Below are 116,058 nucleotides of genomic sequence, written 5' to 3' on the forward strand. Positions count from 1 at the left end.
AGCTACTCAGGAGGCCAAGGCAGGAGAATGGCATGAACCCAGGAGGTGGAGCTTGCAGTGAGCCGAGATCGCGCCACTGCACTCCAGCCTGGGCGACAGAGCGAAACCCCGTCTCAAAACAAGCAAACAAAAACAAAAAAAGAAAGTGGACAACCAAGTATTGGGGAGAATGTGGGGGGTCAATAGTCTCACATACATTATCGGGGGAGTATAAATCGTTACCAACACTGGAAAACCATTCAGCCCTGTGTACAATAGATCTTTTATAAAGCTCAAAAACAACCCAAATGAAATAATGTATAGGCATGAATACCTAGCTAATAGAGCTATAATAAAATATAAACACAAAGTTCAAATTAGTAAATTACCTTTGATCTGGAAAGGTAAGGGGATGGGATTCAGAGAGGTATCAATTACTATCACTGTTTTTTTTTTTTTTTTTGAGACGGAGTCTCGCTCTGTCGCCCAGGCTGGACTGCAGTGGCGCAATCTCGGTTCACTGCAAGCTCCACCTCCCGGGTTCACGCCATTCTCCCGCCTCAGCCTCCGAGTAGCTGGGACTACAGGCGCCTGCCACCGCGCCCGGCTAGTTTTTTGTATTTTTTTTTTTTTTTAGTAGAGACGGGGTTTCACCATGTTAGCCAGGATGGTCTCCATCTCCTGACCTCGTGATCCACCCGCCTCGGCCTCCCAAAGTGCTGGGATTACAGGCTTGAGCCACCGCGCCCGGCCCACTGTTCTAGTTTTTGAAGTGAAGTTAAGTTTTTTTTGTTTGTTTTTTGAGACGGAGTCTCTCCTCTGTCACCCAGGCTGGAATGCATTGGTGCCATCTCGGCTCGCTGCAACCTCCGCCTCCCGGGTTCAAGTGATTCTCCTGCCTCAGCCTCCCGAGTAGCTGGGACTACAGGTGTGTGCCACCACGCCCGGCTAGAGAGGTGGTTCTGTCATGTTGGTCAGGCTGGTCTCGAACTCCTGACCTCAGGTGATCCACCTGCCTCGGCCTCCCAAAGTGCTGGGATTACAGGCGTGAGAGAGGTGAAGTTTTTGAAGTGAAATGACACACTCATTATTAAATACAATTTTTAAAGGGATATGACAAGCTACAAAATGAAAGAAAATATTTGCATACGATATATATCTGAAGAGGTTCTAGAATCCAGGATATATATATGTATGTGTATGTGTGTGTGTGTGTGTATGTATATATATGTCTTACAACTCAACAACAAAAATCCTAATTTGAAAAATGGATGGCCGGGCATGGTAGCTCATGCCTGTAATCCTAGCACTTTGGAGGCCAAGGCAGGCAGGTCACCTGAGGTCAGGAGTCAGAGACCAGCCTGGCCAACATGGCGAAACCCCATCTCTACTAAAAATACAAAAAGTAGCCAGCGTGGTGGTGGGCGCCTGTAATCCCAGCTACTCGGGAGGCTGAGGTGGGAGAATCACTTGAACCTGGGAGACGGAGGTTGCAGTAAGTCAAGATCATGCCACTGCACTCCAGCCTGGGCAGCAGAGCCAGACTCCGTCTCAAAAAAAGAAAAAAATGGGCAAAGAGACCAGGTGTGGTGGCTCACCCCTGTAATCCCAGCACTTTGGGGGCTTCGGCAAGAGAATCAATTGAGTCCAGAAATTCAAGACCAGCCTGGGAAATATAGCAAGACTCCTGTCTCCACAAGAAAAGAAAAAAACAGACAAAGGACTTGAATAGAAATTTCTTGGCTGAGTGTGGTGGCTCACACTTATAATCCAGCACTTTGGGAGGCCGAGGTGGGTGGATCACGACATCAGGAGTTCCAGGCCAACATGGTGAAACCCCATCTCTACTAAAAATACAAAAACTAGCCCAGCATAGTGGCATGTGCCTGTAGCCCCAGCTACTCGGGAGGTGGGTCAGGCAGAAGGATCGCTTGAACCCAGGAGGCAGAGGTTGCAGTGAGCCAAGATCGCGCCACTGCACTGCAGCCTGGGCAACAAGAGCAAGACTCTGTCTAAAAAAGAAAAAGACAAAAAAAAAATCCCAAAAAGAAATGGCCAACAAGCACATGAAAAGATATTCAACATCATTAGTTAGGAAAATGCAAATCAAAACCACTTTACATCCACAAGAGTGGGTATAATAAAAGAAGTGTTGACCAGCTGCAGTGGCTCGTGCCTATAATCCCAGAACTTTGGGAGGCCGAGGTGGGTAGATCACCTGAGGTAGTGAGTTCGAGACCAGCCTGACCAACATGGAGACACCCCATCTCTCCTAAAAATACAAAATTGGTCGGGCATGGTGGTGCGTGCCTGTAATCCCGGGTACTCAGGAGACTGAGGCAGGAGAATCGCTTGAACCTGGGAGGCAGAGGTTGCAGTGAGCCAAGATCATACCACTGCACTCCAGCCTGGGTAACAAAAGTGAAACTCTGTCTCAAAAACCAGCAATTCCACTCCTAGGAATAGACCCAAAAGAAATGGAAGCAGGTACTCAAATATCTACACATGAATGTTCATAGCAGCACTAGTCACAATAAAGGTAGAAACAACTTGTTACGATGGTTCGCTGCTATAATCCCAACACTTTGGGAGGTCCAAGCGGGAGGACTGCTTGAGCCCAGGAGTTCGAGACCAGCCTGGACAACATAGTGAGACATAGTCTCTGCAAAAAATAGAAAAATCAGCAGGGTGTGGTGGCATGCACGTATACTCCCAGCTACTTCAGGAAGATGAGTGGGAGGACTGCCTGAGCCCAGGAGTACAAGATTACTGTGGGCTATGATCATGCCACTGTACTCCAGCCTGAGCAACAGAGTGAGACCCTGTCTGGAAAAAAAAAAAAAAAAAAAAAAAAAAGCCATAGAAACATCCCATATGTCCAATAACAAATTGTATAAACAAATTGTCCATCCATACAGTGGAATACTACTCAGCCACGAAAAGGAATACAGCACTGACAAATAGTGCTACATGTAAATGAACCCTGAAAGCATTATGTAACAGTATAAGAAGCCAGACAGAAAGTTCACACATTTTATGATTCCACCTATATGAAATATCCAGAAGAGGTAAACCTATAAAAATAAAATGTATATTTATATTGCTGGGGGCTGCAGGGTGAAGGCACAGGAAGAAACTGTTTAATGGGTACAGAGTTTTATTTTGCAGTGGTGAAAATGTTTTGGAACTAAAGTCGTGGTTGTACAACTTTGCAAATGCACTAAATGCCACTGAACTGTTCAGTTTAAAATGATTCATGTGCTATGTAAATTTCATCTTAATAAATGCATGAAGAAAGGGATTTGTATAAATCAACTATACTGTCTCATGAAGCAAGGATTATAATTATGCCATTTATCTGGTGTTTCCCTATCCAATCATTCCCATTCCCCCCAAAAAACAAACAACAAAAACCTCATGGGTTGAAAGAAAGCCCATAACGAAGATTAGAAAAGACACTGTTATAGATGAATAGCAAAGGCCGGGCGCGGTGGCTCACGCCTGTAATCCCAGCACTTTGGGAGGCCGAGGTGTGTGGATCATGAGGTCAGGAGATCGAGACCATCCTGGCCAACATGATAAAACCCCATCTCTACTAAAACTACAAAAATTAGCTGGGTGTGGTGGCGCATCCCTGTAATCCCAGCTACTCAGGAGGCTGAGGCATGAGAGTCACTCCAACCCAGGAGACGAAGGTGGCAGAGAGCCGAGATCGCGCCACTGCACTACAGCCTGGCGACAGAGCAAGACTCTGTCTCAAAAACATAAAAAATAGATGAATAGCAATAATATTACATGTCAATGCTTGTGGAGTGTAGCTTAAGCAAACCTTTGACGGAAATTTGTAGCCTTATAGGCTTATATTAGAAAAGAGAGAAAAAAAAAAAAAGCAGCCAGGCACGGTGGCTCACGCCTGTAATCCCAGCACTTTGGGAAGCCAAGGGGGGTGGATCATGAGGTCAGGAGTTTGAGACCAGCCTGGCCATCATGGTAAAATGCCATCTCTACTAAAGATACCAAAAAAAAAAAATTAGCCAGCAGTGGTGGCGGGCGCCTGTAATCCCAGCTACTCAGGAGGCTGAGGCAGGAGAATCGCTCGAACCCGGGAGGCGGAGGTTGCAGTAAGGCGAGATCATGCCATTGCACTCCAGCCTGAGCAATAGGGCAAGACTCTATCTCAAGAAAGAAAAGAAAAGAAAAGAGAAAAAAGAAAAGAAAAGGAAGGAGAAAAAGCTCAAAAATAATTAGTTAAGCATTTAAGAAAGTTTTAAAGAGCAGTAAAATAAGCTCAGCAGAAGAAAAAACACAGGATAAGTGTGAAAATTAGAAAGGATCATCAAACCTAAAAGTTATTTGAATGACTAATAGACAAATATCTGGCAAGATTAATAAAGAAAAGTAGGCCGGGCGCAGTGGCTCAAGCCTGTAATCCCAGCACTTTGGGAGGCCGAGACGGGTGGATCACGAGGTCAGGAGATCGAGACCATCCTGGCTAACACGGTGAAACCCCGTCTCTACTAAAAAATACAAAAAACTAGCCGGGCGAGGTGGCGGGCACCTGTAGTCCCAGCTACTCGGGAGGCTGAGGCAGGAGAATGGCGGGAACCCAGGAGGTGGAGCTTGCAGTGAGCCGAGATCTGGTCACTGGGCTCCGGCCTGGGCGACAGAGCAAGACTCCGTCTCAAAAAAAAAAAAAAAAAAAAAGAAAAGTAAAAGAAGTCAGAGTAAAAAAAAAAAAAGATAGGCCAGGTGTGGTAGCTCATACCTGTAATCCCAGTACTTTTGGAGACCAAGACAGAGGATCACTTGAGCCCGGGAGTTCAAGATCAGCCTGGCAACAAGGCAAGACCCCCATCTCTACACAAAATTTGAAAATTAGGCATGGTGGTATGTGCCTGTAGTCCCAGCTACTCAGGAGGTCAAGGCAGGAGGATCACTTGAACCAGGAGTTCAAGGCTGCAGTGAGCCGTGATCTTGCCATTGGACTCCAACCTGAGCAATAGTGGAAGGCCCCAACACTAAAAAACAAAAATAAAGCATCATACATGTCAAATGTTACATTTAATGTTGTATTTGTTGAGCACATAACCCTTAAGGTAAGAAAAAAGATAATAGCTGCTATGGCCACCCTTATTCAAAATGATTCTGGGAGTTCTAGATAACACAATAAAACAAACAAAAAGATATAAATATTAGAACGAGAATAAAACTGTCCATTATTTGTCTATGACATATCTATATAAAAAGCCCAGGACATAGAAGGCTCCACCACCCATCCCTCCAACAAGGACACCAATTTAACAACTACACACAAAAAAGCACTTTCCCAAGAACCAAAAATCCCAGCCGGGCGCAGTGGCTCACGCCTGTAGTTCCAGCTACTCAGGAGGCTGAGGCAGAAGAATTACTTGGAACCTGGGAGGCAGAGGTTGCAGTGAGCTGAGATTGCGCCACTGCACTCCAGCCTGGGCGACAGAGCGAGACTCTGTCTCCAAAAAAATAAAATAAACCAAAAATCAGTTGAGCACTCCCAGTACCCAGTTTTAACTTTATATCGCTGAAAGACGCACTGAAGAGATAGAAAAAACAGTCCTGAATCTCTAACGCCACCTCTCCTCCACCCCCGAGAGCATGGTATGGAGAGTGCTTCTGTGTGTTGGGGAGAGGGAGGGTGCAGCAATTGTGAGGCATGGAAGTCAGCGCTGCCCTGTTAGAACAGAAAGAAAAACCCGACCAAACTCAGTTGATGCCCACCCATAGAGGGTGTGGGCGGCAAGCCGCCCAGGTGCCAAGGCAAGAGACTGAGGGCACAAGTTGTTCCAGTATAACAAAAAATATATATAAAATAAAAATAGTTACACTGAAAATATAGATATGATTACATATAAATATTATTAATCATAAGTTTGTAGCATTACTCTTTTTTTTTTTTTTTTTTTTTGAGACGGAGTCTCATTCAGTTGCCCAGGCTGGAGTGCAGTGGCTGGATCTCAGCTCCCTGCAAGCTCTGCCTCCTGGGTTCACGCCATTCTCCTGCCTCAGCCTCCCGAGTAGCTGGGACTACAGGTGCCCACCACCATGCCCGGCTAATTTTTTTTGTATTTTAGTAGAGACGGGGTTTCACCATGTTATCCAGGATAGTCTCAATCTCCTGACCTCATGATCTGCCCGTCTCGGCCTCCCAAAAAGTGCTGGGATTACAGGTGTGAGCCACTGTGCCCAGCCATTACTCTTTATTTCAATATTTTAATAGTCTTTGTTCTACAATTATAACCTAGGAAAAACCAGGCCATACAGAGATAGGAGCTGAAGGGACACGGTGAGAAGTGACCAGGAGACAAGAGTGTGAGCCCTCTGTTACTCCCAGACACCGCCACTAGAGGGCTCCATGGTCTAGCGGTAATGCCAGTGCCTGGGAAGGCACCCGTTACTTAGCAGACCCTGGTCTAGCGTTACTTAGCAGACCTTGGTCTAGGGGTAGCGTCAGTGCCTGGGGAAGGCACTCGTTACGTAGCAGACCAGGAAAGGGAGTCTCCCTTTCCCTGGGGGAGTCAGAGAAGACTCTGCTCCACCACCTCTTGTGGTGGCTGACATCAGTCAAGCCGCACCGCAGCCATCCAGAGGCCTAAACGTCTCCACGTGATGCCGTGCTTCAGTGGTCACGCTCCTAGTCCACTTTCATGTTCCATCCTGTACACCTGGCTCTGCCTTCTAGATAAACTGCAGTAGCAGAATTAGTGAAAGTATTAAGCCGTTGATCTCTCCAAGAAATACATATAAGAAATAATGACATAAGCTGTCCCTTCTCTCTCTCTCCACCTCAGCTACCAAACAGGGAAGGGCCCCCTGTCCAGTGGACACGTGGCTCACATGACCTTACCTATCATTGGAGATGGCTCACACTCCTTACCCTGCCCCCTTGCCTTGTATCCAATAAATAACAGTGCAGCCTGGCATTCGGGGCCGCTACCGGTCTCTGCGTCTTGGTGGTAGTGGTCCCCCGGGCCCGGCTGTCTTTTCTTCTATCTCTTTGCCTTGTGTCTTTATTTCTACAATCTCTCGTCTCCACACACGAGGAGAAAAACCCACAGGCCCTGTAGGGCTGGTACCTACAGAGGGGGCATTTAAACCAGCCCTAACAAGAGGGAAATCATGGATCCCAGTGGAATTTGAGTTCCTGCAAACTTTGCCACCCACCATGGGCTAAAGGGCTCTGGGTCTCTAAGTAAACTTGGAAGGCAGTCTAGACTACCATCACTGCAACTCCTAGGCAAGTCCTAGTGAGGTAGAAGATAGGATTTGACTTCAGAGGTAGGGCTCAGACACCAGACCAGATTGAGGACTAGCTAAAACAGGTGAAGAAAAAGGGAGGGGGAAGCAGCTTTCAATAACACATGCCCACCAGTGTGCCATGTCAATTTCACATTACCATGCTGACATCCAGGAATTACTGCCTTTTTTTTTTTTTTTTTTGAGATGGTGTCTCACTCTGTCGCCCAGGCTGGAGTGCAGTGGCGTGATCTCGGCTCACTGCAAGCTCCGCCTCCCGGGTTCACGCCATTCTCCTGCCTCAGCCTCCCGAGTAGCTGGGACTACAGGCGCCTGCCACCATGCCCGGCTAGTTTTTTGTATTTTTTTAGTAGAGACGGGGTTTCACCGTGTTAGCCAGGATGGTCTTGATCTCCTGACCTCATGATCCGCCCATCTCGGCCTCCCAAAGTGCTGGGATTACAGGCTTGAGCCACCGCGCCCAGCCTGCCTCTTTCCATGGCAATGCCCCAATGATTAGTACCCCTGCCCTAAAAATTTCTACATAAACCGCCCCTTAATCTGCATACGATTAAAAGTAGGTATATACCAGGCACAGTGGCTCACACCTGCAATCCCAGCACTTTGGGAGGCTAAGGCAGGTGGATCGCTTGAGCCCAGGGGTTCGAGATCAGCCTGGCCAACATGGCAAAACCCCATCTCTACTAAAAATACAAAAATTAGCCGGGCCTGCTGGTGCCTGCCTGTAATCCCAGCTACTTGGGAGGCTGAGGCAGGAGAATCACTGGAACCCAGGAGGCGGAGGTTGCAGTGAGCTGAGATCACGCCATTGCACTCCATTCTGGGCAACATGAGCGAAACTCCGTCTCAAAAAAAAAAGAAAATGAAGATGAAAATAATACCTTTATGGAAAAATAGAAAATGCAAACATTGCACCAAGAGGCACCAAAAAACTTTACTAAACCCATAAATATTAATGAAATTGAAATAACCTGGGGGAGGGAGCACACAATGTGGCTCATGCCTGTGATCCCAACACTTTGGGAGGCTGAGGTAGACAGATCACTTGAACCCGGGAGTTTGAGACCCATCTGGACAACATGGCAAAACCTGATCTCTATAAAAAAAATTTTTTTAATTAGCTAGATATAGTGGTGCATGCCTGTAGTACCCACTACTTCACAGGCTGAGGCTGGAGGATCGCTTGAACCCAGGAGGTCAAGGCTACAGCAAGCCATGATAGCCTGGGTGACAGAGGGAGACCCTGTTGAAAGAAAGAAAAAATGAGAGGAAGAGAGGAAGGGAGGGGAAGAGGAAGGGAAGAAATAAACTACGTTCCCCTAAAGGACAAAACCCAGAGGATTTTCCAATCAAGTTGTTTTTGTTTGTGTTTTTTTGAGATGGAGTCTCACTCTGTCGCCCAGGCTGGAGTGTAGTGGCGCCATCTCGGCTCACTGCAAACTCCGCCTCCCGGGTTCACGCCATTCTTCTGCCTCAGCCTCCCGAGTAGCTGGAACTACAGGCGTCCACCACCACACCTGGTTAATTTTTTTGTATTTTTAGTAGAGATGGGGTTTCACCATGTTAGCCAGAATGGTCTCCATCTCCTGACCTCGTGATCCGCCCGCCTGGGCCTCCAAAGTGCTGGGATTACAGGCCTGAGCCACCGCACCTGGCCCCAATCAAGTTTTACCAACATTTCAAGTAACAGTTATTTCTCATCCAATTCAGGCTGATACCAAGAAGAGAGAAAGGAAAAAAAAAAAAAAAAGAGAGAGAGAGAAAAGGGGAGAATATCCAATTTCTTTTATTTTTAATTTTTTTTGTTTTTAGAGACAGGGTTTCGCTGTGTTGCCCAGGCTGGAGTGCAGTGGCGCAATCACAGAACGATGCAGCCTCCAACATCCGGGCTCAAGCAATCCTCCCGCCTCAGTCTTCTCAGTAGCTAGGACGACAGGCGCACACAACCACACCCAGCTAATTTTTTTATTTTGGGTAGAGATGAGGCCTTGTTCTGTTGTCCAGGATGATCTGAATCTCCCAGCCTCAAACCATCCTCCCACCTCAGCCTCCCAAGCAGTAGGATTACTTGTGTGAGTCACCAAAATGAGTACAGGGCTTCCTTTTGGGGTCATGAAAATATTCTGGCAGTAGATAGATATGGTTGCACTGCACTGTGAATGTACTGAATTCCACTGAACCGTTCACTTCACAATGGTTAATTTTATGTTATGTGAATTTAACTTTGATAAAAACAGATGTGGCCGGGCACCACGGCTCATGCCTGTAATCCCAGCACTTTGAGAAGCTGAGACCAGTGGATCACCTGAGGTCAGGAGTTTGAGACCAGCCTGACCCATATGGTGAAACCCCATCTCTAATCTCTACAAAAAATACAAAAATTAGCCCGGCTTGGTGGCATGCACCTGTTGTCCCAGCTACTTGCGAGGCTGAGACAAAAGAATTGCTTGAACCTGGGAGGTGGAGGTTGCAGTGAGCCAAGATCACACCACTGCGCTCCAGCACTCCAGGCTGGGTGACAGAGCATGACTCCGTCTCAAAAAAAAAAAAAAAAAAAAGAGAAAGCCAGACACCGTGGCCACGGTGTCTGGCCTCCTATCATCTCAGCCCTTTGGGAGGCCGAGGCGGGTAGATGACTTGAGGCCAAGAGTTTGAGACCAGCCTGGGCAACATAACGAGATACCATCTCAACAAACAAGAAAGGTTTCTTGTCCGGGTGAGGTGGCTCATGCCTGTAATCCCATCATTTTGAGAGGCTGAGGCAGGGAGATCGCAAGGTCAGGAGTTCAAGACCAGCCTAGCCAACATAGTGAAACCCCATCTCTACTCTAAAGATACAAAAAATTAGCTGGGCTTGGTGGCACGTGCCTGTAATCCCAGCTACTTGGGAGGCTAAGGCAGGAGAATCACTCAAACCCAGGAGGCAGAGGTTGCAGTGAGCCGAGATCATAGCAGCACTGCACTCCAGCCTGGGTAACAGAGCAAGACTCTGTCTCGAAAACAAAAAACAAGAAACAAAAACAGTTCTAGAGATGAGTGGTGGTGATGAGTCCACAACAATGTAAAAGTACTGAATACTTCTGAAGTCCACTTTAAAATTGTTAAAGTGGTTAATTTTATGTTATTTTTAGGTACAATACTTACATAGTTTTTGTTTTACTTATGTATTTATATGTATATTTAACAGGAAAAAAAATGCTGAAGCTCACTCAATCAGAAACAGAGAAAGGGTCGAAGCCAAAGTAAAATGCATGTGAAGACCCAGGCGAACTGTCAGATAAGCACGTTGTCAATGAGCCTGGAGTTAAGTCAGAGGCTGATTGGGTGTCGGGCATGGGGAGCGAGCGCCACCTAGTGGCAACTTGCCGTCTGTCGCTGTGTTCTTTCTGGAACTTGGAAAAACAAGCATTAGTAGGAACTCCCCCTGCTATTATTCCCTTTTTTTTTTTTTTTTTTCGAGACAGAGTCCCATTCTGTCTCCCAAGCTGGAGTGCAATGGCCGATCTCAGCTCACTGCAACACCCGCTTCCCGGGTTCAAGCCCTCCTCCTGTCTCAGCCTCCCAAGAAACTGGGATTACAGGCACACGCCACCATGCCTGGCTAATTTTTGTATTTTTAGTAGAGACAGGGTTTCACCATGTTGGTCAGGCTGGTCTCGAGCTCCTGTGATCAAGTGATCCTATGGCCTCGGCTTCCCAAAGTGCTGGGATTACAGACGTCAGCCACCGCGCCCAGCCTGTTATTTCCTCTTAGTACTGACATCATCCCCCTGTTTACCAATCTTTGTCACAGACCAGGTGACATCTCTGAGAAATAGAAATCAGCGGGAGAGACCTTCTAGAGCCACCGCCCTCCATCAACCTGCAGACCTGCATCGGGACCCAGACGCAGTGGCTCTTCCTCTTGCCCTGTGAGAATCAATTTGCCCTGGATACAGCAAAACCAGTCCCCCTTCTCCACCAACTCCTCCACGCCTTCCTTGGCCTAGGCAAGCACCTACCCCAACAATGCTCCCCCTACCCCTGGAGCATTTCTATCAGCACACAAATAAGTTGATGCATTTTCCCTCCTTTGTTTTTATCATTAAGGTGAAATTCACACGGCATAACTTTTTTTTTTTTTTTTTTTTTGAGACAGAGTCTCGCTCTATGGCCCAGGCTGGAGTGCAGTGGCACGATCTCGGCTCACTGCAACCTCCGCCTCCCGGGTTCAAGCAATTCTCCTGCCTCAGCCTCCCGAGTAGCTGGGATTACAGGTGCACACCATGTCGCCCACCTACTTTTTGTATTTTTAGTAGAGATAGGATTTCACCATGTTGGCCAGGCTGTTCTTGAACTCCTAACCTCAAGTGATCCGCCCGCCTCTGCCCCCCAAAGTGCTGGGAATACAGGCGTGAGCCACCACACCCGGCCCACTTCATTTTTTTTTTTTTTTTTTTTGAGAGGGAGTCTGGCTCTGTCGCCCAGGCTGGAGTGCAGTGGCCGGATCTCAGCTCACTGCAAGCTCCGCCTCCCGGGTTTACGCCATTCTCCTGCCTCAGCCTCCCGAGTAGCTGGGACTACAGGCCACCTCGCCCGGCTAGTTTTTTTTTTTTTTTTGAGACAGAGTCTCGCTCTATGGCCCAGGCTGGAGTGCAGTGGCACGATCTCGGCTCACTGCAACCTCCGCCTCCCGGGTTCAAGCAATTCTCCTGCCTCAGCCTCCCGAGTAGCTGGGATTACAGGTGCACACCATGTCGCCCACCTACTTTTTGTATTTTTAGTAGAGATAGGATTTCACCATGTTGGCCAGGCTGTTCTTGAACTCCTAACCTCAAGTGATCCGCCCGCCTCTGCCCCCCAAAGTGCTGGGAATACAGGCGTGAGCCACCACAACCGGCCCACTTCATTTTTTTTTTTTTTTTTTTTGAGAGGGAGTCTGGCTCTGTCGCCCAGGCTGGAGTGCAGTGGCCGGATCTCAGCTCACTGCAAGCTCCGCCTCCCGGGTTTACGCCATTCTCCTGCCTCAGCCTCCCGAGTAGCTGGGACTACAGGCGCCCGCCACCTCGCCCGGCTAGTTTTTTTTTTTGTATTTTTTAGTAGAGATGGGGTTTCACCGTGTTAGCCAGGATGGTCTTGATCTCCTGACCTCGTGATCCGCCCGTCTCGGCCTCCCAAAGTGCTGGGATTACAGGCTTGAGCCACCGCGCCCGGCCCATTTTTTTTTTTTATGGCTGAATAATATTCCATTGTATGGACAGAGCACATTTTGTTGATGTCTTCACGCACTGATGGACATGCGATTTGTTTCCACCTTTTGGTGGCTGTCAATCATGGTGTGACACACTTTAGGGCACGCCCCCCAAAATGCGCCAGTCTGGCCTACAAACCAGTTAAGTCAAAGGCATTTGCAAAACAACACATGCAAAACGATCACTCTGATCTGCAGGCTCTTTTTTTGTTTTTTTGTTTTCTGAGACAAAGTATCCCTCTGCCACCCAGGCTGGAGTGCAATGGCATGTTATCTAGAAGGCGGAGCCAGGTGTACAGGATGGGACATGAAAGCGGACTAGGAGCGTGACCACTGAAGCACAGCATCGCAGGGAGATGGTTAGGCCTCCGGATGGCTGCGAGAGCGGGGGCGCTTGACTGATGTCAGGCCTTCCATAACCTCTGCCTCCCGGGTTCAAGCCATTCTTCTGCCTCAGCCTCCTGAGTAGCTGGGATTGCAGGCATGAGCTACCATGCCCAGCTGATTTTGTATTTTTAATAGAGACAGGGTTACTTCATATTGGTCAGGCTGCTCTCGAACTCCCAGCCACAGGTGATCTGCCCACCTTGGCCTCCCAAAGTGCTGGGATTATAGGCATGAGCCAACGTGCCCGGCGTTTTTTTGTTTGTTTGTTTTGAGACTCTTGCTCTGTCACCCAGGCTGGAGTGCAATGGTATGATCTGGGCTCCCTGTAACCTCAGCCTCCCAGGTTCAAGTGATTCTCCTGTCTCAGCCTCCCAAGTAGCTGGGATTATAGGCGTGTGCCACCATGTCCGGCTGATTTTTGTATTTTTAGTAGAGACAAGTTTTCACCCTATTGGCCAGGTTGGTCTCGAACTCCTGACCTCAGGTGATCCGCCCGCCTTGGCCTCCCAAAGTGCTGGGGTCACAAGCATAAGGCCCTGTGCCCAGCCCACGCCCTTTCTTAAAACCAAGACCTGAAATTTCCCAAGTGAAAGATGTTCTCCCTACACATCTTATCAAGGATGGGAACTTGGCACTGAATTATGAACAGCCTTAGATAAAATAACTTATCTTTTTAAGCCTCTCACATAATTTTGTTGCTTCTTCACAACTTACTATTCTTTGCTCAATTCAGTACATAAGTAACTGACTCTAAATGCTTCTTTGGGTCTTCATTCCCTTTTTGAATTTTTTAAAATTTTTATTTACTCATTTATTTTGAGACAGTCTCTCTCTCCGTCACCCAGGCCGGAACACAGTGGCGCGATCTCAGCTCACTGCAACCTCTGCCTCTCGGGTTCAAGCAATTCTCCTGCCTCAGCCTCCCAAGTAGCTGGGACCACAGGCTCGTGCCACCACGCCTGGCCAATTTTTGTATTTTTAGTAGAGACAGGGTTTTGCCATGTTGGCCAGGCTGGTCTCAAACTCCTGACCTCAAGTGATCCACCTGCCTCAGCTTCCCAAAGTGCTGGGATTACAGGTGTAAACCATCATGCCTGGCCCCTTCTTTTTTTCTTTGAGAGAGAGAAAGAAAGATAGGGTATTTGTCACCCAGGCTGGAGTGTAGTGACTAGATCTCAACTTACTACAACCTGCACTGCCTGCCTCAGCCTCCTGAGTTGCTGGGACTACAGGCACATGCCACCATACTCTGCTAATTTTTGTATTTTTGGTAGAGACAGGGTCTTGCTATGTTGCCTAGGCTAGTCTTGAACTCCTGGCCTCAAGGGATCCTCCTGCCTTGACCTCTCAAATTCATTTTCTTCTGAGGGCTCCTATTCCATGCAAAACTTCTGTTAAGTAAATCTGTATCCTTCTCCTGTTAACCTGTTTTTCTTGTTTTATTTTCTGAGATGGAGTCTCACTCTGTCACCCAGGCTGGAACACAGTGGCACAATCTCAGCTCACTGCAACCTCCGCCTCCCGGGTTCAAGCGATTCTTCTGCCTCAGCCTCCCAAGTAGCTGGGATTACAGGCACCAGCCACCATACCTAGCTAATCTTCTGTATTTTTAGTAGAGATGGGGTTTCACCATGTTGGCCAGACTGGTCTCGAATTTCTGACCTCGTGATTCGCCTGCCTCGGCCTCCCCAAGTGCTGGGATTACAGGTGCGAGCCACCATGCCATGCCTGGCCTTTTTTTTTTTTTTTTTTTTTTTTTTTTGAGGTGGAGGTTTCCTCTTGTTGACCAGGTTGGAATGCAGTGGCATGATCTTGGCTCACCGCAACCTCCGCTTCCTGGGTTTAAGCAATTCTCCTGCCTCAGCCTCCCGAGTAGCCGGGATAACAGGTGCCCGCCACCACACCTGGCTAATTTTTGTATTTTTAGTAGAGACAGGGTTTCTCCATGTTGATCAGGCTGGTCTCGAACTCCCAACCTCAAGTGATCCGGCTGCCTCAACCTCCCAAAGTGCTGGGAATACAGGCGTGAGCCACCGCGCCCTGCCTGTTAAGCAATTTTATGTCAACTTAATAATTCTCAAGCCTAGAGGGATCCTAAGAGAACAGAGGTGAAATTTTGCGGCCTGTTCTGCTGCTATGAACTTTCATCTACAAGCTTTTTATTTTCTTTTTTTTCCGCGAGATGGTATCTTGCTCTGTCGCCCAGGTTGGAGTGCAGTGGCAAGATCAGGGCTCACTGCAGCCTCAATCTCCTGGCCTCAAACAGTCCTCCTAGTTCAGCCTCCTGAGTAGCTGGGACTACAGGCAGGCACCACCACACCCAAATAATTTTTGTATTTCTTGTAGAGATGGGGTCTCACTATGTTGCCCAGGCTGATCTCAAATTTCTGGGCTTAAGTCATCCACCCACTTTGACCCACCTTGGCCTCTCAAAGTTCTGGGATTACAGGCATGAGCCATCACGCCCAGTCCTCTTTTTTTCCTTTTTTTCCTTTTTTTTTTTTCTTTAAGATACAACGAGTCTTACTCTATTGCCCTGACTGGAGTACAGTGGTGCAATAATAGCTCACTCCAGCCTTGACCTCTGGGACTCAAGCAATCCTCCCATCTCGGCCTCCCAATTAGTTAGGATTAAACATGTGAGCCAGCATGCCCAGCTTCCATCTTTTTTTTTTTTTTTTTTAAGACAGAGTATTGGCCGGGCGCGGTAGCTCAAGCCTGTAATCCCAGCACTTTGGGAGGCCGAGACGGGCGGATCACGAGGTCAGGAGATCGAGACCATCCTGGGTAACACAGTGAAACCCTGTCTCTACTAAAAATACAAAAACTTAGCCGGGCGAGGTGGCAGGTGCCTGTAGTCCCAGCTACTCGGGAGGCTGAGGCAGGAGAATGGCGTAAAAACCCGGGAGGCGGAGCTTGCAGTGAGATGAGATCCGGCCACTGCACTCCAGCCTGGGTGATAGAGCGAGACTCTGTCTCAAAAAAAAAAAAAAAAAAAAAAAAGACAGAGTATTGCTGTTGCCCAGGTTGGAGTGCAGTGGTGCGATCTCTGCTCACTGCAACCTTCACCTCCTGGGTTCAAGCGATTCTCCTGCCTCAGCCACCCGTGTAGCTGGGAAGCTGGGATTACAGGTACCCACCACCACATCCGGCTAAATTTTGCATTTTTAGTAGAGACTGGGTTTCACCATGTTGGCCAGATTGGTCTTGAACTCCTGATCTCAAGGGATCTGCCCGCCTCGGCCTCCCAAAGTGTTGAGATTACAGGCGTGAGCCACTGCACCCGACCTTCCATCTCTTTTCAAAACATCAAGGGTTTGGCTGCATTCACTCCTCTCCAGCCCACAGATGCCCAACTGGGACAATGTATCATTCCAGCCCAAACCCTAGGGTCCCGTGCCTTCTCGGCTTCTGCCACAAGGGGGCCTCGCAGGCCGCTCCAGTGTTGCAGGTCCCAATCTGGACCCCTAGGGGTCTCCCATCCAAGCCTTGTCCCATCGTCCTCCCTCTCGCGGTTAACACCATCTTTGAAGGCTCTGCTCTGACAGTTCTGAGGCATCCGCGCCTCCTCCCACCTGCATCCAATGCGTCCGCCAGTCCTGCAGCCCCCATCACCTTTTCCTTCAAAACAGACCCAGAATCCATTACTCACTACCTGCACTTGCCAGCTAGGTCCAGCCCCTTCCTGACTTCTGGGGATCATCAGTACAGTTGTCCCCTCCTTGGTCTCCCTGCTCCCTGCAGGCTCCGTTCTCCCCACTGCAGCCAGAAACACCACCTCATTTTTCTTTCCGCGACAGAGTTTTGCTCTTGTTGCCCAGGCTGGAGTGCGATGGTGAGATCTCGGCTCACTGCAACCTCTGCCTCCCGGGTTCAAATGGTTCTCCTGCCTCAGCCTCCCTAGTAACTGGGATTACAGGCACGCGCCACTACGCCCGGCTAATTTTTTGTATTTTTAGTAGAGACGGGGTTTCACTATGTTGGTCAGGCTGGTCTTGAACTTCTGACCTCAGGTGATCTACCCACCTCAGCCTCCCAAAGTACTGGGATTACAGGCGTGAGCCACGACGCCCAACTCTTTTGTTTTCTTTTGAGACGGAGTCTCGCTCTGTTACCCTGGCTGGAGTACAATGGCATGATTTCGGCTCACTGCAGCCTCTGCCTTCCAGGTTCAAGTGATTCTCCTGCCTCAGCCTCCCAAGCAGCTGGAATTACAGGCCTGCACCACCATGCCTGGCTAATTTTGTGTTTTTAGTAGAGACAGGGTTTAACCATGTTGGCTAGGTTGGTCTCGACCTCTGAAAGTGCTGGGATTACAGGGGTGAACCACCACGCCTGGCTTTTTTTTTTTTTTTTTTAGTTTCCCTCTTGTTGCCCAGGCTAGAGTACAATGACGAGATCTCAGCTCACTGCAACCTCCACCTTCTGGGTTCAAGCGATTCTCCAGCATCAGTCTCTCAAGTAGCTGAGATTACAGGCACCTGCCACCACGCCCGGCTAATTTTTGTAGTTTTAGTAGAGATAGGGTTTCACCATGTTGGTCAGGCTGGTCTACAACTCCTGACCTCAGGTGATCTGCCCACCTTAGCCTCCCAAAGTGCTGGGACTACGGGCATGAACCAGTTCGCCCAGCTGCTAATTTTTAGGTTTTTAGTAAAGACGGGATTTTGCCACGTTGGCCAGACTGGTCTCCAACTCCAGCCCTCAGGGGATCCACCTGCCTTGATCTCCCAAAGTCCTGAGATTATGAACGTGAGCCATCAGGCCTGGCCCTATTTTTTCAGGGTTAGTTTGTTCATGGCTAGAACCAGGAGTGATACATAGTAGCATTCAACAAATATATTTTATTGTTGCTGTTTTTAGAGACAGGATCTTGCTGCCTTGCCCAGGCTGGAGTGCAGTGGGTGATCATAGCTCACTGTAGCCTCAATCTCCCAGGCTCAAGCAATCCTCCCACCTCAGCCTCCTAAATAGCCAGAACTACAGAAACTACAGATATGTACCACCATGCCCAGCTAATATGTTTTCATTTTGTAGTAGAGATGAGATCTCACTATATTCCCCAGGCTGATCTCCAACACCTGTGCTCTAACAATCCTCATGCCTCAGCCTCCCAAAGTGCTTGGATACCAGGCGTGAGTCGCTGCACCTGACCATCAACAATTCTTTTTTTTTTTTTTGAGACAGAGTCTCGCTCTGTCACCCAGGCTGGAGTGCAGTGGCTGGATCTCAGCTCACTGCAAGCTCCGCCTCCCGGGGTTATGCCATTCTCCTGCCTCAGCCTCCTGAGTAGCTGGGACTACAGGGACCCACCACCTCGCCCGGCTAGTTTTTTTGTATTTTTTTTTAGTAGAGATGGGGTTTCACCGCGTTAGCCAGGATGGTCTCAATCTCCTGACCTCGTGATCCGCCCGTCTCGGCCTCCCAAAGTGCTGGGATTACAGACTTGAGCCACCGCGCCCGGCCAACAAATATCTTTTTAAACCAGCTTTTGCCAGTCTGGTCAACATGGCCAGACCCCATCTATATGAAACAATCTTTTTTTGTTTTTTTGTTTTTTTGTTTTTTTTTTTGAGACGGAGTCTTGCTCTGCCGCCCAGGTTGGAGTACAGTGGCCAGATCTCAGCTCACTGCAAGCTCCGCCTCCCAGGTTTATGCCATTCTCCTGCCTCAGTCTCCCGAGTAGCTGGGACTACAGGCGCCCGCCACCTCGCCCGGCTAGTTTTTTGTGTTTTTAGTAGAGACGGGGTTTCACCGTGTTAGCCAGGATGGTCTCGATCTCCTGACCTCGTGATCCGCCCGTCTCGGCCTCCCAAAGTGCTGGGATTACAGGCTTGAGCCACCGCGCCCGGCCTTTTTTTTGTTTTAAATTAGCTGGGCACAGTGGTATAGACCTGTAGTCCCAGCTAATCAGGAGGCTGAAGGGGGAAGATCCCTTGAGCCTAGAGGGTTGAGGCTACAGTGAGCTATAATTCTATAATTGTACCACTGCACTCCAGCCTGGGAGACAGAGCAAGACCCTGTCTCTAAAAAAAAAAAAAAAAAAAGAAAGAAGAAAAGAAAAGAGAACTTCTGAGTTATCATACTAGCTTCAGCTCGCTAGGACTGCCATAACAAAATACCACAGCTTGGGTGGGTTAAAAACAGAAACTTACATTTCTGGAGGCTGACGTCCAAGATTAAGATGTCATCAGGGTTGGTTTCTGGTTTTTTTTTTTGTTTGTGAAACGAAGTCTTGCTCTGCTACCTAGGCTGGAGTGCAGTGGCGCAATCTAGGCTCACTGCAACCTCCGCCTCCCAGATTCAAGCAATTCTCGTGCCTCAGCTTCCGGAGTAGTCCCAGGTTCAAGCAATTCTCATGCCTCAGCCTCCCGAGTAGCTGGGATTACAGGCACCCGCCACCACACCTGGCTAATTTTTGTATTTTTAGTAGAGATGGGGTTTTGCCATGTTTCCAGGATGCTCTTGAACTCCTGACCTCAAGTGATCCGCCCCCCTCGGCCTCCCAAAGTGCTGGGATTACAGGCATGAGCCACCGCACCTGGCCCAGGACTGGTTTCTCTTGAGCCCTCTTGCTTTGGCTTGCAGACGGCTGCCTCCTGGGTGCCCTCACGTGCTCTTTTCTCTGTGTGCATCATTTGTATTTCTTTGTGTCCATATTTTTTTTTCTTGTAAGGACACCAGGCAGATTGGATGAGGACCAGATGTAGCAGCTTCATTTTTTTGTTTTAACTAAACCACCTTTTTATTGAGACAGGGTCTCACTCTGTCTCCCAGGCTGGAGTGTAGTGGCGCTATCACAGCTCACTGCAGCCTCCTGGATTTAAGCAATCTTCCCACCTCAGCCTCCTGAGTAGCTGCCACAGGTGCACACCACCACGTCCCGCTAATGTAAAAATTTTTTTCTTTTTTTTGAGACGGAGTTTCTCTCTTGTTGCCCAGGCTGGAGTGCAATGGCGCAATCTCAGCATAGTTTCACTATGTTGGCCAGGCCAGTCTTGAATTCTTGACCTCAGGTGATCCGCCCGCCTTGGCCTCCCAAAGTGCTGGGATTACAGGCATGAGCCACTGCGCCCGGCGTTTTTTGTTTGTTTGTTTTTGAGACTCTTGCTCTGTCACCCAGGCTGGAGTGCAATGGTATGATCTGGGCTCCCTGTAACCTATGCCTCCCAGGTTCAAGTGATTCTCCTGTCTCAGCCTCCCGAGTAGCTGGGATTATAGGCGTGTGCCACCATGTCCGGCTGATTTTTGTATTTTTAGTAGAGACAAGTTTTCACCCTATTGGCCAGGTTGGTCTCGAACTCCTGACCTCAGGTGATCCGCCCGCCTTGGCCTCCCAAAGTGCTGGGGTTATAAGCGTAAGGCCCTGCGCCCAGCCCACGCCCTTTCTTAAAACCAAGACCTGAAATTTCCCAAGTGAAAGATGTTCTCCCTACACATCTTATCATCAAGGATGGGAACTTGGCACTGAATTATGAATAGCCTTTGATAAAATAACTTATCTTTTTAAGCCTCTCACATAATTTTGTTGCTTCTTCACAACTTACTATTCTTTGCTCAATTCAGTACATAAGTAACTGACTCTAAATGCTTCTTTGGGTCTTCATTCCCTTTTTGAATTTTTTAAAATTTTTATTTACTTATTTATTTTGAGACAGTCTCTCTCTCCGTCACCCAGGCCGGAACACAGTGGCGCGATCTCAGCTCACTGCAACCTCTGCCTCTCGGGTTCAAGCAATTCTCCTGCCTCAACCTCCCAAGTAGCTGGGACCACAAGCTCGTGCCACCACGCCTGGCCAATTTTTGTATTTTTAGTAGAGACAGGGTTTCGCCATGTTGGCCAGGCTGGTCTCGAACTCCTGACCTCAAGTGATCCACCTGCCTCAGCTTCCCAAAGTGCTGGGATTACAGGTGTGAACCACCATGCCTGGCCCCTTCTTTTTTTCTTTGAGAGAGAGAAAGAAAGATAGGGTATTTGTCTGTCATCCATGCTGGAGTGCAGTGACTAGATCTCAACTTACCACAACCTGCACTGCCTGCCTCAGCCTCCTGAGTTGCTGGGACTACAGGCACATGCCACTATACTCTGCTTTTTTTTTGAGACAGAGTCTCGCTCTGTCGCCCAGGCTGGAGTGCAGTGGCCGGATCTCAGCTCACTGCAAGCTCCGCCTCCCGGGTTCACGCCATTCTCCTGCCTCAGCCTCCCGAGTAGCTGGGACTACAGGCACCTGCCACCACCTCCCCCCGGCTAGTTTTTTGTATTTTTTAGTAGAGACGGGGTTTCACCATGTTAGCCAGGATGGTCTCCATCTCCTGACCTCGTGATCCACCCGTCTCGGCCTCCCAAAGTGCTGGGATTACAGGCTTGAGCCACCGTGCCCAGCCATTCTGCTAATTTTTGTATTTTTGGTAGAGACAGGGTCTTGCTATGTCGCCTAGGCTGGTCTTTAACTCCTGGCCTCAAGGGATCCTCCTGCCTTGACCTCTCAAATTCATTTTCTTCTGAGGGCTCCTATTCCATGCAAAACTTCTGTTAAGTAAATCTGTATCCTTCTCCTGTTAACCTGTTTTTCTTGTTTTATTTTCTGAGATGGAGTCTCACTCTGTCACCCAGGCTGGAACACAGTGGCACGATCTCAGCTCACTGCAAACTCCTCCTCCCGGATTCAAGTGATTCTTCTGCCTCAGCCTCCCAAGTAGCTGGGAGGCACCAGCCACCATACCTAGCTAATTTTCTGTATTTTTAGTAGAGATGGGGTTTCACCATGTTGGCCAGGCTGGTCTAGAACTTCTGACCTCGTGATTTGCCTGCCTCGGCCTCTCAAAGTGCTGGGATTACAGGTGTGAGCCACCATGCTGTGCCTGGCCCTTTTTTTTTTTGAGGTAGAGGTCTCCTCTTGTTGCTCAGGCTGGAGTGCAGTGGCGTGATCTCGGCTCACCACAACCTCCGCTTCCTAGCTTCAAGCAATCCTCCTGCCTCAGCCTCCTGAGTAGCCAGGATTACAGGTGCCCACCACCACACCTGGCTAATTTTTGTTCAGCCTCCTGAGTAGCTGGGTCTACAGGCAGGCACCACCACACCCAAATAATTTTTGTATTTCTTGTAGAGATGGGTCTCACTATGTTGCCCAGGGTGATCTCAAATTTCTGGGCTTAAGTCATCCATCCACCTTGGCCTCTCAAAGTTCTGGGATTACAGGCATGAGCCATCATGCCCCGCCCACTCTTTTTCCTTTTTTTTTTTTTTTTCTTTAAGGTACAGCAGTCTCACTCTGTTGCCCTGACTGGAGTACAGTGGTGCAATAATAGCTCACTCCAGCCTTGACCTCTGGGACTCAAGCAATCCTCCCATCTCAGCCTCCCAATTAGTTAGGATTAAACATGTGAGCCAGCATGCCCAGCTTCCATCTCTTTTCCTTTTCTTTTTTTTTTTTTTTTTTTTTAAAGAGAGTATTGCTGTTGCCCAGGTTGGAGTGCAGTGGTGCGATCTCTGCTCACTGCAACCTTCACCTCCTGGGTTCAAGCGATTCTCCTGCCTCAGCCACCCGTGTAGCTGGGATTACAGGTACCCACCACCACATCTGGCTAAATTTTGCATTTTTAGTAGAGACTGGGTTTCACCATGTTGGCCAGATTGGTCTTGAACTCCTGATCTCAAGGGATCTGCCCGCCTCGGCCTCCCAAAGTGTTGGGATTACAGGCGTGAGTCACCGCGCCGGACCTTCAGTCTCTTTTCAAAACATCTAGGGTTTGGCTGCATTCACTCCTCTCCAGCCCACAGACACCCAAGTGGGACAATTTATCATTCCAGCCCAAACCCTAGGGTCCCGTGCCTTCTCGGCCTCTGCCACAAGGGGGCCTCGCAGGCCGCTCCAATGTTGCAGGTCCCAATCTGGACTCCTAGGGGTCTCCCATCCAAAGCCTTCTCCCATCGTCCTCCCTCTCGCGGTTAGCACCATCTTTCGAGGCTCTACTCTGACAGTTGTGAGGCATCCGCGCCTCCTCCCACCTGCATCCAATGCGTCCGCCAATCCTGCAGCCCCCATTACCTCTTCCTTCAAAACAGACCCAGAAGCCATTACTCCCACCTGCACTTGCCAGCTAGGTCCAGCCCCTTCCTGACTTCTGGGGATTAGTGCCGTTGTCCCCCCCTGGTCTCCCTTCTCCCCACTGCAGCTAGAAACACCTTCTTTTTTTTTTTTTTTTTTTTGAGACAGTTTTGCTCTTGTTGCCCAGGCTGGAGTGCGATGGTGAGATCTCGGCTCACTGCAACCTCCGCCTCCCAGGTTCAAACGGTTCTCCTGCCTCAGCCTTCCTAGTAACTGGGATTACAGGCACGCGCCACTACGCCTGGCTAATTTTTTGTATTTTCAGTAGACACGGGGTTTCACTATGTTGGTCATACTGGTCTTGAACTCCTGACCTCAGGTGATCCACCCGCCTCAGCCTCCCAAAGTGCTGGGATTACAGGCGTGAGCCACCACGCCCAGCTCTTCTGTTTTCTTTTGAGACGGAGTCTCGCTCTGTTGCCCTGGCTGGAGTACAATGGCATGAGTACAATGGCATGATCTCGACTCACTGCAGCCTCTGCCTCCCAGGTTCAAGCAATTCTCCTGCCTCAGCCTCCCAAGCAGCTGGAATTACAGGCCTGCACCACCATGCCTGGCTAATTTTGTGTTTTTAGTAGAGACAGGGTTTCACCATGTTGGCCAGGTTGGTCTCAACCTCTGAAAGTGCTGGGACTATAGGGGTGAACCACCATGCCCGGTTTTTTTTTTTTTTTTTTTTTTTTTTTTTTTGAGACAGGATCTTGCTGTCACCCAGGCTGGAGTGCATTGGCAGATCTCAGCTCACTGCAGCCTCTGCCTCCCCGGTTCAAGCGATTCTTCTGCCTCAGCCTCCTGAGTAGCTGGGATTACAGGCATGCGCTACCACATCCAGCTAAATTTTTTTTTTTTTTTTAATTAAAGTTTCGCTCTTGTTGCCCAGGCTAGAGTACAATGACGAGATCTCATCTCACTGCAACCTCCACCTCCTGGGTTCAAGCGATTCTCCAGCATCAGTCTCTCAATTAGATTACAGGCACCTGCCACCACACCCAGCTAATTTTTGTATTTTTAGTAGAGATAGGGTTTCACCATGTTGGTCAGGCTGGTCTACAACTCCTGACCTCAGGTGATCTGCCCACCTTAGCCTCCCAAAGTGCTGGGACTACGGGCATGAACCAGTTCACCCAGCTGCTAATTTTTATGTCTTTAGTAGAGACGGGATTTTGCCAAGTTGGCCAGACTGGTCTCCACCTCCAGCCCTCAGGGGATCCACCTGCCTTGATCTCCCAAAGTCCTGAGATTATGAATGTGAGCCATCAGGCCTGGCCCTATTTTTTCAGGACTAGTTTGTTCATGGCTAGAACCAGGAACAGCACTGATACACAGTAGCATTCAACAAATATATTTTATTGTTGCTGTTTTTAGAGACAGGATCTTGCTGCCTTGCCCAGGCTGGAGTGCAGTGGGTGTCATAGCTCACTGTAGCCTCAATCTCCCAGGCTCAAGCAATCCTCCCACCTCAGCCTCCTAAATAGCCAGAACTACAGAAACTACAGATATGTGCCACCATGCCCAGCTAATATTTTTTCATTTTGTAGTAGAGATGAGATCTCACTATATTCCCCAGGCTGATCTCCAACACCTGCGTTCTAACAATCCTCATGCCTCAGCCTCCCAAAGTGCTTGGATACCAGGCGTGAGTCGCTGCACCTGACCATCAACAGTATATATATATATATATATACACACATTTTTAAGACAGAGGCTCGCACTGTCACCCAGGCTGGAGTGCAGTGGCCGGATCTCAGCTCACTGCAAGCTCCACCTCATGGGTTTACGCCATTCTCCTACCTCAGCCTCCTGAGTAGCTGGGACTACAGGCACCCGCCACCTCGCCCGGCTAGTTTTTTTTTGTATTTTTTAGTAGAGACGGGGTTTCACTGTGTTAGCCAGGATGGTCTCAATCTCCTGACCTCGTGATCTGCCCGTCTCAGCCTCCCAAAGTGCTGGGATTACAGGCGTGAGCCACCGCGCCCGGCCAACAAATATCTTTTTAAACCAGCTTTTGCCAGTCTGGTCAACATGGACAGACCCCATCTATATGAAACAATCTTTTTTTTTGTTTTAAATTAGCTGGGCACAGTGATGTAGACCTGTAGGGAAGATCCCTTGAACCTGGAAGGTTGAGGCTACAGTGAGCTATAATTCTATAATTGTACCACTGCACTCCAGCCTGGGAGACAGAGCAAGACCCTGTCTCTAAAAAAAAGAAAGAAAGAAGAAGAAAAGAAAAGAGAACTTCTGAGTTATACTAGCTTCAGTTCGCTAGGATTGCCATAACAAAATACCACAGCTTGGGTGGGTTAAAAACAGAAACTTACATTTCTGGAGGCTGACGTCCAAGATTAAGATGTCATCAGGGTTGGTTTCTGGTTTTTTTTGTTTGTTTGTGAAATGAAGTCTTGCTCTGCTACCTAGGCTGGAGCACAGTGGCGCAATCTAGGCTCACTGCAACCTCCGCCTCCCAGATTCAAGCAATTCTCGTGCCTCAGCTTCCGGAGTAGTCCCAGGTTCAAGCAATTCTCATGCCTCAGCCTCCCGAGTAGCTGGGATTACAGGCACCCGCCACCACACCTGGCTAATTTTTGTATTTTTAGTAGAGATGGGGTTTTGCCATGTTTCCAGGATGCTCTTGAACTCCTGACCTCAAGTGATCCGCCCCCCTCGGCCTCCCAAAGTGCTGGGATTACAGGCATGAGCCACCGCACCTGGCCCAGGACTGGTTTCTCTTGAGCCCTCTTGCTTTGGCTTGCAGACGGCTGCCTCCTGGGTGCCCTCACGTGCTCTTTTCTCTGTGTGCATCATTTGTATTTCTTTGTGTCCATATTTTTTCTTCTTGTAAGGACACCAGGCAGATTGGATGAGGACCTGATGTAGCAGCTTCATTTTTTTGTTTTAACTAAACCACCTCTTTTTTTTTTTTTTTTTTTTTTGAGACAGGGTCTCACTCTGTCTCCCAGGCTGGAGTGTAGTGGCGCTATCACAGCTCACTGCAGCCTCCTGGAATCAAGCAATCTTCCCACCTCAGCCTCCTGAGTAGCTGTCACAGGTGCACACCACCACGTCCCACTAATGTAAAAATTTTTTTTCTTTTTCTTTTTTTTTTTTTTTTGAGACGGAGTTTCTCTCTTGTTGCCCAGGCTGGAGTGCAATGGCGCAATCTCAGCTTAGTTTCACTATGTTGGCCAGGCCAGTCTTGAATTCTTGACCTCAGGTGATCCGCCCGCCTTGGCCTCCCAAAGTGCTGGGATTACAGGCATGAGCCACCACACCCAGCCTTCTTTTTTTTTTGCGAAACAGACTCTCTGTTGCCCAGGATGGAGTGCAGTGGTGGGATTCTGGCTCACTGCAGCCTCCGCTTCCTGTTCTCAAGTATTTCTTGTGCCTCAGCCTCCTGAGTAGCTGGGATTCAAGTGCTCACCACCACGCCCAGCTAATTTTTTGTATTTTTAGTAGAGACAGGATATCCCCGTGTTGCCCAGGCTGGTTCCAAACTGCTGCAAACTGCTGGCCTCATGCTATCCACCCACCTCGGCCTCCTGAAGTTCTAGGATGAGAAGTGTGAGCCACCACACCTGGACTTAACCACCCTTTAAAGACCCTGTACCCAACCTAGTGGAGTGGCTCACGCTTATAATCCCAGCACTTTGGGAGGACGAGGCGGGTGGATCACCTGAGGTCAATAATTCAAGACTAGCCTGGCCAACATAGTGAAACTATCTCTACTAAAAATACAAAAATTAGTTAGACGTGGTGGCACACGCCTGTAGTCCCAGCTACTTGGGAGGCTGAGGCCGGAGAATCACTTGAACCTGGGAGGTAGAGGTTGCAGTGAGCCAAGATCGTGCCACTGCACTCCAGCCTGGGCGACAGAGTGAGACTCCCTCTCAAAAAAAAAAAAAAAAAAAAAAAAAAGACCCTGTATTGAAATACAGTCACGCTGTGACAGGATCAGGACTTCAACATAGAAATTCCTATGCCTCTACTTTCTGTCTCTACGGATTTACCTGTTCTGGAAAGTGGCGTGACAGAGATCTGGTAGAGGGTGTGGCTGAGACAAAGGTGTGACCCCAGGAGGTGACAATGTCACGGCAGCATAACGTCCAATTTTAGAGAGTTCAGAACTTGTGAAATTAACCACTGTTCACAGCTGTACTGGCTTGCAGACACAAAGGCCAAGTGCCAATAACCACAAATGAGCCACAAGATGAGAGCTGACCTCAGCAGTGCTCCATAGGCCTGATTCCTCACTCCACGGGCATCGTAAAATCTCCACAGCTGGCCGGGCGCGGTGGCTCAAGCCTGTAATCCCAGCACTTTGGGAGGCCGAGACGGATGGATCACAAGGTCAGGAGATCAAGACCATCCTGGCTAACACGGTGAAACCCCGTCTCTACTAAAAAATGCAAAAAACTAGCCAGGCGTGGTGGTGGGCGCCTGTAGTCCCAGCTACTAGGGAGGCTGAGGCAGGAGAATGGCGTGAACCCAGGAGGTGGAGCTTGCAGTGAGCTGAGATCCGGCCACTGCACTCCAGCCTGGGTGACAGAGGGAGACTCCATCTCAAAAAAAAAAAAAATCTCCACAGCCAGGGTGCACTGGCTCCCAGCTCTCATCCAAGCACTTTGGGCGTGTGAGGAGGGTGGCTGGTCTCGAACTCCTGACTTCAAGTGATCCCCCACACCTCAGCCTCCCAAAGTGCTGAGATTACAGGCGTGAACCACCACGCCCAGACTATAACATCCATTCTTTTAGGGAGCCTCAGAACCTGTGAAATTAATCTCTGCTCTGGCCGGGTGCAGTGGCTCATGCCTGTAATCCCAGCACTTTGGGAGGCTGGGGCAGGTGGATCACAAGGTCAGGAACTCGAGACCAGCCTGGCCAATGTGGTTAAACCTGGTCTCTTCTAAAGATACAAAAAAGTATCCGGGCACGGTGGCGGGTGCCTGTAATCCTAGCTATTCAGGAGGCTGAGGCAGGAGAATTGCTTGAACCCGGGAGGCAGAGGTTGCAGTGAGCCGAGATCATGCCGTTGTACTCCAGTCTGGGCAACAGGGAGAGACTCCGTCTCAAAAAGAGAGAAATTAACCTCTGCTCACAGCTGTGCTAGCTTGCAGGCATGAAGTCCGGATGCCATTAACCACAACTGAACCACAGGATGAGCGCTGACCTCAGCAGTGCTCCATCTGCCTGAATCCTCACTCCACGGGCATCGTAAAATCACAGCCAGGGCATAGTGGCTTCCAGCTGTCATCCCAGCATTTTGAGAGTCTAAGGAGGGAGGATTGCTTAAGCCAAAGAGTTCAAGACCAGCCTGGGCAACATGGTAAGACCCTCTCTTGGCCTGTAATCCCAGCACTTCAGGAGGCCAAGGTGGGCAGATCACGAGGTCAGGAGTTTGAGACCAGCCTGGCCAACATGGTAAAACCCTGTCTCTACTAAAAATACAAAAATTAGCCGGGCGTGGTGGTGCACACCTGTAATCCTAGCTACTCAGGAGGCTGAGGCAGGAGAATCGCTTGAACCGGGGAGGCAGAGGTGGCAGTGAGCTGAGATCGCCCCACTGCACTCCAGCCTGGGTGACTGAGTGAGACTCTGTCTCAAAAAAAAAAAAAAAAAAAAAAAAAGTCAGCAGTGGGGAGAGGCACACTTTGCTAAGCACATATAATGCCAGGTACAAAAGAAAAGAAAGGCTGAACACTTCAGCTCCCCCTAGAAAGCCCTACCTCTTTCCAGGAATTCCCGCCCCCAGTCTGCACCTGCACACCCTAGGAAACTTTAAAACTCCCTCTCATCACACCTGCAGGCAGAAGGCACTTTGAACGGGAGTTCCTCCCTTTCTCCATTCATTGATTGACGACTAAAGTTTCTATCTTGCTTTACTGAACCTGGTCTTGTTCTATTGGTGCAAATGGCAACCCGCAGAGAAAGGACTCATTAGTCTCAAACAATCCCCTTAAGAGTCAGTAACAGCGGACACCATGGCTCACACCTGTGATCCCAGGGCTTTGGGAGGCTAGGACGGGAGGATCACTTCAGCTGAGGAGTTTGAGACCAGCCTGGGCAACATAGAAAGACCTCAGCTCTAAAAAAAAAAAAAAAAAAGGCAAGGGGGGAGGGGAGCAGGCATGGTGGCTCACACCTGTAATTCCCTGCACTTTTGGAGGCCAAGGCGGGTGAATCACCTGAGGTCGGGAGCTCGAGACCAGCCTAACCAACATGCAAAAAGCCCCGTCTCTACTAAAAACACAAAAAATTAGCCAGGCGCGATGGCGCATGCCTGTAATCCCAGGTACTCAGGAGGCTGAGGCAGGAGAATCACTTGAACACAGGAGGCGAAGATTGCTGTGAGCTGAGATCGCGCCATTGCACTCCAGCCTGGGCAACAAGAGTAAAACTCCGCCTCAAAAAAAAAAAAAAAAAAAAAAAAGGTGTGGGGGAGGATGGAAGACTTAAAAAAAAAAGAAAAGAAAAATTAAAATTAAAAAAGGTTTTTTGGCCAAGCACAGTGGCTCACGCCTGTAATCCCAGCACTTTGGGAGGCCGAGGTGAGCAGATTGCCTGAGGTCAGGAGTTCGAGACCATTCTGGCCAACATGGTGAAACCCTGTCTCTACTACAAATACAAAACATTAGCCTGGCATGGTAGTGCAGGCCTGTAGTCCCACGTACTCAGGAGGCTGAGATGGGAGGATGGCTTGAACCCGGGAGGCAGATGTTGCAGGGAACCGAGATTGCACCTTGCACTTGCACTCCAGCCTGGGAGACAGAGCGAAGCTCCATCTCAAAAATAAATAAATAAATAAATAATTTTTTGAGACAGTTTCAAAAGGGTGTTCAGGTCCTTATGTTGTTCCCCTCACACACACACACACACACACACACACACACACAAGCACACAGGATCTGGGCTGACCTGGACTCCAGTGAACCCACAGAATATGGCAGCAGTGACACTGACCCAGCAGTCTCTCTGCTTTGTGCGTTGGGGAAACCCCAAGTCACTGCGGGAGGATTGTGGCCACCTTGCTCGGGAGTCCACGTGGAGAGGCCACATGGAGAGGTCAGCTGTCCCAGACATGACAGATCTTCTGGATGGGACATCCAGCCAGCCGGCCCCCAGACGATGGCAGCCACCATCGCATGGAACAAATAAGCCCCCAGTGAGCCTAGTCAGCCCAGAGCTAGGCGAGAGGATGCGACAATAGGTGTTTGGAGCCAGCGGGCACGGGGTGGTTTGCTGCACTGAGAACAAGAATGCATGACAGTCAGGAAGGTCCAGAGCCTAGAGGTCCACTTAGGTGGCATGCGACCAGCCTCACAGCCGGGCACACACATCCCCGACATACCCTGTTATCCGCCGAGGCTGACTCATGACGGAGAAAACGTTAGAGGAAAAACCTGGTTGGATGCAGTGACTCACACCTGTAATCCCGACGCTGTGGGAGGCCGAGGTGGGAGGATTCCTTGAGGTCAGGAGTTGGAGGCCAGTCTGAGCAACATAGCCAGACCCTGACTTTACAAAAATTAAAAAATTAGCTGGGTGTGATACATGTGCCTGTAATCCCAAAACTCGGGAGACTGAGGCAGGAGGAATTTTTTTTTTTTTTTTTTTTTTTTTGAGATGGAGTCTCCCTCTCGTCACCCAGGCTGGAGTGCAATGGCAGGATCTCTGCACACTGCGACCTCTGTCTCCCAGGTTTAAGCAATTCTCTTGCCTCAGCCTCCCAAGTAGCTGGGATTACAGGCGCCTGCCACCACAGCCAGCTAATTTTTCTATTTTAGAAAAATACAAAAGTAGAGATGGGGTTTCACCATGTTGGCTAGGCTGGTCTCGAACTCCTCACTTCTGGCGATCTGCCCACCTCTGCCTCCCAAAGTGCTGGGATTACAGGCGTGAGCCACTGCGCCCAGCCCAGGAGGACCTCTTGATCCCAGGAGTTCAAGGCTGCCGTGAGCTGTGATCACACCACTGCTCCAACCTGCGCAACAGAGTGAGACCCTGTCTCTAAAAACATAAAATAAAATAAAGGAGAAAAGCCTAAAAACAAAATCCTACTCTGGTATAGCTTTTTCCTACCAACTGGAAGAAAGCCACCATGGTTTGTGACAGAATGGCTTGCGCCAGCATGGGGAGCACCTGGCAGGCTGAACTGGGGGGCTCCGTTAAGAGACCTGGGTCCCTGTCCCCAGAGCCGAGGGAAGGCGTTGGACCCCAGAATCCTCCACTGTTGATCAAGGCCCCCCCACCGAAGGCCGGGCGCGGTGGCTCAAGCCTGTAATCCCAGCACTTTGGGAGGCCGAGACAGGCGAATCACAAGGTCAGGAGATCGAGACCATCCTGGCTAACATGGTGAAACCCCGTCTCTACTAAAAATACAAAAAACTAGCCAGGCGAGGTGGCGGGCGCCCGTAGTCCCAGCTACTCGGGAGGCTGAGGCAGGAGAATGGCATAAACCTGGGAGGCGGAGCTTGCAGTGAGCCGAGATCGCGCCACTGCACTCCAGCCTGGGCGACAGAGCGAGACTCCGTCTCAAAATAAATAAATAAATAAATAAATAAAATAATAATAATTAAAACAGGGTGAGTCCAAGACTATCCCAGGATACCTGGCTTCCACTGCACTGAGGAGGAAGCCACAGTGGGTGGGGGTCCCCAGACCTGGCAATGGGAAGGCACTGCCCAAGCTCTGCTCTTCTTCCAAGAATCCTGATGTTAACGCAGACTCCCCACCCCAGCCTTGCTGCCCCTACTCCCAAAAAGCAAGAAGCACAGTAGCTGCACCCAGGGCTGGGTGTCCACATCCCACCTTCTCTGGGCTGGGCTCTCATGGAGGAGGGGCTGCAGCAGAGACCCCAGGCTGCCCAGGCCGCCCAGGCCGAGAGAGACAGAGACTCAGAGGCAGGCGGAGGATGTGAAGCAACTTTAATCGCCACCCTCAGACAGGGCAGCAGGAGTGTCTCAAGCACGGGGCTGTTCCACCCCCTGGGAGCTGCCTGGGGCCAGCCCCTCAGTTCTGGCTGTAGCATGTTCCCCATCCTGGCTCCCCGGGTCTCCATAGGGAGTGTCCAGGGACCCTCAGTCTCCAGGGCCACTTCTGCAGGAGCTCGGGTTCGAGGTTCCACGTGGCCAGAAGAACTCAGGTCTCTGAGGGCTGGTGTGCCTGCGTACCCATCCGCATCACTGCTCTCCTCCTGCCCGGCTGTGCCCAGGGCTGGGTGACGGTGCTGGCAAGTGCTTGTCCTCAGGGCAGCGAGGTCTTCCGTTCTGACAGCAGCAGGGACTCCTTCATGGCCACCAGTAGCCCCAGCGGGCGGAGGCGCTCCTGGGCTCGGAGCCAGGACAAAAGGAGGAGGGTGACGGCGACCAGGCTTGCACTGAGCACCGCTGTGGGGAACAGATGGACAGAGGTATAGGAAGGGGGAAGGCAAGAGCCCCCACACCCACCAAGCTCGGCACACACGGGGATAGGAGTTCTGCAGCTCATCCCTCCCCACCCGCCTCCCCTGAATCCCCGGAGCTCTAAGCCCCGAGTGTGGGAGGGTAAGTCCATCTTACCAGCAGCTGCAATAACCCCATAGACACCTGGGCTTCCAGACTGGTTCCCGGCAGAGGAGGACGTGACATTCTCGACAGAGGTGACACTCTCCGGGGTCACAGGGGGCCCCGTGGTTGTGGCATCCCCTTTCAGGAGGGTCTCGTTGGTTCCTGCAATAAGCCCAGGCGTTCAGTAGCTGAGGAGAGAGCACTGAAGGCATGAGGGGGCCAGGTGCCCAGCGGAGCCCTTGGGGTTTATCCTCCAACCAACGCAGGCTGGGTGAAGTTGACTGCTGCCTGTAATCATGTCTTTTTGTTTTGTTTTGTTTTGTTTGGAGAAGGAGTCTGGCTCTGTCACCCAGGCTGGAGTGCAGCGGTACGGTATCTGCTCACTGCAACCTCTGCCTCCTGAGTTCAAACGATTCTCCTGTCTCAGCCTCCCCAGTAGCTGGGATTACAGGCACGTGCCACCACATCTGGTTAACTTGTATTTTTGGCAAAGATGGGAGTTCGTCATGTTGGCCAGAGTGGTCTCAAACACCTCACCTCAGGTGATCCACCTGCCTCGGCCTCCCAAAGTGCTGGGATTACAGGTGTGAGCCACCGCGCCCGGCCTTTTTTTTTTTTTTTTTTTTTAGATGGAGTTTCGCTGTCACCCATACTGGTGTGCAGTAGCACAATCTCAGCTCACTGCAACCTCCGCCTCCCAGATTCAAGTGATTCTCCTGCCTCAGCCTCCTGAGTAGCTTGGATTACAGGTGTGTGCCACCACGCCCATATAAATTTTTTGTATTTTTAGTAGAGACAGGGTGTCGCAATGTTGGACAGGCTGGTCTCGAAATCCTGACCTCAAATGATCTGCCCGCCTTGGCCTCCCAGAGTGCTGGGATTACAGGCATGAGCCACCGCGCCCGGCCCCTAATGATGTCTTGCCCCTCCTACAGGGATGCAGGCACAGGCAAAGGCATGTGTCCACGCCCCCAGCCTGGCCACGCCCCAGCAGGCAGCGGGTGTGCCCATCTACCCACCAGTCCACCCCACCCCCGCAGGTGCGTACCACAGCCGAGCTCATCGCTGGAGTCAGGACAGTCTGGGTGGCCGTCGCAGCGCCACGTGAGTGGAATGCAGTCATCGCTCAGCGTGCAACGGAGCTCGCCTGCTGGGCAGGCCGGGCGGCTGCAGTTGCGCAGTTTCTTGTCGGTTCTCCCGGAGCAGTCACTGACGCCCGTGCAGGGGCAGGGGAGGCCAGGGGGCGGTGGGCATTGCCCGTTCTGGGTACACGGCTCAATCCCTGGGGCACAGGGTTGGTCAGGTCCCAAATGTCCACCCAAGAAGGCCCAGGTACTCCCTGCAACCCCGTCCCCTGCAAGCCCCACCCTCTAGGAACAGCTGAGCCCAAAAAATGCTCCCTTCCTAAGGCTCCGCCCCCTGCAACTGTTAACTCCACCCTCTAAGGACAGGCCTCCCTGCAAGTTCTTCCCCCAAGACCCCACTAGCTCTACCTTCCTACAAGCCCACTTTATTCTTTTTGTTTGTTTGTTTGTTTCTTTTGAGACGGAGTCTCGCTCTGTCGCCCAAGCTGGAGTGCAGTGGCCGGATCTCAGCTCACTGCAAGCTCCGCCTCCCGGGTTTACGCCATTCTCCTGTCTCAGCCTCCCAAGTAGCTGGGACTACAGGCACTCGCCACCTTGCCCGGCTAGTTTTTTGTATTTTTTAGTAGAGATGGGGTTTCACCAGGTTAGCCAGGATGGTCTTGATCTCCTGACCTCGTGATCCGCCCGTCTCAGCCTCCCAAAGTGCTGGAATTACAGGCTTGAGCCACCGCGCCCGGCCTCTTTTTTTTTTTTTTTTTTTGAGATGGAGTCTCCCTTTACCACCCAGGCTGCAGTGCAGTGGCGCAATCTCAGCTCACTGCAACCTCCACCTCCCAGGGTCAAGTGATTCTCCTGCCTCAGCCTCCTGACTAGCTGGGATTACAGAGGCCTGCACCACATCCGGCTAACTTTTGTATTTTTAGTAGAGATGGTTTCACTGTGTTGGCCAGGCTGGTCTCGAACTCCTGACCTCAAGTGATCCGCCTGCCTCGGCCTCCCAAAATACTGGGATTACACGTGTGAGTCACTGCACCTGGCTCCCTCCCTCTCTTCCTTCCCTCCCTCCCTCTTTCCTTCTTTCTTCCTTTCTTTCCTTTTTCTTTTTTTTTTTTTTTTTTTCTTTCTTTTTTTTCCTGAGACAGAGTCTTACTCTGTTGCCCAGGCTGGAGTGCACTGGCACAATCCTAGCTCACTGCAGCCTCAACCTCCCAGGATCAAGTGATCGATCCTCCCACCCTAGCCTCCCAAAGTGCTGGGATTGCAGGCATGAGCCACTGCGCCCAGCTCAAGCTCATCTTAGACCCTGCTTCTTCTTATGACCCACAGACTCAAGTCGCACCCATCCCTGTGGCCCTGCCTCTCCCACAAGCTCCACCTCCGTGTGCCTGGCCCCTAACAGCCCACCCTCAGGCCCACCCCCTGTAAGCCCGCCCTGGGGCGTGGCCACTCACTGCACTCCTCCTCATCGCTGCCATCGCTGCAGTCGAAGTCCCTGTCACAGCGCCAGGTGAGGGGCACGCATAAGCCACTGGTGCGGCACTGGAACTTGGTGGGTGGGCACGAGCCTGAGCTGGGGCCTGCGAGAGGGATGCAAATGAAGCCTGGGAAGCTGGAGGCTGGACCCTCCTCCAAGAGCACAGCAGCCACTGGCTGTGACTCGCAGGAGACGGGTGAAGTCCTGGGATGTAGGAACCACACTGGCGGCTGCTTGTTACTGAGCCCCTAGTACAAGTGCGGTTCAGAGTGTGGCAGTTCCTGGGCTCACCAAGAGCCCCACCGGGCAGGTGCTACTGCACTCCCCAGGTTACAGAGAAAGGAACTAAGAGGAGGCTACAGAGCTGGTGGCAGAGGCTGGGTGCGGTGGCTCATGCCTGTAATCTCAGCACTTTGGGAGGCCGAAGCAGGTGGATCACTTGAGGTCACTGAGACCAGCCTGGCCTACATGGTGAAACCCCATCTCTATTAAAAATACAAAAATTAGCTGGGCGTGGTGGTGCGTGCACTGTAATGCCAGCTACTCGGGAGGCTGAAGCATGAGAACTGCTTAAACCTGGGAGATACAGGTTGCAACGAGCCGAAATCATACCGCTGCACTCCAGCCTGGGCCACAGAGCAAGACTCCATCGCCACAAAAAAAAAAAAAAAGAGCTGGTGGTGGAGTTGGGGTTCGAACTCAGGTCTCACTGATCCCAGAGTTTTCACCAGGCTCCTTACAGCGAGATGATCTACCCAGGAGACCTCTAAACTCAGTGGTTAAAGAGACTGGGGGACAGACCATTTTTCCACATGCCCTGGGTCAAGCTCACGGGCTCAGGTTAGCAGGGAGGGTGTATCTCCTCTAGGTAGCAAAAGGGAAACTGAGGCACTGGGTAGAAAACCTGCTCAGTCACCAAGTCCTGTTGCCTCGCCTCCTGAATTCCTCCCAGACCTATCACTTTCCCCATCCTAAATGTGTCAGCTCCTCACCAGAGCCCCAGGCCCCAAGGTCCATTAGGACACCAGAGAGCTGCCCTTCCTGCTCTCCTCTCTACACCCTGTGTTTTCCCCTCAATTTTCAGATCTCAGCTGATTTCCTGGGACGGTTCTCAAGTCCCTCTCAGAGACCTAGGAAGCACTGCCTCCCACGTCTGACAACTGTCCTCAAAGCCCTGGTCATGCCTGTCCACCCACAGACTGGACAGTCTGTGGAGGTCAGGGCTGTGACCTGGCTGCCTAAACCCAGGGCAGTGCCTGATCATAAGTGGACACAGGTCACATAAGGGTTCAAGCTGGGTCCAGAGAAGATCCAGGCTGTCCTAGATTCTGAGCAGGGAAGCTTAGCTGTTTGCCGACCTGGAGAGGCACAGAGGGGCCTGGAACCTGGGTCAAGGAACAGAGGAAGGGAGTGGCCTTCAAGGCTTCCTCCTGGGTGCGGCCAGGAGAGGTGGCAATTCTGCCACCTGGCTTGGCTTCACTCTGCCAGGGCGTTTAACCTCTTCCACCTTTACCCACCAGCCATGAGCCTCCAACCCCCCACTGCCCACAGTCAGCCCCTCCCCGGCCATCAGGCCCAATTGCACCTGCTTGCCACACGGTCCCTGAGCTCTGTGGAGCCCAGAAGAGCTGTGGACAAACCAGAGCCAGCTTCCTTCCCTGCCCCCAAGGGGTCTGGCAGCCTCCAGGTGTGGCTCTCCACCCAGGCCCAGACTTCCACAGCCCTGACACCTCTGACCTCCCTTCACTGGCCTGCTGGAGTGTGTGTCCCTCTGCAAAGTGGACAGCAGAGCACAGCAGTCCCCGCCTCATAGGGTGGTAAGCCTGACAGGAGTTAGAGTGACCAGTGACTTTCCCTCCTGGCCTCAGTTTTCTCACATGTAAAAGGGGTATGCTGGGAATCCCTACCTCAACATCCTGAGGACAAAGAGACTGTGTATAGAGTTTTGTCCTGTAATCCCAGCACTTTGGGAGGCTGAGGCAGGCGGAACACTTGAGGTCAGGAGTTCGAGACCAGCCTGGCCAACATGGTGAAACCCCATCTCTACTAAAAATACAAAAATTAGCCGGGCATGGTGGTGGTGCCTGTAGTCCCAGCTACTCGGGAGGCTGAGGCAGGAGAATGGCATGAACCCGGCGGGCGGAGCTTGCAGTGAGTGGAGATTGCACCACACTCCAGCCTGGGCAACAGAGCGAGACTCCGTCTCAAAACAAAAAAAACAACAAAAAAACTTTTGTACTTGGTTAACGTGAACCCTGCCTCCTTTAAAAAAAAAAAAACAAAAAACCAGGAACATTTAGCGTGAATGTCAGGGACTTTGGGATGAGTCCAGGGACCTAGAAAGTGCAGAATGCACAAAGGAGCTGGGAAAGTGTGTGAGCTTGAGCCCAGAGCTGCAAGTTGGGAGTGCCTGTGTGCACAGGGAAGCGACTTCAACCCTCCCAGCTGCCTCTAGGAGTATCAGAGAGGGAGCCCGTCCCTACTGGCCACCACCAATACCACTTAGGCCAGGGCGAACATGCCCACGGGGGTATACTGAACTTGTGACCCCAGTCTCTGCGAGGGCCTGGAGTAGCATGGGGGGAGAGACCTCGCGTTCTCCAATGATGGAGGACAAAGGAGAGACGGTCGCGGAACGGTCACAAGGCCTGGGCGCGAGGGTTTGCAAGGCAAAGGTGCGAGAGGCACCACGTGACCCGCCCTGCGTGATTAGCGGTCGGACAATCTGAACCTGCTAAGAGCTTTCCTGACCACGCTGGCATGAAGGGCGGCTTGGAGGTGACAATGGGGCACGACAGAGCAGAGCAGGTGTGGAGAGGGTGCACAGTGCCGGGGCAAAACCGTTAAAGGCAGGTGGAGGCACCCTCTCCCCCTCCCCCAGCATGGGGTCTCCCTAGCTCCAGCCCGCGCCTTCCCGCAAGCGATTAAGTCCAAGTCCACGTGCTGGGGGAGTGTCATGGACGGACGTGCGGTGCAACCAATGGCGAGGCGCTGTCGGAGCGCGGGGGCGGCGCGAATCCTCACGAAAGGTGGGAGCCTGCTCTGCCGGGGGTCACTCACCTGAGGCCTGGGCAGAGGTCCGGGTGGAAAGCGGGGTGGCGGCGACCTCCAGGCCTAGTCCGAGGCCGAGCAGCAGCCGCAGCGCCAAGCCTAGAGCCCCTGTTCGCTGCGCTCCACCCCGCGCCATCCAACCGCTGGTCGAGCTGTCCCCACAGCTGCGCCGGCCACGCGCCGTCCGGACCTCGCTCTTATCCCTGCGCACGCGCACGCGCGGGGCGGAGGCGGGGCCCAAGCCCCCGAGTCCCGCTGCGCCCGCGGCTACGAGTACCGTAAATGTCAGAATAGGAGGAAAAAGAGAATTACAGGCCCGTCCCCCACTTTCCCCAGTGACGAGATCAGTCGAAAGGTATGGAGGCCGCTTGAAGTCAGAAACTTCTGGGGATGGAAAGGAATTTGCTGGTGTTCATTTGGATTATTTCCCGTTCCATGTGAGGACTGCTGCAAACGTTACTGCCTCGTGATCCTCTTTAATATGGCAGCCACGCCCCTCAGGCACTCCCCATTTCCTCCCACATCTCACTGCTTTTGTGGCGCCGACAGTTAATTTATTTTATTTACTTATTCTGGTTTATTGCCCGAGTCCCCATAGAATGCCAGCTACTGGAAGGCAGGGATCTTCTATTGCTCACTGCTTTATTCTCAGGGCCTGACACATAGTGCCTCACTCACAGTAGGCTCTTAGTAATTTGGTGAGTAAATGAATAAATGAAACGTCCATTCTCGGAGTCGGGTTGCTTGGGGGAAAAAAAGGAAAGGAAATTAATTAATTTAATTAAATAATAAAGGCCGGGAGCGATGGGTCACGCGTGTAATCCCAGCACTTTGGGAAGCAGAGGTGGGCATATCTCTTGAGCCCAGGAGTTGGAGATCAGCCTGGGCAACACAGCAAGTCCCCGCCCGCCTCAAGAAAAAAGAAAATTAGCTGGACATGGTGGCTGTAACTTGTAGTCCCAGCTATTCAGGAGGCAGTGAGCTGAGACCACATCATTGAACTCCAGCCTTGGTGACACAGACTTCATCTCAAAAAAAAAAAAAAGTCGTGTTCATAAAACTTGGTTCAGACGCCGTTAGTGGCATGCCTTGCCTAGGGTCTTGCCCTCCTTGTGGCCTCTGCACACCCTGCCTGGTCTTACTCTCCCTCCTGACCTTTCTGAATGTGATTCATCCTTTTGCCCCAAGCAGAATGCCTCCTCCTTGGGCTGTTAGCCTTTGTAGGACCCACTCTGGGACACTTGTACCTGCTGCCTGCAGCCGTGGCCTTTCCCCTTCCAGAGGGCAGGGCCGGCTCAGCACCCTCTCGATCCACAGCTGATCTTTTCTAGCTGCTGAAGGGGCGGGGCTGTGCCCTGGGGAAGCCATGACGCTCCCCTGCTTAGGGTCACTGGGTGGCTCCTGCGGCCAGACTTGGCCACCCTCCCTTTGCAGATTTCTGTCTCCTCCCCAGGAACCAGCTGCCTTTCTCTTCTGGGGCGAACTCATTCTCATCCCACAGTCCCAGCGTAATGGTTTCTGGCTCAGGGAGGCCTTTCCTGATCTGCCCTAGGTTTGCTGTGAGCAGCCCTCACTGTCCTTTGCCTTCCCCGTTGAGCTGCAGGGTGACCAAGGTCAAGCAGCAGCCTCAGTGGAAGGTGCTGAGGAAGGTTCATGTAAGAAGCGGCTGGGGGAGCCCTCAAGAGATGGAAGTTAGGCCGGGCGTGGTGGTTCATGCCTGTAATCCCAACACTTTGGGAGGCAGAGGCGGGCAGATCACTTGAGGTCAGGAGTTTGAGACCAGCCTGGCCAACATGGCGAAGCCCTGTCTCTACTAAAAATACAAAAATTAGCTGGGCATGGTTGCACACACCCGAAGTCCCAGCTACTTGGGAGGCTAAAGCAAGAGAATCACTTGAACCCAGGAGATGGAGCTTGCAGTGAGCTAAGATCACACCACTGCACTCAACCTAGGTGACAGAGCAAGACTCTGTCTCAAACAGAAATTTAAAAAAGAGATGGAAGGCCAGGCGCGGTGGTTCACACCTGTAATCTCAGCACTTTGGGAGGCCGAGGCAGGTGGATCACCTGAGGTCAGGAGTTCAAGACCAGCCTGGCCAACATGGTGAAACACCGTCTCTACTAAAAATACAAAAGATTAGCTGGGCTTGGTAGCAGGCGCCTGTAATCCCAGCTACTTGGGAGGCTGAGGCAGAAGAATCACTTGAACCCAGGAGACGGAGGTTACAGTGAGCTGTGATCATGCCATTGCACTCCAGCCTGGGCAACAAGAGCAAAACTCCGTCTCAAAAAGAAAAAAAAGATGAAAGTGAGAAGTCTGTGGCTGGACTACTGAGCACCCACACATATACCCCTTACCCCACCCGACTGGTCTTCACGATCAATGCTCCTCAACAGCCAGTGCTCCTGGAGTCCAACCTCCCACAAGGATCACCCATCCCCACCACTCTCAAGGTCAGAGCCTGGCCTTTGGGGGAAAGGGCAGTTCTGTCTCCAGGGTCTCTGCACCCAGAGACAGCGTCTCTCCCACCCCTGGAGTGCCAACAGAGTTGGGAGACTCGGCACTGACTTCACCCCAAAATCCAAGTTAGCTGGGTATTGCTTAAAATCAGAGGCCAGGTGTGGTGGCTCACACCTGTAATCCCAGCACTTTGAGAGGTGAAGGCAGGTGGATCACCTGAGGTCAGGAATTTGAGACCAGCCTGGCCATCTCTACAAAAAAAAAAAAAAAAATTAGCCAGTTATGGTGGTGCACACCTGTAGTCCCAGCTACTCGGGAGGATGAGGCAGGAGAATTGCTTGAGCCCAGGAGGCAGAGGTTGCAGTGACCCGAGATCACACCATTGCACTCCAGCCTGGGCGACAAGCATAAAACTCTGGCTCCTGCAGCCAGATTTCTGTCTCCTCCCCAGGAACCAGCTGCCTTCCTTCTGGAGCGAACTCATTCCCATCCCACAGCCCCAGCACAATGGTTTCGGGCTCAAGGAGGCCTTTCCTGATCTGCCCTAGGTCTGCCTTCCTGTGAGCAGCCCTCACCGTCCTTTGCCTTCCCCGCTGAGCTGCAGGGTGACCAAGGTCAAGTAGGGGCCTCAGCAGGAAGGTCTAAAAATTAAAAATAAAATCAGGGCCGGGCACGGTGGCTCATGCCAGTAATCCCAGCACTTTGGGAGGTCAAGGCAGGAGGATCGCTTGATGCCAGGAGTTCAAGCTCAGCCTAGGAAACACGGTGAGACTCTGTCTCTATTTTTTTATTTTTTAAAGTAAAACTAGAAGTGATACCCGCGCTCTATGTATTCGTCATAAATTAGGTCACATTCTCCCTGGAGGGAAACCAAGGAGGCAAAGTAGTCAGGTGGCCCTGAGGGCGCGGTGTCACAGGTAAGGCTGGTCCGAGGACAGCTCCCACCTCTTTATGGGAGGAGCTGGAGTCACCGCCTTCTTCTCAGTGGCTGCTACAGCAGAGCTGGAGGAGGGAAAGACTTCAGTGAGGGTTTCCAAAGAACAGTGTGGAAAGATCTGAGGGCGCCCACACCTGCCCCAGTACAAACACACCCACAGGGACTTTCTGGACCTGCAGGGCGGACAGCAGGACAGACTGCAAGACAGACAGCAGGACAGACAGCAGGGGGTTCCAGAATGCCAGCCCCTCCAACGCGGCCCCTCAGAGGGTCAGCCGACGCCAGGTGGGAGCTGGCAAGCCCCCTCTCTCCCTCGAGCCCTGGGTGAACCCCCTGCCGTGGCCCCCAGGCCCAGAACCCACTGTGGAGAGCTGGGCTCCTCCCTTCCCACTTCTGGTCTCCAGTGTATACAAGGCCCCCACCCCCATTCCTGCTGCCCCTCAAAACAGGTTGCTGGCAAAAGGGCCAAGCAATCAAGTGACACTGGCCTCAGGGACTGGGCAAGATCTGCATGGCAGGTGCAACGGTGTGGGCACAGAGCCAGGAAGATGAGGCACCGCCCTCAGGAAGACTCAGGCTGCTGGGGCTGAGGATCCATACGCAAATGGCAACTGCAAAACGCATCTCTGGCCCAGAGCTGGCCAAAAGGGAGCCCCCAGGAGACCCTGTGCTGACAAGTCCAAGACCAGCACCCTCCCCTCTCACCCCGCCCACCTGAGCCTGTGGGGCCTAGAGCTGGAGAGACTCACCTCACAGCCTAAGCAAGAAACGAAGCAGGAGATGGAGGAGGTGCCCCAGGGGTGGAGGCACAGGACCCCCCAGGAGCCTCAAGGAAGTGGAAGAGGCGGAAGTGGCCTCCCTGGGAAATGCAGACATCTCTGGGGGTATGGCAAGGGGCTGCGTGGGAACAAGGTAGTTTGCCACACTCCGCTGCTGGACTCCAGTGAATCAGAAGGTGACAACAAGGACCACTCCACTGACTATTCAGAATTCTTGCTTTTTGAGACACGGTCTTGCTCTATCGCCCAGGCTGGTATGCAGTGGCACAATCTCAGTTCACTGCAACCTCCGCCTCCCAAGCTTGAGTGATTCTCTTGCTTCAGCCTCCCAAGTAGCTGGGATTACAGGTGTGCACCATCACTCCCGGCTAATTTTTGTGTTTTCTTTCTTGTTTATTATTTATGAGACAGGGTCTCACTTTGTCACCCAGGCTGGAGTGCACTGGTGCGATCTCAGCTTAATGAAGCTTCCTTGACCTCGCAGGTTCAAGAGATCCTTCTGCCTCAGCCCTTCAAGTAGCTGGGACTACGGGCACACGCCACCACACCCGGCTAATTTTTGTATTTTTTTGTAGAGATGGGGTTTCACCGTGCTGCTCAGGCTGGTCTTGAACTTCTGGGCTCAAACAATACACCCACCTCGGCCTCCCAAAGTGCTGGGATTACAGGCAAGAGCCACAGCGCCCCTAACTTTTGTATTTCAGTAGAAGCAGGGTTTCGCCACGTTGGCCAGGCTGGTCTTGATCTCCTGACCCCTAGTGTTCTGCTCACCTCGGCCTCCCAAAGTGCTGGGATTATAGGCGTGAGCTACCATACCCAGCCTAAAAATTTTTTAATGAGACAGGGTCTCGCTGTGTTACTCAAACAGGTCTAGAACTCAAGCAATCCTCACACCTCAGCTTCCCGAATCACTGGGATTACAGGCACACACCACCGCGCCTGGCCTATTCACAGAGTTCTAAGTACCGAGCAGGCCCTGCCTGGCCTCATCACCTCTCAGATCTCAGCACACTGCAAGTCTAGCATCCCTGTTTTACACAGGAAGAAACCAAGGCTCAAGAAGGCGGAGACTGCCCACACCGTGAGTCGTCTGTAGAACCCAGACCCCAGTGGGAATCCAGGCAAACTGGTTTGAAATCCTGCTTCTGCTGCCGGGCGTGGTGGCTCACACCTGTAATCCCAGCACTTTGGGAGGCTGAGGCGGGCGGATCACGAGGTCAGGAGATCGATTCCATGGTAAAACCCCATCTCTACTAAAAATAAAAAATTAGCCGGATGCGGCAGAGGGTGCCTGTATCCCAGCTACTCGGGAGGCTGAGGCAGGAGAATGGTGTGAACCCAGGTGGCGGAGCTTGCAGTGAGCTGAGATCGTGCCACTGCACTCCAGCCTCAGCGACAGCACGAGACTCTGTCTCAAAAAAAAAAAAAAAAGAAATCCTGCTTCTGCTTACCGCTGCCTGTGTGACCCAGGCCAGTCACTTGGTTTCTGTGAGCCTCGATTTCCTCTTCTGCAAGAGGGGCCATCACCATCTAACTGGTGGAGTTATTAGGAGGTAGGCAGGACACTGACTCTGTGCCAGGCTCCCTTCTAAGAGTTTACAAATATTAATTATGAGGACTAACCCTCATAACAGCTTTCTGAAGTAGATACTATTAGAGTCCCCATTTAATTAAGAGAAGGCACCTGAAACCAGGGACCAAACTAGTTTTGGAGAGGAATCCAAGGTTTATACAACTCCCTCTCTGAGAATAATACATGGCCAGGCGCGGTGGCTAACGCCTGTAATTCCAGCACTTTGGGAGGCCAAGACCAGGAGATCACATGAGGTCAGGAGTTCAAGACCAGCTGACCAACATGGTGAAACCCCAACTCTACTAAAAATACAAAATTAGCCTGGCATGGTGGCACGCGCCTATAATCCCAGCTACTTGGGAGGCTGAGGCAGGAGAATTGCTTGATCCTAGGAAGTGGAGGTTGCAGCGAGCCAAAACCGCACCACCGCATTCCAGCCTGTGCAACAAGAGTGTGACACTGTTTCAAAATAAATAAATAAAATAGGCTGGGCGCGGTGGCTCAAGCCTGTAATCCCAGCACTTTGGGAGGCCGAGACGGGCGGATCACAAGGTCAGGAGATCGAGACCATCCTGGCTAACATGGTGAAACCCCGTCTCTACTAAAAATACAAAAAACTAGCCGGGCGAGGTGGCGGGCGCCTGTAGTCCCAGCTACTCGGGAGGCTGAGGCAGGAGAATGGCGTAAACCCGGGAGGCGGAGCTTGCAGTGAGCTGAGATCCGGCCACTGCACTCCAGCCTGGGCGACAGAGCAAGACTCCGTCTCAAAAAAAAATAATAATAATAAATAAATAAATAAATAAAATAAGAATTCATAGTTACATAAACAGTAATGTCTCAGCTTTTCACAGGGCCCTTGGAGGGACCCCGGAACTTCATGTTTTGTAGGATGCCCAGTCCTGGCTGAGGTGCTAACCTCTACCCTCCACTGGGTTGGACTAAATGAGCTCTTCCTGAGCATGGTGACTCTCACCTGTAGTCCCAGCTACTCGGGAGGCCAAGGCAGGAGGATCGCTTGAGCCCAGGAGTTTGAGAACAGCCTGGGCAACAGAGCACGACCCCATCTCTACAAAACATTTAAAAATTAACCCAGCATGAAGGCCGGGTACAGTGGCTCACACTTGTAATTCCAGTACTTTGGGAGGCCGAGGCAGGCGGATCACGAGGTCAGGAGATCAAGACCATCCTGGCTAACATGGTGAAATCCCATCTCTACTAAAAATATAAAAACTTAGCCAGGCATGGTGGTGGGCAACTGTAGTCCCAGCTACATGAGAGGCTGAGGCAGGAGAATGGCGTCAACCTGGGAGACAGAGCTTGCAGTGAGCCGAGATCATGCCACTGCACTCCAGCCTGGGCAACATGGCAAGACTCTGTCTCAAAAAAAAAAACAAAAAAACAAAAAAAACAGGCCAGGCACGGTGGCTCACGCCTTTAATCCCAGCACTTTCGGAGGCCGAACTGGGTGGATCATGAGGTCAGGAGTTCAAGACCAGGCTGGCCAAGATGGTGAAACCCCATCTCCACTGAAAATACAAAAATTAGCTGGGCGTGGTGGTAGGCACCTGTAATCCCAGCTACTCGGGAGGCTGAGGCAGGAGAATCACTTGAACCTGGGAAGCGGAGGCTGCAGTGAGCCAAGATCACGCCACTGCACTCCAGCCTGGGCAACCGAGTGAGACTCTGTCTCAAAAAAAAAATTAACCCAGCAAGGTGGCATTAATCTGTAATACCAATTACTGGGGAGGCCAAGGAAGGAGGGGAGGATCACTTCAGCCCAGGAGTTCAAGGCTGCAGTGAGCAATGATCGCGCCATTGCACTTCATCCTGGGCGACAGAGCAAGACTCTGTCTCTAAAAACAAGCAAATGAGCTCTCGGACAAAAAGCTCCCAGCAGCACCGTTCCTGATGCAATTGATGCTTACTGAGTAGGATCTTGACAAGCACCCTTCCCACAAGTTGGGGAGAGAGAGTGGGTTGCAGGAGGGGGCCGTGGGGGCTGTGGTGAGCTAACGCTGGAGATCCTCACCTCTCTGCTGGCTTGCCTGACACCAGCGCCTTCTGCGAGGACATGATGACGGAAGGGGGCACAGATTCCCGGCGGCCATCGCGAGTGCAATAGTAATTATTGGAGAGCTTGTGGTTAGGACCCACAGGGAGCTTGGGAGGAGGCTGAGTTCTGAGGGGAAAAAACAGCAGCATTGAAGCAAAGGGACAGTCACTGTCATGGCCCTGCTGTGGGTCCCTGCCACTTCGGTCACAAAATGTAGGATCTACAGCCAGCCACTGGGATAGGCCACAGGCTGGGGGTGTCCCTTGGTACACTGGCAGGGACATATGCCTGGGGAGGGGTCCTGGGGCCAGAAGCAGATGGCAGCCCCTGCTCTGGATGTGACGATGCCAGGGACCCCACCAGTCCCGAATGTGATGGGTACAGAGGACCTTTTCTGAGGTTCCCAAGGCCCAGGACATGTTCCCACGCCCCCCACCCCACGGCTGAGCTTGGCAGCCAGCCTCACCTGATTTAGCCCACTCTGAGTGGCTTTTTCCCCTAAGGCCAGGCTCTGGACGCCCTGCGTTTCCTGTTATCTCAGGAAGTCTCTGAAGAACCCTGCTAGGATCAAGGCCCATTACTCAAAGAACACCTTGGCCTTGGAACCTGTCCAGATCTCTGCATTTCCTGCCACCATGTGGCCAGGCAACTCCTCTCTGGAGCCCAGAGAGGGGTGAACAGAGCTCGGTCTTGGCTTGAACTAAACCCTGGGCTGGATTTACCTGGAAGCCTGAGGCCTTAAAAGAAATGCTCAAGCCGGGCGCGGTGGCTCAAGCCTGTAATCCCAGCACTTTGGGAGGCCGAGGCGGGCGGATCACGAGGTCAGGAGATCGAGACCATCCTGACTAACACGGTGAAACCCTGTCTCTACTAAAAAATACAAAAAAACTAGCCGGGCGAGGTGGCAGGTGCCTGTAGTCCCAGCTACTCGGGAGGCTGAGGCAGGAGAATGGCGTAAACCTGGGAGGCAGAGCTTGCAGTGAGCTGAGATCCGGCCACTGCACTCCAGCCTGGGCGACAGAGCGAGACTCCGTCTCAAAAACAAAAAACAAAACAAAAGAAATGCTCAAAACAAGGATGGGCACGGTGGCTCATGCCTGTAATCCCAGCACTTTGGGAGGCCAAGGTGGGTGGATCACTTGAGGTCAGGAGTTCGAAACCAGCCTGGCCAACATTGCAAACCCCCATCTCTACTAAAATACAAAAATTAGCCAAGCATGGTGGTAGCAGGCAGAGGTTGCAGTGAGCTGAGATCACCCCACTACACTCCAGCCTGGGCGACAGAGCAAGACTCCATCTCAAAAACAAAAAAAAAAGCTCAAAACAAAAGAGGGGCTTTCCAGAGAGAGGGGGCAGAGAAGAGCAAAAACCGTAAATTGATCTGTTTCTACTTAGCCATGTTTCTAAATTACTTTTTTGTCTGGGAACTGTTTTGCCAGAATTAAATTTTTTTCTGAGGCAGTGATCATACGCACTGCAGCCTGGATGATATATGCAATCACATGATCGCTTGAGGCGTGATCATAGCTCAGTGCAGCCTCAATCTCCTGGGCTCAAGCAATGCTCCCACCTCAGCCTCTCAAGCAGCTGGAACTACAGGGGCACACCACCACATCCAGCTCGTTTTTCTCAAGTAGCTGGAACTACAAGTACACACTACCACATCTGGCTAATTTTTCTATTGTGTTTGTGGAGTTGGGGGTCTTGCTATGTTGCCCAGGTTGATGTCGAATTCCTGGCCTTAAGTTATCCTCTCTCACCTTGGCCTCCCAAAGTGTTGGGATGACAGGCGTGAGCCACCAATCATTGTATTTTTTAAAAATAAGAAACATAAAGTAAAAAATGTTTAATATTAAAAGCAATATATTACGTGAAAGACTTTGCTTAAGGAGGCTGGATGTGGTGGTTCATACCTTGGGAGGCCAAGGTGGAAGGATTGCTTGAGGCCAGGGGTGGTTTTTTTTGTTTTGTTTTGTTTTTTTGTTTTGAGATGGAGTCTTGCTCTGTCGCCAGGCTGGAGTACAGTGGTGTGATCTCGGCTCACTGCAACCTCTGCCTCCCAAGTTCAAGCGATTCTCCTGCCTCAGCCTCCCAAGTAGTTGGGACTACAGGCGAGCGCCACCATGTCAGCTAATTTTTGTATTTTTTTTTTTTTTTTTTGAGACGGAGTCTTGCTCTGTCACCCAGGCTGGAGTACAGTGGTGCGATCTCGGCTCACTGCAACCTCTGCCTCCCAAGTTCAAGCGATTCTCCTGCCTCAGCCTCCCAAGTAGTTGGGACTACAGGCGAGCGCCACCATGTCAGCTAATTTTTGTATTTTTTTTTTTTTTTTTTGAGACGGAGTCTTGCTCTGTCACCCAGGCTGGAGTGCAGTGGCACGATCTCGGCTCACTGCAAGCTCCGACTCCTGGGTTCACGCCATTCTCCTGCCTCAGCCTCCCGAGTAGCTGGGACTACAGGCGCCCGCCACCACGCCTGGCTAATTTTTTGTGTTTTTAGTAGAGACGGGGTTTCACTGTGTTAGTCAGCATGATCTCGATCTCCTGACCTCGTGATCCGCCCACCTCGGCCTCCCAAAGTGCTGGGATTACAGGCGTGAGCTACCGCGCCCAGCTTAATTTTTGTATTTTTAATAGAGACAGGGTTTCACTATGTTGGCCAGGCTGTTCTCAAACTCCTGACCTTGTGATCCGCCTGCCTCAGCCTCCCAAAGTGCCAGGATTACAAGCATGAGCCACTGTGCCTGGCCAGAGGCCAGGAGTTTAAGACCAGATTGGGCAACATGATAAGACTTTCTCTATAAAAAATTTTAAAAATTAGCCAGGTACGGTAACATGTGACTGTAGTCCCAGTTACTTGGGAGGCTGGAACAGGAGGATCACTTATGCCTGGGAGTTCGAGGCTGCAGTGAGCTATGATTGTGCCGCTGCACTCCAGCCTGGGTGACAGAGACTCAATCTCAAAAAACAAAAACAAACATCCAGATGAATCACTAGAGGGCGCCATCATCCTAAAAAAGTCAAAACTTTTACAAAGCCATTTCCTCAACTGGCCCACAACTACCCTGATAGAAAACCAACTGGGGGATTGTGGGGGTGGCGGGGACAGCATCAGGAAGAATAGCTAATGGATGCCGGGCTTAATACCTAAGTGATAAGTTGATCTTTGTAGCAAACTACCATGGCACATGTTTACCTTTGTAACGAAACTGCAAATGTACCCCAAAAGTTAACATTAAAGTTGAAAACAAAAAAAATTTGATACTTCTAATATTTGGAATTAGTCACAACATGTAGGCATTCACATAAATTTGGTTATTTTAATGCTATTTTTCTTCCTTTCATTATAATCCTCAATGACTGCCTTACCTCTGCCTATCCCTTTGACTTCACAGACTATACCATTATCCCTTTCCCTCAATGGGTTCCATCCATAATGGCCTCCTTCCTACTCAGGCTCTGTCCAGCCTGACAGTCTTAGCCCTTCCTGTTCCCTCTGCTCAGAATGTTTTTTCTTTTCTTTTCTTTTTTTTTTTTTTTGTAATTTTTTTGAGGTAGAGTATTGTTCTGTCGCCCAGGCTGGAGTGCAGTAGTGCGTTCTCAGCTCACTGCAACCTCCACCTCCCAGGTTCAAGCGATTCTCCTGCCTCAACCTCCCAAGTAGCTGCGACTACCGGTGCTCGCCACCATGCCCGGCTAACTTTTGTATTTTTACCGAAGAGGGGGTTTCACTATGTTTCACTGCGTTGGCCAGGCTGATCTCAAACTCCTGACCTCGTGATCTGCCTGCCTTGGCCTCCCAAAGTGCTGGGATCATAGGCATGAGCCACCGTGCCCGGCCAGAATGCTTTTTTAATAATTATTCTTTGAATGGGTCCTTCCCATCATTCAGGCGACTTAACTGTCATTCCCGAAGAAAGATCTTTCCCAATCATCTGACTTTACGTGGCCACCCTCCAGCTTCCACTCATTTTGTTTTGTTTTCAAAGTATTCCAGAACAATACTATCTGCTGTGTTTGTTTCCCTACTAAGCTTCTCCCTAGGATGTGGTGTCCATGAAAGGAATGTGGATAAGAACTTTCCTGGTTCACAAAGTTAAACCCAAGGCTGAGGTCATACATGACAGGGGCTTGTAAATATCAACTAATATTTTAATATAAATGAGTCTGAAATCAGGACACTTCTGGGTTCAAGTCCCCGCTGCCACTTTCTAGCTTCTGAGTGACTTCAGGCAAATGATTTAGCTTCTCTGGACCTCTTTTTTCATCTGTAGCTTGGGGATAACACTGACTAACATGGTCACACTGAGCACTGCAAATCTAGCCTGATTCCCACTCAGAATGCACGCCCGGCCTCGCTGTTCCAGGAGGGCTGTCTCCGGAGTTCAGCAAGGTTAAAGGCAAACCTCTGCCTCCACAGCCTGGCAGGGGACTGGTGGCAGGATATCAGTCCTGCGTTTCAGGGGTCTAAAGGAACATAGATTTTGTTTTTGGTGGAGAAAGGACAGAGCCAGAGGCTGGGCAGCGAGCGGGGCCTGCTCACCGCTTGGAGATCTCCTGGTAGCGCAGCTGCAGCTTCCCCTGCAGGTCTTGCTGTGGGAAGAGGAAAGGGGAGGTCGGCCTGCAAGGCACCCCAATAGAAAGGAAAGGACAGGGCGAGAGACCAGGGATGGCCCGGGGATGCGCATTTTGAGGGAAGGCAGGGGATGAACACTCGGGGAAAGGGATGTGGGTCCTGCAGGTGAAGAGGAAAGCCGGGGTCCGGGCCCACAAGATCCAAAGCTAAGAAGGTCGGGGACTGGGGAAATCCCAGGCCTGAGTGGTTCCCAGGAGAGGAGAGGGTCCCGGGCTAAAGGGGTCACGAGTTGGGGGTTCCTAGGGAGATTCGGGGACAGCGAAGGGTCCCGGTTTAGGAGGGAGGTGAGGAGCAGGAGCGGGTCCAGAAACACGGAGCCCGAAGCCCCCCATGGTACGGCCTTGTCCGCCCCGCGCACCCCAGACGCCCAGTTCCGCAGCCGCTGGATGAGACGGGTGGCGGACGCCATCTTCCGTCCGAGATGCTGAAGGGCGCCGCCAGTGACGTCTCCACCGCAGGGGCTGCTGGGAAAGACGCGGTGTGGTCTCGCGAGACAGGAGTAGGCGGGGCTAGGATGTCCTATAAAGTCTCTCTACGAAGCACGTGACTTCTCTCCGCCAGACAGCCGCTGTGCCGCCATCATGGACACCAGCCGTGTGCAGCCTATCAAGCTCGCCAGGGTGAGGTGGGGGCCCGAATTTGGGGGCAGGGGAAGGGAGTGGAGGAGCCGAACGGGCCAGGTCTGAACCCAGCTTCTTTCCTCCAGGTCACTAAGGTCCTGGGCAGGACCGGCTCTCAGGGACAGTGCACGCAGGTAATCGGGTGGGGGCATTTGGCCGACTGCCGGGGACCTAAACCGCTACCCTGTCCTAATCCCTGCCAGCCGGAATCCGGGAACCGATGCTCATTTCATCCCAGGGTTCTGATGGTTCCCTTTAACGATCTGTGTTTTGGGCCCTACACGTTCTCTGAATTCGTATCTCCTTCCCACTTCGCGGTGCCTTTCCGCGGCTCGCCCTAACTTCTTCCTCCCCTCCCTGGTGGGGACCCGTAGGTGCGCGTGGAATTCATGGACGACACGAGCCGCTCTATCATCCGCAATGTGAAAGGCCCCGTGCGCGAAGGCGACGTGCTCACCCTGTTGGAGTCAGAGCGAGAAGCCCGGAGGTTGCGCTGAGCTTGCCTGCTCGCTGGTGGGTGCAGAGGACACCCCTTTGATAAACCCTTGGTTGGTGGTAGGGAGGCTTCGTTAAGCCCAGGGTGAGAGGGTTTGGGAAGCACAGTCTACAGAGACTGACCAGAGGGAGGCGGGAGTTTGCCAATTGCTGCAGGGCCTGTCAGCATCTCATGTTTGGTTCTGTTTACAGGGTCTTGGATGTTGGGTTCGACCACTTGGCCGATGGGATTGGTGTGTCACAATCTGCTCCTTTATTTTTTGCCCGCCACGCGGAATTGAGATGCTCCTTTAAATAAAGCGTTTGTGTTTCAAGTTAACTTGGGTTCTTGTCTGGGTTATGCGACTAGGGTTTCTCTAGTTTTCTTGAGTGGTTCCCAGGTGGTCACCGATCCTCCTCACTCTGGACATCCTGGCCGTGGGGTCTTGCCAAACGAAGCTTTTCTTTTTTGAGGTGGGGGGGTCGTATTTGTATATGTGCACCCTCTACCCCGAACAAAACACAAGCGTAGTAGGAATGTTTTATTAGCAAAGAAGTTTCAGAGAGTGGGTGAAACAGGGCTATATCACTCCTTGGTCCCCACCTCATTTTGGTGGGGCCAGGGTGAGCCCCTTCCTGTCACAGTCACCCCAACTGAAATTGCCTTTCTCTTCGGCCAGTGTTAGCCTCTGAGCAGAGGACCCCGGACCATTCTGTGCGTCAAACACTGAGCTGACTGAGGAGGAGATCTCCCCACAGCTAGGTGTAGTGAGCCAGACGGGGCAGCTCACTGAACCTGGGGGTTCTCTCCATTGTCGCTGCATTCTCCTTCACCAGGTGTGGCTGTCTGGGAGCCAGGGGGTGACTCGCTCTGGAGAGAGGGGAAAAGAGGGGGGCCTGCTGCAATCTCCTTAAGGCAGGAAACGTGGGATTCAGCACCAGCCTCACCTAGTGGAGCCAGGCTGCCTGGTTTGTATCCTACCTCTGCCCCTTCTGACCTGGAAGAGGCGCTTGACCTTCCTCCCACATCTCTTCCAGTGAGGCAAGTATAGGTGTTCCTCAATTTACAATGGGTTACATCCCGGTGAGTACATCATAGGTTGAAAGTATTGCAAGTTGAAATGTATTTAATATACCTAATCTACCAAACACCACAGTTTAGCATGGTCCATCTTTAGCCTGTTCAGAACGCCTTAGCCTATAGTTGGGGAAACACGTTTAACACAAAGCCTGTTTTAATGAAGTGTCGAATGTCTCATGTAATTTATTGAATACTCTGCCAAAGTGTGGTTTCTGCTAAGTACACATTGCTTTCACACTATCATGAAGTCAAAAAATTGTAAGTGGTACCAGGCTCAATGGCTCACACCTGTAATCCCAGCTACTTGGGAGGCTGAGGCAGGAGAATTTCTGGAACCTGGGAGGTGGAGGTTGCAGTGAGCCGAGATTGTGCCATTGCACTCTTGCCTGGGCAACAAAGCAACTGTCTCAAAAAAAAAAAAAAAATACAAAAATGAGCTGGGCATGGTGGCACATGCCTGTAATCCCAGCTACTCAGGAGGCTGAGGCACAAGAACCACTTGAACCTGGGAGGTGGAGGTTGCAGTGAACTGCGATTGTGCCACTGCACTCCAGCCTGGGTGACAGAGCGAGACTCTTGTCTCCAAAGGAAAAGAAAAACATTATCTGGGCATAGTGGCACGTGCCAGTAGTCCCAGCTACATGAGAGGCTGAGGCAGAAGAATCGCTTGAACCCCGGAGGTGGAGGTTGCAGTGAGCTACAGTCGCCCCACTGCACTCCAGCCTGGGTGACAGAGCAAGACTCCGTCTGAAAAATAACTAAATAAAAAATTGTTAGTGGAGCCATGGTAAATTGGGGTCAACCTGTACGGGATGGGTGGGCTGATACTTTGATTATGAAAGTGCTGAAACATCCTGGCACTTGCCATCAGAGTATAGTGGTGTTGGGGGCCAATGTGTTCTGCAAACTCACCCCATCTCCAGTTCTGAAGCTCTAGACCCGCTTCCCCTGCCTGATGCCAAAGGTCTCCTTTTTCCTTTTTTTCTTTTCTTCTTTTTTTTTGAGACGGAGTCTCGCTCTGTCGCCTAGGCTGGAGTGCAGTGGCCGGATCTCAGCTCACTGCAAGCTCTGCCTCCTGGGTTTACGCCATTCTCCTGCCTCAGCCTCCCGAGTAGCTGGGACTACAGGTGCCCGCCACCTCGCCCGGCTAGTTTTTTGTATTTTTTTTTAGTAGAGACGGGGTTTCACTGTGTTAGCCAGGATGGTCTTGATCTCCTGACCTCGTGATCCGCCCGTCTTGGCCTCCCAAAGTGCTGGGATTACAGGCTTGAGCCACTGCGCCCGGCCTTTGTTTTGTTTTGTTTGTTTTGTTTTTTTGAGACAGAGTCTCGCTCTGTTGCCAGGCTGGAGTGCAGTGGTGCAGTCTCGGCTCACTGCAACCTCCACCTCCTAGGTTCAAGTGATTTTCCTGCCTCAGCCTCCCAAGTAGCTGGGATTATAGGCACGCGCCACCATGCCCAGCTAATTTTTGTATTTTTAGTAGAGATGGGGTCTCACCTTGTTAGCCAGGATGGTCTCAATCTCCTAACCTCATGATCCACCCGCCTCGGCCTCCCAGAGTGCTGGGATTGCAGGCGTGAGCCACCGCACTGGGCCCCTTTTTCCTTTGATAAGAGCCTCCCTGGCAGTAGGTAGCAGGAGCCCAGGCATGCATGAAAGGTCTTAGCTAGGTCTCTGTGACCTTAAGTTGCTTCCCCCTTTGAGGCCTCAGTCTCATGACCTGGGGTAGTGTCAACCTCACTGGGGTTTTGCTGCTTTCACATCAAATCCCAGCCCCTGCCAGGCGCTCTGGTTTCACACCTGTAATCCCAGCACTTGATGCTGAGGCAGAAGGATCCCTTGAACTCAGGAGTTTGAGGCTGCAGTGAGCTCTGATCACGCCACTACACCCCAACCTGGGTTACAGAGTGAGACCCTGTCTCCAAAAAAAAAAAAAAAAAAAAAAAAAAAAAGCCACATAGAAGAATCTAGACACTGGTTCTGCACCCCTGGTGCCACTTTTGGGGAGCAGAAAGGGAGGCCTGGGGCATATTTACTATCCTCTGCAGACTGAATTTGCAGCTGGGAAGGCTGGTTTCTCCAGAGCTGTGCTCACCTGGGTTTCGGGCTGGCCCGAGCTCAGGTGGGCATGTAGCAAAGCGGCCACCTCATCCTGCTCAGCCTCCAAGGCGATGGCCAGGGCACTGGTGCCCTCCTGTTGAACGTTAGGGACAGTCAGATCCCTGAGCCAAGCCATGGGCACCCCCCAAGATGCCAGCCCCATTGTGGGGTCTTACATTGTCCAGGATGGCAGGATCGCAGCCTGGCTGGGCGAGCAGCAGCCGCACGGTGTCCAGGCGCCCATACTCACTGGCGCACATCAGCGCGGTGGCCCCATCTGCATCCTGCGCATTCACGTCAGCTCCACACGCCAGCAGGGATGCCACCATGTCCTGTCGGCCATGGCTGATGGCCAGCATGAGGGCTGTCTGCCCCGTCTGGGGAGTGGGGAAGAAGAGGGGACAGGCTGGGGTAGGCTCAGGGAAGGAAGGTCACAGACAGGTTGACTCCCAAAGTGGAAGTGACTGCTGGCTGAGAGCCACAATGGGGGCGTCCACGCACCTGACTGGCCTTGGCATTGACGTCGCCCATGCAGAAGAGTCTCTGGACCACGGCCATGTCCTCCTCCTCCCGCCCCACAGAGGTAAGTGCAGCCAGCATGAGGGCTGAGTAGCCGGCTCGGTTCTGGCGGTTGACCTCGCAGACCCCTGGGAGAGAAAAGGGGGCTGTCCACGGAGATGCCAACACCGCGGCACGACTTGATCCACTCAGCTACCTGCAAGCCTTGGGCACGGCACCTGCATATGGGGTGGTCTCTTCAACGTTCTCCCCACAATAGCCACGTGGTTCCTGCCTCATGAGGGTGTTGCTCAAATATCTATTCAGTGAAGGACCTTCCTATTTCATCTTTTTTTTTTTTTTTTTTTTTTTTGGAGACGTAAGTTTCGTTCTGTCACCCAGGCTGGAGTGCAGCGGTGCGATCTCAGCTCACTGCAACCTCCGCCCCCCGAGTAGCTGGAACTACAGCATGTGCCACCACGCCTGGCTAATTTTTGTATTTTTTAGTAGAGACAGGGTTTCACCATGTTGGCCAGGCTGGTCTCTAACTCCTGACCTCAAGTGATCCACCCACCGTGGCCTTCCAAAGTACTGGAATTACAGGCATGAGCCACTGGCCCAGATCTCCCTATTTCAAATCAGGCAGGGACTTGGTTTTGTTTGCAGCTGTATCCCTCAATACTTAGAATGATACCTGGCACATAGTACATGCTCAGTTAAACATTTGTTGACTAAATAATAAAAGGATATGTTTATTTTCATGGCCACCGCCCGCCAAGCCACCATCGTTGCTCCCCTAAAGAACAGTGCCAGCCTCCACCCTTGACCCTGAATCAACTTCAGGTTCCACACAGCAACCAGGAGCAACTATTTTATTTATTTAGAGACGGAGTCTGGCTCTGTCGCCCAGACTGGAGTGCAGTGGCACAATCTCAGCTCACTGCAACCTCTGCCTCCCAGGTTCAAGCGGTTCTTCTGCCTTGGCCTCCTGAGTAGGCACACGCCACCACACCCAGCTAATTTTTGTATTTTTAGTAGAGAGGGTTTCACCATGTTGGTCAAGCTGGTCTCAAACTCCTGACCTCGTGGTTCACCTGCCTCGGCTTCCCAAAATGCTGGGATTACAGGCATGAGCCACCGCGCCTGGCCAGGAGCAACAATTTAAAATGAATTTCGTTGCCAGGGCAGTGGTGGTGGGTACCTGTAATCCCAGCTACTCGGGAGGCTGAGGCAAGACAATCACTTGAACCTGGGAAGCGGAGGCTGCAGTGAGCCAAGATCACACTACTGCACTCCAACCTGGGCGACAGAGTGACACCCTGTCTCAAAAAACAAAAAAACAAAAAACCTGCCAACACCTTGATTTCAAACTTCTGGCCACCTGTTGTTTGAAGCAGGTCACAGTGATACTGTGATGGCAGCCCTAGGAAGCAAAACAGCCTGGTCAACGCTGCCTGTCCTGAATGAAATACAAATGTGAGCTCAGTTTCCTCTGGGATCAGTTCTGTTACCATCCTGGCCCCCGTTCCTCCCAGTGCCTGTTTGGATGACATTTCCTGGAGTGGCTGTTTTAATCCCTGTCTCCTGCCATTCTGAAGGCTCTGAGAATTGAAGTAGTTTAAGGAAATGAATGGGCAGGAGGGGCATATAGTGAGGAGACCGGGGAAAGGAGCGGGGTCGGAGTCATGAGATGGATACCCTAGTGAGGAAGGAGAGCTGAGAGGAGGGACTGGGGAGTAAAGAGTTAAGTCAAATGACAGCAAAAATGGCGGCCAGGCATGGTGGCTCACGACTGTACACCCAATGGTTAAGGAGGCCAAGGCAGGAAGATCGCTTGAGGCCAGGAGTCTGAGGCCAGCCTGAGCAATATAGTAAGACCCCCATCTCTTAAAAAATTTGGCCGGACACAGTGGCTCATGCCTGTAATCCCAGCACTTTGGAAGGCCGAGGCGGGCAGATCACGAGGCCAAGAGATAAAGAGTCAACATGGTGAAACACCGTCTCTACTAAAAATACAAAAAATTAGCCGGGCGTCGGTGGTGTGCGCCTGTAGTCCCAGCTACTCGAGAGGCTGAGGCAGGAGAATTGCTTGAACACGGGAGGCGGAGGTTGCAGTGAGCCGATATCACGCCACCGCACTCCAGCCTGGCGACAGAGCGAGACTCCATTCCCCCCCCCAAAAAAAAAAATTAGCTGGGTGTGGTGGTTCATGCCTGTGGTCCCAAATACTCAGGAGGCTGAGGTGGAAGGATCGCTTGAGTCTGGGAGGTTGAGGCTGTATCACGCCACTGCACCTCAGCCTGGGAACAAAGCTGTCTGTAAAAAGGGGTTGGGGGATGTTCCCTGTTGGGGTGGCATGCTGTGTGGGTGTCCATGCCTTCCACTAAGACACCAGTGTAAGACGTCAGGTGGTAAGGGGGGAGCACACAGAAATAACCAGAGTGCAGTCCCTGCAGGCTAGCCAAGGGACCCACACATCTTCCTGCTCCCTCTCCCTTTTCTCTTCCAGCTACCCTTGGCCTTGCTTAACTAAAGAATCATCCTGGCCAGGCACAGTGGCTTACGCCTGGAATTCCAGAACATTGGAGGCTGAGGCAGGAGGATCACTTGAGCTCTGGAGTTCAAGAACAGCCTGGGCAACACAGCGAGACTTCATCTCTACTAAAAATACAAAAATTAGCCAGGTGTGGTGGACAATGCCTGTAATCCCCGCTACTTGGGAGACTGAGGTGGGAGGATGACTTGGGCCTGGGAGTTGGAGACCAGCCTGAGCAACATGGTGAAACCCCATACCTACAAAAAAAATTTAAAAAGAATCACCCTCTTTGTTGACTTCATCCCCTGGTTGTCTTCTGCTATGGCCCTTACTACCATTTGAAATCATTTGTGTTTGTACTTGATAATCTTCTCTCTACACTCTTGGCTCACCACCCCCACCACACACACACACTCAAAACTACACGTTCCTGAAAGTTCTGGGGGAGCAGGCATTTATTCAACACACACTTGACGGTTTGCTGTGGGTCTGTCAGGCAGGCACGTAGGGTCAGGTGAGAGAGGGGTATGGAGAAGAGTTCATGACAGGCTGAAGGATGATGACAGAAGCAAAGAGACAAGGGGTGGGGGCTGTGAAACGGCGAGGGCACAGGGGGTAACTGTCTCCATAAGGTCCAAGGATGACTGGAGTTGGGGAATGGGAGCCTGTGAGCCGAGAAGCTGGGAGGTGAGGGTCGGGAAGTGGGGAGCTGGGTTTCTGTAAGGGGCACAACTATTAGTGACATCAAGGTCTGGGGCTGATGTTATACCTGTAAAGCTGATGTGGGGCAGAGTCAAGGTCAAGGAAGGAGAGCAGTCAGGAGGTTGGAGGGATCATGGGGGAGGATACTGAAATTGACAAGTGTCGGCCGGGTGGGGTTGCTCACTCCTGTAATCCCAGTACTTTGGGAGGCTGAGGCAGGCAGATCACCCGATGTCAGGAGTTCAAGACCAGCCTGGCCAACATGGTGAAACCCCGTCTCTACTGAAAATACAAAAATTCGCCAGGCATGATGGCACTTGCCAGTAATCCCAGCTACTCAGGAGGCTGAGGCAGGAGAATCACTTGAACCCATGAGGCAGAGGTTGCAGTGAGCTGAGATCACACCAATGCACTCTAGCCTGGGCAACAGAGCAAGACTCCGTCTCAAAAAAGGAAAAAAAAAAAAAAAAAGAAATTGACAAGCGCACCACAGTTCTCCCCACTTTCTCACTTGTAGTTCTCAATAATAACTATAGGCTGGGCACGGTGGCTCACTCCTGTAATCCCAGCACTTTGGGAGGCTGAGGCGGACAGATCATGAGGTCAAGAGATAGAGACCATTCTGGCCAACATGGTAAAACCCCATCTCTACTAAAAATACAAATTAGCCAGGCGTGGTGGCGGGCGCCTATAGTCCCAGCTACTTGGGAGGCTGAGGCAGGAGAATCACTTGAACTCGGGAGACGGAGGTTGCAGTGAGCCGAGATCACGCCACTGCACTCCAGCCTGGCAACAGAGCGAGACTCGGCCTCAAAAAAACAAAAACGACTATAACCTATGTGGCTTTAACCTATGTGGAGCCTGACCAACATGGAGAAACTCTGTCTCTACTAAAAATACAAAATTGGCCAGGCGTGGTGGCTCAAGCCTGTAATCCCAGCACTTTGGGAGGCCGAGACCATCCTGGCGAACACAGTGAAACCCCGTCTCTACTGAAAAAATACAAAAAACTAGCCAGGCAAGGTGGCGGGCACCTGTAGTCCCAGCTACTCGGGAGGCTGACGCAGGAGAATGGCGTAAACCCGGGAGGCAGAGCTTGCAGTGAGCTGAGATCCGGCCACTGCACTCCAGCCTGGGCGACAGAGCGAGACTCCGTCTCAAAAAACGAAAAAAAAAAAAATCATGCCTATAATCCTAGCTACTCAGGAGGCTGAGGCGGGAGAATCTGGGAGGCGGAGGTTGCAGTGAGCCAAGATTGTGCCATTGCACTGTAGCCTGGGCAACAAGAGCGAAACTCCATCTCAATGCTCTGGAAATGCAATCTTGAGATAAGGAGGAACTGGCTGGAACAGCCTAGGCTCTGTTCCTGTCCCCATCTAGAAACAGGTTGTCCTTTAATGCGTTAGCCCAGCAATTCCTGTTCCCCAGGGTATAAACCTAGAATGGGCCGCTTTCCACCTGCAGTGCAAGTGGGGCACCTGCAGACCAGATGCCATCCATCTTGGGCAGCCTTCCTGAGCCTTGGGGGATTGCTCACTGTCAGTCTTAGGCTTCTGCTGTCCCTTGCTGCCTATCTGTAAATAAGGAACCTGCTTCGTGTAACTCGTTATGTGAATGAGTATTCTACCTTACCAGACTCGGGCAGGTAGGAAAAGCACATTCCAAGGTGCAATGGGCTGAAGGGGTAACCAGTGCACAGTGGACCTGCTTTGCAGCAGGGATTAGGCTGGAGGGAGAGAGAGAGAACTGGCCAGGAGCTAAGGTTCAAGAAACAAGGAGCTACTTGAGGTCAAAGGTAGAAGCCGGAGAGGCAGAGTGGGGAGGGGTCTAGTTAGTGACAAGATGCTCCAGGGTAGGGTTTGAGAAGGAAGAGGGGTAAAGGTCTGGAAGTGGAGAGCAAGAACAAAGGGCACACCCAGGTACCTCCAGGCCCTGGATTCCAGGGCATGAAAGAGGAAACAGCTCCTGAATGCAGGGGCATTAGTGTATATGACAGCAAGCAAGTACAGGCAGAGCGGAGATGGGTGAGAACCAGGAGAGGGTCTGGAGAGGCCGAGCCAAATGGGAATTAGAGGCTGGGCACACTGGTTCACACCTGTAATACCAGCACATTGGGAGGCCTAGGCAGGAGGATCACTTGAGGTCAGGAGTTCAAGACCAGCCTGGCCTCACGCCTGTAATCCCAGCACTTTGGGAGGCCGAGGCGGGCGGATCACAAGGTCAGGAGATCAAGACCACGGTGAAACCCCGTCTCTACTAAAAATACAAAAAAATTAGCCGGGCGCAGTTGTGGGCGCCTGTAGTCCCAGCTACTCGGGAGGCTGAGGCAGGAGAATGGCGTGAACCCGGGAGGCGGAGCTTGCAGTGAGCCGAGATCGCGCCACTGCACTCCAGCCTGGGCGACAGAGCCAGACTCCGTCTCAAAAAAAAAAAAAAAAAAAAAAAGACCAGCCTGGCAACATGGTGAAACCCGTCTGTACTAAAAATATAAAAATTGGCCGGGTGCGGTAGCTCACACCTGTAATCCCAGCACTTTGGGAGGCCAAGGCGGGCAAATCATCTGAGGTCGGGAGTTCGAGACCAGCCTAACCAACATGGAGAAACCCCATCTCTACTAAAAATACAAAATTAGCCAGGTGTGGTGGTGCATGCCCGTAATCCCAGCTACTTGGGAGCCTGAGGCAGGAGAACAGCTTGAATCTGGAAGGCAGAGGTTGCAGTGAGCCAAGATTGTGCCATTGCATTGTAGCCTGGGCAACAAAAGCGAAACTCCATCTCAAAAAAAAAAAAAAAAAGCCGGGTGTGGTATGCGCGCCCATAATCCCAGCTACTCAGGAGGCTGAGACACAAGAATCACTTGAACCTGGGAGGTGAAGGTTGCAGTGAGCTGAGATTGCACCACTGCACTCCAGCCTGGGCGACAGAGCGAGACTCTGTTCAAACAAACAAACAGGGCCGGGCACAGTAGCTAACGCTTGTAATACCAGCACTTTGGGAGGCCGAGGCAGGCTGATCAGTTGAGGTCAGGAGTTTGAGACCAGCCTGGCCAACATGTTGAAACCCTGTCTCTACTGAAAGTACAAAAATTAGCTGGGCATGGTGGTGGGCGCCTGTAGTCCCAGCTGCTTGGGAGGCTGAGGGAGGAGAATCGCTTGAAACCGGAAGGCGGAGGTTGCAGTGAGCAGAGAGATCGTGCCACTGCACTCCAGCCTGGGCAACAGAGCGAGACTCCATCTCAAAAAAAAATAAACAACAACAACAAAACAAGTAAGGATTCAAATGCAGGAGATAAGGGGGCCAAGGAGCATGAGGCCTCTTGTGGTGACCAACGATGCCAACTCCCCTGCCATAGCCCCAGCCCCCTTTAAGGCATGAGATGTCCAAGAAATTCATTTAGATTCATTCAGTGTCCCCTGTCTCTGACAATGGCCCAGCTTCCAGAGCAGCTGTATCCTTTCCTAGGTCATAAAGACTGCAGGGATGGGAGGGATCTGTGTGTTTAGGGGGTTCAGGGCAGGCAGTGGGCCCGCCTCAGCCTGCAGTTAGTGCCAGAGGTGCCCAAAGGCTGACTCAGAGGTTTCTGAACCTGCAGGAGGGCACCTGGAGGGAGGGGGCTCCTGGTGGACAGCAGTTTGTTTACCGCCCACCAGACCCTTTGTGCCCAGTTTATTGGGGCAAGCAGCTGGAGGTGGGTGGGGCAGAGTGTCCCATCCCAGGAAGGAGTCAGAGCCCCGCCTGGTGAGTTCCTCCCCTCCAGGCTAGACACTGGGGCTCAGGAACTCCGTGAGTGCTCCGGCTGGAGATTCAGGGACAGAGCACATGGTGGCCATTTACTGATCTCCTACCACCCGTATTATCATAGCTACCCAGGGAGGGAGGCCTTGCCAACCCCATTTCACGAGTAAGATTAAATAATGCCCCTAAACTGAGGTTTACCTAAGCCCAGAGCTGTTTATTCCCTCCAGCTGCAAAGTGGGAGGAGCCTCAGGGCAGAACTAGAGGTATGGTGGGGCCAAAAGGTCTCTTTTCCTTTTTTTTTTTTTTTTTTTTCCAGACGGAGTCTTGCTTTGCGGCCCAGGCTGAAGTGCAGTGGTGTTCACTCTTGGCTTACTGCAACCTCCGCCTCCTGGGTTCAAGTGATCCCTGCACCTCAGCCTCCCTAATAACTGGGATTACAGGTTCCCACCACTACGCCCTGCAAGTTTTTTTTGTTTTGTTTTGTTTTGTTTTTGTTTTTGAGACTGAGTCTCACTCTGTCGCACAGGCTGGAGTGCAGTAGCACAATCTCAGCTCACTGCAACCTCTGCCTCCCAGGTTCAAGCTATTCTCCTCCCTCAACCTCCTGATTAGCTGGAATTACAGGCATGTGCCACCACACCCAACTAATTTTTGTATTTTTAGTAGAGATGGGGTTTTGCCATGTTGGCCACGCTGGTCTCGAACTCCTGACCTCAAGTGATCTGCCCACCTCAGCCTCCCAAAGTGCTGGGATTACAGGCATGAGCCACTGTGCCTGGCCCAGAGGGCAGAAGGCCTTTCAGAACCCAGACACGAAGAGGTTTAAAACCTGAGGAGGTTGACTGGGTGCAGTCACTCACACCTGTAATCCCAGCACTTTGGGAGGCTGAGGCAGGCAGATCATGAGGTCAGGAGATCAATACCATCCTGGTCAACATGGTGAAACCCCATCTCCACTAAAAATACAAAAATTAGCTGGGCGTGGTGGCACACGTCTGTAGTCCCAGCTACTCGGGAGGCTGAGGCAGGAGAATCGCTTGTACCTGGGAGGCAGAGGTTGCAAGGGGCCGAGATGGCGCCACTGCACTCCAGCCTGGTGACAGTTTGAGACTCCCTCTCAAAAATAACATAACATAACATAACATAAACATAAACATAAACATAACATAACATAACATAACTCGAGGAGGAGTGGTGCCCTGTGCTGGCAGCCATTCTCTGCTTTCATCTCCAGAGTCTTTGAGCCTAGGTCGGCCCCCTGCCCTCTCCTCCCCTATTTCCTCGTGTCCCACCCACCCTCCCTTAGCTCTGACCCGTATTCAGGAGCAGGCTTGCGATGGCCAGATTCCCGTGGGACACACAGTAGTGGAGGGCCGTGTTTCCGTTGCCATCCGTCAGGTTCACCACGTGCGCCAGCAGCTCGGGTCCCAGGTGCCTCACCCCTTCCAGCATCCTGGCCACGGGCTCCGCCTGAGAGCGCCGCTGGCTGGACACTCGAAACCACTCCTGGGCCACGAGGCGCACTGCACCCTGCCGGGATAGGGGCGAAGATGACGTCAGCGATGTTGGGGGAGTTGGAGGGGGTACTGGGAAGAGATCCCTTTGGCGTTTCCAGGCAGGGAAGGAAGGTCACTCCTCGCCCCGGTGGGGAGCCATGCGGACCCAGATGGAGCGTCGGGGCCACACCCCTATCGGAGGGCAAACATGCGGGGAGGGGGTCCTTTCCTTCTAGGGAAGATTTTGCGGGAGAAATTGGAATGGGGAAAGGCAATGAGCGCTTGCCCCTGGGGAGTCCGGGAGTGGGGCCGGGGCCGGGCCTTTTTGGGGAAACCAAGGAAAGATCGGCGCTGTCCTGGGAAGGAGATCCCTTCGGAGAACCCGGGATAAGGCCAGATGCCTGGCGGGAAGGGATGGAACCCGGTGCGCTCCCCTAAGTGGGTGTCAGAGGTTCTTGGAGGCGCCCGCGCCACTCCCTGGTGCTGGGCTCCCGGGGCACTCACGCCGTCGCGGGCTACTCCGCGGGGCCGGCTCAGCTGCCGCTGCAGCGCTGCGCACGCCTCCCTTAGACGCGGGCTCAACTCACACCTGCAGAGAACGCCAGGAAAGGCTCAGGATGGATCGGAGGCAGCGCCGACCAGGAGGGGAGCAGCTGCCTCCTCTCCAAACTCCTAGCGAGCGCCGCTCACCTCCCCTGTGCCACCAGCTGAGGCTCTGCCTCCGCCTCGGGCTCAGGGTCCCGGATGTCCCCGCCGCTGGGAGGGCCAGGGGTGCCCGAGTCGGATTCCCCGCCGCTGTCATCCCCGGAGCCTGAGGAGCTACCCGGGGGCTCGGCGCCACCGTTGTCGCTGTCGCCATCGCTGTCGCTGGCGTCCTCGCTGGAGGAGCTCTCGTACCTGGGGGCAGGGTGGGAGGCGTCTGCTAAACCTACCCTGTGGGCTCGTTCTGGAGACCTGCGACGTGGGTGTGGACGTTCCCATTTTATAGATGAGGAAACTGAGGATTTCCCAGACCACGCTGCCAGCAGAGGGGCAGAGCTGGGGTTCCAACCCCAGTCTATGTCCCGGCAGAAGATGCCACGGGAGGGGAAAGGCGCTCACTCTCCGTTGAGGACCCCAACAAACTGCAGGTTCTTGGGTCCGGAGCTGGGTTGGGCACCAGCGGTGCCGTCTCTCTTCTTCATGATGGATTTGAGGATGCCTGGCGGGGATGAGATGAGGGCACTGAGTTCGAGTCCGGCGCCCAGCAAGCCAGGGCCCAGCGACGGGGTTGGGACTCACCCGCGGGCGCCACGGCCCTGTCTCTGTCCGTGGATCCGGGCGAGCTCTCCTGAATCAGGGAGGGCACCTCCGCCGGGGGCTCGGTCTGCGCGGCCTTTTCGGCACAGCTCCACAGGGTCTGGGTGGTGGCCTCGTGCAGCTGGGCCCCCACCTCTGCCTCCTCCGCAGCCTCGCGGGCCTCCTCCAGCTCCCGCAGCCGGCCCCGCAGAAGTTCACTCACCCCGCGCTGGTGCTCCAGGCTGGCTCGCAGCAGCTCCAGCTCACGCTCGGCGACCGCGGGCAGCCCCAGCAGCGCCTCGGTCACCCATGCATCTGCCTCAACGGTCTCGGGGGCAGCCTCCACGCCGGCCTCCCGGGTCTCCGGCACGGCCTGGGCACCCGTTTCTCGGGTCTCGCGCACGGCCTCGACAGCCACCTCCCGGGTCTGGGGTGTCCCATCGAGACTCCCGACCGCCCCGTCGAGGACCTGGAGCGCGCCCTCGCTGCGCCCTGCAGCCAGGCCGTCTGGGCCGTCAGCCCGGGGGCTGGCCTTGGCACGGACGCCACGCTCGGAGGTGGCCAGGCGCTCGGTAAGCCGCCGCAGCTGGGCGAGCTTGTCCGGGCGCGTCTCAGCCTCCCAGTCTGGCTCGGACTGCGCGCGCCCGGCCAGCAGCCGCGCCTTCTCAGCACGCAGCGTGCGCACCTGCTCCTGCAGCTCGGGCAGCGCTCGCGCCTGGTCCTCGAGCTCGCGCAGGCGCCTCAGCGCCGCGGCCATCTGCTCGCGTACCAGCTGCAGTTGGGCAGGGCCGGGAGAGGCAGGGGCAAGGTTAGGGGCGGGGCTGCTGCGGCCGGACACTCGTGGGCTGCGAGGGACCCCGCGGCCGGGGCTGGGCGCGCGCTCGTGTGCCTGCGCCAGCTCCAGCCGTCGGCTGGTCTCCCGAAGCGTGTGCTCGACGCGCGGGTTGCGCACGGGCGCGCGCGGCGACATCAGGGGCTCGGAGGGCGCGCCCGGGGAGAGTACGCCCGGTGCTCCACCGTCGTCACTGGCCAGGGACTCGCTGGATGTCCAGGCGCCTGGGCTACGTGCGCCCGCGAGGCCGGGCCGGGGCGCGCGGGGACGGCGCGCGGGCAGGGGTCCAGGGACGCGGCGGGCGGCGGGGCCACGCTCCAGCTCCTCTATGTACTTGAGGAAGTCCAGGTCCAGGTGGAAGCCATAGGGCGTCTCCACCAAGTAGGGCGAGCTCGGGCTGCGGGCGCCCCCGGTGGCGGGGACCGGGCACAGGCGGGGGCCGCCCAGGTCTGGAGGCACGACGGGGGCACGGGGAAGGGGCATCAGAACAGGGAGACCCGGGAGATACTAAACAAACCGAGCGTGTCCCCCACCCATGCCCACGCTTCACACCTATCTGTACCCAAGTTTTCACTCAATCGCACGTTTAATGAGCGCCTACTGTATGCTAAGCACGTTTCTAGGCCCTGGGGACAAAGCAGTGAGCTAGACAAACATCCCTGTCCTCCTGTAGAAAGCAGATAAGCATCCTTCTAAACGATACCTAAGGCAATGATAATAATAATGGAATAAACGGAGGAGGCGCTACTTAGCCTCTGGTTGCCAGGGAAGCTTTCCCGTGTAGGGGACTTTCCTGTGGAGGGGAGCCCTGGCCCGGCGTGGTGGTTCGCGCCTGTAGTCGCAGCATTTTGGGAGGCCGACACAGGCGGATCACCTGAGGTCAGGGGTTCCAGACCAGCCTGGCCAACATGGTGAAACCCAGTCTGGGCTAAAAATAAGAAAATTAGCTGGGCGGTAGTGGCGCGCGCCTATAATCCCAGCTACTCCGGAAGCTGAAGCAGGAGTATCACTTGATTCTGGTAGGCGGAGTTTGCGGTGAGCGGAGATCGCACCACTGCACTCCAGCCTGGGCGACAGAGGAGACCCTCTCAAAATAAATTAAAAAAAAAAAAAAACAACAACAAAAGGAGCCCGGGCCCGACGTGGTGGCTCACGCCTGTAATCTCAACATTTTGGGAGGCCGAGGCGGGTGGATCGCTAGAGCTTAGGAGTTCGAGACAAACCTGGGCAACAAAGTGAGACCTCATCTCCAAAAAAAAAAAAAAAAGAAAGAAAAAGAAATAGCTGTGCATAATGGTGAGCGTCTGTAGTCTCAGCTACTCAGGAGGCTGAGGTGGGAGGATCACTTGAGCTGGGGAGGCAGAGGTTGCAGTGAGCCGAGATCGCACCACTGCACTCCAAACTGGGTGACAGAGTGAGACCCTGTCTCAAAAAAAAAAAAAAAGGTTGGCCCAGGGGAAGCCCTGCAGGATGAGGAGGAAGCAGCTGGGAAAAGGTTTCTAGAAGAAAACAGCCCATGGAAATACCCTGGGGTAGGAGGGAGGAGGGCCAGCTGGAGTCACAGCCAGCTGGAAACCAGGGTGTCCCGAGCAGAGTAAAGGAAGGCAGGGGGAAGAGGAATGGAGGCACAGGGGCCACACTTTCCTGGTTTGAGGGCTACCTGGGGAGGGGGCTTGTAGTCCACTTGTGATTTGTGCCATAGGTGGGAGTTTTTTTGTTTTGATTTTTTCTTTGTTTGAGACGGAGTCTCGCTCTGTTGCCTAGACTGGAGTGCTGTAGTGCCATCTCGGCTCATTGCAACCTCTGCCTCTCAGGTTCAAGGAATTCTCCTGCCTCAGCCTCCCGAGTAGCTGGGACTACAGGCACGCGCCACCATGCCTGGCTAATTTTTGTATTTTTAGTAGAGACAGGGTTTTACCATGTTGCCCAGGCTGGTCTTGAACTCCTGATCTCAAGTGATCCCCCCACCAAGGCCTCCCAAAGTGCTGGGATTACAGGCATGAGCCACCGCACCCGGCCGTGATTGATACCATAGGTGGTTTAAAGCAGGCTCATGACATTGGAGAGGACCCTCTGGCCACTGGAGGGCTGTGTCCACACACACAGGCATCAAGCATTTCTCTGTGCATGCGCGCACACACATATCTCTTTTTGCACACTCACCAGGCAGGTTCTGATGCAGGGCAAACTTGGCCATGTTTCCTGCAGCAGCTGTCAGAGGCACCCTGCAAAAGGGGTGAGGGTGGGGCTGGGTGCTGTCCCTCTGGCTGGAGCCTCTGGGGCCTGCCTTTGAGTCTAAGTAAACAGGACCCAAGAGCTCTCCTCCACCCACCAACCTCCCTCCACACATGCCCTCTCTTTCCTCTTCCCACAAGAGACCTTGAAACTTTTTTTTTTTTTTTTTTTTTTTTTGAGACAGAGTCTCGCTCTGTCACCCAGGCTGGTGTGCAATGCTGCAGTCTCGGCTCATTGCAGCCTCCACCTCCCGGGTTCAAGTGATTCTCCTGCCTCAGCCTCCTGAGTGGTTAGGATTACAGACGCCCACCACCACGCCTGGCTAATTTTTGTATTTTTAGTAAAGATGAGGTTTCACCATGTTGGCCAGGCTGGTGTCCAACTCCTGACCTCAAGCTATCCGCCTGCCTCGGCCTCCCAAAGTACTGGGATTACAAGCATGAGCCACCGTGCCTAGCTGACCTTGAAACTTTGGATGGAATGAATGATCCCCAGGTGTCAGACATCAGCCTGCTGGGCAGGAGGAAGCAGGAAAGACATCAAGCAAAAAGAAGAAGATGACCAAGAAAACAAGGGTAGCTGGGAGTCGGGAAGGCGTTCCAGACCTGCTGAGTTTTCTGATAATCTCTGGGGAAAATTAGAAATGGATGCTCTATGTAGTGGTATGAGCCTTTAGGAAAGGAAGACCAGAGCTGGAAGCCCTTCACAGGATCATTAAAAACTCATCTGGAACCAGGTACCCTGGCTTATGCCTGTAATCCCAGCGCTCTGGGAGGCCGAGAGGGGCGGATCACCCGAAGTCAGGAGTTCAAGACCAGCCTGGCCAACATGGTGAAACCCTGTCTCTACTAAAGATACAGAAGTTAGCCAGGTGTGGTGGCGTGCATCTGAAGTCCCATCTACTCAGGAGGCCGAGGCAGGAGAATCGCTTGAACCCAGGAGGCGGAGGTTGCAGTGAGCTAAGATCGCGCCACTATACTCCAGCCTGGCAACAGAGCAAGATTCCGTCTCAAAAAAAAAAAAAAAAAAAAAAAAAAAAAAGATGTAATTGTGCATCTAAAGTTTTACCAAGGTCAGTTGTGAAACTCTTGCAGGAATGATGGGGAATTGCGGGCTGGATGCACCAAAGATCCAAATCAACAGATACTTGTCTCCCTGGAATGTCGCTAGTGGAGTGTCACAGGCTTGATCCTTGGCTCATAAGTTTGTAATGCAAACACAAACACCTGGGTTGTCAGAGCTGTATTATTCATGAGGCTGTCTGGGAACGTGACTGTTTAGATGACACGATGGAGGCTGTAAGAGAGTGAGGAAGATTGGGCCACATATAATAATGTGATATTTAACAAGGACAAACATTGAATCCAGAACTTTGGTTCAAAAAGCACAGGGTGAAATCTCAGCACTCTGGAAAGCCAAAGCAGAAGGATCGCTTGAGCCTAGGAGTCAAGACCCACCTGGGCAACATAGTGAGACCCTATCTCTTTTTTCTTTTCTTTTCTTTTTTTTTTTTTTTTTTGAGACAGAATTTCCCTCTTGTTGCCCAGGCTGGAGTGCAATAGCTCGATCTCAGCTCACTACAACCTCCACCTCCCAGGTTCAAGTGATTCTTCTGCCTCAGCCTCCCAAGTAGCTGGGATTACAGCCACTGCTACTACACTCGGCTAATTTTTTGTATTTTTAGTAGATACAGGGTTTCATCATGTTGGTCAGGCTGGTCTCGAACTCCTGACCTCAGGTGATCCACCCACCTCGGCCTCCCAAAGTGCTGGGATTACAGGCATGAGCCACCGTGTCTGGCCGCTATCTCTACTTTTTTTTTTTTTTTTTTTTTTTTTAAATAGCGAAACCACCAGCACAGTGACTCATGCCTGTAATGTCAGCATTTTGGGAGATCGAGGTGGGTGGATCACCTGAGGTCAGGAGTTCAAGAGCAGCCTGGCCAACATAGAGAAGACTCATCTCTACTAAAAATACAAAATTAGCTGGGCGTGGTGGTGCACGCCTGTAATCCCAGCTACCCGGGAGGCTGAGGCAGAAGAATCGTTTGAACCTTAGAGGCAGAGGTTGTGGTGAGCTGAGATCGAGTCATTGCACTCCAGCCTGGGCAACAGAGCAAAGCTGTGTCTCAAAATAAATAAATAAATAAATAAATAAATAAATAAATAAATAAATAAAAGAAATGGCAAAACCCCATCTCTACAAAAAACACACACATTTCCTGGATGTGTTAGCATGCACCTGTAGTCCCAGCTACTCAAGAAGCTGAGGCAGGAGTATCTCTTGAGTCCAGGAGATGCAGGCTGCAGTGAGCTATGATCATGCCACTGCATTCCAGCCTGGGTGACAGAGCAAGACCTTGTCTCAAAAAAAAAAAGAAAAGAAAAGAAAATGAAAAAAGAAAGAAAAGTAAAGAACGGGAGCACAGAGTGGGAAAGATGGGCTTTGGAAAGCCCATATGGAAAACCTTCGGGGAGGGGAAAGTGCCTATGGTGTGTCCTGCCTGATGACGTGTAATCCCCATAGCTGGACACAATGGTGCATGCCTGTAATCCCAGCTACTCAGGAGGCTGAGGCAGGGGAATCGCTTGAACCCGGGAGGCAGAGGTTGCAGTGAGCTGAGATCGTGCAATTGCTCTCCAGCCTAGGGGACAGAGCCAGACTCCGTCTCAAAAAAAAAAAAAAAAAAAGTCTATATATATATATATATATATATATATATATACACACACACACACACACACACACACACACATATATCCCCCATACAACACTTTGCATACTGCAAAGTAGTATTATTATTCATATTTTGCAGATGGAGAAACTGAGGCACAGAACAATTAAATCAGTTGCCTGTGGGAAGCACCCTCAGATTGGGCTCTGCCCATCTTCTGCGGACCCCTTGCCAGCAGGTCCCTGCCACAGCTTCTCACTGCCCCTTACCTGTCCAGTCCTCCACTGACAGGCGTCTGCCAGACCCAGTTCATCCTGTCCCTGGGCCACTGCCCATCTGGGCTAACCACATGGCAACACTCCCAGCCACGCCTTCTGGCTTCTCGAATCCCTGGTGACCACCTGTGTGCCTGATACTACCAAGCATTGAGCACCCACCAGCCCTCCTGACTCATTACCCTACTCCGCTGCTGGGGAAACCCTCACCCCACCTCCCACTTCTGTCTGGCCGAGGTCCGTGACCCCTCCCTTCCCACTCCAAGGCCAGGCAGGGGGCCCTTTCCAGTCCCCAAGCAGCTGTTTCCCGTCCCTTCACACCGGCTGCAAGGGGTGGGTCAACAGGCCAGCGGGTCATTGCAGAGGACAGCCAATGCCGTTCATCACTTGCTTTCAGGAAATTGCCAGGGAAGAACTGGATTGTGGAAAGAGTCCAGATCAAGGGTTGGGGGGTCTGGGTCTGCTTCTCACACAGCTGGCTATATGACGCAATGGGGTCAGCGTCCTCCTCCGGTGACCTGGTCATACCCAAATCCCAGGCCCTGGGATCTCAGAAGACAGCTGTGGGTCATTCCTAAGACCTAAACTAGCTGAAGCAGTTGGATCCAGAGGCTGGGCTAAGAAAGGAATGGATTCCTCCAGAATATCAAATAATAACAACACTTTTGACATTTACTATGGGCCAGCCTCTAGTCTAAGGAATTTATGGATATTTACTTTTTTTTTTTTTAAGAGGCAAGGTCTCACTCGCTGTGTCACCCAGGCTGGAGTCAGTGGCTCCATCATAGCTCACCGTGGCCTTGAACCCCTGAGCTCAAGTGATCCTCCCGCCTCAGCCTCCCAAATAGCTGAGACTACAGTAATGGACCTCTACACCTGGCTAATTCAGGCTAATATTTTAAATTTTTTGTTTGTTTGTTTTAGATGGAGTCATGCTCTGTCGCCCAGGCTGGAGTGCAGTGGTGCGATCTCGGCTCACTGCAACCTCCGCCTCCCAGGTTCAGGTGATTCTCCTGCCTCAGCCTCCCAAGTAGCTGAGACTACAGGTGTGCACCACCATGCCTGGCTAATTTTTGTATTTTTAGTAGAGACAGAGTTTCACCATGTTGGCCAGGCTGGTCTCAAACCAGGTGTGAGCCATGCCCGGCCTAATTTTATTTTTTGTAGATACAGGTGTCTTGCTATGTTGCCCAGGCTGGCCTCCAACTCCTGGGCTCAGGCAATCTCCCCAGTTCAGCCTCCCAGAGTGCTGGGATTATAGGCATGAGCTACTGCACCTGATTTTGACTTATTTTTTTTAAAATCCTAGCTAAATCCACTGAGGTTGGATTTCCTATGACCATTGTCCCTTCCCCTATTGTACAGATGGAGAAACTGAGACACAGAACAGTTTAGTGTTCTGCCTGTGTCCTGTCATAAACAGAGAGAGGCAGGATTTAAACCCAGGCAGGTCTTCCAGAGTCCTTGCTTTGGCCACTACACTTGAATGCTTTCTTTTTTTTATTTTTATTTTTGAGACGGAGTCTCTGTTACCCAGGCTGGAGTGCAGTGGTGGGATCTCGGCTCACTGCAACCTCCAAGCCCAGGGTTCAAGCGACTCTCCTGCCTTAGCCTCCTGAGTAGCTGGGATTACAGGCACCTGCCACCACACCCGGCTAATGTTTGAATTTTTAGTAGAGACGGGGTTTCATCATGTTGGTCAGTCTGGTCTCAAACTCCTGACCTCGAGAGATCAGCCCTACTCGACCTCCCCAAGTGCTGGGATTACAGTCATGAACCACCAAGGCTGGACTTGAATGCTTTCTAGAAACAGCCCCTTCCCCTTACCAGCAAGAGCAGGGAGCCTTAGGGAGCTTGTCCCTCCCAGCCTACACCTGTGTCAGACTCTGTGGGTGTCCCTGATTGGGGGTGGACTGGAGTGGGGGGTGGAGCTGCCTTCCCTGTCCTCCGCTCCCTGCCCTGGCTGTCACGGCTAGATCCGGATTCTCTGCCTGAGACCCCCTCATTAGGCCGTCAGAGCCGACGCCATACGCCCCCTCTCCCGCCCCAGGGACTATTTTGGGACGTAGAGCTGTGATCACCAAACCGGAGTGGTGGGGGCCACGGCAGGCCAGTGAGGATCCCAGTCCTGGGGAGAGGGCGCCTTCCAGGAGGCCCTGAGTACTGGCAGCCCCTGATGTTTGCTGGGACTCTCAGACTCTTGAGGTGGGGGGGGGGGTTGGTGACGGCAGGAAGGGGGGTGCTAAAGTCATCATCACCCGTCCACCCCCAGGTCTTCCTAGCGGCACAGAGACAGAGCAGTTTCCTACAGGAAGCGCCGCCGGGCGGTCCCATCCGCTACCCATTGTCTGCGGGTCCGGGGGCCGTGCGTCCCTCCCCAAAACACCGTTTCCGGGTCACGCTCCCACACCCAGCCCAGCGCGAGGGGCTGGATGGGGTCCCCAAGCCGTCCCGGGAAAGGGTCCCAGAGCCGGTTGTGGTATTAGGAAGCGAACAAGCCCCTCAGTGAACTCCCGAAGGGCGAGAGGGGGGCGAGCCCACGCCTCCAGAGCCCCCCACTCTGCTCGCTACCCACCTGGGTCTCCCAATGTGGGAGGGGTCCCGGCCCGAGGACACGGCGCCCGCCCCGTCGCAGCGGCCAGAGTCCGCAGTGGGGCTGGAAACGCAGCGTAGCGCCGGGTCCCGGTGCGTCCCCGAATCCAACCTCCCAGGGATCCCCCATCCGTGTCCCCGCAAGCTGGCGATTTACCTGAAGCCGCAGCCCCAGCCGCGCCCGCACCCGAGCCCGCCCCCTCGAACTCCGGGTACTGATTATCAAGGCCCTCGCCCTAACTGACGGCCATGCCAGCCAACCAGCCCCTGAGGCCCTCCACGCTATCCAATGGGACGGTGGGGTGGGACAGGCAGGCGGGGCCTGGAATGTAGGGCGTGACTGGGGGCGGGACCTGGAGTGACGGTCGCCGAGCGCGGGCTGGTGGCATTTCTGCCCCAGCAGAGGTCAAGTCCCTGCCCAGCGCCGGGCCAAGGAGCTTGGATTTGATCCACAAGCCCGAGGGAGCCATGGGAGAACTATGAGTAGAAGAGTAACCCAGTGGGATTTCTGTAACTGGCATTTATTTTGCAGTGCCTGGGTGAAGTACCAGGACCCGGATCTTCCCCATCGCAGGGCCTCTGCACATGAGGTTCCACCTATCTGAAGTGCTTTTCCTTGCACCTGTACACGCAGGTACTTTTTGAGGCTCCCCTACTGTTTTTTGTTTTGTTTTGTTTTGTTTTTGTTTTTTGAGACGGAGTCCCAGGCTGGAGTGCAGTGGCACTCACTGCAACCTCTGTCTCCCGGGTTCAAGCTATTCTCCTGCCTCAGCCTCCCAAGTAGCTGGGATTACAGACACACACCACCACGCCCAGCTAATGTTTGTATTTTTAGTAGAGATGGGGTTTCACCATGTTGGCTATGCTGGCCTGGAACTCCTGACCTCAAGTGATCCGCCTGCCTCAACCTCCCAAAGTGTTGGGATTACAGGTGTGAGCCACCGCGCCCGGCCTTCACTACTTTCTGAGGTTCAGCTTTTGTGTTGCTGCCTGCTAAATGCCTGACACAGCCCCTCCCCACTTAGTATTTTTCTCATCACTCTATTTTATTAACCTAATAGCTACTTTTACTATCTGAAAAACAAAAGCAGACTCTGTTATTGCCAGGTACAGTGACTCACGCCTGTAATCCCAGTATTTAGGGAGGCATAGATGGGAGGATAGCTTGAGCCAGGAATTGAGACCAGCCTGGGCAACATAGCAAGACCTAGTTCTCAAAACAAAACAAAACAACAAAACAAAAAGACAAAAACAAAACACTCAGTTATTTATTTGGTTTATTTTTTAATTTAATTTTCTTTTTTTGAGACAAGAGTCTTGCTCTGTCCCAGGCTGGAGTGCAGTGGCGCAATCTCGGCTCACTGCAACCTCTGCCTCTCAGGGTTCAAGCGATTCTCCTGCCTCAGTCTTCTGAGTAGCTGGGATTACAGGCGCACACCACCACGCCCAGCTAATTTTTGTATTTTTAGTAGAGACAGGGTTTCACCATATTGCCCAAGCTGGTCTGGAACTCCTGACCTCAGGTGACCTGCCTGCCTCAGCCTCCCAAAGTGCTGGGATTACAGGCGTGAGCCACCATGCCTGGCTGGTTATTTACTGGTTTATCTGCTTGCTATCTCACTGAAGTATACGCACCAAGGCCGGGTGTGGTGGCTCATGCCTGTAATCCTAGCACTTCCTGAAGCTGAGGTGGGAGGATCATTTGAGCCCAGGAGTTCAAGACCAGCCTGGGCAACAGAGTGAGACTCTGTCTCTACAAAAAAAAAAAAAAAAAGAAAGAAAATACAAAAAATTAATCGGACATGGTGGCACACGCCTGTAATCCCAGCTCCTTGGGTGGCTGAGGCAGGAGAATCACTTGAACCTGGGAGGCAGAGGTTACAGTTGTGCCACTGTACTCCAGGCTGGGCGACAGAGTGAGACTCCGTCTCTAAATTAAGTGTCAGCACCATGGGAATAGGAAACTGGTTTTGGTAACCGCTTTATCCAGTGACCCTAGCACACAGTAGATGCTTAATAAATGTTTGCTGAAATAATGCTTTTTTTACTTTTTTGAGACAGGGTCTCATTCTGTTGCCCAGGCTAGAGTGCAGTGGCACAATATCTCAGCTCACTACAAACTCCGCCTCCTGGGTTAAAGTGATCCTCCTGCCTCAGCCTCCCAAGTAGCTGGGATTACAAGTGTGTGACACCACGCCCAGCTAATTTTTTTTAGTAGAGACGGGCTTTTACTACTTTGCCCAGGCTGGTCTTCAACTCCTTGGCTCAAGTAATCCACCTGCCTTGGCCTCACAAAGTGCTGGGATCACAGGTGTGAGCCATAGCACCTGGCCAGAATATAGTAATATTTTTTAAATGTATTTTAATATACGATACTTAAAAAAAAAAAAACCTTGGCTATTTTAATTGGTTGATTCTTTCAGTTAAAACTGTGGAATTCTGTTGAGTTTCTCCACAGAAACTCCATTAGAATTTTTTTCTTCATTCCTTTGAGACAGAGTTTTACTCTGTTGCCCAGGATGGAGTGCTGTGGCAAGACCACGGTTCACTGCAGCCTTGAACTCCCAGGCTCAAGCAATCCTCCCACCTCAGCCTCCCGAGTAGATGGGACTACAGGCACGTGCTACCATGTCCAGCAGGTTTTTCATTTTTTGTAGGGACAGGGTCTCTCTATGTTGCCCAGGCTGGTCGCAAATTCCTGGGTTCAACTGATTCTCCTGCCTCAACTTCCTAAATACTGGGATAACAGGCATGAGCCTCCATTGGAATGTTTAAAAAAAAAAAAACATTTTTTTTTTTGAGACGGAGTCTCACTCTGTTGCCAAGGCTGGAGTGCAGTGGCACAATCTCGGTTCACTGCAAGTTCCACCTCCCAGGTTCACGCCATTCTCCTGCCTCAGCCGCCTGAGTAGCTGGGACTACAGGCACCCACCACCACACCCGGCTAATTTTTGTATTTTTAGTAGAGATGGGGTTTCACCTGGCGTTAGCCAGGATGGTCTCAATCTCCTGACCTCATTATCCACCTGCCTCGGCCTGCCAAAGTGCTGAGTTTTCAGGCATGAGCCACTGCACCCGGTTCTAAAATATTTTTATTGTGGCCGGGCCCGGTAGCTCACGCCTGTAATCCCAGCACTTTGGGAGGCCGAGGCAGGCAGATCACCTGACGTCGGGAGTTCAAGACCAGCCTGACCAATATGGAGAAACCCCATCTCTACTAAAAATACAAAATTAGCCAGGCATGGTGGTGCACGCCTGTAATGCCAGCTACTCGGGAGGCTGAGGCAGGAGAATCACTTGAACCTGGGAGGCAGAGGTTGTGGTGAGCCAAGATTGCGCCATCGCGCTCCAGCCTGGGCAGCAAGAGCGAAACTCTGTCTCAAAAAAAAAAAAAAAAAATATATATATATATGTATATATATGAAATTGTAAAATAAAGCATCCATAGATGCATACACACAGCCAGATTCAAGAAACCACATAAAACAAATGCATACTCTTTCCCTAAGCGGCCTGAGGTGATCTGGGAAAATGGTTCGCTATTCACTTGACCCAGAGAACCCCACAAAATCATGCAAATCAAGAGGTTCAAATCTTCGTGTCCACTTTGAGAACACTCATGAAACTGCCCAGGCCATCAAGGGTATGTATATACAAAAAGCCACGAAGTAGCTGAAAGACGTCACTTTGTAGAAACAGTGTGTACCATTCCAATGTGGAGTTGGCAGGTGTGCCCAGGCCAAGCAGTGGGGCTGGACACAAAGTCAGTGGCCCAGAAAAAGTGCTGAATTTTTGCTGCACATGCTTAAAAATGCAGAAAGTGGCCAGGGGCGGTGGCTCATGCCTGTAATCCCAGCACTTTAGGAGGCGGAGGCAGGTGGATCACCTGAGGTCAGGAATTCAAGACCAGCCTGGCCAACATGGTGAAACCCCATCTCTACTAAAAATACAAAAATTAACTGGGTGTGGTGGCACATGCCTGTAGTCCCAGCTACTAGGGAGGCTAAGGCAGGAGAATTGCTTGAACCCGGGAGGTGGAGGTTGCAAAGCCGAGATTGCGCCACTGCACTCCAGCCTGGGCGGTAGAGCGAGACTCCGTCTCAAAAAAAGAAAAAGAAAAAGTAAAAACAGAGAGAGAGAGAAAGAAAGAGAGGAAGAAAGAAAAGGATTTTTGCTTGCATGGGTGAGGGAAGATGCTTTTAGACCTCTTAAATAACTTCCGTCCTCCCCCCCATTCTTAATACCTTGGGTGTTCATGGTAGAAAATGTGACCCTTCTCTGTCCCACCCTGTCCCAGGCTGAGGCTTGAGTCAGAAAAGAAAAGAGAAAGGGAGAAGGAGGTTCCCAGCCACTCCAGAATGCATGTGAACCCCTTGGGAGCCACTTTCAGCTCCTTTGCCATTTTGAGGGCCTCCTGGAAACTCCAAGGCACCCCTGCCCCCATCTGGAATGCCCAACTGCCCAGAGACTGCGCCTGTCTCTGAACATGTTTGTTTTTTTTTTTTTTGAGACAGAGTCTCGCTCTGTCGCTCAGGGTGGAGTACAGTGGCGCAATCTCAGCTCACTGCAACCTCCGCCTCCCGAGTTCAAGCAATTCTTCAGCCTCAGCCTCTCCAGTAGCTGGGATTACAGGTACCTGCCATCATGCCTGGCTAATTTTTTGTATTTTTAGTAGAGATGGGGTTTCACCATATTAGCCAGGATGGTCTCGATCTCCTGACCTCGTGACCCACCCGCCTTGACCTCCCAACGTGCTGGGATTACAGGCGTGAGCCACCACGCCCGGCAGAAATTTTTAAAAATTAGCTGGGCATGGTAGCATGTTCCTATAGTCCCAGCTACTCAGGATCCTGAGACGGGAGAATTGATTGAGCCCAGGAATTTGAGGCTACAGTAAGCTATGATCACACCACTGCACTCCAGCCTGGGCCAAGAGCAAGACTGTCTCAACCCAGGTGAAGTAGCTCATGCCTATAATCCCAGCAATTTGGGAGGCTGAGGCGGGTGGATCACTTGAGGTCAGGAGTTTGAGACCAGCCTGGCCAACATGGTGAAACCTCGTCTCTACTAAAAATACAAAAGTTAATCGGGTGTGGTGGCGCCCCTCTGTAGGCCCAGCTACTTGGGAGGCAGAGGCAGGAGAATCCCTTGAACCCAGGAGGTGTAGGTTGCAGTGAGCCGAGGTCGAGCCACTGTACTCCAGCCTGGGCGACAGAGCGAGGCTCTGTGTCAAAAATCATCATGATCGTTATCATCTCCACTTCCCCCTTGACTTACTGAATCTTCACGAGCTGCCAGCGGCGGCTTTGGGCTCCCTCTCCGGAGCCTGGGATCAGCCGGAAAGGAACGCGTCAGAGCGGCCTGAACGGCTGCTCTCGGTTTCGCCACCAGAGGGCGGTGCTATCTAGGGTAACCCCCCGGGGTCCGCCGTTGTCAAACCCAGTATATATAGAGAAGGAATTTTCAGGGCGGCAGGGGGAGTCTATCTCTAGCTTTTTCTTATTGTTGCAAAAATAATTTCTCAAAAATAAAAATAGGCTGGGCGCGATGGCTCACGTCTATAATCCCAACACTTTGGAAGTCCGAGGCGGATGGATCACTGGAGGTCAGGAGTTGAAGATCAACATGGTGAAACCCTGTATCTACTAAAAATACAAAAATTAGCCGGGCATGGTGGCCAGCACCTGTAATCCCAGCTACTCAGGCGGCTGAGGCATAAGAATCCCTTGAAGCCGGGAGGCAGAGGTAGCAGTAAGCTGAGATCGCCCCACTGCACTCCAGCCTGGGTGACAGAGAAAGACGCTGTCTCAAAAAAATAAATAAATAAAAAATAAAATAAATAAATCGTAAATTACAAAACAATGACAAGCTTTAAAACATCGGCTGGGTGAGGTGGCTCATGACTGTAATCCCAGTACTTTGGGAGGCCAAGGCGGGCAGATCACGAGGTCAGGAGATCAAGACCATCTTGGCTAACACGGTGAAACCCCGTCTCTATTAAAAATACAAAAAATTAGCCGGGTGTGGTGGTGGGCACCTGTAGTCCCAGCTACTTGGGAGGCTGAGGCAGAAGAATAGCGTGAACCCGGGAGGCGGAGCTGGCAGTGAGCCGAGATCGCGCCACTGCACTCCAGCAGGGGCGACAGAACGAGACTCCGTCTCAAAAAAAACATAAATAAATAAAAAATAAAATAAAATAAAAGAGGGCACAGTTTTGGGCACCTGTAATTCCAGCTAGTGAGCAGGCTGAGATGGGAGGATTTCTTGGGCCCAGTAGTTCCAATCCAGCCTTGGCAACACAGCGAGACATCCCACCACCACCACACGTGCCTTCCCCCGCCACCGTATTAAAAGAGAGAGATTCAAAGGTTTGGAACTAAAGAGAACTAGGTTCAAATCTTTTTTTTTTTTTTTTTTTTTTCTTTTTTGAGATGGAGTCTGGCTCTGTTGCCCAGGCTAGAGTGCAGTTGTGCTATCTTGGCTCATTGCAGCCTCTGACTCCTAGATTAGAGCGATTCTCCTGCCTCAGCCTCCCAAGTAGCTGGGAGGTAGTGCTCACCACAACACCCAGCTAATATTTTATATTTTTAGTAGAGACAATGTTTCACCAGGTTGGCCTGGCTGGTCTCAAACTCCTGATCTCAGGTAATCTGCCCACCTCAGCCTCCCAAATTGCTGGAATTACAGACATGAGCCACCACGCCTGGCCTAGATTCAAATCTTGACCCTTCTGAGCTGCGTGACTTGTCCAAATTCCTGAAGGTCTCAGAAGCTCAATTTATCTCCTTTCTGGGGCCAACTTGAGGTTGAGATAAAATGGATTACGCAAGTGTCTGATGGTGTAAAGGTGGTGCTAAATAAATGTACACTGCTACAGTTATTATTTCCTTAGTGACTTCACAGCTGTTTGCTCTGCAATGTACAAGTTCCCAGACTGGAAGGAACTATGGGGAAAGGCTAATGGGGGAGGGAAGAAAGGCAACCCCACTCCCTTCTGAGCACCAGCCCAGATTCTGAGTCATCCTTTCTGTCCTGAGTGTTTGAGGTCCTGCTCTTGGGTTGACCTTTCTTGGTGACCTGGATGTGAGTACAGTGTGGCAGGAAACACTGTGGTTAGCTTCTGGGGGTGGTAGAGGCCAGTCACTGGACACAATGTGCCATTACATAGTCCTAACAACCTTGTGGGCTTGTCTGAGAAGAATCCTGCATGTCTCAAACCAGAAAGAATTTTTCATGCTCTTCCTTGAACCTGAGTCATCTATTTCTTGTACACTTTGTCTAGGACTCTGTCAAGCATCTCTCAGTCTTAGGACCCCTGCTCCAGGAATCCTTACCTGATGGGATTGACGTCTTTTCTATGCTCTTCCAGGCCTGTGTGCTTACCCCATTACAGCATTGATCATCTAGGAATCAACTTATTTAGTTAAAATGATCACCATTCATGGTGCCAATGAGCAAACAGATATCATGTGCCTCCTGATATCATACACTGAGAAGAACACAGTATCACTGCCAAAAATACCTAACAGGCACCTTATGGGAAAGAAACATCAGCATCAGACAAATGCAAAGTGGAGGACGTGCTACAAATAACTCAAAAATATCAGTGTTTGGCCAGGCATAGTGGCTTATGCCTGTTGTCCCAGCTACTCAGGAGGTTGAGACAGGAGGATCACTTGAGCCCAGGAGGTTAAGGCTGCAGTGAGCTGTGATCTCACCACTGCATTCCAGCCTTGGTGACAAAGTGAAACCGTGTTTCAAAAAATATCAGGGCCCTGCCAGGTATAGGGAATGCACCTGTATTCCCAGTTACTCAGTAGGCTGAGGCAGGAAGACTGCTTGAGCCCAGGAGGTTTGAGAACAGCCTGGGCAAGATAACAATGACCTTGTCTCAGAGAAAAACAAAAAAAGGACCAAAGGGACATGACAATAAATGCAGTGGATGATTCTGGATGGGGTCCTGCTCATTAAAAAACATGGCTGTGATGCTATGTGTGGTGGCTCATGCCTGTAATCCTAGCACTTTACAGTGTATCCAGGCGGATCATGAGGTCAGAGTTCGAGACCAGCCTGACCAACATAGTGAAACCCTATCTCTACTAAAAATACGCAAATTAGCTGGGCATGGTGGTGTGTGCCTGTATTCACAGCTACTCAGGAGGCTGAGGCAGGAGAATTGCTTGAACCCAGGAGGCTGAGGTTGTGGTGAGCTGAGATCATGCCACTGCATTCCAGCCTGGGCAACAAAGGGAGACTTCATTGTGGTTTTTTTTGTTGTTGTTGTTGTTTGTTTGTTTAAAAAAACAAAACAGGGCCGGGCGCGGTGGCACAAGCCTGTAATCCCAGCACTTTGGGAGGCCGAGACGGGTGGATCACGAGGTCAGGAGATCGAGACCATCCTGGCGAACACAGTGAAACCCCATCTCTGCTAAAAATACAAAAAACTAGCCGGGCGAGGTGGCGGGCGCCTGTAGTCCCAGCTACTCGGGAGGCTGAGGCAGGAGAATGGCGTGAACCCGGGAGGCGGAGCTTGCAGTGAGCTGAGATCCGGCCACTGCACTCCAGCCTAGGCGACAGAGCGAGACTCCGTCTCAAAACAAAACAAAACAAAACAAATCAAAATCAGCTATTTCCAGGCACAGTGGCTCATGCCTGTAATCCCAGCTCTTTGGGATGCCGGAGTCAGAGGACCGCTCGAGTTCAGGAGCTCAAGTTCAAGACCAGCCTGGGCAATGTAACAAAACCCTGTCTCTACAAAAAAATACCAAAATTAGCCTGATGTGGTGGCATGTGCCTGTAGTCCCAGCTGCTCAGGAGGCTAAGGCAGGAGGATCACTTGAGCCCAGGAGTTGGAGGCTGCAGTGAGTTATAATCACACGGCTGCACTCCAGCCTGAAATGACAGAGTGAGACCCTGTCTCCAAAACAAAACAAACAGAAACACAAACCACAGCTGTTTAGGTCATGCTTGACACAATTGATGCAACTGGAATATGGACCATAGATTAGATAACAGTACTATGTCAGGGTCAGATTTCCTGAAATTGTTAGCTGTACTACAGTTATATAAACACTTTTTTTTTTTTTCTTAGTAAAGGGCAAAAGGCACACATTATGTGTGCAATATATTCTTCAGTGGGTCAGAAAAAGAAGATGTACAAAAAAGTGTGTATTATCTCACCCTCCATGAGTGTATTATATAAATATATATGCATACGTCTCTATGCGAGTGTATTTTATCTATGCACTTATGTATTACGTATACGTGTGTGTGTGTGGTGTTGTTGTTTTGTTTCTTGTTTTGTTTGTTTGTTTGAGATGGAGTCTTGCTCTGTCACCCAGGCTGGAGTTCAATGGCGCAGTCTCAGCTCACTGCCACCTCTGCCTTCCAGGTTCAAGTGATTCTCCTCCCTCAGCCTCCTGAGGAGCTGGGATTACAGGCCTGAGCCACTGTACCTGGCCTCTTTTTTTTTTTGGAGACAAGAATCTCACTCTGATGCCCAAACTGGAGTGCAGTGGTACGATCATAGCTCACTGCAGCTTCCAACTCCTGGGCTTAAGTTGTCCTTTTGCATCAACCTCCTCGAGTAGGTGTGGGAGTACAGGTAGGCACCACCACACCTGGCTAATTATTTATTTATTTATTTGTATATTTATTTATTTATTTTGAGACGGAGTTTCGCTCTTGTCACCCAGGCTGGAGTACAATGGCACAATCTTGGCTCACTGCAACCTCTGCCTCCCCGGTTCAAGAGATTCTCAGGCTGGGCGTGGTGGCTCACGCCTGTAATCCCAGCACTTTGGGAGGCCGAGGAGGGTGGATCGCGAGGTCAGGAGATTGAGACCATCCTGGCTAACACGGTGAAACTCCATCTCTACTAAAAATACAAAAAATTAGCCGGGCGTGGTGGCGGGCGCCTGTAGTCCCAGCTACTCGGGAGGCTGAGGCAGGAGAATGGCGTGAACCTGGGAGGTGGAGCTTGCAGTGAGCCGAGATTGTGCCACTGCACTCTAGTCTGGGAGACACAGCGAGAGTCCGTCTCAAAAAAAAAAAAAAAGAGATTCTCCTGCCTCAGCCTCCCAAGTAGCTGAGATTACAGATGCCACCACGTCCGGCTAATTTTTTTTTTTTTTTTTTTTGTATTTTCAGTAGAAATGGGGTTTCACCATGTCAGCCAGGCTGGTCTTGAACTCCTGACCTCAGGTGATCCACCTGCCTTGGCCTCCCAAAGTGCTGGGATTACAGGCATGAGCCGCCGCGCCCAGCCCTAATTTTTTATATTTTGTAGGGACGGGGTCTCACTTTGTTACCCAGGCTGGTCTGAAATCCCTGGCTTTAAGTAATCCTTCTACCTTAGTCTCCCAAAGTGTCAGGAATACAGGTGTGAGCCACCCTGCCCAGCCTGTTCGTGTATGTTGTATATATGTGTCTCTCTGTATGTAAGTGTGGCTTTCTCCATATATGTGTATATATGTTTATATGTATTGCATATGTATGTCTTTCTGTATGTATTGTATATATTTATATTTTATGTCTCTATGTGTGTTTATTTTTTGGATACAAGGTCTTGCTCTGTTGCCTAGGCTAGAGTGCAGGGGTGCAATCTTGGCTCACTGTAGCTTTGAGCCTTGACTTCCCAGGTTCAAACGATCCTCCCGCCTCAGCCTCCCAAGTAGCTGGTACTAAAGGAATGTGCCACCACACCTAGCTATTGCTTTTTTTTTTTTTTTTTTTTTTTTGAGACAGAGTCTTGCTCTGTCACCCAGGCTGGAGTGCAGTGGTATGATCTCTGCTCACTGCAGCCTCCACCTCCTGGGTTCAAGAGATTCTCCTACCTCAGCCTCCCAAGTAGCTGAGATTACAGCCACACACCACCATGCCCGCTAATTTTTGTATTTTTAGTAGAGAAGGGGTTTCACCATGCTTGTCAGGCTGGTCTCAAACTCCTGGACTCAAGTGATCCACCCACCTTAGCCTCCCAAAGTGCTAGGATTACAGGTGTGAGCCACCGTGCTGGGCCCTAGCTTTTTTTTTTTTTTTTTTTTTTTTGAGACGGAGTCTCGCTCTGTCGCCCAGACTGGAGTGCAGTGGCCGGATCTCAGCTCACTGCAAGCTCCGCCTCCCGGGTTTACGCTATTCTCCTGCCTCAGCCTCCCGAGTAGCTGGGACTACAGGCGCCCGCCACCTCGCCCGGCTAGTTTTTTTTTTTGTATTTTTTCAGTAGAGACGGGGTTTCACCATATTAGCCAGGATGGTCTTGATCTCCTGACCTCGTGATCCGCCCGTCTCGGCCTCCCAAAGTGCTGGGATTACAGGCTTGAGCCACCGCGCCCGGCCCATTTTAACAATTTTTAACTGTGTTGGCCAAAGTAGCCCACACGTTGGGATTGGAGACCTAGTCTTGCCCCCCGTGATCGCCCCAGCACAGTATGTGTATAGTATACTCAAAGAACAATTGATCAGGATGACCTTGTCTTTGCTGGGTTAAAGGCCACATTCTAAAGCTCAGTTTTTGGTCAGGCACAGTGACTCATACCTGTAATCCCAGCACTTTGGGAGGCCAAGGCGAGCGAATCCCTTGAGCTCAGGAGTTCGAGACCAGCCTGGGCAACATGGCAAAATCTTGTCTCTACAAAATCTACAGAAATTAGGCAGGTCTAGTGGCACAAGCCTTTAGTCCCAGCTACTTGGGAGGCTGAGGTGGGAGGATCACTTGAGTCTGGGAGGTTGAGGTTGTGGTGAGCTGTGATCGTGACACTGCACTCCAGCCTGGGTGAGTGAAAGCCATCTCAAAAAAAACCATAAAATAGGGCCGGGCGTGGTGGCTCATGCCTGTAATCCTAGCACTTTGGGAGGCTGAGGTGGTGGATAGCCTAAGCTTAGGAGTTTGAGACCAGCCTGGGCAACATGGTGAAACCCCACCCCCTCTACTGAAATACAAGAAATTAGCTGGTGTGGTGGTGGGTGCCTGTAGTCCCAGCTACCTGGGAGGCTGAAGCACGAGAATCACTTGATCCTGGAAGGCAGAGGTTGCAATGACCCGAGTTTGCACCACTGCACTCCAGCCTGGGTGACAGTGAGCCTCTGTCTAAAAAAAAAAAAGGCCAGGCCAGGCCAGGCCAGGCACAGTGGCTCACACCTGTAATCCCAGCACGTTGGGAGGCCAAGGTAGGTGGATCACCTGAGGTCAGGAATTTGAGACCAGCATAGCCAACACAGTGAAACACCGTTTGTAGTAAAAATACAAAAAAATTAGCCAGGCGTGGTGGTGCACACCTGTAGTCGCAGCTACTCGGGACACTAGGCTGGAGAATCGCTTGAACCCAGGAGGTGGAAGTTGCAGTGAGCGGAGATTGCGCCATTGCACTCCAGCCTGGGTGACAAGAGGGAAACTCCATCTCGAAAAAATAAATAAATAAAATAAAAAATAAAGAGCAGTTTTTAGAATAAAATCTAGAGCCAACTCAAGGCTACAGGGTAGACTCTTTTGTAGACTGCTCACAGCAGGTGCCCTTAAGACCCTGGGTCTGTGATGTGTTTTGTGCTGTGGGACACATGGCTCCAAAGAAGTCCCTGAAAATCAGATCATGAAAAGGTCATCGGGTTGGGAAAGTAATTGATCAGTTCTCTCAGTTTAAGAAGCTGGGGAAGAGGAGGAGCTTGCATTCTGGGATAGCCTGGGATAGCTATGCCCTTACTCAGAGAGAGGCTGGGGGGCTTGGGGGTGGACAGGCCAGACGGTGACCATCTGAACCTACTCCTCACTGGGGTTTTCCTCCCTCCCTTTCCCGTCCACTGCTGCTGGGAGGGATATGCTGTCCTGGCATCTGGCCCAGCTGACAGGGCCAAGTGTATGAGTGGCAGCCTGCACGTCAGCCCTTGGGTGTGCAGTTTCAGATTCCAGAGAATGAGCTGGCTCGGAGCCCTGCTGAGTCAATGCCCCTCTCCTTGCCAGTGCTCTGAGCCAACCTGCCCTGGGTTCTTCCTGGCAGGCTGGTTTTCTGTGCCAGCCTCCCCTTCTTGACAGGATATAGGGGAACTGGTAGGGAAGGGGCAGAGGAGATCGGTGCAAGTTTGAATGCATACTTAGCCTTGTGGAATGAATGTGGTCCAGCCCTTTAGCCTCACTCAGTACTTCCTTTGTCCCAACTCTATCCCTACCCCAGGCTCAGAGTGTTGCGGTATCTCTACCTGCCTGGGAACTTCAAACATACAGGGGCTAGGCTGAGAGGGCAGCAGCACCTTCATTCAGTGCGTGAGTGAATGAATGAATGAGGGAGAGAAAGAGGAAGGTCTTCCAGGTCTCAAACTTTTTTTTTTTTGGTGACACGGAGTCTCACTCTGTCACCCAGGCTGGAGCGCTGTGGCGCAATCTCAGCTCACTGCAACCTCCACCTCCTGAGTTCAAGCGATTCTCCTGACACAGTCTCCCGAGTAGCTATAAGCACGTGCCACCACACCTGGCTAATTTTTTCTTTTTAGTAGAGACGGGGTTTCACCATGTTGGCCAGACTGGTCTCAAACTCCTGACCTCAGGTGATCTGATTGCCTCGGCCTCCCAAAGTGCTGGGATTACAGGTGTGAGCCACCGCATCTGGCCACAAACTTTTATTTTATTGCTTTTTTAGAGACAAGATCTCACTCTATTGCCCAGGCTGGAGTGCAGTGGCACCATTGTGGCTCATTGCAGCCTCTGCCTCCTGGGCTCAAGTGAGCCTCCTGCCTCAGCCTCCCAAGTAGCTGGGACCACAGGCATGGGCCACCGCCCTGGCTTCCTCCTTTCCTTGTGTCTCCTCTTTCTGTTCTCTAAGTTCCTGCTTTATTACAGGCAAAGATCAAGACACTGAAGACCCTGGCCGTAGAGGGTAAGCCATGGGGGTGAGGCCCTGATTCAAGTCTGCCGCTAAGGCACTCATCATTTCAGATTCAGGGGAGAAATGGAAGTCAAGGAATCTCATAAACACAGCTGCGATGATGAATCCTTTCACGGGAAGGAACATGCGAGCCCAGAGAAGTCTCTCCTGGTCTTGGGATGGAGGTCTCACGAAGCCAAGGAAGGCGAGGACTTTTGGTGAGTTTCGGGCTTCCCGCCCACTCTACTGAACTCAGCTCTTTTTTTTTCTTTTCTTTTCTTTCTTTTTTTTTTTTTTTTTTGAGACGGAGTCTCGCTCTGTTGCCCCAGGCTGGAGTGCAGTGGCCAAATCTCAGCTCACTGCAAGCTCCGCTTCCCGGGTTTACGCCATTCTTCTGCCTCAGCCTCCCGAGTAGCTGGGACTACAAGCGCCCACCACAACACCCGGCTAATTTTTTGTATTTTTAGTAGAGACGGGGTTTCACCGTGTTAGCCAGGATGGTCTCGATCTCCTGACCTCGTGATCCGCCCACCTCGGCCTCCCAAAGTGCTGGGATTACAGGCGTGAGCCACCGGTCCCAGTCTCTTTTCTCTTCTCTCCTTCCTTCCTTCCTTCCTTCCTTCCTTCCTTCCTTCCTTCCTTCCTTCCTTCCTTCCTTTCCTTCCCTCCCTCCCTCCCTCCTTCCCTTCTTTTTCTTTCTTTCTCTTTCTTTTTCTTTTTTTTTTTTTTTTTTTTTTTTTTTTGAGACGGAGTCTTGCTCTGTGCCCCAGGCTGGAGTGCAGTGGCGCGATCTCGGCTCACTGCAAGCTCCGCCCCCCCGGGTTCACGCCATTCTCCTGCCTCAGCCTCCCGAGTAGCTGGGACTACAGGCGCCTACCACCTCGCCCGGCTAATTTTCTTGTATTTTTAGTAGAGACGGGGTTTCACCGTGTTAGCCAGGATGGTCTCGATCTCCTGACCTCGTGATCCGCCCGTCTCGGCCTCCCAAAGTGCTAGGATTACAGGCTTGAGCCACCGCGCCCGGCCTCTTTCTCTTTCTTTTTCTTTCTTCTTTTTCTCTTTCTTTCTTTCCCTTTCTCTCTTTCTGTCTCTCTCTTTCCTTCCTCCCTCCCTCCCTTTCTTTATTTATTTTTATTTATTATTATTATTATTTTGAGACGTAGTCTGGCTCTGTCGCCCAGGCTGGACTGCAATGACGCGATCTCGGCGCACTGCAACCTCCACCTCCCCGGATTCAAGCAATTCTCTTGCCTCAGCCTCCCGAGTAGCTGGGATTACATGCGCGCACCACCATGTCCGGCTAATTTTTTTTTTGTATTTTTAGTAGAGACTGGGTTTCACCACGTTGGCCAGGCTGGTCTGGAAGTCTTGACCTCAGGTGATCCGCCCACTTTGGCCTCCCAAAGTGTTGGGATTTACAGGGGTGAGCCACCGCGCCCGGCCCTCTACCCCTGCTTCTGCCTTCCAGTCTCAGCTACAGTGTGCGCCCTCTCCGCCACTGGGCAAGGCAGGGGCGGAATAGGGGGCTTGGAATTCCACAGCCTAGAGACGGGCACCGTGGGGGAAAGAAGAGTCACCTCTCCTACGGTTAGCAGAGGAAGGCCTGCCTGAGCCTGGAGCGGGGGCGGGAGAGCCAGAGTTTTGCACCCCCAGGGCATCCCCCAGCCCGCAGACTACCAGGCCTCCAGAGGACAGGACCCCTCCCCCGGCCACAGGCCCTGCCCCCGCCACTCCCCGCACCCCGCCTCCAAGGCTCCTCCGCCCACTCCGCACCCAACTTATAAACACGTCCTCGAGCGCAGCGGGGAGAAACAGAGCTAAGCAGATCCACCCCTGTGATCCGATTCTTTCCAGCGCCTTCTGCAACCAAGCGGGTATCCCCTTGGTCCTCCGCGTCTCCAACCCTCGCACCTGGAACTCCAGCGTCCCCGAGAGTCCCCGCATCCCCGCTCCCAGGCTTCGTGAGAGGATGCGCGGTGCTCCGACGGCCGGAGCAGCCCTGATGCTCTGCGTCGCCACGGCCGTGCTGCTGAGAGCTCAGGGCGGCCCGGTGCAGTCCAAGTCTCCGCGCTTTGCGTCCTGGGACGAGATGAATGTCCTGGCGCACGGACTCCTGCAGCTAGGCCAGGGGCTGCGCGAACACGCGGAGCGCACCCGCAGTCAGCTGAACGCGCTGGAGCGGCGCCTCAGCGCTTGCGGGTCTGCCTGCCAGGGAACCGAGGGGTCCACCGCCCTCCCGTTAGCCCCTGAGAGCCGGGTGGACCCTGAGGTCCTTCACAGCCTGCAGGTATGTGCCCCCGGGGCTGGTTCTCCGCGCCCCTACTGGCTCTCCTTGCTTGGAAGGGTATGGACAGGAGTGGGGGGAGGGTGCACAACTGTGGCTCCCTGTGATTCCCCTGCCTCAAGGGATGGGCTCCCTTTTAGGAAGCCGAGGAGGGAGGTTCGCTCAAGGCTAGGAGTTCAAGACCACCTAAAGCAAAATAGCGAGACCCCCGTCTCTTCACAAAAAAAGAATAAATAAATAAATTAAATTTAAAAATGACTGGGCGCGGTGGCTCACGGAGCCTCCAACTGCTGTCGAGACTAGCCTGGCCACCGTGGAGAAACCTCATCTCTACTAAAAATACAAAAAATTAGCCGGGCATGATGGCGCATGCCTGTAATCCCAGCTACCTGGGAGGCTGAGGCAGAAAAATCTCTTGAACCCGGGAGGCGGAGGTTGCAGTGAGCCAAGATCGCATCACTGCACTTCATTCAGCCTTCAGGCAACAGAGCAAGACTTCTTCTCAAAAATATAATAGTAATAAAATAAAAATAAGGCCAGGCGCGGTGGCTCACGCTTGTAATCCCAGCATTTTGGGAGGCCGAGGCGGGCTGATCACCTGAGGTCAGGAGTTCAAGACCAGCCTGACCAACACAGTGAAACCCCATCTCTACTAAAAATACAAAAATTAGCTGGGTGTGGTGGTGAGCGCCTGTAATCCCAGCGACTCAGGAGGCTGAGGCAGGAGAATCGCTTGAACCCAGGAGGTAGAGGTTGCAGTGAGCCGGGATCTTGCCATTGCACTCCAGCCTGGGTGACAGAGCTAGACTCAGTCTCAAATAATAATAATAAATAAAATAAAATACAAATATAAATACAAAAATTAGCCAGGCGTGGTGGCAGGCACCTGTAATCTCAGCTACTTGGGAGGCTGAGGCACAAGAATCACTTGAATCTGAGAGGCAGAGGTTGCAGTGAGCCAAGATTGTGCCACTGCCCTCCAACCTGGGTGACAGAGAGTCTGTCTGAAAAAATAAGAAAAAGGCAGGCATAGAGCTGCATGACTGTAGTCCCAGCTACTCGGGAGGCTGAAACAGGAGGATCACTTGACCCCAGGAGTTGGAGGCTGCAGTGAGCTGTGACAGCACCACTGCAGTCCAGCCTGGGTGACAGAATGAGACCCTGCCTTTGGAAAAAAAAAAAAAAAAAGATAGACTCCCTTGCCTGGCCTCAGCGGATGGAGATTTGGAAGGATGGATGAGTGGATGAATGAAGAAGTTGGGGAAGGCAAGCTGGGTCCTCACCAAGGTTTTCACCCCTCCCCAGACACAACTCAAGGCTCAGAACAGCAGGATCCAGCAACTCTTCCACAAGGTGGCCCAGCAGCAGCGGCACCTGGAGAAGCAGCACCTGCGAATTCAGCGTCTGCAAAGCCAGGTAACCCTAGGGTCAAGGGAGAAAAGGTCCCTCTGATAGCTGGGACCCCAGGTGGGGAGGGTGGTGGTGAGCACAGGACCTGTGGGTGGGGACGTGGGGCCAGGCAAGGCCTGATACCCTCCTCCCATTCCATCCTAGGTTGGCCTCCTGGACCCCAAGCACCTAGACCATGAGGTGGCCAAGCCTGCCCGAAGAAAGAGGCGGCCCGAGATGGCCCAGCCAGTTGACTCGGCTCACAATGCCAGCCGCCTGCACCGTGAGTGTCTGGCCCTCGATGCCCTCCAGTGGCTACCCCCATCCCGCCACTTGCCATTGCTGGTCCTCTCCTTGTCAGGTCCACCTTAAGGAGAAGATGTCCTGGCCTGGATTCCCTGTGGGCTCACCAGTCTCCCGGTCAGAGCTGATGGTATCACCTCCTTCCCCAGCCCTGACCTGACCCAGCCAGGCCATCCAACCCTTCTCCCCTGCAAGCCAGTGGGCTGTCCCTGAAGCCCTGCTGGTCACTGATTGGAACACAGGTGGAGAAAGAGAGATCTCGAGGGACTTGAGCTGCAGGGGTGCTGGAGAAGGTAGAAATGGGGTTTGGGGTGCCATCCTGAAGGTTAGAAACTTCTAGAGGAGGGTGTCATGGAACAGGCGGTGCTAGGTAGAAGTGTTCATAGATTTGGGCCCTCCATGGCGTCTTGGGGTATGTGGGAATCAGGGTTGGGAACCCCCAGCTCCCAGGCCAGAAACACACACTCTTGCATCTTACAAATCCAATGCTCCAGGTCCCTGACCCCTCTTCCTCCTCCCTCTCTTGTTCTCCTCCTCTCTCCCCGCCCCCGCCAGACCCCTCCCCGCAGCAGAAAGTGGGCTTTTGCTGCCACCACAAGTTGTAGGTGCTTTACTCCCAAATCTCCGTTCATTGGTGCTTTACTCCCAAATCTCTGTTCATCTCGAACCACAGCATGTCCACGTGTGTCCGACGCAGACTCACGGTTCTCACGGCCCCACACAGTTTCCCTGTGGTCCTCGTCCTTCCCTGCATCTGTGGCTGTCCACAGCCAACTAGGTGAAAGTTTGGATCCCCCTCTCACACCCTAGGGTCAGTGGCAGGCTTCTAGCACTGTAGACCTGAGGGTTCTCTCCTCTCCAAGCTCCTGCTCCTTCCCCACCTCGTGCCAGGCTGGCACCTCAGCGTGGTCAGGGTCCTGTCCACCCTCCCAAAGCCACCATCCCAAGATGAGGGGCTTCTGGAGGGTGACGGGGGAAGGCACAAGTCCTGGCTGGGAAATGCAGTGGAAGGGGGCAGGGGTTCTGTGGGTTCGGGACTCCCAGACTCTTGGCTCAGGCCTGCCAAGTAGGAGAAAGTTCAGAGCTGGGAAGGCAAACAGCTGGCATTCATGGAAGCCACACTGGTGATTTGGCCACGTGCCCATCCTTACTGGATAGGAAAGTAGGGGAAAGGGGAGATGCCTGAGGGGCCGGAAAGCGTCTTCCTCGTCACACTGGGCCCGCCCCCACCCCCACCATGCAGACTCATTTCGACCTTTCCCCTACTTTTCCAGCTGGGCTGGGGGGCGGTTCCTTCCAGTCTGGAGCCTCTGAGCCTCCAGACGTGCTCAAGGCCATCCTCCCCTCCTCCCTCCCTCTTTCTCTCCTCAACCCTGCCTCCTCTCCCTCTAGGAGCTGGGATCCCCAGGCAGAGCCTCTGAGATGCTCCTGGTCAACACAGTTCTTCCTCCTTGCTCTGGACCTGCTGCCTCATTCATTCATTCATTCATTCATTCATTTATCAAGTCTTTTTTGTTTGTTTTTTGAGACAGAGTCTCGCTCTGTTGCCCAGGCTGGAGTGCAGTGATGCAATCTCAGCTCACTGCAACCTCGGCCTCCCCCTGGGTTCAGGTGATTCTCCTGCCTCAGCCTCCCAAGTAGCTGGGATTACAGGTACCTACCACTACCACGCCCAGCTAATTTTTTTTTTTTTTTTTTGAGACGGAGTCTCACTCTGTAGCCCCGGCTGGAGTGCAGTGGCCGGATCTCAGCTCACTGCAAGCTCCGCCTCCCAGGTTTACGCCATTCTCCTGCCTCAGCCTCCCGAGTAGCTGGGACTACAGGCGCCCGCCACCTCGCCCGGCTAGTTTTTTGTATTTTTTAGTAGAGACGGGGTTTCACGGTGTTCGCCAGGATGGTCTCGATCTCCTGACCTTGTGATCCGCCCGTCTCGGCCTCCCAAAGTGCTGGGATTACAGGCTTGAGCCACCGCGCCCGGCCGCCCAGCTAATTTTTATTCATTCACCGAGTCTTTTTTTTTTTTTGAGACAGAGGCTCACTCTGTCACTCAGGATGGAGTGCAATGGCTTGATCTCAGTTCACTGCAACCTCCGCCTCCCGGGTTCAAGCGATTCTCCTGCCTCAGCCTCCCAAGGAGCTGGGATTACAGGCGTCCACCATCACACCCAGCTAATTTTTGTATGTTTTACTAGAGATGGGGTTTGGCCATGTTGACCAGGCTGGTCTCGAACTCCTGACCAATCCACCCGCCTCCCAAAGTGCTGGGATTACAGGCATGAGCCACTGCGCCCGGCCCATTCATCAAGTCTTTACTGAGCAGCTGCTATGCGCTGGGGCCTGCGTGGATGCTGGTGCCAGGATGTGGGCAGAGCTGCTCCTTGTCCCCAGCCTCACGGAGCCTCCATGCAGTCAGAGGAGAGACCACTAGATGACCCCAGTGTCCAGAAGTGGAAGTCCTTGCTCAATTCCCATTTGGGGAGGTCTGGCCAGGTCTGGGAGTGAGGCAAGGCAAGGCAAGGTATCCTTCCAGAAGCTGGGAATCAGAGAGAGAAGTAAGGAAAGAGTCCCGCCGGGCGCAGTGGTTCACACCTGTAATCCCAGCACTTTGGGAGGCTGAGGCTGCCGAATCACGAGGTCGGGAGATAGAGACCAGCCTGGCCAACATGGTGAAACCCCCATCTCTACTAATAATACAAAAATTAGTCGGACGTGGTGGTGGTGGCACGTGCCTGTAGTCCCAGCTGCTCCGGAGGCTGAGGCAGGAGAATCACTTGGACCCAGGAGGCGGAGGTTGCAGTGAGCCAAGATCATGCCACTGCACTCCAGACTGGTGACAGAGCGAGACTCCGTCTCAAAAAAAAAAAAAAAAAAGAGAGTCCCAAGCAGGGGGAACAGCATGTGCAAAGTCCCTATGGCAGAAGGGTGTGTGGTACAAGGGTGGGAAGAAGGCCTGTGTGCCAGAGAGGGTGTGGGTACAGCATGGCAGGAGGAAGATGGGCACAGGGGCTGGTCCTCCAGGTGCCTTGTGGACCATGCTGAGGAAGGACACAGGGAGCCATGGAAGAGGTTAGGCAGATGGCAGAGGGGTGGTCATGAGATCAGATTTGCCTTTTACTTCCCTGGTCATCCACAGCTCAGACCCCAGACATGCCTGGCTCCTGAGAACCCCAGGGGCTGCTCTCCTGTTTCAACTCTCCACTTTATCTCCCTGCAGGGCTGCCCAGGGATTGCCAGGAGCTGTTTGAAGATGGGGAGAGGCAGAGTGGACTATTTGAGATCCAGCCTCAGGGGTCTCCGCCATTTTTGGTGAACTGCAAGATGACCTCAGGTAGGGTGTGCTAGCCCACCAGGGGCCCCTCTCCCCGTAGGCCCTGTTGTCTTTCTTTAAATTGAAAAAAAATAATAATAATTATAGGCAGGATCTTGCTATGTTGCCCAGGCTGGTTTTTTTTTTTTTTTTTTTTTTGAGATGGAGTTTCACTCTTGTTGCCCAGGCTGGAGTGCAATGGCACGATCTCAGCTCCTCTGCCTCCCAGGCTTAAGAGATTCTCCTGCCTCAGCCTCCCCAGTAGCTGAGACTACAGGTGCCAGCAACCACACCCAGCTAATTTTTGTATGTTTAGTAGATACGGGGTTTCACCATGTTGGTCTGGGTGGTCTCAAACTCCTGACCTCAAATGATTTGCCAACCTCGGCCTCCCAAAATGCTGGGATTACAGGCATTAGCCACTGCGCCCAGCCTCTTTTCTTTAAAGTGCAGCCCTTGTCTGGATGTAGTGGCTCACACCTGTAATCCCACTTTGGGAGGCCGAGGCGGGAGGATGACTTGAGTCCAGAAGTTTGAGACCAGCCTGGACAACATAGCGAGAGCTCATCTTTACAAAAAATTTTGTGAAAGTAAAAAGGCCAGGCGCAGTGGCTCATACCTGTAATCCCAGCACTTTGGGAGGCTGAGGCGGCCATATCACAAGGTCAGGAGTTCGAGACCAGCCTGACCAACATGGTGAAACCCCGTCTCCACTAAAAATACAAAAATTAACCAGGCATGGTGGCATGTGCCTGTTATCCCAGCTACTCAGGAAGCCAAGGCAGGAGAATCACTTGAACTGGGGAGGCGGAGGTTGCAGTGAGCCGAGATCACGCCACCACACTCCAGCCTGGGCGACAGAGCGAGACTCTGTCCCCCCACCAAAAAAATTAAAAAGAGAGAAAATAAAATAAAATTCAGCCGTTGCTGGGCATGGTGGCACACGCCTGTAGTCGCAGCTACTCAGGAGGCCAAGGCAGGAGGGTTGCTTGAGCCCAGGAATTAAAGGCTGCAGTGAGCTGTGATCACACTTGTGAATAGCCACCGCACTCCAACCTGGGCAACACAACAAAACCTCGTTTCTTAAAAAAAAAAAAAAAAAAAATGGCTGAGCGCAGTGCGCGGTGACTTACACCTATAATCCCAGCACTTTGGGAGGCTGAGGCGGGCAAATCACTTGAGGTCAGGAGTTCAAGACCAGACTGGTCAACATGGTGAAACCCCGTTTCTACCAACATCCAAAACATTAGCCGGGCATGGTGGCAGGTCCCTGTGATTCCAGCTGCTTGTGGGGCTGAAACACAAGAATCACTTGAGCCCTGAAGGCAGAGGTTGCAGTGAGCTGAGATTGTGGCACTGCGATCCAGCCTGGGCAATAATAGAGTGAGACTCCATCTCTTAAAAAAAAAAAAAAAAGGGCCGGGCGCGGTGGCTCAAGCCTGTAATCCCAGCACTTTGGGAGGCCGAGACGGGCGGATCACGAGGTCAGGAGATCAAGACCATCCTGGCTAACACGGTGAAACCCCGTCTCTACTAAAAAATACAAAAAACTAGCCGGGCGAGGTGGCGGGCGCCTGTAGTCCCAGCTACTCGGGAGGCTGAGGCAGGAGAATGGCGTGAACCCGGGAGGCGGAGCTTGCAGTGAGCCGAGTTCCGGCCACTGCACTCCAGCCTGGGAGACAGAGCAAGACTCCGTCTCAAAAAAAAAAAAAAAAAAAGCAGCTTTTTTTTCCATTGAGAAGAAATCCTTTCCATTACAAGAGATTACAACACGGGGTTTTGTGGTTGAGAACTGCAGAGGAAGACCCAGTTCAGCTGGCCCAGAGAGGCTTTGCAGATTTCCACTGCCCACTCCTTCCCACGCTCAGTCCCTGCTGGGTTCTTGGGACAAAGATCTTCCCAAAGCCAGCCCATAATATTCCTTCCTCTGACCCACCCTCCTCGAGTCCTCCAGGGATGAGTGAGGGAGCTGCTGGCTTCCTGGGTTTGGAGGGGGTTTGGTGCTTGGGAGCCAGATGAGGGAGTGGGGTCCTCTGTGAGGAGGGACTTCCTGGTGACCTTGTACCTTTCTGGGCAGATGGAGGCTGGACAGTAATTCAGAGGCGCCACGATGGCTCTGTGGACTTCAACCGGCCCTGGGAAGCCTACAAGGCGGGGTTTGGGGATCCCCAAGGTGGGTGTTTCTAGCGGGTACAGAGGCAGGGGAGGAAGAGGGACCCTCAGAAGTGGCCTTGCCTCACTGAGTGGCCTCTCCCACTCCAGGCGAGTTCTGGCTGGGCCTGGAGAAGGTGCATAGCATCACAGGGGACCGCAACAGCCGCCTGGCCGTGCAGCTGCAGGACTGGGATGGCAACGCCGAGTCGCTGCAGTTCTCTGTGCACCTGGGTGGCGAGGACACGGCTTACAGCCTGCAGCTCACCGAGCCCGTGGCCAGCCAGTTGGGTGCCACCACCGTCCCGCCTAGCAGCCTCTCCGTACCCTTCTCCACTTGGGACCAGGATCACGACCTCCGCAGGGACAAGAACTGCGCCAAGAGCCTCTCTGGTGAGCAGGCTCTGCCATGCCACATCCAGCCAGTAGCTTCCCTCCTTATCTTTCTGCTGCTCTGTCCTGCCTTCAACCCCAAATTGCATCTGTTTCCTGCCCCCACCTCTTCCTTACATGCTGTGTGTGTGATTAGGCCACTAACTTAGCCTATCTGGCCTCAGTTTTCCCATCCTGAAAAGAGTCTTGACCACTTTTACTTTTATTTACTTATTCATTTATTTATTTATTGAGATGGAGTCTCACTCTGTCACCCAGGCTGGAGTGCAGTGGCATGATCTTGGCTCACTGCAAGCTCCGCCTCCCGGGTTCACTCCATTCTCCTGCCTCAGCCTCCTGAGTAGCTGGGACTACAGGCACCTGCCACCAGACCCATCTAATTTTTTTGTATTTTTAGTAGAGACGGGGTTTCACCATGTTAGCCAAGATGGTCTCGATCTCCTGACCTCGTGATCCACCCGCATCGGCCTCCCAAAGTGCTGGGATTACAGACGTGAGCCACCGTGCCTGGCCTACTCATTTTTAAATTTTATTTTTATTTTTTTTGAGACAGAGTGTCACTCTGTTGCCCGGGCTGGAGTGCAGTGGCCGGATCTCAGCTCACTGCAAGCTCCGCCTCCCAGGTTTACGCCATTCTCCTGCCTCAGCCTCCCGAGTAGCTGGGACTTCAGGCGCCCGCCACCTCGCCTGGCTAGTTTTTTGTATTTTTAGTAGAGACGGGGTTTCACCATGTTCGCCAGGATGGTCTCGATCTTCTGACCTCGTGATCCGCCCGCCTTGGCCTCCCAAAGTGCTGGGATTACAGGCTTGAGCCACCGCGCCCGGCCTCATTTATTTTTTGAGACGGAGTCCCACTCTGTCACCCAGGCTGGAGTGCAAGTGATGTGATCTCGGCTCACTGCAGTCTCTGCCTCCTGGGTTCAAGTGATTCTCTTGCCTCCGCCTCCTGAGTAGCTGGGATTACAGGCACCTGCCACCAGGCAATTGTTTTGTATTTTTAGTAGAGAAGGGGTTTCACCATGTTGGCCAGAGTGGTCCTGAACTCCTGACGTCAAGTGATCTGCCTGCCTTGGCCTCCCAATGTGTTGGGATTATGGGCATGAGCCACCTTGCCCGGCCACAAGCATCTTTATAATGGTGCCCACTGCACAGGAATCTTTTTTTTTTTTTAAACAGGGTCTCACTCTGTCACCCAGGATGGAGTGCAGTGGTGTGATCATAGCTCATTGCAGCCTCAACCACTGGGCTTGAGTAAAGGCTGAGGCTGGGTGTGGTGGCTTCACGCCTGTAATCCCAGGGATTTGGGAGACCAAAGAGAGAGGATCACTCGAGCCCAGGGGTTTGACAGCAGCCCGGGTAATAGAGGGAGACCCTGTCTCTACAAAAAAAATACAAAAGTTGTCTGGGTGTGGTGGCTCACGCCTGTAATCCCAGCACTTTGGGAGGCCAAGGCAGGCGGATCACGAGGTCAGGAGTTCAAGACCAGCCAGGCCAACATAGTGAACCCCTCTACTAAAAATACAAAAATTAGCCGGGCGTGGTGGCACGTGCCTGTAGTCCCAGCTACTTGGGAGGCTGAGGCAGCAGAATCACTTTAACCTGGGAGGTGGAGGTTGCAGTGAGCCGAGATCACGCCACTGCACTCCAGCTTAGGCAACGGAGTGAGACTTCGTCTCAAAAAACAAAAAAGAAAAAAAAAATTAGTGAGGCACAGTGGCTCACACTTGTACTCCCAGCACTTTGGGAGGCTGAAGCGAGTGAATCACTCGAGCTCAGGAGACCAGCTTGAGCAACGTGGCGAAATCCCATCTCAACTAAAAATACAAAAATCTAGCTGGGCATGAGGGTGCAGCCTATGGTCCCATCTACTTGGGAGGCTGAGTTGGGAGGATCTCTTGAGCCTAGGAGGTCAAGGCTGCAGTGAGCTGAGACTGCACCACTGCACTCAAGCCTGAGTGACAGAGTGAGACCCAATCTCAAAAAAAAAAAAAAAAAAGTAAAGTCCCAAGCCCAATCATGGTCCCCAACCTGCCTCATCCTCAACCCTATCCCCATCTCCTTTCAGCCCCATTGGTGGCTCAAACACCTGACCATGTTTCCTCTCCCCTGACCCCGGCAGGAGGCTGGTGGTTTGGCACCTGCAGCCATTCCAACCTCAATGGCCAGTACTTCCGCTCCATCCCACAGCAGCGGCAGGAGCTTAAGAAAGGAATCTTCTGGAAGACCTGGCGGGGCCGCTACTACCCGCTGCAGGCCACCACCATGTTGATCCAGCCCACGGCGGCAGAGGCAGCCTCCTAGCCTCCTGGTTGGGCCTGGTCCCAGGCCCACGAAGGACGGTGACTCTTGGCTCTGCCCGAGGATGTGGCCACTCCCTGCCCGGGCAGGGGCTCCGAGGAGGGGCCATCTGGAAGCTTGTGGACGGAGAAGAAGACCATGGCTGGAGAAGCCCCCTTTCTGAGTGCAGGGGGGCTACATGCATTGCCTCCTGAGATCGAGGCTACAGGATATGCTCAGACTCTGGAGGCGTGGACCAAGGGGCATGGAGCTTCACTCCTTGCTGGCCGGGGAGCTGGGGACTCAGAGGGACTACTTGAGGCCGGCCAGGCTGGCCTCAGTGGCGGACTCAGTCACATTGACTGACTGGGGGACCAGGGCTCACGTGAGTCAAGAACGCCCTCCTGGTGCGGGTGCTGTTGTGTGTAGGTCCCCTGGGGACACAAGTAGGCACCAGTCGTGTCTGGGCGGAGCTCATAGACTTCTTGGAATAAAAGCAACCTCAGAACACTTCGTTCTTTGTTTTCAGTTTGTTTTCTTTTTTTTCTTTCCAATTTTTTTTTTTTTTTTTTTTAGTTCACACGTCTAGTAACTTACCCTCAGTTTGTTTTAAAAAGTGAACAAAGTCCATGTAAACATGTTCCCAGGGCCAGGCACAGTGTCTTGTGCCTGTAATCCCAGCCCTTTGTGAGGCCGAGGTGGGCAGATTGCTTGAGGTCAGGAGTTCGAGACCAGCCTGGCCAACATGGTGAAACCCCGTCTCTACAAAAAATACAAAAATTACCCGGGTGTGATGGCGCACGTCTGTACACGTCTGTAGTCCCAGCTACTCCGGAGGCTGATGCAGAAGAATCACTTGAGCCAAGGAGGCCAAGGCTGCAAGTAAGCCGAGATTGCGCCACTGCACTCCAGCCTGGGCAACAGAGCAAGAATCCATCTCAAAAAAAAAGAAATTTTTTTCATAGAGATAGGGTCTCACTCTGTTGTCCAGGCTGGTCTCAAACACCGAGGCTCAAGGGATCTTCCTGCCTTGGCTTCCCAAAGTGCTGGGATTAAAGGTGTGAGTGCCACTGCACCCAGCCCTAAAGGCTCTAATTCTACATCTGGGTTTTGTTTAAGAAAAAAATAAGATGAGGGCCGGACACAGTGGCTCACGCCTGTAATCCCAGTACTTTGGGAGGTTGAGGCGGGTGGATCACCTGAGGTCGGGAGTTCCAGACCCGCCTGACGAACATGGTAAAACCCCGTCTCTACTAAAAATACAAAAATTAGCCAGGTGTAGTGGCGGGTGCCTGTAATCCCAGCTACTCAGGAGGCTGAGGCAGGAGAATCGTTTGAACTCAGGAGGCGGAGGTTGCAGTCAGCAGAGATCATGCCACTGCACTCCAGCCTGGGTGACAGAGCAAGGCTTGATCTCAAAAAAAAAAAACAAAAAAAAAAAAACAAAAAACACCAATAGGGCCTTGGCTCACGCCTGTAATACTGACACTTCGGGAGGCCAACAAGGGCGATCACCTGAGGTCGGGAGTTGGAGACCAGCCTGGCCAATGTGGTGAAACCTCATTTCTACCAAAAATACAAAAATCAGCTGGGCCTACTAGTGGTGCGCACCTATAATCCCAGCTACTCGGGAGGCCGAGGCCGGAGAATAGCTTGAATCCAGGAGGTGGAGGTTGCAGTGAGCCGAGATGGCACCACTGCACTCCAGCCCAGGCAACAGAGTGAGACTCTGTCTAATAAACAAATAAATAAATATGAAATGAAATAAAAATAGTAATAATTGGATGCCCTATATCTAGGACTTGTATTTGAGGAAAACAGCATCTGTCCATTTCCTGAACCCCAGCTACTGTTAATCTTTTTTTTTTTTTTTTTTTTGAGACGGAGTCTCGCTATGTCGCCCAGGCTGGAGTGCAGTGGCCGGATCTCAGCTCACTGCAAGCTCCGCCTCCCGGGTTCACGCCATTCTCCTGCCTCAGCCTCCCGAGTAGCTGGGACTACAGGCGCCCGCCGCCTCGCCCGGCTAGTTTTTTGTATTTTTTAGTAGAGACGGGGTTTCACTGGGTTAGCCAGGATGGTCTCGATCTCCTGACCTCGTGATCCGCCGGTCTCGGCCTCCCAAAGTGCTGGGATTACAGGCTTGAGCCACCGCGCCCGGCCTTTTTTTTTTTTTTTTTTTTTTTTTTTTTTGAGATAGAGTCTCGCTCTGCCACCCAGGCTGGAGTGCAGTAGTGCGATCTCGGCTTACTGTAACCTCCACCTTCAGGGTTCAAGCGATTCTCCTGCCTCAGCCTCTCAAGTTGCTAGGATTACAGGCACCTGCCACTGCGTCTGGCTAATTTTTGTATTTTTAGTAGAGACGGGCTTGGCCAGGCCGGTCTCGAACTTCTGACCTCAGGTGGTCTGCCTGCCTTGGCCTCCCAAAGTGGTGGGATTACAGGTGCAAGCCACCGCACCTGGCCTGTTGATCTATTTTTGCCCCAGTATCTCCCTCCAGATATTCCTTCTAGATGTCTCTTGGGGAGGAGGTGGCGGTTCTTGTGCTAGAAGAAAAAACTTAGCTCTGATTTCCCGGTCTTCACCTTTCCTGGCAGGTGCTGAGGACACGGCGGTTTCCCTGGGGCTGTGGTTGGGTATAGGTGACAAACTTTTTAGCTTTGTAGAGGTAGGTCCTACAGCTGCCAGGCCAGGGAGGCTGGAGGCTGCCCTCTCCAGGTTCCTTATTTGCCTGTGTCCTGTTCTGAGCAGGCTGAGAGGATTTCCTCTGAGCCCACTGTCACTGGAGCTAGTGGTGAGACCAGCCTGCAGGAGAGGGGGTTCCTCTAGCTATACCCTCTTCATTTCCAGGCTCTGCCAACGATGGGCTCATCTCTTCAACATCATCCTTTTTCCAGCAGCCACCTTGACCCCAAAGCTTTTCCTGCCCCTCCAACCTGGGGAACAACAGAAAGGAAAAAACCACCAGCTGGGCGCGGTGGCTCAAGCCTGCATTCCCAGCACTTTGGGAGGCCGAGGTAGGTAGATCACAAGGTCAGGAGATCAAGACCATTCTGGCTGACACCATGAAACCCCGTCTCTACTAAACATACAAAAAATTAGCCGGGCGTGGTGGCACGTGCCTGTAGTCCCAGCTATTCGGGAGGCTGAGGCAGGAGAATCGCTTGAACCTGAGAGACGGAGGTTGCAGTGAGCTGAGATCGCACCACGGCACTCCAGCCTGGGTGACAGAGCGAGACTCTGTCTCAAAAAGGAAAACAAAAAAAACCCACCACGGCAGGAAACTAACAAGGGGCCAGGAAACCCAGATGTGAACCTGGACCCGTTAAACTCCAGAGCTGCAGCTCTAAATCATATCCCTCTCCCGGGCCACAGGAGCTCACTGGCCCCAGTTCCTGCATTTGGAAAATGGGGATGGTTTTGACACTCCACCCCTCCACTCCACCACCCCTTCCTGGCCTCATGGTGTGGGGAGAGGGTGGCAAAGAATTAACAAGGCATTAATATTCAACACAGGCTGGGTCCAGTGGCTCGTGACTGTAATCCCAGCTCTTTGGGAAGCTGAGGCTGGAGGATCTTGGAGTTTGAGACCAGCCTAGGAAACACAGCAAGACCTCATCTCTATGATAAATTTTTAAAAAGGCCAGGCACAGTGGCTCATGTCTGTAATCCCAGCACTTTGGGAGGCCAAGGCGGGTGGATCATGAGGCCAGGAGTTCAAGACCAGCCTGGCCAAGATGGTGAAATCCCATCTCTACTAAAAATACAAAAAAATTAGCCAGGCATAGTGGTGGGTGCCTGTAATCCCAGCAACTCGAGAGGCTGAGGCAGAGAATTGCTTGAATTCGGGAGGCAGAGGGTGCAGTGAGCTGAGATCGTGCCACTGCAATCCAGCCTGGGCAACAGAGTAAGACCCTGCCTCAAAAAAAAAAAAAAAAAAAAGAATCAAGAGAAATTTCAGAGGGAGGAGAGACAGAATAAGGCAATTGAGGGTGATAGACGGAGGGAGGCACAGAGGAGATGAGGAGAGAGAAATCCATGACCTCTGGGTTTGATGGGAGGGAGGGAAGGAAGGATGGAGACACGACAGGGGGAATGGATATGGGGAAGGAGTCAAATTTGTGTATGGGCTTGAGAGGTGAAGCCGGCTGGGCTTCTGGGTCAGGTGGGGACTTGGAGAACTTTTCTGTCTTGCTAAAGGATTGTAAACGCACCAATCAGCACTCTGTGTCTAGCTAAAGGATTGTAAATGCACCAATCAGTGCTCTGTGTCTAGCTAAAGGTTTGTAAATGCAACTATCAGCACTCTGTGTCTAGCTAATCGAGTAGGGGACTTGGATAATTTTCTGTCTAGCTAAAGGATTGTAAATGCACCAATCAGCACTCTGTATCTAGCTAAAGGTTTGTAAACGCACCAATCAGCACTCTGTCAAATGGACCAATCAACATTCTGTAAAATGGACCAATCAGCTCAGTATAAAATGCACTAATCAGCAGGATGTGGGTGGGGCCAAATAAGTGAATAAAAGCAGGCCACCCAGGCCAGAAGCGGAAACCAACTTGGGTTCCCTTCCACGCTGTGGCAGCTTTGTTTTTTCGCTCTTTGCAATAAATCTTGCTGCTGCTCACTCTTTGGGTCCGTGCCACCTTTGTGAGCTGTAACACTCATCGCGAAGGTCTGCAGCTTCACTCCTGAAGTCAGCGAGACCACGAACCCACCAGAAGGAAGAAACTCCAAACATGTCTGAACATTGGAAGGAAAAAACTCCAGACACACCATATTTAAGAACTGTAACAATCACCACGAGGGTCCGTGGCTTCATTCTCGAAGTCAGCGAGACCAAGAACCCACCAATTCTGGACACATTTTGCTGACCACAAAGGGACTATTGCCTATCGCCAAGCGGTGAGACTATAGCCTATTGCCAAGTGGTGAGTGCCATCGGACCCCTTTTGCTTGGTATTCTGTCATATTTTTCCTTAGAAATCGGGGGCTAAATACCGGGCACCTGGTGGCCAGTTAAAAGCGACTAACGTGTCTGTTGGACTAAAGACACAGGTGTCAGGCTTTCTGGGAAAGGGCTCTCTAACAAACCCCAACTTTTCGGAGTTGGGAGCGTTGGTTTGCCTGGAACCAGCTTCCACTTTTCCTGTACTCCTGGGATGAGTCGAAGGTCAACAGAGAGGAAAGCCATTCAGCTCCAGGGTCCCGACAAGTTGGTTGACCCTGCGGCCATGAGTGGAACTCTCAAAGTCATGTCACCCAAGCGAGACTCGCCCATCTATCCTATCTATCCTGACCCTTGCCTCCTGGGTCCTAATGCCTGTCAGACAAACTTCCTCTTGCCTCTCTTCTCCGAGGCTAGTCTTTTTTTTTTTTTTTTTTTTGAGACGGAGTCTCGCTCTGTCGCCCAGGCTGGAGTGCAGTGGCCAGATCTCAGCTCACTGCAAGCTCCGCCTCCCGAGTTCATGCCATTCTCCTGCCTCAGCCTCCTGAGTAGCTGGGACTACAGGTGCCTGCCACCTCGCCCGGCTAGTTTTTTGTGTTTTTTAGTAGAGATGGGGTTTCACCAGGTTAGCCAGGATGGTCTTGATCTCCTGACCTCGTGATCCGCCTGTCTCGGCCTCCCAAAGTGCTGGGATCACAGGCTTGAGCCACTGCGCCAGGCCTCCCGAGGCTAGTCTTGCTGCTAGTGCTTTTCTAGTTTCTCCTATAAGAATGATTTCCTGTATAAATTTCAGGACTCTGTTACCTTCTTTAGGCACCTGGGCTCACCAATCAGAAAGACGTAATTTTTGCCCAAAGCCCCGTCGTGGCGGGACTATCTGGAATTTTAGGATCCCTCCTCAGACAAGCAGGCCTAACAAAAGCTATTCCTGAAGCTAGGATATGGGGAAATTGTATCCTCAGAAATTGTATCCTTCCTATTTGTATAAGTGAGGACAAAAGGTGTCACTCTTCCAACCCTGGAGATCCCTTCCCTCCCTCAGGGTAGGATCCTCCACTTCATTTTTGGGGCATAACATCTTTATAGGACATGGGTAAGGTCCCAGAACTAAAAGGAGAATGCTTAGGACTCTTTTTTTTTTTTTTTTTTTTTGAGACGGAGTCTCGCGCTGTGTCACCCAGGCTGGAGTGCAGTGGCGCGATCTCGGCTCACTGCAAGCTCCGCCTCCCAGGTTCACGCCATTCTCCTGCCTCAGCCTCCGAGTAGCTGGGACTACAGGCGCCCGCCACCACGCCCGGCTAGTTTTTTTTTTTTGTATTTTTAGTAGAGACGGGGTTTCACCATGTTAGCCAGGATGGTCTCGATCTCCTGACCTCGTGATCCACCCGCCTCGGCCTCCCAAAGTGCTGGGATTACAGGCTTGAGCCACCGCGCCCGGCCCGAGAATGCTTAGGACTCTAACAGGTTTTTGAGAATGCATTGGTAAGGGCCGCTAAATCCCATTTTTCTCAGTACTCTTTGTGGTCTAGGAAGACAGACAACGGTGCAGGCTTTTGAGAATGTGTCCGTAAGGGCCACTAAATCTGACCTTCCTCGGTCCTCCTGTGGTCTAGGAGGAAAACTAGTGTTTCTGCCGCTGCGTCGGTGAGCGCAGTTATTCCCATCAGCAGGGTCCAGGGACTGTTGTGGGTTCTTGAGCAGCGGAAGAAACAAAACAAACCAAAACCGTGGGCAGTTTTGTCTTTCAGATGGGAAACACTCAGGTTTCAACAGGCTCACCCTTGAAATGCATCCTAAGCCATTGGGACCAATTTGACCCGCAAACCCTGAAAAAGAGGCAGCTCATTTTTTTTCTGCACTATTGACTGGGCCCAATATTCTCTCTCTGATGGGGAAAAATGGCCACCTGAGGGAAGTAAAAATTACAATACTATCCTGCAGCTTGACCTTTTCTGTAAGAGGAAAGGCAAAGGGAGTGAAACGTTATGTCCAAGCTTTCTTTTCACTGAAGGAGAACACACAACTATGCAAAGCCTGCAATTTACATCCCACAGGAGGACCTTTCAGCTTACCCCCAAATCCTAGCCTCCCTACAGCTCCCGTATTAATGATAAGCCTCCTCTAATCTCCCTTGCCCAGAAGGAAGCAAGCAAAGAAATCTCCAAAGGACCACAAAACCCACCCGGGCTATCGGTTATGTCTCCTTCAAGCTGTAGGGGGAGGGAATTTGGCCCAACCCGGGTACATGTCCCCTTCTCCCTCTCTGATTTAAAGCAGATCAAGGCAGACCTGGGGAAGTTTTCAGATGATCCTGATAGGTACACAGATGTCCTACAGGGTCTAGGGAAAACCTTTGATCTCACTTGGAGAGATGTCATGCTATTGTTAGATCAAACCCTGGCCTTTAATGAAAAGAATGCAGCTTTAGCTGCAGCCCAAGAGTTTGGAGATACCTGGTATCTTAGTCAAGTAAATGACAGAATGACAGCCAAAGAAAGGGACAAATTCCCTACTGGTCAGCAAGCTGTCCCCAGTATGGATCCTCACTGGGACCTCAACTCGGATCATGAGGACTGGAGTCGTAAACATCTGTGACCTGTGTTCTAGAAGGACTAAGGAGAATTAGGAAAAAGCCCATGAATTTATTCAATGATGTCCACCGTAACTCAGGGAAAGGAAGAAAATCCTTCTGCCGGCCGGTCCCAGCTACTCGGGAGACTGAGGCAGGAGAATGGCGTAAACCCGGGAGGCGGAGCTTGCAGTGAGCTGAGATCCGGCCACTGTACTCCAGCCCGGGTGACAGAGTGAGACTCCGTCTCAAAAAAAAAAAAAAAAAAAAGAAAATCCTTCTGCCTTCCTTGAGCGGCTACAGAAGGCCTTAAGAAAATTTACTCCCCTGTCAGCCAGCTGCAGTGGCTCACGCCTGTAATCCCAGGACTTTGGGAGGCCAAGGCGGGCGAATCACGAGGTCAGGAGATTGAGACCATCCTGGCTAACATGGTGAAACCCCGCCTCTATTAAAAATACAAAAAATTAGCCAGGAGTGGTGGTGGGCGCCTGTAATCCCAGCAACTCAGGAGGCTGAGGCAGGAGAATGGCGTGAACCCTGGAAGCAGAGCTTGCAGTGAGCCGAGATTGTGCCACTGCACTCCAGCCTGGGTGACAGAGCAAGACACCATCTCAAAAAAAAAAAAAGAAAAGAAAAGAAAATATACTCCCCTGTTACCTGAATCACTCGAGGGTCCATTGATCCTAAAAGATAAGTTTACTACCCAATCAGTCGCAGATATCAGGAGAAAGCTGCAAAAGTGAGCCCTGGGCCCTGAACAAAATTTGGAGGCATTATTAAACCTGACAACCTTGCTGTTCTATAATAGGGACCAAGAGGAACAGGCCCAAAAGGAAAAGCGAGGTCAGAGAAAGGCCACAGCCTTAGTCATGGCCCTCAGACAAACAAACCTTGGTGGTTCAGAGAGGACAGAAAATGGAGCAGGCCAATCACCCGGTAGGGCTTGTTATCAGTGTGGTTTACAAGGACACTTTAAAAAAGGTTGTCCAATGAGAAACAAGCCGCCCCCTTGTCCATGTTTGCTATGCCAAGGCAATCACTGGAAGGTGCACTGCCCCAGAGGACAAAGGTTTTCTGGGACAGAAGCCCCCAACCAGATGATCCAACAACAGGACTGAGGGTGCCCAGGGCAAGTGCCAGCTCATGTCATCACTCTCACTGAGTCCCGGGTATGTATAATTATTGAGGGCCAGGAAATTGACTTCCTCCTGGACACTGGTGCAGCCTTCTCAGTGTGAATCTCCTGTCCTGGACAGCTGTCCTCAAGGTCTGTTACCGTCTGAGGAATCCTGGGACAGCCTGTAAACACGTATTGCTCCCACCTCCTCAGTTGTAATTGGGAGACTTTGCTCTTTTCACATGCCTTTCTTGTTATCCCTGAAAGTCCCACAACCTTATTAGGGAGGGATATATTAGCTCCAGCTATTATCTACATGAATATGGGGAACAAGTTACCCATTTATTGTCCCCTACTTGAGGAGGGAATCAACCCTGAAGTCTGAGCATTGGAAGGACAATCTGGAAGGGCAAAAAATGCCCGCCCAGTCCAAATCAGGCTAAAAGATCCCACCAATTTTCCTTATCAAAGGCAATATCCCTTAAGGCCTGAAGCTCATAAAGGATTACAGGATACTGTTAAACATTTAAAAGCTCAAGGCTTAGAAAGGAAATGCAGCAGTCCCTGCAACACCCCAATTCTAGGAGTACAAAAACCAAACGGTCAGTACAGACTAGTGCAAGATCTTAGACTCGTCAATAAGGCAGTAATTCCTCTATATCCAGTTGTACCCAACCCATATACCCTGCTCTCTCAAATACCAGAGGAAGCAGAATGGTTCACTGTTCTGGACCTCAAGGATGCCTTCTCCTGTATTCCCCTGCACTCTGACTCCCAGTTTCTCTTTGCCTTTGAGGATCCCACAGACCACACATCCCAACTTCCGTGGACGGTCTTGCCCCAAGGGTTTAGGGATAGCCCTCACCTGTTTGGTCAGGCACCAGCCTAAGATCTAGGCCACTTCTCAAGTCCAGGCACTCTGGTCCTTCAGTATGTGGATGATTTACTTTTGGCTACCAGTTCAGAAGCCTCATGCTAGCAGGCTACTCTAGATCTCTTGAACTTTCTAGCTAATCAAGGGTACAAGGCGTCTAGGTTGAAAGTCCAGCTTTGCCAACAGCAGGTCAAATATCTAGGCCTAATCTTAGCCAGAGGAACCAGGGCCCTCAGCGAGGAACAAATACAGCCTATACTGGCTTATCCTCGCCCTAAGACATTAAAACAGTTGCGGGGGTTCCTTGGAATCACCGGCTTTTGCCGACTGTGGATCCCTGGATATAGTGAGATAGCCAGGCCCCTCTATACTCTAATCAAGGAGACCCGGAGGGCAAATACTCGTCTAGTAGAATGGGAACCAGGGGCAGAAACAGCCTTCAAAACCTTAAAGCAGGCCCTAGTACAAGCTCCAGCTTTAAGCCTTCCCACAGGACAAAACGTCACAGAGAGAGCAGGGATAGCTCTTGGAGTCCTTACTCACACTTATGGGATAACCCCACAACCAGTGGCATACCTAAGTAAGAAAAACCTATGTAGTAGCAAATGGCTGGCCTCACTCTTTACAGATAGTTGCGGCGGTGACTGTCTTAGGGTCAGAGGCTATCGAAATAATACAAGGAAAGGATCTCACTGTCTGGACTACTCATGATGTAAATGATATACTAGGTGCCAAAGAAAGTTTATGTATATCGGACAATCGCCTACTTAGATACTTAGGTGCTACTCCTTGAGGGACCAGTGCTTCAAATACGCACGTGTGTGGCCCTTAGCCCTGCCACTTTTCTCCCAGATGATGGGGAACCAATCAAGCATGACTGCCAACAAATTGTAGTCCAGAATTATGCTGCCCAACACGATCTCTTGGAAGTCCCCTTAGCTAATCCTGACCTTAACCTATATTCCGATAGAAGTTCATTTGTGGAGAATGGGATACGAAGGCCAGTTTATGCCATAGTTAGTGATGTAACCATACTTCAAAGTAAGCCTCTTCCCCCAGGGACCAGCATCCAGTTAGCAGAACTAGTGGCACTTAACTCGAGCCTTAGAACTGGGAAAGGGAAAAAGAATAAATGTGTTTACAGATAGCAAGTATGCTTATCTAATCCTACATGCCCATGCTGCAATATGGAAAGAAAGGGAGTTCCGAACCTCTGGGGGAACCCCCATTAAATACCACAAGGAAACCATGGAGTTATTGCACACAGTGCAAAAACCCAAGGAGGTGACAGTGTTACACTGCCAAAGCCATCAAAAAGGGGAAGGAGAGGGGAGAACAGCAGCATAAGCAGCTACCAGAGGCAGGGAAAGACCAGCAGAAAGGAAAGAGAGAAAGAGACAGGAAGTTAGAGAAAGAGAGAGGAAGAAACAGAGACAAAAAGGAGACAGAGAGAGGAGGAGACAGAGACAAAGAAGAAGTCAAAGAGTAAAAGAGATAGCGGTAGTAAAGAAAAAATAGTGTACTCTATTCCTTTAAAAGCCAGGGTCAATTTAAAACCCATAATTAGGCCGGGTGTGGTGGCTCATGCCTGTAATCCCAGAACTTTGGGAAGCCGAGGCGGGCGGATCACCAGGTCAGGAGATCCAGACCATCCTGGCTAATACGGTGAAACCCTGTCTCTACTAAAAATACAAAAAATTAGCCAGGCCTGGTGGCAGGCACCTGTAGTCCCAGCTACTCGGGAGGCTGAGGCAGGAGAATGGCGTGAACCCGGGAGGCGGACCTTGCAATGAGCCGAGATCGTGCCACTGCACTCCAGCCTGGGTGACAGAGCAAGACTCCGTCTCCAAAAAACAAAACAAAACAAAACCCATAATTGATAATTGAAGGTCTTCTCTGTAACCCTATAACACTCCAATACTACCTTGTTGTTAGTGTAAACAAGGGCATAGCCAGAAACACTGAGGCCACTGACAACCCATAGACTTCCTATCAAAAATGCTTAACCCACCAGGTTTCCTAACAGGGGATGTAAATCTTAATTAATTACCATACAAAGGTCCGACCAGATCTAGGAGGAACTCCCTTCAGGACAGGATGATAGATGGTTCCTCCCAGGCAATTAAGGGAAAAAGACAAAATGGGTATTCAGTAAGTGATAAGGAAACTCTGGTAGAAGCAGAGTTAGGAAAATTGCGTAATAATTGGTCTGCTCAAACCTGCCTGAGCGAGTTGTTTGCACTCAGCCAAATCTTAAAGTACTTACAGAATCAGGAAGGAGCCATCTATATCAATTGTAAGTTAATACGGACTGAACAGGTCTTACTAATAGCAAAGAATAATTGAAATTCCAAACTTACAAGGTTTTCAACAAAAGTAAACACATTTTCAACAAAAGTTAACAGTGTAACATGTATTATCCTAATCTTCTAATCTTATGGAAATCAGACCCAATCTGTGTCCCTCAAAGCTCAAGCCCATCAGTGCAGGGCCATACAACTAATAGCCCTACGTATAGGGTTAGGAATGGCTACTGCTACAGGAACCAGAATAGCCAGTTTATCTACTTCATTATCCTAGTACCGCACACTCTCAAAGGATTTCAGACAGTTTGTAAGAAATAACGAAATCTATCCTTACTCTACAATCCCAAATAGACTCTTTGGCAGCAGCAACTTTCCAAAACCGCTGAGGCCTGGACCTCCTCACTGCTGAGAAAGGAGGACTCTGCACCTTCTTAGGGAAAGAGTGTTGTTTTTACACTAACCAGTCAGGGATAGTACGAGATGCCACCCGGCGTTTACAGGAAAAGGCTTCTGAAATCAGACAACGCCTTTCAAACTCTAATACCCACCTCTGGAGTTGGGCAACGTGGCTTCTCCCCTTTCTAGGTCCTGTGGCAGCCGTCTTGCTGTTACTTGACTTTGGGCCCTGTATTTTTAACCTTCTTGTCAAATTTGTTTCCTCAGAATCAAGGCCATCAAGCTACAGATGGTCTTACAAATGGAACACCAAATGAGTTCAACCAACAACTTCTACTGAGGACCCCTGGACCCACCCGCTGGCCCTTCCACTGGCCTAAAGAGTTCCCCTCTGGAGGGCACTACAACGGCCTGCAGGGCCCCTTCTTCCAGCAGAAAGTAGCTAGAGTGGTCATCGGTCAAATTCCCAACAGCAGTTGGGGTGTCCTGGTTAGAGGGGGGATTGAGAAGTGAAGCCACCTGGGCTTCTGTGTCGGGTGAGGACTTGGAGAACTTTTCTGTCTAGCTAAAGGATTGTAAATGCACCAATCAGCACTCTGTCAAAACGGACCAATCAGCACTGTCAAAATGGACCAATTAGCACTCTGTAAAATGGACCAATCAGCTCTCTGTAAAATGGACCAATGAGCAGGATGTGGGTGGGGCCAAATAAGGGAATAAAAGCAGGCCACCTGAGCCAGCAGCAGTTAAATAGGGGGGGGTGGGGGGGTGGGGGGGTGGGGGAGTGGGGGGGGTGGTGTCGTCGTGTCGTCGTGTCGTCGTGTCGTCGTGTCGTCGTGTCGTCGTGTCGTCCTTCTACAGTGTGGAGGCTTTGTTCTCTTGCTCTTTGCAATAAATCTTGCTGCTGTTCACTCTGGGTACACGCCACCTTTATGAGCTATAGCGCTCACCACAGAGGTCTGCAGTTTCACTCCTGAAGTCAGCAAGACCACAAACCCACCAGAAGGAAAAAACTCCAGACACGTCCGAACATCAGAAGGAACAAACTCCAGACATGCCATCTTTAAGAACTATAACACTTGGCTGGGCGCAGTGGCTCACACCTGTAATCCCAGCACTTTGGGAGGCCAAGGTGGGCGGATCATGAAGTCAGGAGATCGAGACCATGCTGGCTAACACCGTGAAACCCCATCTCTACTAAAAAATATGACAAATTAGCTGGGCATGGTGGCGGGCGCCTGTAGTCCCAGCTACCTGGGCAGGAGAATAGTGTGAACCCAGGAGGCGGAGCTTGCAGTGAGCAGAGATTGTGCCACCACACTCCAGCCTGGGCGACAGAAAAAGACTCCGTCTTAAAAACAAACAGACAAACAAAAAACAAACTGTAACACTCACCGTGAGGGTCCGTGGCTTCGTTCTTGAAGTCAGCCATACCAAGAACCTACTAATTCTAGACACAGAATGTGTTATACAAAACTTACAGGAAGCTATTGTTTGGGACTGACTTCCTGCACCAGGCCCAACAAACTAAACCAAAATCGAGTCACTCATGCTGAAGTCCTACGAGACCAAAACGAAACTAAGTTGTTTATCTGACCTACAAAATCAGGAGACAGAGAGAGGATAGCCAAATCTCCCACCAGGTCAGTTTTAGCCAGCATGATAAGGACGTTCTCTCTGCTTTAACCTTTACAAGAAAAGTAACTTTGGGCTGAGTGTGGTGGTGGCTCATGCCAGTAATCCCAGAACTTTGGGAGGCCAAGGCAGGAGGCTTGCTTGAGTTCAGGAGTTCAAATCCAGCCTGGGCAACATGGCAAGACCCTGTCTCTGAAAAAAAAAAAAAAAAAAAAGCTGGGCATAGTGGCACACACCTGTGATCCTAGCTTCTCAGGAGGCTGAGGTGGGAAGATTGCTTGATCCCAGGAAGTTGAGGTTGCAGTGAGCTATGATTGCACCACTGCACTCCAGCCTGGGTGACAGAGCAAGACTCAGATTCCAAAAAAAAAAGAGGAAAGTTTAAAATGACCAATCCACATTTTCTTTTCTTTTCTTTTTTTTGTTTTTTTAGTTTGAGTTTTGCAATTCTTGCCCAGGCTGGAGTGCAATGGCGTGATCTTGGCTCACTGCAACCTCCGCCTCCCTGGTTCAAGTGATTCTCCTGCCTCAACCTCCTGAGTAGCTGGGATTACAGGCATCCGCCACCACGCCTGGCTAATGTTTTTGTATTTTTAGTAGAGACAGGCTTTCATATGTTGGTCAAGCTGGTCTCGAACTCCTGACCTCAGGTGATCCGCTTGCCTCAGCCTCCCAAAGTGATGGGATTACCGGCATGAGCCACCATGCCCGGCCTCCACATTTTATTTTCTCTTTCTGCTTTCCTTGGCCCTTTTTCTGCCTGTAAAACCAACCTACCCGCTCAGCTCATGGGAAAACTATTTTCATTTTGTTAAATGAAGTGTTGCCCGATTGTAGAATTGCAAATAAAATCAATTAAGATCTTTTTTTTTTTTTTTTTTGAGATGGAGTCTCGCTCTGCCACCCAGGTGGTTGGAGTGCAGTGGCGCAATCTCGGCTCACTGCAAGCTTCGCCTCCCGGGTTCACACCATTCTCCTGCCTTAGCCTCCCAAGTAGCTGGGACTACAAGCGCCCGCCACCACGCCAAGCTGAGTTTTTGGATTTTCAGTAGAGATGGGAGAGATGAGGTTTCACCATGTTGGCCAGGCTGGTCTTAAACTCCTGACCTCAAGTGATCTGCCCGCCTCAGCCTCCCAACGTGCTGGGATTATAGGCGTGAGCCACCATGCCTGGCCGTAATGTTTTTTTTGACAGATGCCCAATGAACACCCTGGGAATGAGGTTCAAGAAGCCCTAATAGTGTCTGCTCTAATAACTCTAGTACATTGGCTCTAGGCTTATTCACCACTGAATAAATAAACATATTTATTCAGCACTGAGGAATTTACCGCAATGATGGGGACAGACAGAGTCCCTGACGTCATGAGGCTGATATGCTGTTGACAGAGGAAAACAACCAGCAGATCAATGGTTCAGGAAAGCAAGGCTTTTTAAAAAAATTTTTGAGACAGGGTCTTGCTCTGTTGCCAAGCTGGAGTGCAGTGGGCTGATCATGGCTCACTGCAGCCTCAACCTCCCAGGCTCGAATGATCCTCCCGCCTTGGCCTCCCAAGTATCTGGGACCCTGCCATGAAGCACCACACCTGGCTAATTTTTGTTGTTGTTGTTGTTCTTTTTTTTTTTTTCCTTTTTTTTTTTTTTTCTAGAGACTGGGTTTTGACACATTGCCCAGGTTGGTCTCTAGCTCCTGGCCTCAAGTGATCCTCCCACCTCATCCTCCTCAAAGGACATGTTTACAGGCATGAGCCCCCGCAGCCAGCCAAAACAAACAAAAAGTAATGTATACTTTGTGTTAGTAATATTGCATTGTATATTGAAAATTTGCCAAGAAAGTAGATTGTAGATACTCTCACTACACACACAGTTAATTATGGAAGGCAATGGATAGGTTAATTGCTTAACTGTCATAATTGGCTGGGCGTCGTGGCTCACACCTGTAATCCCAGCACTTTGGGAGGCCAAGGTGGGCGAATCACCTGAGGTCGGGAGTTCGAAATCAGCCTGACCAACATGGAGAAACCCCGTCTCTACTAAAAATACAAAAAAATTCGACAGGCACCGTAGCGCATGCCTGTAATCCCAGCTAATCGGGAGGCTGAGGCATGAGAATCGCTTGAACCCAGGAGGCAGAGGCTGCGGTGAGCCGAGATTTCACCATTGCACTTCAGCCTGGGCAACAAAAGCAAAACTCCTTCTCAAAAAAACAAAACAAAACAAAAAACTGTCATAATTATTTCACTGGGTACATGTATATCAAAACAGCACGCTGTACGCCCTAAATACATAAAATAAAACAAACACATATTGTATTGTCAGGTAGTGATAAATCCTATCACTACCTGACAATACGGCAGTATGTGTTTTATTTTCTATATTACCTATATTTTACCTATGTGGTAAAATATTGGATAAAGAGGGGTAGGGGTAGGAGGTCCTGTTGGAGAGCATCGGTGCCCAATAAGGATTTGTAAGTATTTATTAAACAAAGAAAAGCAGAAAGTGGACGGTTTATTCACTCTTGGTGCAAGCCACCACGCTCGG

The 116,058-nt window shown here is 51.6% G+C and overlaps 5 protein-coding genes and 1 long non-coding RNA gene across 23 annotated transcripts; 2 read left to right on the forward strand and 4 right to left on the reverse strand.

Moving 5' to 3' along the window:
* Nucleotides 1-31,899: 31,899 nt before the first annotated feature.
* On the reverse strand, nucleotides 31,900-38,318 carry CD320 (CD320 molecule). Its single transcript, XM_015440621.4, has 5 exons — nucleotides 38,157-38,318; nucleotides 35,074-35,199; nucleotides 33,586-33,819; nucleotides 32,550-32,699; nucleotides 31,900-32,378 (listed from the first exon to the last, which is right to left on the reverse strand). The coding sequence occupies exons 1-5, from the start codon at nucleotides 38,281-38,283 to the stop codon at nucleotides 32,236-32,238; spliced, it is 780 nt and encodes a 259-aa protein (XP_015296107.4). The 5' UTR covers nucleotides 38,284-38,318; the 3' UTR covers nucleotides 31,900-32,235.
* A 457-nt stretch (nucleotides 38,319-38,775) lies between these two features.
* On the reverse strand, nucleotides 38,776-40,855 carry LOC141409197 (uncharacterized). Its single transcript, XR_012428329.1, has 2 exons — nucleotides 40,783-40,855; nucleotides 38,776-38,890 (listed from the first exon to the last, which is right to left on the reverse strand). It is a non-coding gene; the product is annotated as an uncharacterized lncRNA (long non-coding RNA).
* Nucleotides 40,856-41,380: 525 nt separating this feature from the next.
* Nucleotides 41,381-51,011, reverse strand: NDUFA7 (NADH:ubiquinone oxidoreductase subunit A7). 2 transcript variants are annotated; one of them, XR_001486898.4, is made up of 5 exons: nucleotides 50,944-51,011; nucleotides 50,493-50,542; nucleotides 45,927-46,076; nucleotides 42,295-42,442; nucleotides 41,381-41,610 (listed from the first exon to the last, which is right to left on the reverse strand). XR_001486898.4 is itself a non-coding variant. In XM_045380168.3 (4 exons), the coding sequence occupies exons 1-4, from the start codon at nucleotides 50,992-50,994 to the stop codon at nucleotides 41,520-41,522; spliced, it is 342 nt and encodes a 113-aa protein (XP_045236103.1). In that variant the 5' UTR covers nucleotides 50,995-51,011; the 3' UTR covers nucleotides 41,381-41,519. The 2 variants fall into 2 exon arrangements, 1 of the variants encoding a protein (XP_045236103.1); XM_045380168.3 differs by lacking the exon at nucleotides 42,295-42,442.
* Nucleotides 51,012-51,135: 124 nt separating this feature from the next.
* On the forward strand, nucleotides 51,136-52,016 carry RPS28 (ribosomal protein S28). Its single transcript, XM_005587829.5, has 4 exons — nucleotides 51,136-51,205; nucleotides 51,292-51,339; nucleotides 51,580-51,718; nucleotides 51,893-52,016. Exons 1-3 carry the CDS (start codon nucleotides 51,167-51,169, stop codon nucleotides 51,700-51,702), a joined length of 210 nt encoding a protein of 69 aa, XP_005587886.1. The 5' UTR covers nucleotides 51,136-51,166; the 3' UTR covers nucleotides 51,703-51,718; nucleotides 51,893-52,016.
* A 192-nt stretch (nucleotides 52,017-52,208) lies between these two features.
* On the reverse strand, nucleotides 52,209-73,911 carry KANK3 (KN motif and ankyrin repeat domains 3). 15 transcript variants are annotated; one of them, XM_074025673.1, is made up of 12 exons: nucleotides 73,874-73,911; nucleotides 69,244-69,471; nucleotides 68,104-68,165; nucleotides 65,112-66,389; nucleotides 64,932-65,031; nucleotides 64,521-64,727; nucleotides 64,335-64,419; nucleotides 63,648-63,864; nucleotides 55,362-55,507; nucleotides 55,037-55,237; nucleotides 54,856-54,954; nucleotides 52,209-52,550 (listed from the first exon to the last, which is right to left on the reverse strand). In XM_074025673.1, the coding sequence occupies exons 3-12, from the start codon at nucleotides 68,135-68,137 to the stop codon at nucleotides 52,467-52,469; spliced, it is 2,451 nt and encodes an 816-aa protein (XP_073881774.1). In that variant the 5' UTR covers nucleotides 68,138-68,165; nucleotides 69,244-69,471; nucleotides 73,874-73,911; the 3' UTR covers nucleotides 52,209-52,466. The 15 variants fall into 15 exon arrangements, with proteins under 15 accessions (XP_073881774.1, XP_073881775.1, XP_005587888.3 ...); XM_074025674.1 differs by having other exon boundaries at nucleotides 73,700-73,911; XM_074025669.1 differs by lacking the exon at nucleotides 52,209-52,550 and adding an exon at nucleotides 52,913-53,162.
* Nucleotides 73,912-89,374: 15,463 nt separating this feature from the next.
* On the forward strand, nucleotides 89,375-100,183 carry ANGPTL4 (angiopoietin like 4). 3 transcript variants are annotated; one of them, XM_045380169.2, is made up of 7 exons: nucleotides 89,375-89,856; nucleotides 91,159-91,269; nucleotides 91,408-91,525; nucleotides 94,760-94,873; nucleotides 96,930-97,025; nucleotides 97,115-97,396; nucleotides 99,516-100,183. In XM_045380169.2, exons 1-7 carry the CDS (start codon nucleotides 89,539-89,541, stop codon nucleotides 99,695-99,697), a joined length of 1,221 nt encoding a protein of 406 aa, XP_045236104.2. In that variant the 5' UTR covers nucleotides 89,375-89,538; the 3' UTR covers nucleotides 99,698-100,183. The 3 variants fall into 3 exon arrangements, with proteins under 3 accessions (XP_045236104.2, XP_045236105.2, XP_045236106.2); XM_045380170.2 differs by lacking the exon at nucleotides 96,930-97,025; XM_045380171.2 differs by lacking the exon at nucleotides 94,760-94,873.
* The last annotated feature ends 15,875 nt before the right edge of the window (nucleotides 100,184-116,058 follow it).

The sequence above is a fragment of the Macaca fascicularis genome, chromosome 19 (genome assembly GCF_037993035.2).
Source record: "Macaca fascicularis isolate 582-1 chromosome 19, T2T-MFA8v1.1".
Taxonomy (NCBI): domain Eukaryota; kingdom Metazoa; phylum Chordata; class Mammalia; order Primates; family Cercopithecidae; genus Macaca; species Macaca fascicularis.

Coding starts and splice junctions, on each gene's coding strand:
- RPS28 (XM_005587829.5), top strand. CDS start 51,167: ATGGACACCAGCCGTGTGCAGCCTATCAAGCTCGCCAGG. Junction 51,206..51,291: donor AGCCTATCAAGCTCGCCAGG/GTGAGGTGGGGG, acceptor TCTTTCCTCCAG/GTCACTAAGGTCCTGGGCAG. Junction 51,340..51,579: donor CTCAGGGACAGTGCACGCAG/GTAATCGGGTGG, acceptor GGGGACCCGTAG/GTGCGCGTGGAATTCATGGA.
- NDUFA7 (XM_045380168.3), bottom strand. CDS start 50,994: ATGGCGTCCGCCACCCGTCTCATCCAGCGGCTGCGGAACTGGGCGTCT. Junction 50,543..50,943: donor TGCGGAACTGGGCGTCTGGG/GTGCGCGGGGCG, acceptor CTCTTCCCACAG/CAAGACCTGCAGGGGAAGCT. Junction 41,611..45,926: donor TCAGGCAAGCCAGCAGAGAG/GTGAGGATCTCC, acceptor TCCCTCCTCCAG/CTCTGCTGTAGCAGCCACTG.
- KANK3 (XM_065535227.2), bottom strand. CDS start 71,162: ATGAACTGGGTCTGGCAGACGCCTGTCAGTGGAGGACTGGACAG. Junction 63,865..64,334: donor GCGGAGTAGCCCGCGACGGC/GTGAGTGCCCCG, acceptor CTATCCCGGCAG/GGTGCAGTGCGCCTCGTGGC. Junction 53,791..54,855: donor CGGGCCAGCCCGAAACCCAG/GTGAGCACAGCT, acceptor ACTGCACTCCAG/CCTAGGCGACAGAGCGAGAC.
- ANGPTL4 (XM_045380169.2), top strand. CDS start 89,539: ATGCGCGGTGCTCCGACGGCCGGAGCAGCCCTGATGCTCTGCGTCGCC. Junction 91,526..94,759: donor CAATGCCAGCCGCCTGCACC/GTGAGTGTCTGG, acceptor ATCTCCCTGCAG/GGCTGCCCAGGGATTGCCAG. Junction 97,026..97,114: donor GGGGTTTGGGGATCCCCAAG/GTGGGTGTTTCT, acceptor CTCCCACTCCAG/GCGAGTTCTGGCTGGGCCTG.
- CD320 (XM_015440621.4), bottom strand. CDS start 38,283: ATGGCGCGGGGTGGAGCGCAGCGAACAGGGGCTCTAGGCTTGGCGCTG. Junction 33,820..35,073: donor CAGCGATGAGGAGGAGTGCA/GTGAGTGGCCAC, acceptor CCTGTGCCCCAG/GGATTGAGCCGTGTACCCAG. Junction 32,700..33,585: donor CAGCGATGAGCTCGGCTGTG/GTACGCACCTGC, acceptor GGCTTATTGCAG/GAACCAACGAGACCCTCCTG.